This window comes from Ixodes scapularis, unplaced genomic scaffold (genome assembly GCF_016920785.2).
Source record: "Ixodes scapularis isolate PalLabHiFi unplaced genomic scaffold, ASM1692078v2 PGA_scaffold1__304_contigs__length_218370807, whole genome shotgun sequence".
Classification (NCBI taxonomy): domain Eukaryota; kingdom Metazoa; phylum Arthropoda; class Arachnida; order Ixodida; family Ixodidae; genus Ixodes; species Ixodes scapularis.
Genome location: NW_024609846.1, coordinates 111,088,180 through 111,231,227, shown reverse-complemented (window position 1 = coordinate 111,231,227; position 143,048 = coordinate 111,088,180). Strand labels below are relative to the sequence as shown.

The 143,048-nt window shown below is 48.0% G+C and overlaps 5 protein-coding genes and 1 pseudogene across 6 annotated transcripts in view; 2 read left to right on the top strand and 4 right to left on the bottom strand.

Annotated features, from left to right (window-relative positions):
- Window positions 1-27,906: 27,906 nt before the first annotated feature.
- On the bottom strand, window positions 27,907-33,162 carry LOC8051638. Its single transcript, XM_002433593.4, has 2 exons — window positions 33,070-33,162; window positions 27,907-29,768 (listed from the first exon to the last, which is right to left on the bottom strand). The coding sequence occupies exons 1-2, from the start codon at window positions 33,088-33,090 to the stop codon at window positions 29,268-29,270; spliced, it is 522 nt and encodes a 173-aa protein (XP_002433638.3). The 5' UTR covers window positions 33,091-33,162; the 3' UTR covers window positions 27,907-29,267.
- A 357-nt stretch (window positions 33,163-33,519) lies between these two features.
- LOC8051637 (SH2B adapter protein 1) lies at window positions 33,520-52,452 on the top strand. Of its 2 annotated transcripts, none has more exons than XM_029966510.4 (6): window positions 33,520-34,524; window positions 36,887-36,988; window positions 37,605-37,720; window positions 38,771-38,841; window positions 43,723-44,093; window positions 48,972-52,452. In XM_029966510.4, exons 1-6 carry the CDS (start codon window positions 33,784-33,786, stop codon window positions 49,245-49,247), a joined length of 1,677 nt encoding a protein of 558 aa, XP_029822370.2. In that variant the 5' UTR covers window positions 33,520-33,783; the 3' UTR covers window positions 49,248-52,452. The 2 variants fall into 2 exon arrangements, with proteins under 2 accessions (XP_029822370.2, XP_029822371.2); XM_029966511.4 differs by having other exon boundaries at window positions 33,528-34,524; window positions 48,994-52,452.
- Window positions 52,453-53,755: 1,303 nt separating this feature from the next.
- LOC8051635 (TBC1 domain family member 10B) lies at window positions 53,756-88,673 on the bottom strand. Its single transcript, XM_040217404.3, has 10 exons — window positions 88,450-88,673; window positions 77,661-77,903; window positions 76,493-76,592; window positions 75,551-75,658; window positions 71,632-71,738; window positions 68,070-68,250; window positions 60,268-60,342; window positions 59,432-59,546; window positions 57,022-57,176; window positions 53,756-54,412 (listed from the first exon to the last, which is right to left on the bottom strand). The coding sequence occupies exons 2-10, from the start codon at window positions 77,870-77,872 to the stop codon at window positions 54,314-54,316; spliced, it is 1,152 nt and encodes a 383-aa protein (XP_040073338.1). The 5' UTR covers window positions 77,873-77,903; window positions 88,450-88,673; the 3' UTR covers window positions 53,756-54,313.
- A 25,237-nt stretch (window positions 88,674-113,910) lies between these two features.
- LOC120845956 lies at window positions 113,911-120,385 on the bottom strand. Its single transcript, XM_040217533.3, has 2 exons — window positions 118,651-120,385; window positions 113,911-118,334 (listed from the first exon to the last, which is right to left on the bottom strand). The coding sequence occupies exons 1-2, from the start codon at window positions 119,911-119,913 to the stop codon at window positions 118,302-118,304; spliced, it is 1,296 nt and encodes a 431-aa protein (XP_040073467.1). The 5' UTR covers window positions 119,914-120,385; the 3' UTR covers window positions 113,911-118,301.
- Window positions 120,386-130,338: 9,953 nt separating this feature from the next.
- Window positions 130,339-139,881, bottom strand: LOC115310442 (annotated as a pseudogene).
- An 870-nt stretch (window positions 139,882-140,751) lies between these two features.
- Window positions 140,752-143,048, top strand: part of LOC120846651 (nuclear apoptosis-inducing factor 1-like) — a 3,327-nt gene continuing 1,030 nt past the window's right edge. The window contains exons 1-2 of the mRNA XM_040218511.1: window positions 140,752-141,052; window positions 141,269-141,380. Of these exons, the coding sequence (XP_040074445.1) occupies window positions 140,752-141,052; window positions 141,269-141,380 (413 nt within the window). The remainder of the gene's footprint in view (window positions 141,053-141,268; window positions 141,381-143,048) is intronic.

Sequence of the window (143,048 nt, the reverse complement as noted above, 5' to 3'; positions counted from 1 at the left end):
AGCGACCTTGCACAGAAAGGTGTAAAGTCGCATCCTTTCAGATCTTCACGTTATACCTGCGTCAGAGAGCACGAAGAAGTCCGAAATCGTCGGCAAGTAGCGGCACATCACGACTCCGCGCACCGAACAAACTCGCATCCACCAGCTCTGGGCGCTGCCATCTTACCGGTGACATCACGGCTCTTGCAAGGTCACGTGACGTGTAGTCACTCGGTTGCTATGGGCACGGTGCCAGCTCGGCTCGGCGCGGTGAGAGGCGGCACAGGGAAAAGCGTGGCGCTACTCTGGCAGCTATGGTGCCAGATAGTGGCTCTAGTCAATACCCCCTATCTCAGTGTTGCTGCCTGTGACGCGCTGCCGTTTGCGAGCACGCTCCCATTGGTCCACTGTATAGATGCCGGCGCCGCGCCGTGGTGACAAACTAGATTGGCGGCGACACTCCGCCATTTTTAGCTCAAGTCCATCCCAGCATGCACCAGCTTGGCGGCACTTGTTTAAAAATTCAAATTAATCCAGAGCCTTATCTAAGAGTCGATGGCCGCCCTACCTATCGTCGTCATGAGCTCAGCTCCGGCCTGTCCAAACGCTTGGCTGCCCAGAGGAAAAAGCGAGCCGAGCCAATTCTCTAGATTTCCGCGTGCGGCGCTTACAACCAAACCAGAAACGGGAACAGAATCGCTCAAAGCACGCTGTCAAGTTTGAGCTCGGGGCACAGTTTGCATGTTTCGTTGTTCTCAAAATTAGTATGGAGACAGGTCGATCTCTGTTAAATCGTAATTTTTATTTTCTGCTCCGGTCTTTACGCTGCTTCTCTGGATGATACCTCAGAATGCAAGATTTAGTGCGAATCTATTCATCGTGGAAACAGTGCGAAAACGTGAGGTTCTAGATAAAAAAGAAACACACGGGACGAGCGCTGACTATACTTCTAGTGTTCTGGCTTGTGTAGCTGGGTTGAGTTAGCAACATATGTACAAATCATCATCACCACCATATGATCAGAGCTTCAGTTTTTCCCTTGTTGGTGAATAGGCAGTCTGATTTGGAACTGATTTGGTTGGACTGGTTGACTAGACAGGCTAGCAGTCGTGCTGCACTGGTTAAATTGCTTATCTACAGTGGGCAACAATTTCGCCATGTTCTGGCAGACTGTATATACAACTAACGACTAATTTCACCTTTTTTTTTTGGACTTGTCCTGTCCTTTTTCTATGTCGTGTCCTGAGGACACCATATTTTTGGCAACGAGGATGGGATGCTGAGCCCATTATGGCCGTACTACTAGCAGCCATGGCGTCCTTCTCTTCTGTATCGCCACCCCCGTTCCTGCCTACGCCGGGACAGCCTGCAATTCCGTGAGAGTAGTGGAAGCGGGTGTTCCCGAATTTTCTGGAAGCTACAGGCGGCGATGAATTGCAGCCGAATCGTCGGAAAGCAATTCTGCTCAATGCCCTGGGAGTTGAAGGACAGCGCGTGTTCTACAGCATCGCCGGGGCACGGACCGGTCAGTCACCTTCTACCGAGAAGTCTCTCGGGGGTAGCGACAAAGCATCGAAGGATGGCAATTCGGAGGGAACGCCATCAGCTGAAGATGCGTTCCAATCTGCAATGACGGTGCCGGACGCTTATTTTGCCACGACTACGAATGTGCTCGTAGACCGTCACTGGTTCTGATAAAGACGCCAGGTGCTTAATGAGGCGTTCCAGGCCTACGCAACTACTGCAGTCTGCGGGAACTTGCTTCTTCTTGTGACTACGGTGACGGCGTCGACAACGTCATTCGAGACCAGCTCCTCGCAAGCACTACTTCTCATCAAATTCGAAAACGCCTGCTCTATGAGGGCTCTACCCTCACACTCCAGAGAGCGATCGATATCGGCAGGCACATTGAACACATTTAAAAGGAGATCCCCGAGTTTGATGGTGACGCTTCTGTGCGGCGCGTGGCACCGAAAAAGCTGAGATCTACTTCGGCAAAAGGATGTTGCTACCGCTGCGGGCCACAAGCTCACAAGGCAAACTGCGACAAATGCCCGGCGAAGAACAAGCGTTGTCGCCACTGCAGGAAGATTGGCCACTTCGAAGCATTGCGCAAGTTGAGCAAGAAGTCCAGTCCGGGGCAGATCCAAAAGGGGGGGGGGGGGGTGCGACGGGGGCGGCCGCCCCCCCCCCCCCCCCCCCCCAAACCAAGTCGACCCCCCCCCCCCCCCCCTCCCACGGTGTAAGATAATACTCTTCAGGTGAGGACAGCGCGCTCCTCGCGACGTGCCCTATAAAGTTCGCTCTTCACTCTCTCTCACTATGGTTTCAAGCGGCGCCGGCAGGTGACTCGTCGACCCGTGTCAAGTACACGACGGCTCGTGTCGCCTCATGCTCCACACGCGCAAAGCTCCAGCGAGGTTGTCGCTCGTGCAGAAAGACCACGGTGAATCGGGGTGTCATGACAACGAGATAATTGTTTTCGCTCTCACACAGTTTCGCCGTTTGGCCCCCGGCAACACTGTCAGCCGCGGGTACGGTGACAGCGGAATGATGCAGCCTTTCGGATGCCCGTCGAACGAACACTATCTAAATCCTCGAGCCGCGCGTTCAGCCCCGCCGTGCCCTCACCAAAAGAGTGTATCTTACACCACGCCCCCTCCCCCCTTCTCGGAGGGCAATTTGACAAGGGTGAACCCCCGGTGCACACGAAAGAATGGGAGAATAGCATCCTTACAAATTTTCCGCCGCCCCCCCCCCCCCCCCCCCCCCCCAAAAACGGAGTTCTGGATCCGCCCCTGAGTCCAGTGTTCAAGCCGTCAAGGATCCGAAGTCGGCAAAAGCTAACGTCGTCACCGTTATGCACATCGGCGACAACAACGGGCCTGCGCAGGAAGTATCTACGGAGGTGCCCATCGGCAACGTGCCCATTCGCTTTCTTACGGATATAGAGGCCACGCTTTCCCTGTTGAGCGAAGAAGACTGCCGCACGAGCTTCGTTGGAAGGTATCCTCTGAGTGCGACGTCCGTCGTGTTGCAAATCTACACGAAGGAGGAAATGCCAAGAGTGAAGTGTTTTCTGGCCGAGGTAACCTACAGAAACAAGGGCGCCTGCGTCATGTTCCACATGACTAAGAGAGGAATTTCGTTACTGGGACTTGACGTGATTCGTAACCTTCGTATCCACAATGAAGGAGGAACGCTCAGAAGAAGAAGAAAATAAATGGTGCTATGAAGGAGGAACGCTCAGCTGTTGTCAGGCTGTTACTTCACCGGCTTCTACGTTACTACCACCGAGTCTACGGGAGGAGTTTAGACAACATTTTTCCAAAGAGTTCGGACTTGCTAAAGACTTCGTGCACCAATTTCAGTGACGTAAGTCGGAGCGCCCGGTTACAGCCTAACTTTGAAGACTTCGGAATCAAGTCTTCAAAGTGGGAACTCGTCAAGCTGTCCATGCAGCTTTTTTTCCCAGCCCCCGCCATTGTAAAAAATGGTAAATAAACTTTGAAGTCTCCGAGGAGTTGCGACGACTGGAAGCGTCAGGAATCATTGAACGCGTGGACGCATCTCAGTGGGTATCCCCTATCGTGGTAGAACGCAAGAAGGACGGTTCTCTTCGCCTATGCTTCGACCTGCGTGAACCCAACAAGGCCATCGTCATCGATGTATTTCCGCTTCCTCATACGGAAGATTAGATTAGATTAGAACGCGATTTATTAGCCAAAAAATAATCAGGGAGTGGGATTGGGGAGGGCACCGGTGACTGAATTCGAGGTCTGGGTGCTGGCATATTAATAAAAATCAGGTTAGATGAAAGAGTCTACTTTGGCCTCATGGACGAAGTCCAGTAGGCTTCGTAGAATCTTTCGTTGTCGGTCTTCATTTCCAGGAGGGTGAGTCCAGCCTTCAAATGAATCAACGTCTTGGGGTCTATATATTACTCTTGTGTTTTCATATTTGGGACATTCCCAGATCAAGTGTCGGATGTCTGCTTTGACTCGCATGTCGCAGTGGGAGCATAAAGCTGATCTTCTACCCTTGCTCCACAAGGCGAGGCGGGCCGGGGATAGGGTGGCGTCTGTTCTTACTCGTGTGAGCAGCACTTGCCCTCTGCGACCGAACCCCTTGGAAGGGAGTCCGGGAAGATCCGGTTCGGATAGGCGCTCCTCTACTCTCGCTTTGATGTCTTCTTTGATTCTCGCCCTCTCCTCAGCCGGGTCATACTCCTGATTTTCCCAGTCGACGGGTGACATAGCCCGCTCCTCAGAGCGAGTTGTCCGGTCGTACCGGTGATCGGTGCGTGGATGTGGCGGCTCATCGTCTCGGTGCCCGGGAGGAGCTAGAAGAGACGCGCGGGCGAGATGGTGAGCCGTTTCGTTTCCGGGAATTCCAGCATGGCCTGGAACCCATTCAATTCTTGTCGTGACTCCTCTCCGCGAACAAAGTTCCGAGACGAGTTTCTTAATTTTCCGCACCTGGATGCTGGGACTGTTGTGGGTGCGGCACTCCTTGATTGCCTCCTGAGAATCTGTAAATATTCGAAGATTCTCAGGAAGGGGGCCAAAGTGCTCACTGATGATCTCAAGTGCGAGCCGAATGGCTGCTAGCTCCCCGCCCTTGGTTGACACCCTAGGTGGAAGGGCTTCGGCTGCTTCCAACTCCAAGTGAGGGAAAACCACGGCGGCAGATTTTCGGGTGATGGGACCTTCTAGCAAGGCCGTGTCCGTGTATGCGGCTACTGTCGTTCCACAGTGTTGCCAGCGCTCCACCATCTTGATATGCGCTTTTACGCGTCTTTCTTGCTGTTTGCAGTCCTTCTTGCGGAGCTGTGGTTTGCTGCTAGTGATCACCGGGAGGTCCTCCCAGGGTGGAATCGGCCCCGATAGTTCGGGAAGATGTGGACGTGTAATCCCGCGAAGGCTCTGGATGGCCCTGCCTTGCGGAGTTGTCCAGAGACGAGCTTCATGTGCATCCTTCCTAGCACGCACGACGTCTTGAATTTGATTGAGTTGCGCGTACTACTTCAGCTTCGGGAGAGGGGTGAAGCGGGGCAGGCCCGTAATAACCCTCATTGCCTGGTTGTTCAGGGCTTCAAGCTGTTTCCACTGCCGCGCCGTAATCTTGTAATGAATGGCCCCATAGCACACCCGGGACACTACGAGGGTCTTGACCATTCGCTTTGCGACGGCTTGAGTTGCTCCTCCGCGTGCGCTGCAAATCCTGCGGATCACATTGAGCGCAGACCTGCCTTGCTTGAGTGTGTTGCGCAACCAAATGTCACACTTGCCGTTCGGCTCGATCGTAATACCGAGGATCTTGACCGACGTCGATGGTTGAATGCGTGTCCCGGTAAGTACGAGGTTCAGTTTTGATGCGTAGTCTTCACCTCGGTTGTATAGGCGAGGCGAGGTGACGACTGTATAGTTTGTCTTTTCTGGTGCAGCCCGCATCCCCACTCGGGCTAAGTGGGCTTCGATTGTGTCGAGTCCAGCTTGTAGTACCATTTGCTGCACCTTTAGATCTTCCATGTAGGTCCAAATGGACACATCGTCTGCGTAGACGGTGAATCCAAGACCCGGGATTTTACTAAGTTCATGAGGCAGATCTGCCATGGCTAGATTGAACAAGGTTGGTGAAAGTACGGATCCCTGCGGGACCCCCACTCGGTTCGGCTTGGGCTCGCTGTCATGCTGGCCACAGCGGACTGAAAAGGTTCGCCCAGCCAAGAAGTTCTTGATAAAATTGAGAGTCCGTCCCGCAAGGCCTAGCCGATGGGCTTCTCCAATGATTGTGGAGTGGGGCACAGAATCGAACGCCTTTTTCACGTCGATTGCCACGATGGTTCGGAACTTGGAGCGGTGCACATTATGGATTACGTCGTCGGAGATGAGTGTCAAGCTCTCTTGAGTGCCAAGGCACGATCGGAACCCTGTTTGCGCCGGGTGGAAGGCTCCCGTCGTTTCGAGGTGCCAGTCGATTCGGGACAGAACCATCCGCTCCATAACTTTGCACGTACAAGACGTTAGAGAGATGGGCCTAAAGTTGCTCAGCGTGCCCTTGTCTTTGCCAGGCTTCGGTATAGGGATGACTAGAGAGTATTTCCAATGCTCGGGTAGCATGCCTGTAATCCACACATGGTTCACCAGCTCAAGTAATTGAAGTTTGGTGGACTCCGGAAGATTTTTCAGCATGGTCATTGTGACCCGATCCGGTCCCGGTGCAGTGCTGGACTTACCCTTGTGGAGAGCCCACTCAAGCTCCCCCAGCGTAAATGGCCGGTCCAGGCCGTCGTCCGGGGCCAGAATCTCCATGTCGTACGGTGATAGAATGTTGCTCGCGCTGTCTGGCTGGGGAAAAAAGAGGTCCCCTGCCATGTTGGCGAGCTGCTCGTCGGTCTTGTTCATCTTGAGGGCCATCGCCGAAGTGGCTCCCTTCTCCTTCCTCTTCCCCAGAAGTGTTCGGGTGACCGCCCAGAGCCTTTTTACCGATGTCTTCTCTGAGAGAGAGGCGCTAAAATCGAGCCAGCGGCTGGAGTCTAGTTGTTTGGCATAGATCTTGGCTTCCACCGTGGCGCGCGTAATCGCACGCCGAGCATACGGGGTCCTGAGGCCGTTGCGGTACCGTTGTATCGCTTGCAGCCGCTTTGCCCATAGGCCCAGTAGTCGGAGATCCGGTGTCGGCGCGTCCTGCTCGACGCGAGTTTCGGTGGTTTCCTCTTTCAGCGCTGAGTGCAGAAATCCCTCGAAGGATGCCTCCGCGGAGGAGTCCCCTTGTTCTAGCTCTTGACGAAACTTGTCCCAGTTGATAGTGCGTGCTATGCGTTTCTTGCCTGTCTTGACATTCCTTGTTGGAGAGAACTCAAAATAAATCGGGCAGTGGTCGCTTCCCCAGGAGTCCCGGAGACATTTCCACTTGTGATATTGGCTGTGCGGATTGGAGGTCCAAGTCAGGTCCGGAGTTGTGTCTTTGCTCCGGGCGTCCCCGATCCTCGTCTTGATTCCTGGTTTGTTCACCAGCTGTATGCGATGAGCTTGCATTTCCCCAATGAAGCTCTCTGCGCAGTGGGTGTTATGATCATAGCCCCACAGATGGTGCTGCATATTGAAGTCGCCCCCATAAAGCTTCTGGTCCCTCGGGTAGAGAGCGTGCAAGTGCCCGATCCACCCGTGATCCAATTTTTCCTTGTTACTTCGGTTGGGTCTGTAGAAGGAAGAGGTAAAAACAACGTTCACGCCCTGGTGCACCCTGACGCGGACTGCGACGACTTCTTGCCTCTCGGTGCAGTAATTGCCCAAGTCGATCTGGTGCTGTTCAGCCCAATCCGACCGCACGTACACGAGGGACTTCCCCGGAGGGTCGTCTCTCTGGCCAGGGCGAAGGGAAGTGATGGACGGACATGAATATACATTGAATCCCAAAAAATTGATGGTGCGCGTGTTGGTTTCCTGCAGCAGGATTACGTCAGGCTTCTCTTCGGGTTTGTCGTGGAATTTTGCACGAAGTTCAGCCGCCCGTTTGCTGAGCCCGTTGCAGTTCCACTGTAAGACCCGAATCACGTTGTTGTGGTGATGAATGGGCTGGTAAATAAAGTTTTCATCTGTGAAAACTTCGCCTTATACTGATTGTTCTCCTCTTGCTGGGCTTGAACCATGTTCTTGAGTCGATCCAGCTCAGCCTTGAGGAAAGCGCATGTGTTCCTGAGCTCTTGCACTTCTGCCGACTGTGTTGTCGCAGGCACCTCTGGCGGTGTCGGTGGTTCTCGGCCGCGTTTGACCATATCGGCCCACGTGCCGGCATTGGGCGGAGGTGGAACTTTGACTTCCCGCCTCGCCTCTTGTCGTTGTTGCTGTGCCTTATTCAGCTCTTTGTGTTTTTTTTACCTCTTCCCGGATTTGCTTGTTTGCCTCCAGCCACGTCGGGCAGGTTCGGTCAGTGCCTATGTGACCTGCCTTTCGACACCCTTGACAAAACAGGGCGCTGGGGCTCGGGCAGCTGACGTCTTGGAGGATGTTTTCATGTATGTTGCCGCAGGTGGCACAAACCGAAGCATTGGGGCAGATGTCCGGCTTGTGGCCCAGGCGATGGCAGTTGGTGCATGTAACTGCCTTCGGCTTGTATGGATATACTCGCATATACCGTCTTCCGTATAACACGGATCGTGGTATCCTGTCACTGTCGAAGGTGAGCATCGCCGTGGTGGTCTTGCCCAGGCGCCGGGCTGCTACCACAGGAATCTTCTCAGAGTCCAGTTCGAGGTTTAGGACCTCGTCCTGCGGATCTTCTTTTAAGGTGTGGATGTCATAAATGACTCCCTTGCAAAAAGCGACTCCATATGCCCGGAATACTTGCACGGGTATATTTTGTTGCTCTATAACAACCTCCCGGATCTCCTCGATGGACTTGGCAACCTCCTCTGAGTCAGTCCTGACTGAGATGGTGTTGGCCTTTTCCATCAAGTGCATTATAAATGCTGCCGTATTATGTCGTGTCTTGATCATGGTTTTCAGTTGTGGTAGTAGCGGCTTGATCGATGTCCTGGTCCGAGTTAGGCGGATCTTATACTCGATGAAGCGCTTCTGACGGGGCTTCGCTGGGGCCCCGCCTTGTGTAGCGGTAGGAGGATCGGCCCGAAAGCGTTTCCTCTTCTTTTTCTTGTTTGTAACGGGGGTCCATTCGGAGCCGTCATTGTCGTTCGCAGGCGCGCCGCCAGCTACGTCGCTCACCGTATTCGTACCGTCAGTGGGCGTCAGCATCCCTTCTGCGCCGCAGGGCTGGCGTAGCATTGGAATATCTGATGCAATGGTGGTTGGATTTGACGAAAAGTCCATTTCCTCTGTTGTTGCTACAGGAGCTATCGGGGCTTTACCGGCCGCCGGATTCTTCTTCTTTCTCCGCGTCGATGCCTTGACCGTTGCAGAGGAATTGCCTGTTGAGTCTTCTAGAATGTTCTTGAAAATGTTGACTAGGCTTTCCCGTGGAATGCTCCGAAGCAAGGTCCGTAACACTTGCTCTACGTCTGAGGCCGGGCAGGTCGGTAAGAGTGGAAGTTGCTCACTGATAGGGTGGTCTACGGTTGGAAGTGCCTGAGAAATCTGACAGTCCTTGTCCGCCGTGGCGGCGGCGGGCTTGGGTCCTGCGGCAGATCCCTTTGTTGTCGTGTCCATATCTTCAAGTCCTTGAATGCAGGGGCCAGATGCTTCAAACGCCTCTTCGAGGTTTCCCGAAGATGCGGCCGAGGTCGCCTGGCTGTCCATGCTTGTCTGAATTGCCTGGACGAGAGCGGTGGTAGGTTTAGGCCTAGCCGCTACGGTTCCGGTGCTTATCTTCGGACCCTTGAAATTCCCTTTTCGGGGACCTCCAAGGGTCCATTGGCGTGTCGGCTGGTTAGCTGTGGCGTCCTTGTTGGTCGTCGATATCGAGAGTGGCTGCGAAGGGGTGCCAAGACCCCTTCGAATCGGAGCAATGATTAGGCCTCAGGTAAGAGTTCACGAGAGCACGTCTGGGGTGCTATGTTGCGCTTTTTGGACTCCCAGGAGACTAGGGAGAGGGAAGTGACGTCAACGACACTGCAAACGCAGATTGGATGTTGACAGAAGAAAACGAAATCAACACCCAATCTGCGTTTCTGTGTCGTTGACGTCACTTCCCTCTCCCTAGTCTCCTGGGAGTCCAAAAAGCGCAACATAGCACCCCTGGCCTCCTCGAGAGCTGGAGGCAGAATCCCTACGGAAGAGTTGCTTCACCAGTTGGCGGGCGGCACCTGTTTCTCAAAACTGGACTTGGCCTCCACCTACCACCAGGTCCCGCTAGCTACAGACAGCCGTGAGTTGACCACATTCATCACTCATGAGGGTCGTTTTCGTTTTCGGAGAGTCTGTTTTGGTCTGGCATCCATCCGCCTCCGCTGCTTTCCAGAAGATGATGGCGCAGATGTTAAAAGGCTGCGGAGGCGTCCTGTGCTATATTGATGATATAATCGTTTGGGGCAAGACAAGTGAAGATCATGCAGCTAGCTTGCATGAAGTTTTGCGTCGTATCACAGCATCAGGCCTCAAGCTTAAAGACAAGTGCCATTTCAATTTCAGCGAACTTTCACTGCTTGAGCATGTTGTGAGCGATAAAGGCTTGGCACCGTTCCGCTCGAAAGTGAACTCAATTGTTCACGCACCTGTTCCAGAGGACCTACACGAATTACGGTCCTTCCTTGGCCTTGTAGGCTATTGCACTCGGTTCGTGCCTCATCATGCTGACGTCGCTGAACCACTTCGAAAGTTGTTGCACCAAGGTCAGCTATTTGTTTGGGATGACGCTACACAGCACAGTTTTGATCAGGTGAAAGCTATTCTGTCATCTGAGTCAGTGATACGAATGTTCCAGGATAATCTAACCATCGTGGTGACGACTGATGTGTCAAGCAAGGGGCTGGGCGCAGTGCTACAGCCGCGGTATGGCAGCGAGCTCCACATGGTGGCTTTTGCTTCACGAACTCTGTCTCCTGCTGAGAGAATGTACTCGGTGTGGAAGAGAGAGGCGTTGGTTTGTGTTTTTGCGTGTGAGCACTGGCACGTTTACCTGTGGGGACGTCGTTTTGTACTGAGAACGAACCACCAAGCACTGGTGACTTCGCTGGCATTCAAGGGATCGGGACGTCGGCCATTGCGAATATCAAGGTGGTCTGCACCGTTGCTGTATTACAACTTCGACATTGAGTATCAGCGGGGCGCAGACAATAGCGTGGCTGATGCTTTGTCACGGTTACCAGCGGAAGGTTTTACAGGTCAAGAGAAAGGAGAGGAGATAGTCCCCTTTGTTACATCATTTGTAACCAAGCAACCAAGCAAGAAGCAACCGCAGCTGATGCTACTCAGCGGAACTTCTGTGTTTCGTCCACGAGGGATGGCCCTCAAAGAAGTCGCTGGCAACTAAACTGGTTCCATTTTACCGCGTTCAGGAAGAACTGTCGGTGGTTGACAACCTTGTGCTGTGGGAGGATGAAGTGGTCATACCTGAAGCTCTAGACGCCGTTGATGGTACGCTACGCACATGAAGCCCACCCTGGTATTGTGCGGACAAAGCAAAGGCTCAGGGACCGGTTTTGGTGACCTCACAAGGACCGTCAAGTGAAGTTAGGAGTCAGAAGCTGCCACATTTGCCAGGAAGCAGACAAGTCTGAAAAGCCTGTGCCCGCTCCGCTGCAGCCGGTTGCTTTGCCAGATCGGCCACGGCAGAAGTTGGCCATGGATATTGACGGACCACTGGCTCAGGCGCCACCAGACAAAACGTTTGTAATAACACTGACAGGCTATCACTCGAAATGGCTGAGCTCTGTTTTACAAGCCATGTGACCTTTCAAACGGTCATCGAGTTTCTGCGCTCAGTGTTCAGTAGGGCACTGCCTGTCTTCAGTATACTCTCAGCAAGTAAATGTATTGATTCAGAGGTTCAATCGGGTCTTAAAGGACTTCATTCAACTTGCTATCCTCGAGAGTCACCCTCTGCAGTCTGCGGTTACCGATTATCTGGGCGCTAACAGATGTACTCCACAGGGGACGACCGAAATCTCCCCTGCCGTTGTATTGCATGGTCGGCGGCGAAGAACAAGGTTAGATATAGTAGGGCTGCCATCCAAAGACTTATTTAGACGACGAGAGGCCGAGAGCAAATTTCTTGGGAAGAGAGTCGAGGACCGGCAGAGCAATAGCAAGGCCTACACTGACGAAAAACGAGGTGCAAAAGCTGCCAAGTTCAGGCAAGGCGCCTTCGTCAGAGTACGCAAGCCGCCTGGTGGCAGGAAAGGAGACTTTCGGTATACGACACCGTTCAAGATCCTAAAGAAAAGAGGACCAGGCACGTTTCTGCTGGAAGACGTGGAACGTTTCGAAATTAGTTTTGTCCCTCAAGCAGGAAAAGAAAAAGAGCCAGGTTGGCCAGGATAGTTTCCGTTGAATTCAGGGGTACCGATGGAACCGCAGTCAGTTCCATCCCACCAGAGATCGTTGCCAGACGAGCAGCCACCTGAACTTGCTGTGGCAGTGCAGAGGACACCGCATGGATGGGAGGAGTCTACCTCCGTGCTTCTTCCAGCTTCCCAGCAAATGCCGCAACTGGACACTAACGTGCGGCAGCCCTTAACACGATCCCGTAAACCACCAAGCTGGTTCCGGGATTATGTCACATAACATGTGAAGTAATGAAGGGCACGCATCAGACACTGATACTTTGTTTCGCTTGGTGTTTTTGAAATAATGTTGTTTTTTTTAGGGGAAGGTAATGTTGTGTTCTGGTTTATGTAGCTGGGTTGTGTTAGCAACATATGTACAAATTATCATTATCACCATATGATCTGTAGTACATGTTTGTCTTTGTTGGTGAATAGACAGTCTGATTTGGAACGTTGACTGGACTGGTCCTATCCTTTTTCTCTGCCGTGGCCTTGGGGACACCACAATACTCCATTTCACTAGAGCCACTAAATGAGCTGCGCTTGGAGTGTATACCGGCACTCCGTTCCCCGACATTGTTGTGGGCGCCGACATTTTGGCTTCTTGTCCAGAACAGACGCAACTGCCGATCGTCATGATTCAAAAGTGCGAATTTCTCAGCAATAGATTCGCTGTTAGGAAGCTCATGTAATATTGCTTTGCTCTGTCGCGAACTGTTTATACATTTGTGGAGGATGGAAAAGCGTTTCCTGTGATTTCAGATAAAGCTTCAGATAACTGGCAACCATACTTTTAAGCCACAATACGGCCAAGTATCGTAACTCTGAGGCGTAGCTTATTTAGTGGCTCTAGATTTCACCTTATTTTGTACTGCAGGAAAGGCTACAAGCGCGAGCTCCTTGCTCTCAAGCACATTTCGGCGGCACAAGCTCTCGCTAGCCGCCAACGATATGAACCCGCGCTTCTAGCCTTCGCTGCGGTGCAACATTAGGTGGAACGGAGTATATCAACTGACACATTTTATTAAGAAGGCACACGAAAATGACCCTTCATTCGATGGAAGCAGTACACATCAATGACAAGATGAATTTCCACCAGCTCGCCAAACTATCCATTCTTTAATGCGAATCTGCCATTGCGAATTGCAAGATGCGGATACCGTCTGGGCCGGCGGGAGAAGCATAGAAATGTTTTTGTCGTCATACATGAGAACAGCTTTCTGAATTTCACTTAGGTGCGCTAGTGCACGTAAGTGAAGTTCAGAAAGCTGTTATGAATGACGACAAAAGTTTCTTCTACACCTTTTCACGCTTTAAAAAGATAAGCCTTAAAACGTTGATCAACGTCTTTCTTGCCAAAGGTCTGTGCGTTGCGGCGAGAGGCAGGGAGCCCATTTCACGCTGCTCCTAGGTTCCGTTAGAGCCACTAAATGAGCTGCGCTTTTTTAGCTTTTTTAGTGGCACTAGGTTCCGTAAACCGACGATAATGGTGAAAACGATGATTTCCGGCTATTTCTTTGTATCCTTTGGTTTTGGTTCGGAGCGCCACCAAGCACCCCACAGTAATAGTCTCTACCGGTGAATGCAATGGCCTGAACCATAGCCTCCTGCCCTCCTCTATACTGTACTCCGTTTCACCTTATGTCGTACCGCAGCGAAGGCTAGAAACGCGAGCTCATAGCGTTGGCACGAGAGCTTCTGTCACCGAGATGTGCCCTAGAGCCAGGAGCTCGCGTTCGTAGCCTTCCCTGCGGTACATGATAAGGTGAAATAGAGTATAAGTATAGAGGAGGCGATGCGTGAAAGTAGGTCGCAGCCAACGCGCAAAAAATCTCGGAGGCCATGCCGCACCGCACGGAGCGAGCTGCGCGATGCTGGCATCTCGCCCTTCTATACACGTTTGCAAGAAAGGCTCCTGTGCGCTGCGATTGTGAGCGATGCTGGCGCCGCGTAACTTTTTCGCCGTGTTGAGGTGGGCTAGGGGCACGTCAGTGAGGTGGGCAAGGACAAGATGGCGGCGTCTGCTGCGTCGCTGACGGACGACATTAGTGCATGTTAGCGGCGTATTTACTGTTTCGAAACGCAGGGTGAGGTAATCACACACAATCGTGGCATCAAATATTGTAGGATGAGGCATGTTCAAAGTTTGGTGCTGACTTTATGACGACTGCAGCCTCTATTCCAGCACGTCGGGGAAGCCAGGGGAGGTGAACATAGATTCATTGTCTATCTCTTCTTTTTAGAGCGCAGCTCTTAGGCGCCCGTTTCCGGCTTGAGCGGCGTCGCCGTCGCCGTCGGCGTAACCGCGAGGTCACGTGACCCCCAAGGTCACCCCAAGGTCACGCGACCCACCAAGGTCACCCCAAGGTCACGTGACCTTGGTGGGCTCCCAAGGTCAAGTGACCCCCAAGGTCACGTGACCCCCAGAGGTCACGTGACCCCCAAGGTTTCGTGACCCCAGAGGTCACGTGATCCCCCAAGGTCACGTGACTCCCCAAGCCACGTGACCCCCTCCCCCCCCCCCGAGGTCAGGTTACCCCCCCGGAGCATATTGAAGAATGAGGGGAGGAGGAGAAGGAGGAGGAGGGGTCTACCCTGCCCTCAGTTCCCTTCCCTCCTCCTCAAGAGCTGCGCTCCAATTCGGCGTTACACGGAGTTGTAAACGGCTTTCACTTTTTTGTTTTCTCTCTTTTCTCTATGAACAAATTGTGTTGTGTGTATGTTTATACAGCCTAGAACTTGGTCTGCCTCAACGGGCGACGAGTCTCCCATGCTGTAGATGAGAAATTTAGCCTGTGCAGTACAACCGCTAGCCTGGAGTTATTAACGTGCATCACGCGCCAGTGATACACCACCGCACTCCGGTACGATGCTCATCCAGATCGAAGCGGGCAAGGGTGGGAATTGAACCGCTCGGAGAGCAGTTTCTGCAGGAACCGCAGTTTATGTAAACAGCAAAACACAGTATAGCTTTTTTTTTTGTCCATCTTACCTACCGTCCTCTCTTAATGCTAAAATTCCAAACTGTAAATATACGTACTTTCCGTCATAGTTTCATACTATTCAGTCCCTTCCTCACCCCACAGCAGACAACAGGACATCGTAGACGACAGTCACAATGGCCACTGTACGGTTCAGACCAGCGTTACAACATGATTATCCGCAAGCCGATCGATTACTTCGTAATCCCTCCAGCGGTCTTAAACTCTTTAATGCAAATCGGAATGTCAACCTGAGACACCTCGCCGCACCCCCCCCCCCCCCCCAATTATCACGGCCCGACCGGCGGCATCAATGCCCGACACTTTACGTCATTCCATATTGTTCTTCCACCACTAATACGCGAACACCCGGTCACATCGGCGATAATTCCAGTCTTCTGTTCACAACGCACAACACTGTCATCGCGATGTTGCTGCTATGTTGCTGGCACGCAAAAATACGGAACCACGTTGATTGCTGTTTGGAACTCGGCATCGGGAAACAGAACCACACTCAGCACAAAAGGCACCCAGGAACCCGGCAGCAAAACCTGCCTGTCTTGGACGCAGTTTCCGCGATTTCCATAACGTCCCGAACCTCGACACATCGTTCCACATGGTCCGAGCGTGGGTTCCACAACCCGGAGACGGCCATCTTAAGCCAGTGTATGTAGCACTGCTGGCACTGCTCGGGAACTTCGCTGTTTCTAGCGGCTTCGTTTGCTCGTTTGATAAAATTAGTGGTAAAACGTCATTGCAACCGAAATGCTCCGCACGTGTGGACTGGGATACAGAATTACAGGCGGCCTTCGCTGCCGCAGAAGCTCAATCAACTCAACAACATTTATTAAACAACGTGCGCGACGTGCTCGAAAAACGAAACCGACAAAGATGAAGCGGGAGGGCGGACTTTTTCTCCCGTCTGCCTGGAGGAGAAAAACATATCGTTCCTCCCTTCTTCTCGTTTCCGCTTGGGGGCGCGTCATTAGAAGAGGGGAAATGCGCCGTTGCTACCTTTTTCCTCCATTTTTTTCTTAAGGCTGGTTCAGACATCTGCAACGAGCGCGTTATCTACGAGCGCGTCCGTTGCAACCGGAGCGACCGGAACGACCGCTCTGCGCTGCGCGTACACACACCTGCAACCTCTGCTACAAGCGCAGCGGGTCGTCAGCACGGCGACTGCTCATACGCCGCCGTCAGCTGTTTCACCGGTGCCTCTAAAAAGGAAACACGCTGCCACTCAATGCCGTAACAGAATATAGGCACACAGTTTTCTATAGCCTAAAGTTTTATTCTTTTTTTTCGTGATAGGCTTGGAGGGTACAGTGCATGAAAAAAAGAAAAGAAAAAGATGCTGTACGCCGCCTTGGGCGATCACGACTCTAATACAGGACTTTGCCAATAGTACAAATCTCGTCACACGCCTTTTCTACGACTATAAAAAATTATATAATCTTAGCAGCAATGTAGCAACGTATAAATATGATTTCGTGATCAGATAGACGTTGCGAGCGTTCAGGAATGCTAACACTAATCACTTTTTTCCGCTGATGAAAACGCGTGAAAATATGCATCCTTTATACGGTACGCGCCAGTAATACCTTGAACTTGAGCATTGGTATGAAATGCGCCAAATAAGAAATCCGGGCGAGGTTCGAGGACATAAATGCTTAAGGCCCGTTCACACTCTTGCGACTGCTTGCGACCTCTTAAACCTGGGTTCCTTAAAACTTCTTAAACCAGAGAACACACTGGCGCCATCTATTGGGAAGCAGTGTAAACTCGGCGGTCCGGCATATTTGTTTTTATTTCTCGCGCAATATCCTTTCTTTTTTGGCTCGAAAAACTTTTGTCAATGTTATAAACGAGCCTTTCTATAGGTATTACGCACATTTGTCCTCGGAAATCCCGTAAAACCTTCGCTTTTGTGAAATGCAGTTCTAGAGTCACCGCATAGATGGCGCCACAATGTCAGTGTGTTCCCTCATTCTAGAAACATTTAAGAAGTTGTAAGAGATCTCGTCTCTCTCAGTCGTACTCGGTCGCAACAGTGTGAACGGGCCTTTAATAAGCACCACTGTAATCGAAGTAAACAAACACGACGGCACGGGCGTTTCTGCTGTCTTGAGAGTGCCGCCACGACATCGCCGCACAAGTAGGTGGATCTTCCCCTCTAGTACGTGCTGGGTTATCATAGCAACACAGGACGAAAATTAACAGTCAAGGATAGCGCCTTTACGCGGAGCGATGCGCTTCCACCACGCGGTCCACGTCGACGGTCACCACCGACGTCATGTTTGCAGATAGAAGGAGCCGGACCGCGACCGGCACGACCGGCATGCAACGCGCGCGACCAGTTCTCCTTGACCTGTGATTGGTCTGTCTTTGCGGTTGTTTTGGTTGTTTACAACGCAGCGGGGAAAGTTGGGCTCGCTCCAACTCCTTCCGTCGTGAACGACACGTGCGTGCGTCCCTCCGTCGCTATGGCAACTGACGGTGGCAGACCCTTGCAACGGTCGTTTCGGTTGTTCCAGTCGTTGCAGTCGCTACGGACGCATGTGTGTGAACAAGCTTTTAGAGTGCACGTGCTCCGAGCTGGTGTGCGCTAGCCCATTCGGCCACCGTAAAGCCCCTTCACCTTTTAAAAGTAGCGGAAGGTGCGTCGATGCACGAGGCAAGTGCAACGTGCAGCACTTAAGGTGCAACCGCACCCCTGGTTAGTGTGATTCTGAACCAACAGATGGCGGTGGGATCGCCTTCCAGGCCTGTACATCAATGCGAGAAATCGTGTGTGGTGGCGCTTCGATACAGTTGGATATTCTTCTATATCCAGAATTTGACATCCCTGGTCCCTTGCTTGGTTTTCTCCGCACGAGCTTTCTTTGGAACGCGCACGGCTGCGCCAGTTCTCGTGCAAGGGGACCAGTTGCCACGCTCCGAGCTCACGTCTCCAGCAAATGTAGGCAGAACAAAACGCGGAAATCGTCCTAAGCCAAATGGCGAGACCCATGCACAACAAAACTACCGACGCGTTGTAAAATATAAAATTGACTGTGCGCCGTTATCGGAGATTTCAGAGGCCAATGACACATATTACGATGTGATCCGATTTATACTGATACGAACGAAGGTGACGACAGGACGAACAGTGAACTGAAAAATAAAAGTTTAATCGGCGAACTTGTTCCAAACAAAAAGAAAGTAAACAAAGAGCGTCGAGGCAGCAGAAAAGCAGGCGGCGATTGGGCAGCGTAACAAAGAGCGAGAGCGAGACTGACTCGACAAGGTCGCTGGCAGCTGCTTATCTAGAGAGCGTCACGTCACCATCTCGAAAGTTCGGCAAAGAAGGTTCGAGCGTCGCGCGTTCGGGGCGAGGATGAACTGGCACTTTCGAGGACAAGAAAACAGGGCGAACGTTCCGTCTGGTGCAAGAATGAACGCGAATCTTCCAGAAGTCCGTGACCGAGCGTTGCTTTCTCGGCTCTGCGGGCGGCAATATGACGGGCCGGCCCTTTTACCGTGCATGTGTTTCAATCTGTGGATTTTCAGCAAAACGTGATGACGTCATAGTCTGGTTTCCAAAATTCTAGCTTAAGGAATTAACTACCTAAAACAAAAGACTATTTTTTGGGCGGTCAGGCCTCACATTGAGACAAAATTTAGGTCCCTTGGATAAAAAAACTATTCGTTCATCTGAAATCGAAATGTTACATGGGTTGACTACATTTAAACGGGATTCCGACACACACAGAGCACTACGCCATACCAATGGCAAACAATTCTCCCTCCTCTCGTTATCTTAACAGATTTCAAGACTTGCCTTCTTTTGACATACCAGGTCGTGTAGAACCGTGCCTTCTTGATGTTGTCCCAGTGCCGGAACTCCTTGCGACGCCTGTAGTCCATTCCTAAGAGGAGGTCCCAAAGTCTGTTGCACGCCGTGTAAAGTTTTGTATTCTCCTGGTGGCTTCGTTCCCTGTAGATCTTGATAACTTTCTTCTTTGATCTCCAAGATAAACCACTTGTTGATAGATGTCTGAACCGCGCAGGGTCGATGAAGTTTTTCCCGCAACGAAAGTCCATAGTACGCGACGTCTTCTTCCAGTTCCGCCAAACGAAGTGCCAACTTGTCCAGTGCCATGTATGCTTGAAAAATGAGTATAGAAGACGAAGAAGGAAGAGTGGATTCATAAGAAAAGGGGATTAAGCCTGCTTCAGGTACGATTAACGAAAAAATAGTCAAAGTGCAGGCCAGCTGGTGTAAGTTGAAAATGATTGTAAATCTGAGACTGGGGCAGCAAAGAGAACACAACAGAAGGTAGAAAAAGAGGAGGCAACGTCTCAAACTCAGCTGCAAAGCTTATTTCGTACACGCCTTATATACCACAACTCCAACGCCGTCTCTACAAAAACAAAATATGACAAGAGGACAATGAAATTTGGGTAAACCTTCTCTTATCTCCCTTGACCTCGCCTGCGAAACACTCACACAAAGGGTCACATTCTAGCATAACCACCGCCACCCGGCGAACGTAGGTGAATCATTGAACACAAAGAAAGGGTTTGACCTTCAAAGATGCGTTTTATCTAACAACTCACTTAGTCCAAAGAAACAATACAAGACCCTGCTAACAGCCGGAACTGGGGCCATCTCCAAAACTGAGAACGACATTGCCCTCCTACAACGAACCACAATTGGCTAAACACTGCGACTTTCTCGAACAAGTCCAAGGATACACATATGAACACCGCTAGTACAAAAAAAAAAATCTTGAAAGGGTATAAATTGTTACACTCGTTCCCAAACTGCAATGACGCCTGACTTATACAGTTGCCAGACGTTTTTATACGAATCGTTTCTTGAACTATACGTTTCATATCATCCCGATCTTTGTGAATTACTTCCGTGTCAGACCAGTTGGCTTTACAATTATTACACTCTAGAAGGTGCCTGGCTAACTCGAAATTGGACGCGTTGTTTTCCACATTCCGTTTGTGTTCCGTCAGTCTATCATTCAGACATCTCGACGGTCATTATACTCTGAACATCCGGGGCTAGATGTGCTTAAAAAGGTGAAGGAAATGCCAATTAAAATTTCGGTGAAATATTTTTTCGTTAAATTGCATTGCGGCGTACTCCCTCTAAAAGCGTGGCTAGAACAGAAAGGTATATTTGTACCGTGGTCAGTGAATTGTATCCTCTGAAAAAAAAAACCGAGACAATAGAGCACGCATTTATTGAGTGTTGGGACGCCGTGTCTCAGCCCAAAAGTTACCACACCGTGATTCGCGAATCTGCAACATCCGTACTATGCGGGGTGACATGACAAGCAAACTCCAAATTCGTTCCCGCATTTTTATTTTATTTATTTTTTTTTTTACGCGCGATATCGGTTCCAGTGACACCCGAGTTTAAGGGAGCCGGGTTGTTGCGTCTATATCGCACTGTGAAGGGCGAATGCGCTGCGTCCTCGTTCTGCTGCCGTACCCGTGACAGGGGAGTTCCATAGCGAATTCCCACATACTTATTGCACACGCGAGCTCGCCGCGTCTGCGATATGTGTCAGTAACGAAAAGACAGTGACTGCGCAGGCGAGCTGGTGATAGTTAATCATGACGTTAAAAACCCGAGACTGTGGTGAGGGAAAAGTTAGAAAACTTTGAAGTTGAAGAGTTCCCGTTTCATGTAGCTTGTATGCGCCCTCCCCCCCTCCCCCCCGGAAACGCACGCCCGCACGCACGCGCACACACGGACAGACTATTTACCCTTTCATATGGGGGGGGGGGGGGGGGGGGGCATTCTTTCAGGACCTTATGGTCTATAAATGTACATAAGAGCTTGCTGGCGTTTGTTTACCTATCATCTAATTTCTGGGGAAAGCAATAACTACTCCATAAAATTAAACATTTGGGGTGAATGCTTTTGCTACTCCATAAAACGCGTTTGGGGTGAATGCTTTTGCTGTGACTGCTTCCGCGTTCCTCATTCGTGCCGTAAACGTAACATATAAAAGCGATAATTGGTTGCCTCGATCATCTGTTGAGTTTCTAATAAATGACGTACGTGGCGAATACCCTTGCTGGCACCCAAACACCAAGCCGGCGGGAGGACGAGGAGAGCAGTGGGAATGTCTTGCTGAGCGAAGCATATTCTAGACCCTTGTGCTAAAACGCATCCAAGCAATGCGGAGAGCAAGTCTCTGCTTGCACAGGAGATACGGTGACCTCAGAACGACGCCGAGCTCTGATTGATTTTCATTGAAATGACAGTGGGTAGACCTCAATGCTATATGCCTTGAGATATACCCACTATTTCTTTTTTTAATCGGCCAATAAGAGCTCGGCGTTTTGACGTCACGCAACCCCTGTGCAAGAAGGAGACAAACTTGCGCCCCGCGTTGACTTAAGGAAAACATTTTGTTTTATTGTCCTGCTAGTTTTGTCAGTCAATTTTTTTTTATTATTAAACTCCTAAACAAGCTTTCTTGTTTCTTTTTAGTCAGCGATGCCTGTTTTAGTAAAGGTTAATTAAATGCGTATGCATGAGCAGGAATGGTATAGGCGGCCGGTATAATGAAGTTTTCAATATTTTGCATTTGTACTTTTATCATATAGAGTAGATTTGTGCTCTGTTGAATATTGGAATACCCTTGATTTGTACTCTGTTGAGTATTGGAATACTTCTGATTTGTACTCTGTTGAGTATTGGAATACTTTTGTTTGCTAAACAGGAACTTGAAACATTTGTATTTCCTAATAATTAACTGTAGTCAGTATTGGACTTTATTTCATACCAGACTATTCCAGCTTGAGATGGTTTTGTTTTAAACTTACGGAACGTGCGATTTAGGTTGTTAAATAGTGAAAATGATCTGTTTTCATGAGGCCTAAGTTGTTTTTTTTAGTTGCCTATGCCTACTATTGTAAATTCATGAGAGGAACCAACCGTTACTACCAGGACAGTTCTCAATGGCAGCCATTCAAATATTTTGTTTGCTATGGGCTGGAATATATTTAAGGAAAGGTAACGTTTGGAAATGGTTCTGGGACGCCACATGAAGACGCTTTTTTATTTATATTTCTTTTTGTATTTCAAAAACACATCTGTGCTTATAGCACCGAGTTTGACTCGAGTTACCAGCTCCAAGATATGCTTCTACTGCTACGAAATTCGATTTTTGTTGCTCCTCAGCTGCTCCAAAGCTGAACTTTTAGTGCTCCAAAGCTGCTCCAAAGGGGCATCTTCCCTACTGCCAGACCTGCTCCAAAAGGCTGAAGCTTGCTTCCACCCCTGTTTCTTTTTGTCGTCCATCCGTCATCTGTTGCTCTCGCGAACACGGTTTGTAAGCCAACATTGATAATAAAAGAAAAGTACAGGAAACAAACTAGGAGCTGGATGACCTCTCAAAAAGCCATCACAGTGTCCCCCAAAGTGGAGTGCCTTTCTGAATGCGACCTACTTGAAGAAGGGGGGACCAGTGCCGTGGCTATTATATGGGTTCTTTTTGTTATCCATTCACTCATATCCGTATCCCAAGTTCATTTATAGTGAACTCCCGATATAGCGAATATGGATTTTAGTTAAACGATGCATCTAAGGTGGGCCGCAGGACCTGATATTCAGCGGTGTCACTATTGGCGGGGCGCTCTGACCCGTTTATCACCCTCACACCTCGGTGTTTACCCAACATAAGGCCAGTGCACATGTCCACAAGCCTTGTGGGCATGTTCATGTCATCTTTTTCAATAGAGCGCGGGGCACAATTATAGTGAAGTGACGTTAAGTGCCGGATCTGTCTCGAAAAGCAGTCGCCAGAGGATGCGAGCGTGACACACTTGGGCTTTTGTGCTGAGCTGGGTGGGCATCGTGCATGCTGCACTGTTCGTGCAGGCTGAAGTGATAACAAAAGTGCCCCCCACCCCCTCACCGGAGAACACAAACTCCAGCCGAACGCCGACACCGCGTTCGGTTAAGTCAGCCGAGCGCTGAGTCATTGTATTTGTTGTCCCCATCCATGTAGTTTTAAAATTAACCGCTTGGGATGCCACGGTCTGATATCCTCCCCAATAGCTAAAGGGACCTCTTTCTTGTTGTCCAAAAAATGTTTTGTAACATCTAGCAGTGATATTGCCACGCGCGTTGCCCAGCGAGCGCGTGGCCGAATGGTTACCGCGCTTCACTTTCGCACGGAGGCTCCGGGTTCGATACCAGGAAGCGGTATCGATCTTTCGACTTGACATTCTCGCAAGTTCGAGAACCTCGTCGTTTGATCGAGTTACGAATGTTCTACGGGCCGAAATTTCTTCGCGAAATGTTCCAAAAACCCATGCGGGTACAAAAGGTGCTTCGATTGGCGGTCCGGAGTCAGTCCCTCCCCAGCACTCGATCCTGCTTTTTCGCCGACATCGACGCTAGCCTTTCTCTATTTTGTTTTTGGCAAAAGTTCGCCCCATTAAACGTTTAGTCTCTTCAGTTACTCGCCGCCCCGTCATTTGTGACAATATCCCGCTCCTTATAGTTGGACTGCATAAAATAGCCCTAGGATACTTTTTTTTTCTTTTACCGTTTTGTGTTGTTACGTGCTAATAAACCATTCTGGTAAGCCAGATTTGCGCAGCTGTATAATTGCCGTTGTCACTGACGTCGATACAAATTAGGCAATGCGGAAGTATCTTTAGCAGTAATTCAATTACATTTCTAAGTATTTGTACCCTAGTCAAGATACATTACAGTGAAAATAACTTGAGTAGTATTTTAAATACTTAATGAAGCAGGTATTTAGTAACTTAACTCAAATACGTTTATCGAGTATTTTGTCCAACCCTGGTTTACATGGCGGAGGAGCAGGCGAGCGACACCCAAATTAACCCTGAACCCCACGCAGTAGTTGCGAAACGAGAGTCTCCTCGCCCACTAAGACGGTCCGGGAGCTCATGTGACCCACCCAGCTAAGATATTACCAGCGCTCACCGCGACCCATCATGGCCATGGTCCTGAGACTCACGTCATCAGGCAGACTAATGCAATCACCAGACTCGTATCTACCCTAAGACTCACGTCTTGATTCAGGCTCATGCTCATTTGTATTTGTATTTATTTGCCATTTTGTTTTGGGGTGGCAGGGACAAAAGGTGTATTAAGACACCTGACTCAGGTCCCTTACCCCATACAGGTTTCAGAGCGGCGCAGCTCTTACAACGAACAAAATCATGAGCCTTGAAACTCAGAATCACACTCAAGAGATCTCAAAACTCACGCTCATAAGTACTTCACTTAGAGCTCAAGGTCACACTCACCTGATGAGTCCTCAGAACTCACGCTCAGACTCTCGCTCATCAGTTTTCAGAACTCACACTAAAACTCATGGGCTCTCAGGACTGAAATTGACACTCAAGGGTTTTCAGAACTCACGATCACACTCACGATCGGACTCACACTCACACAGTCACACTCACACTCATGAGTTCTCAGAACTCACGATCACACTCACGATCAGACTCACGCTCATGAGTTCTCAGGACTCACACTCATGAATTCACATAACTCACGATCACGCTCACATTTTTTTCGAGACTCGCGGCCTCACTCACGATCACCTCAAAACTGACGGTGAGCGTGAGTGATCGTGAGTGATCGTGAGTGATCGCACTCATGAGGGAAAATGCCGAGGTATGGTTGCCACTCGACCAAAGTGAAAACCGATGTGCCAGGAGCGTCATCCGACAACAAGGAGCACAGGTACGACTGAACGCCTGACACGAGACTCGCAGAAGGAACTCGTTATGGAACCATTTGCAAAGAATCAATAATTATGTAATCAAGGGGAAATAAACATATTTGATACACTAACCAAATAAACATATTTCCGCATGCCTTTACGCCTTCAGGGTATATACACCAAGAATTGTGTTCACTGCATGCTCTGGACCTTTAGAGGACGCTCGCATCTCTGACCCTTCAATATTAATTATAACACATACCAGACCGGCAGACTTGTTGAATGGGGCTGCACTCGTTCCACCTCTTCTGAACATGTGGTGCATCCGAAAACGAACTCCAGTGATGTGAAAATGTTATTTATTGATTTATTCCCTCCGGGGTTCTTTGTAGGCATTGCAGAGAGAATACTTAAAACTACACACATTATAATAACATCAAAGCACACTGGCATTATTGAGCACAAAACGAGCCGAGCTAGCCAAAGTAAGTACATACTACACTCGTAAGAAATACTTATTGCTGTAACTTGTTTAGTGCAAAAACAAACACACCTCTGAGCATCTAGTTTAATAGTATGTGTTGGTGCATTGTTATATAGGAAGCCACTTCCTATACGTATGACAAAATAGACCCTTTGCAAAACCCCATCAAGCAACCAGAACTGTCACATTTTTTTCGGCGCAAAGCACACCAAATGGGTTCCAGTTCACGTCGAACGCTAATGCAGCATTCAAGTCTTATAGGCGCTGAGCCGAGTTCACGGTGATGACTGACATAACATTCTTGTCGAACAAATGCCCAAAGTATGAAGGCCTTGGGTGATTAGAGTAGTAGTTACAGTAATTCGTTTCATCCCAATTTGGCAAGCGGCGGAGGCTACAGTCTCGGTGAGTCAATATGCACGTTGGAGAGAGGCACTTGACAACATATCATCAGAACGCTCGTCTGCAGAGATTTGTCACACACCTTCACTCCTTCTCTCTGATCGGCTCAAGGGGGCTGTGGCGGTTGCCCTTTTCCAGGTTACGGTGATACGAAGTATAGGCAGCCCATACTTGACTGCTCTTCGGGCAAGGGATAAACACAAATATGAATCATCTTTTCCAGGTAATTAGAACACGTAAATAGTTGACCGACTAATACAATGCACTCTTGATGAAAAGAAAAGTATAGCTGCAATAAATCCTACGAAATAGAAAAATGTGCAGTTAATCTTTTATTTCCGAGTTGCATTACATTTAACGAATTGCTGATACGTGTGGTTCTATCTCTGGACCTCGAAAGAGTGGGGCTGCTTTTTTTTTTTTTTTTTTTTAAGATTCTAGATGTTAGAATGATTAATTAGGGAACCATCTAAGAAAATATGATCATACGCAAGGAGGTTACTGTGGAGTATTGATACCGATCGGCAAGGTAAAGAGTCTACTAATACTAATTTCTAAAGGACATCGAATGCAACATTTTGTGCACTGATCAATCAAGAATGTGAAGACTTGCTGTGTTCTGAGTTCCAAGGGGACAAATAAACTGTTTTAGGAACATAAGTAATGAGTTCGCGTGCACGCCAATTAAGCAAACGCCAGCTTCTCACTTCAGAAAAGTGTTGCGATCGAATGTAGAATCGTCGATTAGCACAAAATCTTAAAGATCGCAGGAGCTTCCTCGCTAAAAGTTGTAATGGTTATTCGGTGACGCAGGACTGAAACAACTTCCCCGAGGCCCTAACGCGACATATACCTTTCACTTCGATTCTCAGACATTCCAACGTTCAAGCGAAGCTAGAAAAATGTGAATATGTTATGCTAAAAGTTATATCGTAAAATTGTTGATAAGTAAGAAACGTAAACATTGCAGGAGCTTCCTCGCTAAATGTTGCTGTGATTATGCAGTTACCTAGGGCTGAAACAAATTCCCCTAGGCCCTACGTCCGACTGACACATTTTGCGTCGATTTTCAGACATTCCAACACTCAAACAAAGCTAAGAGAATGTGAAACTTTCATGCTAAAAGCACGCAAAGTTCTATCGATCGTCGGACACGACATTCAGGAATCCGAGCACCGGTACGGCAATACGGTTGATGCTGTCTCACAGGAGTTAATATTAGGGCTGGGCGTCGATTAAAAGTTTTAACCCGATTAATCGTCACCCTTTAATCGATTAATTAATCGATTAATCGGTCTCGTTTATTTCATTGCAAAATATTAAAAAAAGTATTTTTTTTTTGCTGAATCTATGATAAACGGTGCAATGTACAACGTGGATTATGAATTAATCAAGATCACTATCAGAGATCTTTCACAAAATATTACGTTTGCTGCGTGAGGCAAAGATGTTCGTTGATATTCTCTAAAAAGAGCGACTTCCTTTCATTGTTCACAATAGTCTCTACTGCGCTAAACAGACACTCGAGCGACATTGAAATGGCCGGGGACTGGCGTAACCTCTGCCCTAAATATGATGCTAAAAAATATATCGCCTCTATACAGTTTACCTTATTCTAAAATTTGACCTAAAGTTCGCCCTTCGTACAGGCGTACTCGTCCACGTCTGCGTTATGGAAGTGTTTAATTTTGAGTTCTTTGGTTCGTCTAAATTGTACCGATTAACCAGTTAAAAAATTTAATCGCGATTAAAGCATTAATCAATTAATCGGTAGGTTAATCGATCAATTTCCCAGCCCTAGTTAATATCCAGATGATCCAGAGCGATCTGGCACAGAAAGGGTATAAAGTCTCATACCTTCACATTTTCATATTATACCAGCGTCAGCGAGCACGAAGAAGCCCGAAGTCGTTGGAAAGCAGCGGCACATTAAGGCTACCCCGCACCGAACAAACTCGTATCCGCCAGCTCTGGGCGCTGCGCTGCCATCTTACTGATGACGTCACGGCTCTTGTGAGGTCACGCGACGAGTGGTCACTTTTGCGTACATGGCGGCAACCGGAGGGGGCGCCACTTTCGAACTTCCGGTTTATCACTCTAGGCCCCTTTACCTCGTTGAGTTTCTTCGGTTATTCGCCAAGTATTTGTACTCCAAGTACAAATACTTGTCCAAGTATTTGTACTCAAGATACTTTACAGTGAAAGGAACTTGAGTAGTATTTTAAATACTTTATGAAACAGGTATTTAGTAACTTATCTTAAATACTTTTATCGAGTATTTTGTCCAACACTGGTCTAGAGACGAAGCCAAGAAAGTAGGTTCAAAAACACGCGATCAAAATCGGCGTTTTTTTTTTTAAGTAGGTCTATTGGGGAAAAGTTAACAAAAGTGAAATATACATTTTTACAAACTGTTTATTAGCCATCAACGTAACAATAAAAACAATATAAACAGTGCTTAACGTAACAACTTTGTTATTCGGTTAAGGTGGAATGCAAATCAAACTTAACAACCCAAAACGTTGTGCAATTAAGGATCTCGAAAAAGTGGTACAGCACAAACTGCCTTGGCCCTCCGTAAATAAATTTAAAAAAAAGCATTTCGTTTTGCATAGTTTTAACATGCTCACCAGTGAGTGCTCATCGCGTGTTGCGGCGCGTAGATTTTTTGCAAAGCTGTAAAGAAAGTACAACAAATGCAGGTATATGTAGTCTAAATGTCGCAGATGTCTCAGTATGGCACATGGTCTTATCGCTGGTAAGGGACCTAATATGAACTTGAACATATAGGCTCATTTGTTCCATCTATATTTTCGCGCTTTATTTTCATTGTATAATATCACTCAACGTAAAATGGAATCAGCGAGTTCATATATTAGGATGAAAACCAAGTTGAAACACGCCCAGCCGAAACAACGAGAAGGCATTGCCTCCGAGTGTGGGGAAGACTTGACGGCTCGGAAAACAGGTATGTGTCGCCTGACATAAATGAACTCGAGGTTAAAAATATGCAAACCAAGCCAGACTATAAAAAAGGCCAAAGTTAGGAACAAAAGAATACATTGTTCCCGATGTCTTATTACATTTGTTCTCGCTGTCTCACCAGCCCTGCCAATTATTTATGTTATATCAGCTCTCCGGCACTGTTGCCGTATTACAGCGCATTTGACCATTTTCTTATCCACTGCGCTCTTCACCAAGAAAGCTGTCGGCAGCAAAAGTTCGCGGGGCACGAGAGCGGCAGCTGAAATGACTGGCGGCGCCTTCTGACGGCGTGCAGCCGCTCTCAAGACTCGCGGTTCGAGAATGCGCTGGTGTTCGCAGTCGTGTCTTTTTTACTCGCTTCCGTCCGACGCGCACAAGACAACTTAAGCGCCAGTCCCTGTTAGCTCATGCGCATCAAACAAAAACAGCGGAGCGAGCGAAAAAAAAAAAAAAAAAGTCTGCGAACACGATAGGAAGCGCATGAGCAAAACGCAAGTCATGAGAGTAGCAGCCAGTCATTTCGACTGGCGCTCCAGTGGCCCGCAAACCTTTTGCTGCCGACTGTACATGAGACGATGGAAAGGCACGTATGTGCTCCTTTCTACCTTAGAAAAAAAAATAATTCTAAAAGCGGCAAAACTTTCAAGGGGTCCCATTGCGGAGAAAGGGTCAGCAAGAAGACGAGAGGCTGAGTTGTGCAAATTTCTGCCGCCCTGAAATACTGCACCAGCGAAGCAACAAAAGGCAATCATAAAGCAATGATCTCCTCCATATCACATCCTAGTCGAAGGTGAGTCGTCTTCGCCGTAATCGGCTGCCCCGTCTCCTTCGTCGAGGACTGGCGATTCCTCACTGCCGGTGAGGCTAGAGCCAGAGCCATCATCGCTTCCTTCCGAGCCGCAGTGAGCCAATCCGACCGGAATGAAGTCAACTCCGCTCGTGTACCAGTAGTCCGCCGCCCTGGTGTCGTAGACGACGGTGCTCTTGTACACCGTGCTGGCTTCCTTGGCGAAGGAGAACACGGTCTCTCCATGGCGGACGGGGACAGTTCGAGGAGCGATCCTCATTTCCTCTAGGTAAGCCGTGGGTTCCATGAGCTCCGCGTCCAGGACCAGAGTGGTGCAGAAGTCTGTGGCCACAAACTTGGGTCTCAGTTCCAGGCTGGTGCGGTACTGCGGCGCCTCACTGGCGTATGTCATGCGAGTGGTGAAGTAACGGTCTAAGGACGGACCGCGAGGCATCGTGCGGATGTCCTCCGTGAAGTTGAACGGAACCTGCGAGTGATAAGCGGGCGAATTGTGACTACAATTTTCAAAAAAAGAGAAAAAAAAAAAAAGAAAGAAAGGAGTAGTATTTCGTCCTTTTTGCGGACCAAATCAATGTCACTGAAAGTGATCCCCCCAAAACGGCAAAACCCCGGTTTAGTCCCTCTCTTTTCTTTTAGTCCCTTTGCATAGATCCCTTTCGGTCGAAATTTTGATCAGTTAAAAGGAGCGTTTTTGATTCCTACAGCCGGGCTTCAGGGACTAAGTGTAACTCTTTAGGAGATTAATTATGGTCCCTTGACTGGGGGAGTAACCCTGATTCCTCTGGGGATCAACAGTGCTGATTGGGGACTAACTTTTCGTCCCTTTGGGGATTAATTTTGCCACTTAAAGGGATGATATTTAAAGTGACGGGGGAGTACCTTTCGTCCCTTTGGGGACAATTTATTGACACTTTTAGGAATGCATTTTTTAAAATAAAGAGGATTAACTTTCGTCCCTTTAAGGATCGATTTCGGCACTTTTAGAGACTGATCTTTATTATTATAGTATCTAGGGAGTAACTTTCGTCCTTTAGTGGACGAATTTTCCAGTATTGAGGGAGTATTTAGGCCGTAGATTTTTCGGCAGTTATGATAAGGAAAATCGGCGAATGCTTTTCGGAGTTTATTTTTTTATTATTTTTTTACTACATCGGTGTATTTCGGTGATCCACTTTGGACGAACACTAAAAGCGATGGTTAACGGTGAAAAGTCAAGAAAAACTAAAAGTTCAAGTAGGCCCGGGTTGCAACACGGAAAGCCTGCGACCTAAATTTAACTGAACTGTTTTTTTTTTGTTTTTTTGATAATAAGAAACACGGTTAGCATCGAATAAACATCTCTCCCTACCATCTTTAGACTGTTGAAGTCCATAGAGAGTTCGTAGAAACTTTCCGCCGTCCCGCTACGAGATCCGAACTCTCTGCAGACAAGGCTAGCGGCGCGCATCCGCAAGTCTACACGATTAATTCCAGTGTGAGTGAAACCGATTTGTAAAGTTATGCAAACCTGCTTATCGGGATAAGTCAGTCGAAAATACAAGGTGTTTTATCACTGACTAATCATTTTTAACAAACCATAAAAGATACAGGTTTTCTTTTGGGGTAACGTTGCTACCGAGTTTGCCAGTGTAAAGTGGTATTTTGCAAATGATTTACCTAACTTCTAAAAGAAACACTTTAGCCGGCACATTTCGATTGTATCCGTTTTCACCTCAAAAAACGTAGTAAAGAAAGTCCGGCTCCTCGCAGAGCATTACTACTAATTTCCTCATTGATGTGTAGAATTAGGACGGATGTAGTAGGATTTTAAATTATAAACAAGGTGTCATCCGAAAAAAAAAATACAAAGTTTTTGTCGCCGCAAAAATAAACTAGTCGTCGCCAAGCGCTCATTCTCCACCCAAATGTACCGCTAGACTCTAGAGGTTCGGACCAGGCGCCAAAATTTCAGTACCAACCGATATTTTATTGAAAAGTTGAGATTTTCAGAAAATTTCAATGGGAAAATGGGGCCCATTTTCGTTCGTGTTCGGTTTTTGGCGCCATAGAGTTCCATGTGTCAGACAGCTCCGTCGGCCAATAAAATACCGGTTCGTGCGGAAACTTTTGGCATCTGGTTCGGACCTCTAGCGCTTACTTTGGGCGGAGAATGAGCATTCGGCGATGCCTAGTTTATTTGTCCGATGGAAACAAAAAAAACAAAAAACAAAAAAAAAAAAAAAACTGCGTAATTTTTTTTTTTTGGGGGGACACCCTGTCTATGTTACCGCTAAAGACTAACACGTTAAAAAAAAAAAAAAAAAAATCGCTTCTACCTCCGACAACAAAATCTTGTAAGAAAGCTTCGCGTGGCGTATGAGCAATGCGCGAAACTTGCTTGTTTCTTGAGATTGCCCGTCGTCAAGACATGCCACAATTGTTAAAATACAGGCAAGTGATCTCTGCTCCGGGCTCCTCATTTGCACTTCAAGAAAAGAAAAAAAAAACAAAAAAAAACAAGTTTTGCTCATTTTTATAAGCGGCGCGAGGTAGTTCTTACGAGATTTGGTTGTCGGAGGGAAAAGCGATGCTTTTGGCGTATGGAATGTGTACGTCTTGATAAGATAACATATCTAATCAACAATTCACCTACGTATACATTAATTATCTACATGAGGGAGGAAATCAGTAATACTCGGCGAGGAGCCGGGCTTTTTCTTTTTTTTTTTTTTACTATGGTTCTTGAAGTGAAAACAGGCACGCCAAAGAGCGGTGGAAGTTCCGCCCGGAAGCGATGTCCGATTCCGAGTCGACAGCGTCGCGTTATCTAAGGGTCACGTGGTCCCAGAAAAGGCGCGCCACACGCCGCTGTCTCTTTAGGTGCATAGCTTTCGGCGCTTTTTGCCGTTAGTTTAGGTATAACGGACGCTACACAACCTGCTTTTTTTAGAGAGAGAGAGAGAGAGAGAGAGAGAGAGAGAGAGAGAGAGGGAGGGGGGGGGGGGCAGATGATAGCACGGAGCGATATTTAATTGTTTAAAGTTCAACAACAATAATGACATGCTTTGCCGACGGGCAACACGTACATTTCGAATTTAATGTGCCAGCTAAGGAGAACACTTCAAAAACTTAATTTAGCGTATTTTGGTTAACTAGCCATAATTATCACTTTACACAGCTTACCTGACGCCACGCCCTATATTTCTGATGCTGTGATTGATTACACATGTATACATTTCTTGTGCACACTAAATAATTACAGCTTAAAACACGGAAATGCAAATATAAACAATGACAATATAGGAAAAAAAAAAAAAACACGAATGAAGATTGTACAAAGCAAATCAAACAAAAACAAAATTACAACATCCGCGACATTTACGCATCACGTTTATCGTGACCGCACATTAGCGTAGCCTTCACGGAATGAGGTGATTATACGCGGATTCGCTGTAAAACGTCAGGCGGCTTGTTTATTAATTAATTTTCCCGAACGCTGTCGCTAAGTTAACAGGATAACATTTCCTCGACCCTTTAAGTTTTGCCAGCGTGCGACATGGATCTACGTTCGCCCAACATATTGTACGGTGGTTGTCATCGGCTGAACTGGCGCGGTTCGAAACATTTTCAAAACTGGGTGCGGCGCCTAAGGAGTCAAACTGAAAGCGTGTTGCTGAACCGCGATTCTGAATATTGATACCTGATATGCATGACGCATACTTTACATTTTACGACAATTTAGGTTTCAGCCGAATTGTTATATTCTGGAAACCAAATAAAAAACGTACCTGAATCAGTTCAGACGACATTTCGCTCCTTTCGCCAACGTTGACGGGCTGAGGAAAGCGGATGTTTCGAATCGCCCATTGTTGCGAGCAAATGCCAACGAACAGCTAAGCTTGTTTTGGTGGCTGCTAGCTTTATTCGCACGTTCATACAAATACTGACGCTTCTTCTATTTTTTAAGCGTTAATAAACATGTCAAATTTTTTTGTTATTAATTTAGACTCACATCAAGTAACGTTCACTAAACCACGACCAACTCTATTAGAGTTGGTCGTGCACTAAACATAATCAACTGGCGCTATTGTGATTGACTTCCGGTGCTGCATTTCTAGGGGAAAAAATATAAGAAATGAATCTACATAGCTTCAGTCAGCCATAAGCAACATAAGAGACTTTGACTAAAATAGTCTAAAACAAAGACTGCACGGTGCGACGTAAAACAAATAAAAGAACAGCGCACCAGGAAGACAAACAGAAAGCCAACGTTGCAGAAAACCCAGAAAACCAAACAAATACGTCATGCGCGTGCAACCCTGTGCGGCCGCGCAGTGGCGGCCAGCACAACGACGTAATGATGGCGGCCGCATGCACAACAGCGCGCATCATCAGGCATCCCCGCCGCCTCCCATCTTCGTCCCGTCGGCGGTCGTGTCCGTCGAGTGCCCCGGCCCCGCGCGAGACAGCGCCCGGCACGAGAGAATGCGGCTGCTAGGACGATGGCCAGCTCACCAAGCGGCGGTGACGGCGGCGAAGAGCGGCCGCACTGGCCCGACTTCTGCGAGAAGCACGCTCGCGTCGCAGCGGCCGAGTTCGCCCAGAATTACCAGCACTTCGTGGCGGATCACCGAGACACCGCTAAGGCGGTCGACTTCCTCGAGTTTGGCCGACGCTTTGCCGACGTATTCCTCGAGCACTACGAGGCCGAGGTGAAGCGACGGGGCGGCGACGAGACGTCGAGGTCGCTCGCCCCGTCTACCAACGGCGGCGGCGACTCGCAGGAACCCATCGGCGGACCACTGCGGTCTGCGGTTAGAACGCCGAGTGCGGCTTCGTCGCAGGACAACCTGCGATCGTTCTCAGTGAACCACGAGGACTACAGTGACCTGTCCGAGGCCGAGGGCGAGGCGTCTCCTAAGGCGCACCATCGACCCTTCTTCCGTCGTCTCTCGTTCAAGGGGCTCAAGCGGGGCAAGGGACTCTTCCACAAGCAGCACTCGGATGAACTCGAGCTGTCCAACCCTCCGCACCACCACCACCACTACGAGCGGCGCGCTAAGGGAGACAAGCACCACGAGAAGGCCAAGTTCACCAAGATTCTCGTGGAAAACGTCAAGGAAGGCGTCGTCAATTACGTGAGCGGCGAAAACATCGACGGTCGCCAAAAGTGGGAGAAGTGTCGGCTCGCGCTCGTCAAGACGATCGGCGGCTACCTGCTCGAGTTCTACGCGCCGCCCAAGGTACTACGCGTCTTTCCTTTTTTTTTTTTTCTTTTTCTTTTTAATCGACGGCACGCCGACCCCTGGCACCTTGCGCAAAGAAAAGGGAAACACAAAACAAGTTGACAGCTTGTTTGTGTGTGTTGTGGTGTCTGGCTGCGTGACCCGGAGAGCTATCATTAGAAGCAGCCTCCCCCGCCGCTGCTCCGCTCGTCGTCGGCGTCGTATCGCCCCATTTCGGATTGTTTTGACTGCGACGCGACACTGTTCCGGTGTGTCAGTGGCGTACGTTGGGATCGCGTGTTCATGCCGGTCTGGCACTCAGCTGATCGGATCGGGCTATCGGCTGGGCGCTCTGCTGCGTTTTAACGAAAGTTTTTTTTTGTATTGTTTGTTCGGGCTGTGTACGACAAATGTACACGGGGGGATAGGGGCGAAGTGTTGACAGTGCGTGAGTGACGTAAGCAAGCCCTGTATCGCTCGGAGAGCCGACGAGGCTGCATTATCTTCGAAGGAAGCGAGGCCGCATTGCTGCCGATTGTTGAAGCGCGCCGCGGCTATCTTCTTTTCTTTTGAAGGCAAGGGCAAAGACTTCTCTGCTGAAGTTTAATGCAGCAAAACCAGGAGGCTCGAATTCCTTTTCTTTTTACTTGATTACAAATTTGGGCATTTGTCGTGAAAGCTTGAAGCCTAGTCGAGTAGTGTCATCATCTAATCAGTTGCTTATCGCAAATTCTTCTGAGCGAAATCAGATAGGCTACATTGAATGCTACGGTTTGGAAAATTTTTGTTGCGTGAAAGCTTCATTCTAATTTGGATCTAATTCAGACCCTCGCTACTGTCAACGCCAGCCTCACAGGAGTAACTTTTCTCAAGATCTCACTGTTACGGCAGCTGTAACTCATTCGCAGGCAGCAACCACCGAAACGGTGTTGCAGCATGCTTTGTCATCGATGCTGTTAAGAATGTAATTCCTTTTCACTATTTTGTGCAAAGTTGCGCACCAAGAATGCATTTTTATATTACATAGCATTGCCAATACTAACTCGTCCCTCTCGAGCCATTGGCACCCAAAACGATCCCGTAGCAACTCCGCACAAAATCAAACCTTGTCTTCAGATATCGTCGCCCTAACCACCTACGGCAGTCGCGTAGGAATATTGCACTCCAGATGTTTGCCAAAACTTCAGACATTCCTGAGTTGCAACAATTCAACTCTGCAGTTTCAGTCCGGATTGGTGGCAGCAATTTGTGTTGCAGCAGTCGACAACTTGTCGGCAACCCTAATCTCTGCTAAAATTTCCTCCTCTGGAGTGGGCTTCTTGGCTTGAAAAACTTATGTCAGTGTTATAGACAACCATTTCTCCTAGGTAGTAAGTACATTTGAACTCTCCAATCCCAGAACCTTCGCTCTAGTGAAATGCAGTTCCAGGGTCACCAAATAGATGGTGCCTGCGTGCCAGTGTGTTCTCTCGTCATAAGAGGTTGTAAGGCATTCGGTCGTAAAGGCCCGTTTGCACTCTTGCAACCTCGTAAAACCAGGTTCCTTGAAACCTCTTGCAACGAGAGGACACACTGGCACCATCTATTGGGTAGCAGTGTAAACTTGGCGGTCCGGCATATTTTCTATTTCTCTCCCACATTATCCTTTCTTTCTTGGCTCTGAAAACTTTTCTCAACATTATAAACGAGCCTTTCTCATTAGTATTACGCACATTTGACCTCGGAAATCCCGCAAAACCTTCGCTCTTGTGAAATGCAGTTTCAGGGTCACTGCATAGATGGCACCAGCGTGCCAGTGTGTTCTCTCGTCCCAAGAAATTTTAAGTGGTTTTAACAAGTCTCGTCTCTCTCGGTCATACTCGGTTGCAAGAGTGTGAACGGGCCTTAAGGCCAGCTTCTGATGAAGTAACGTTTCCCAATGTCTCGACGTTGCATCAGCTGTGACACAGGCCTCCCACTCTTATATGCAGCAGGTGCGGGAACTGTTCACTACCTTTTTTGTTAGTCATTGCAATTGTAATTTTGGAAAGTGGCAACCGTTTAACAGTCTCAACAATTCAAGCCAAACGTCATCTTCAGTTGTTGCCGCAGGAGTCAATAAATACTACGTCCCCGATTGACTGCTGCCCCTTCGGATGTCCGAGTTGACACTCGGCTGTGCTCGAACCGATCCCAGCAATTTTTGTCGCAGCACGAGCATCTAAAGAACAACTCGCTAGCAACCCCAAAATTACGCGACTAATTTCTCCGTCCGAAGCGGGCCTAGCAAGATTTGTACCGCGTATTATGGGTGTTGTAGGTAGCATCATACTAATTATTGAATGAAAACTTTTTTTAAATGTGCATCCTCAAATGTGCGTTATGGCCGTTACGTTTGCAGTCTGTGAAGCCCCGGAGTGGCGTCTTCTGTTTCCTCATCAACGACGCCCGAGAAACGACGGCCCTTGAAATGCCAGACCATGAAAACACGTTTGTGCTCAAGGCAAGCCCACCATCACTAGTCATGTTCTAAATTGTCATCTATTAAAGTACAGGAACATAGTTACTCGAAGCCACGTCAAAATTCTGAGGACTGGCTAAAAGTAATTCACATTCCTTGTTTTCTTTGCATTTCCTCATGGCGCCATGTTTTCATTACATTGTTTCGTCCTTCCGCGTTGTGTGTCGACAGAGTTTTGCAGGGGTATTTGTTTCTGGGTTTCATACATAATGAAATTGGGGGAGCAAACGTCAAGTTCTGTTTTGACAAACCAAAATTTGAGGAACGGTCTGGTTTTCGCCCTTTAATTCGGGGATCGGGAGTTTCCAAGTTGCATATTTTGCTTGAAGTTATCAAAATGTCTTGCTTATTTGCCCGCAGACATGATCTACCAAAAATTGCTATTTCACAACGCGATACCATCTACTCTTTCTGACAGAAGTTACACGGTTCCTTTCATAACTACCATGGCTCGTTTTTTTTGTTTCCAAACTATCTCCTTCACTGTGAGGCTCGAGCTACAGGAAGTTTTCTATCTTAATAGTTCAAATTTTGGATACAATTTTTTTCACTTTTGGACATTGTTTTTGCTTGAGTCTACAACCTTTTAAAATTTCAGGCAGAGCACCATGTCGAGTATGTCGTGGAAGCGCACGACGCTGAGAGCATGAAGTCATGGCTCTCCACAATCCGCTACTGCATGCGGCACTTGGGAGACACCTCCGAAGACAATGTGTGAGTCGTCAGTCAGCGTTGTCTCTGCTGAAAACTTTTCAGCCAACATAGCTTTTTATAAAGCTTATTCGTGCCTAAGTGTGATTATCCGCTACAGCTTTGTTTCTGTCTTGTCAGGATGTCTATCTGTTTACGTAGTGTAGTGGCACGGAAGTGCGACAGCTGCGTGCCATTAGCCGCGCTGCCTTCGGATCGCCTCGACAAATTTCAGCAAAGCACATTTTAGAGGCAACGGTCCGCACGATCCTTTTTCGTAAATACTCGGTTCGGGGAAAACAGCGACGGATCTTTTTTACATTACTCTTTCCGGTATTACAGCCTTCTTACTTTTGGCAGTTTGGGCCTCCTGGACCAGACATGTATTACCTCCGAGCAACGTGGGCACATCTTCGGTCCATTGATTATGAGGCAGTTAAATTTGGCGGCGTGCTAATGCCGCTACGTTTGCTGAAATGTCATTCTCTGTCGTTCACTACACCTTAAACTTTTGTGCAACGTGCACTTTTTCTGGAACGAGCCTACTACAATCTAGAAACGGGTTTTCTGCTACGGCAGTTGTCGGTGCCTCGCAATGTTTGCTCAGTTTTGTTGCGTAAAGCCGCACGAGTGCTTTTTGCAACTGTTTTGGTATCGAAGTACGACGCTTTGCACATTGTGTCAGGTTCTAGGAGGCCCCGGCAAGGATGTTTTAATGAGGTGGTGGACAGAAGATGCCTCCCATGCTTCTTGTCAGACAAATTGATGAAAGCTGGTGGAAAGTTGCAGCACTATAGTCACTGACAAGATTAGAAAGGCAGGGTGAGCAAGTCTAGCCTAGAGCTTTGCTCGAGGACTAGAAAGCGGGCTGTCACGGGTAATTCCTTTCAGGCTTATCTTTAGTAGTTGAGGTTATTATCTCTGGCCATATTTTAACAATTGAAGATGTAGTTCAGCGGAGGAGGGAGGGCGAGTTCTCTTTGGCGGTTTCTTGGTAGTGACCCCAGTGTCTGCATTATCTCACTTGTCGACTTTCTAAGACCCTTCCTTTTGTTTTTCTCCCATGTGTTGCAGAAGGCCACGGCTGACTACCTCGCCGTCGGAGTCTTTGGCAAGGCTGCGAGACCAACACTCCAATCCTAAGAGTGAGACATCTTTCCCAATTTCATAGGAAAGGTCAACCTTTATTTTTTTACTTCATTTGGGCCGCTGGGCAATGTCAAGGGCGATGTAAGACGTGCCAATAAAACGGATAAAGGGAGTGCATAGATAACTGGAAATGGACCGAGATAAACTGTGGCAATTGAGTTCCTTTTTTTTGGAAGAGTGAGGGCATCCCGTCTTATTGCACCGAGCTTGCAACCTAATTGCTGTTTTACTGGCCTGTTTCTCTCGACAATTTTGATGATAAGCCTCAGTGAGCACATTAGTAGGCTTGAGATTCAAACTTGTTTGCCAACTTTACCAAGTTTCAGGTTTGGACGTGCACTGATTTAGCCAGGACAGACTGCTTTTACTTACCGTAAAATACCGAAAGGTTCGTCCACTCCATTTTCACTAAAAACTGTGTTAATCTAGACATGGGTGCTTGTCCAATCAAATCAAGTGCTTAACATATAATTTGTGGAATTCCCAAGTTTGGGAAATGTTAGTCGTGGGCGCTTCCGCAGTATTTTACGGTAGCTTGATGCTGTACCTTATATTGTTCACATATGCAGGGTTCAATGAAGACAATAATTATTGTGCTATGTTATAGTGTTCGAAAACAAATACTAAGGAATAGCACACGGAGCACCTGTGCCTTAGTTTTTAAGCACTCTAAGGGCCTCATTGTGTTTATTGTGTACCAAGTGGCCCAATTTTCCACCTCACTCTTCATTGTTTTCCAAGCCACTATAAAGGTTATAAGCTGAGTAGGATTGGCAGCCTCTCTTGGGATACCACATTCATTCACATTTAATGCATGTATATTGCTTTGCTTTAAAGTGATGGAAGTGGCATTTGACCTTTTGGAGCAGGTTCTGTAGCAGGCAAAATATTGGTTTGGAGCAACCACTGACGCTTTTGGAGCAGGTGCCAACATATGTTTGCACATTGCTTGAAAATAAATAAAAAAGCGACTGCATTGCTAAACCGTAGATAATGACCGAGGGTTCCTCTTTGCTACTTGAACATCTTACATATTACCTTTTGTAATACGAATAAAAAGGGTGCAAAAGGAGCACAGAGCTTTCATTTTAGAAATAAGGCTCTGGTTGAATCATGAATCATAGCACAACACTTCAGTCTGGTAAAGCCTCACTCCCCTCCTCCTTTGACACTCGATAGCCCGTAAATATAATTGCTATAAAATGCCAGCAAAAACAAAGATATCCACTAAGTCCTCCATCAATAAAAATGCATGCCCCAAGTCTTATGAATTTGCCAAACTCAACACTTTTATATAATAAATTTCACCAAGAACCACCGACAAAAATTATGAAAGTCTCCAGTTTAAATGTGACACCACTCTTCAGTGGCGTCGGAACCAGAGTTCAGTCAAAGTTTGCCGCTCTTTCGGTAGACAGCTGCAGGAAACTACCTCGACTACCACATTTCTTAAAATATAGACCCACATTTCTTTTTTTTCCTGGCACATTTTTTTAGAATCTGAGGTGAACCTACAATCGAGACCAAAGAACAAGGCAGATCGGTAATAGTACTGAGCAGAATTTCCAAGCCCATCGCACTAACCGATGCACTCCCCTGCGTCGGCCACTGCTCCTATAGTCGGTTACAAGTCAAGAAGGTAGGAGAAGCTCCTCCCACAAGCGTGATGCGCCTGTTTCAAATCTCTCCGCAGTCGAAAAAAAAGTTCACTAGAAACGCTCCTTGTTCCGCTTCAATGGATTCCCACTTGTCTCCGATCGCACTTTTTAAGAAAGCGAGCTTTGTATTCATCGGAGAGGGAACCGAGCCCCTGAAAGCAGCCTTTGTATCCATCGGGGGGGAAGCTAATCCCCGAAAGTCGTATTTGTTTCCGTCGGTGGGTGACAACTCTAATCTCCCTCTCGTGGCTTCTACAATGCTAAGTCAAAGTCGAAAGATAAAGCAAATATGTACAGAAAGGCAAGACCCTCCTCGCGCGTTGGCCGCGACGTCACGGAAACGGTGGGACGCTATTGGATGCGGAGGTGGGGGAGGGATATCTGATTTCCTTTGAGGGGCATTTGCCGCTACCTTCTTGACCTGTAACTGACTATAGCACTTCGGTGCAAAGCGGTGAAGCCCAACCCCTCTGGTGGGAGGCAGCGAATTGGATTTGAAATTTGGAAGAGTTTATGTTAAAAATATAAAGAAAAGTCGAATTCCGCGACATCGTTCTCCATTGCGCGTCACTGCGCACGTGATTTGTTGGGCAGTGCACGAGTTGAGAGTGGTATGGAGGCTCCAAAGACGTCAATTGTATGACAAATAAAAGAAAAACGATTCTTGCAGTCAAAATTGGTTTTTACTTTAATCCACGCGCGATAGGAAAGAACTGCGACTATCGACGTTTTTTGGAGATCGTTGGGTGCATGCGCCAACTCAGAGAGAGGAGGAAAGGAAAGGCGCCATTTTTGGGGTCTCTTTCGTCAGCTCAGCCGCTTGGACAGTGCTGGCTCAGCTCGATTCCCTCCACTATTCCCGCGGCTTGGCTTCATAGTTGTCATGCCTCACCACTGCGTAGCTGTAGGTTTCACAAATAGCAGCAAAAATGGGTAAGATGCAAGATTTTATTGCGTTCCAGCAGCCTTTTGCGGGTGGTGCACGAAAACACCCGATGTCAAACGCCACGCCCTTTTTGTAAGCCCCCGCTTTAGAAGACTGACGCGTCCCCGTGTCAGGTGGCCGGGTCCTCAACAAGACCAAGGGGCTTTCGGCTTGTAACTAAAAGGCCGTAAGGGTGCACGAGAGGTTGTGTAACATAATCATACCGTACCCTGTACTCAAGTGACGAAAAACTAGATAAACCTTTCCATCTTCAGGCTTGTGTTATACACATCACGTCTTGCAACATTAAAAGTGAAAAAAAAAAAAAAAAAAAGTCTCATTTTTTTTGTTTTGGTGAAGAAGGAAGACCAGCGAAGCTGTACTATGGTGGGAATGAAGGAATGGCTGGAAAGGTTGCCGTCATCTATGAGCGACGCAACAACTGGAAAGCCGGTTGTCTGTTTGCCGCCGTCGCTCATAGATGGCAATAGCTGTCCGGAGTGTTGTGTCAACATTTATTTGCCAGCAAACACGATCCTGGGGAAACTAGCCTTTAAAGGGATTGTCCGGTTGAAACCAGAAGTACTTAAGTTTTTGAGCTCGTTACATCGAGGGAGCCTTCATGTACACAAACATCATTTTTATTTTGATATATGATCTCCCGTTATTAATTAAACCTTTCATGAGCTATGTACAGAACTGCACCCCAAATTTCGTCAGCGTCAATGGCTGACGTCCGTAGCTGCTGCGTGACGTCACAAAACAAAGGTTTGTCGCATGGTCGGGATAACAAGCATTGGTTGATGTATGTCTTGTATTTTGTTTCGAATTATATAGCCTCCTAGGCTGTACCCTACTGAAATACAGTTCTATTATTCTCTTCTCTTCAAGCAAACGTATGCCGTTTCGCGCAAACACAACTGCGACGACCGCCAATCGAACTAGGAGCGCTTGCTAAGCAAAGAGGGGCCTTAGCAGCTAGGTACACGAAGCAGCATCTAGGTACGCATTTCTGCGGATCCACTGGATCGGTGATAAGGCTGCGGGTCGTTCCCTCAGAGGTGATGTCTGCGGGTCGAAGGCAAACGGCAAATCGTTCAAATGCATGTCGTCACTTGACTTGGACAAGCTTGGTGCATCGTAGCCACGCTCTATTTGCACATGCGGGTCAAACAGAATTTGGCTGCACGCGTGCTAAATACAACTTCTGGTATCGTTTCCAGCTGGTCTAGCTGTTGGTTTCGGTTTCGCTGCATAATCAAATTGATTGATCCGATTTGGGCGAGGAGTGGATAGACGTAGTTTAATATTGTTGGCACAGCATCACACTTCAGCTTACGAGCCTTCAGTCCGCTAAGAGCTCAGCTTGTAGCTCTCTTCTGTGAGACGATTGCTGCATAAGCGGGATCTCGACCTTGACGGGAACCACATCTGCAGCCCCTGACATCCGCATCCGATCCGCAATCCGCCAAAATCCGTCTAATTTTTATTCGCATCCACCAGTTTACTGCAGATATCCGCGGATATGCAGGACTCTACTCTTATAAAGGGGCATATAAAATTCAGATATTGCAAGTACGATGGGTCTTGAGGCAATAACAATGATATTGAATTGCTTTCTCAAATACAAAATTTGACCGGACAATCCCTTTAAAGGGGTACTCCGGCGATTTCTTCATGGTCCCCGATTAGCTTGAAATTTTGCTAAACTCGCCGAACAACATCGCCAAAATAGTGTCCCAAATATTAGGTCAAAATAATTTTTTTTCACGAAGTTATTGAATTTACAATTTTGGTCCTCACCGTGTTTTTCAAACTGAAAGTCTCTACTGGCAACAATGAAAAAGTGACGTCAGTGGAAGTGTAGGGGTTCACTCTTTGGACTGTAGAATTTGTTCCCAACTGATTCAAAGCAGTTTCATGGCGTCAAATGAATGCTTTGGAAGCTCGCTCCAGTCCCCGCACTCCAGCATGGAACAAATGATTGGCATATTCTATTTTTTAGACTGCTCGCTCGACTGGCAAGCTTGCCTTCCACTGACGTCACGGCACCGAAAAGTGCGGGTATATTTGAATATTGGTTTTTGCATCATTTTCATTTGCCGATTTCGCAATAACTATTATGAATTTCGCGATACTAAATAGCATACCGGAAAGGTTAAAGGCCGGGGAGTCAGAAAACATAGTTAGTTGAGGTAGCTCAAAAAATCGCCGGAGTACCCCTTTAACAGCTGTAAAAGAATTTCACGCTTTAAAGAACAAACATTTTGACCGTCTTCACCGTCCTACCACAGAAGCGGCGGAGTCCGCGACCGCAGTCGGAGAACCCGCCGCGGCAGGCACCCCCCGCTCCGGCACAGACAGCGTTGCCGCAATCGCCCCGGCGGCATCGCCCGTCGCCGCCTCGGGGGCTGCAACAGCAGACTCCGGGGCGTCGCCCCCCACGACGGGGGGTGTCCTCTGCGAGCCAGAGGCCAGAGAGGGCGGGGACCTGTACCAGTCCCTACGGGAGTACCCCTGGTTCCACGGCACCCTGTCAAGGAGCGACGCGGCCCAATTGGTGCTGAGGGAGGGGCCCCTGGGCCACGGGGTGTTCCTGGTGCGCCAGAGCGAGACCCGCAAGGGCGAGTGCGTGCTCACCTTCAACTTCCAGGGCAGGGCAAAGGTGAGTCGGAAACTCTTTTCCATTGGACAAATGTCTGGGAGGACAAGGTGGGAGGCGACTCGCATCGCAGAATAGAACCCGTTCCCTCCCGTTCAAGTCAACAACACAAAAAAATTTTTTTTTTAAATATTGCTGCATATAAATTCTGACAGATATGAAGTAGTAGGTTAAGTCTCAGCTAGAAAATAAACACGAATGTAAAGGATAGAAAGAGACAAACACACCACTGCAGGAATTCGGGGGAAGAACGAAGCGGTATTTAATATTCAACAAAATAATACCCTGCGGTGCAGTTCACTTATAAAGAAACAGTCGGTCTCTAGTCCAGATACAACGCTGATCGGTCATAATGATGCATTTACGGGTTTTGTCATTATCGTTATAAGTGGATTGCGCGTATATATAATAGCTCTAACTCTCTCCCTTTTTTTGGGGGTGTGGAATTGTTTCTTTCTTTCTTTCGGTCGTCTCGTAGAGATACGTATTGATAATGCATTTAGCAAGAGGCCGAGAAACCGCCTGGCTTACCGTATTTACTCGCAGAATGAACGCACTTTTTTTTGCGAAAAATCGATGCAAAGTTAGGGGGGGCGTTCATTACGCGAAGTAAAATGTTTGTAAAATTTTTGCGTCCGTATTTGCCCGCATAATGAACGGACCTTTTATCCTGAAAAATCGAAGTAACTTCTTATCTCTGCGCGCGGCGCCGGACCCGATAACCAAACTAAGCTGAGCAAAAAAAAAAAAAGAACTCCTTTTTGTTTTCTTTTTCTCTTAGTTCCTCGTTTTTTCTTTGCCGCCTTTGGCAAGCTGTTTTGTTTGCTTAGGCGTTGCTTAGACGAGGGCTCTCCGCTTATCTTTCTTATCTCCTTGCGCGCGGCGCGCGACCCTCCGTAACCAAACTGCTGCAAAAAAAAAAAAAAAAGAGAAAAAAAGCTCCTCTTTTTTTTTTTCTCAGTTCTGTGAGGTTTTTTCTTCTTCTTTTTGCTGCCTTTCGCAAGCTGTTTCGTTTGCTTAGAGGGCCTCTCCGCTCCTCTTTCTTACCTCCTTGCGCGCGGCGCGCGACCCCCCCCCCCCCCCCTTAACCAAACTGCGCTGCGCAAAAAAAAAAAGAAGAAAAAAAAGCTTCTCTGTTTTTGTTTTCTCGTAGTTCGGTGGGTCTTTTTTTTTTTCTTTTTGCCGCCTTTCGCAAGCTGTTTCGTTCGCTAAGAGCGCTTCTCCGCTTCTCTTTCTTACCTCCTTGTGCGCAGTGGCGCGTGAACCCTAGAATGCGAACTGCGCTGTGCAAAAAAAAAAAAAAAAAAAAAGCTCCTCTCCATGTTTTTTTTTTCTTGCTTCCGTTAGATCTTTGCGAATTTTTTTAACGCCTTTTGCAAGGCGTTTTGTTCGCCCACTCTGCCCATGCATTTGCGACCTCGCTGCACCAGGATAAAAAAGTGCGTTCATTTCGCGCGCGTGGGGGGGGGGGGGGGTCAAAATTTTGACGTCCTAGTTGGGGGTGCGTTTATTACGCGAGTGAAAAAAAAAGTCGAAAATTTGAGAACCGACTTGGGGGGTGCGTTCATTACGCGAGTGCGTTCATTGTGCGAGTAAATACGGTATTCTGTGGAACGCAACGAAGGTGCGATAAGACTTTGTCCTTTCAACGAGCAGCATTTGAAGGTGAATCTGTGCCTACTTCAATCGTTGACAGGACGAGGACGGCGGCGCGTCTTTCGAACGCCCGGCCTTCAGCAGGCACCTCGTGCTTTCTGCCAAGCTTTGGCTGCGCGCATGCGCTCGAGACACCCACGCATTGTCGAAGGTAGGAAACTCGCGCTGGAGGCGGAGCAACCGAAGCTCCTCCTTGCCGTCCTCGCCTTGTCGGCGACCGCAAGTTATTCTGACAATACACAGTTCCCACCCTGCTACAGAATCCCCATTCCTGCACAGCAAAAGGGGGGTTGGCAAGAGGGGCTTGATTATGCGGCGGTTATCATACCAGAACATATGCTTGTCCTTTTGTGTACTTCACGAGTTTCAGATTTCCTCATTCGAACATGACCGGCCGAGGAATAGCACTGTGGCACAATGAAGTGCAGCTGGATTGATGTATGTTCGAGTCGTGTCCCAGCATTTCCCTCCGAGCAGTCCGGTTTGGAATTGCGTCGAACGTTTGTCTCCGACATAATGCGACGTTAAAAATACAAAGCACATTAAAAAAAATGCTTGTGGAATACAGTATAGACCACTTACAACGTAACCGCTTATAGTGCAGGACCGGGTATAACGCGGCTTTTTTAAACCACCGGTTCGCCTCCCATAGAACTCCATGTAATTACATACCACTTAAAATGCAGGCGCGCGAAGGGAAATACCGGTTATAGTGCGGTTTCTGGAACAGTGCGCCGATTGCGGCGATTGACCGGCGCAGCCAGCACGCTTCCCTGTGCGACACTAGATAACGGCGCTAGTCTGGCTAGCCCCAAGCGGCACTCGCGGGGCAAGGAGGTTGCTCGAAGTCGTGGCTCCAAGAAGCGGAGAGAAGCGAAGAGAGAGGCTTCAGTTGCCATAGCGACGGAGGGTTCCTCCGCTGCGTTGGCGTTGGAAACAACCGCAACGACAGACCAATCGCAGGTCGAGGAGAAGTGTTCGCGCGCGTTGCATGCCGGTCGCGGGCCAACTTCTATCCGCAAACATGGCGTCGGTTGCGATCGTTCCGCGTAAAAGCGCTATCCTTGACTGTGAATTTTCGTTGTGTGCCGCTATGATAACCGAGCACGTACTAGAAGGGAGGATCCACCTACTCGTGCGGCGATGTCGTGGCGGCACTCTCAAGACGGCAGAAACGCCCGTGTCGTCGTGTTTGTTTACTTCGACTACAGTGGTGCTTTCTAAGCATTTGTGTTTCCGAACATCGCCCGGGTTTCTTATTTGGAGCATTTCACGCCTGTGCTAAAGTTGAAGGTATTACTGGCGCGTACCGTATAAAGGGTGCGAATTTTCACGCGTCTTCATCACCGGAGAAAAGTGATCAGGGTTAGCAATCCTGAACGTTCGCTACGTCCGTCCGCAACCAGCGACGCCGTTAAAAGGCTACGCCAGGCAAAAGTCGCTCATTTCTTTCAAAATTGACACACTTAAAAGAGAAGTGTACTAGTCTGGTGAAATAAAGACTCCTCTTTGTCTAACATAAAATGAATTCTTTTACAAAGGTAAGTTGTCTCATGGCATGTATTTTGGCCTGAAAAATTTATGTTTTGGTTATTACGCGGTACCGCTTATAGTGCAGATTTTCGCGACCCCCGCGACATACGTTATATGCGGTCTACACTGTAGGTGTGTTATGCTGCCATAAATTTCCGTAGAACTATGTGTGGGTGACACAAGAGGTGAGAGAATGGGGGTGATATATGAGGTGCCGTGACCTATACAAGTTTCCCGCTAAATTTGGTGGAAATCTTTATCTCGCGTGACCCACTACATTTAGCGGGGAAACTAAATTTGTGTGTTGTTCGTGTGGCATCGTCATGCAACATAAATTTCCTCGCAAAATTTAGCGTGGGAACTTAATTGGTGTATAGATGATGTGGTGACAGGTCATGTGACATGAAATTTTTTGCCAAATTTAGCGGGCAAACTGAATTGGTGCACAGTTCACGTGACATCAATTTTCCCATCAAATTTAGCGAAGGAACTAAATTTGTGTATAGGTAACGTGACATCAATTTTCTCGACAAAAATGACGGGGAAACTGAATTGGTGTATATATCACATGGCGTCGGGTCACGTGACTTGACGTCGCCTGACTTATACTGGAGAGACGTCACTTCCATGACCAAGTTCTCGTGACATCAACTTCCCAACTTTGCACCCCCTTCCAAGTGCAGAGTGAGACATAGTTCTACGTCAAAAGAAATTTGCCGTTCTTTAGGTAGGCACTTGTTCGGGGCGTTCAGTGCGCACACGTCCTCTCCGAGAGTGCATCTTGGGCAATGCTGTATTTTTGCTTTGTGCAAACAATTACCGTAGTGGTCAGTCCGGGGCACTGACCGTAACTGCTGTCCACTACCACTGCACGACACAGTTACCGTGGTTATGTCGGGCATTGATGTGAAACCTTTTTCTACTGCCTAAGCTAGTACCCAGGATGAGCATGTGCAACCATACTATAAATCAGTCTTAAACAGCCTTTCACCCGCGAAGACAAAAACTTCCCGGTTTCTCGTTGTGTCCTATGAATGGACTGCGGCATCGGCCGAGGTGCTCTCCGCTGTGGTGCGCACATGCTACAAACAGTCACACTGCACACGGACATTTGCCTGCTAAATTTAGTGGGTTAATATTGTTGCTAAATATAGTGTAGAAATGTTTCTGCTAAATGTAGTGTTGTGGCGGAGGAATGCATGCAAAGTTTAGCGGGAAAACGCGTAAGGGAAAACAAAGAAGAAAACACAAAACAATGTCACTGCATATAAATATTAACAGATATAAAGTGTTTTAACACTAAACAAAAAATACACAATATATAATAGGTCTTCCTCCTCTTGGGGTACAAAATTGGTTCTTTTGATTCTCAATTGATAAGGCGTTTAGTGTGAGGCCAAAAAGTCGCCTGGCTTAGACGTTCCGTGGAATGCAGGGAAATTTCTTCACTAAATTTAGGTAGAAAAGTTTTTCGCTAGATACCCCGGAGTAACGCGACATTGCATGACCACGTCACAATGTCGCACGACGTCGTGATGTCACATGATGTCGCGCACCGCGACGACCCCGCATAAATTGCACCCGAGGATCTGCCGCAAAATTTTGTCAACAGCGGTCATCATCAAAACAAAAAACGCTGGCTGCTCTTTTGCACTAACTGCGTCGCACTCTGCACCTTGGACTTGGCCCCAGTTTCCCGCGCCTTCCCTCGCAGCACCTGCGCATGACGCTGAACCCGGAGGAGCAGTGCCGCGTGCAGCACCTCTGGTTCCAGACCATCTTCGACATGCTGGAGCACTTCCGGGTGCACCCGATCCCGCTGGAGTCCGGCGGAGCCTCCGACGTCACCCTGACCGACTTCGTGCTGGCAACGCCCTCACCGGGCTCCGGGGACGCGCCGGGGGGGCCTGCCCCGGAACTGCTCACGTACGGCGGCTCTGTCCGCCTGCGCTCCACGTCCCTCGATAACCTCCAGGCCACGCATCCAACGCACGGGCGTGCCGTCGAGAACACCTATTCTTTCGTGTGAGAAGCGGCTGAGAGCAGCCTTCTACCAGACATTCGTGCCGAGCGGCAACTGCGATCTTGGAGATGCCGGCGTCATTCTCGATCGCCGCGAGCGGTCAGCGGCGCCACCTTCCTGTTGTTAAGACGCCTGCTCCCGAGAAGCTCGACCGAGAGCTGCCGACGTTGGCGTCGGGCAACGACCACAATTGTAAAATAGCCGTCACCACTTCCAAGCGCCAGGCAGCCGAAGTGGTCGCTCACCCGCCGTCGGGAGACTACGCGGATGCCGCTTCCTCGCTTCCAGACCGCTGTCGATGTTTGCGGCGACAACGATCGTCGTCAATTCCGCAGGCTGGCGTCAAAAACATTGCGGCTTCGACAAAGTGAACGGCGACGCGTGCCGACGAGGCCGTCGGGTTTCTCACCGCTTCCTTGTTGCCGTCGGTAGAGAGGAAACAACAATCGTGGGAATGTCGGCATCGTGGGCTCGACGTGGGTCGTGCCACCATTTGTTTGCTTCGTAGTCGTAAAGCCGTAAGCGCCTTGCAGACGCCGCCGCTGCAATTAGAGCGACTGCTTTTCTGCGAAAGCTATGTCCGGCAATGTTGCGGCGAGGTCATCGGCGGGTTGCTAAACGAAGAGGAACCTCGCGTCGGGGAAAAAGGTCCTACTGCGAGGAGCGACGCAAGAACCGACTTGCATCGTCCACACTTCCTGGGAGTCGTCCGATACGTCACCAGATGGGAGACGGTTCTCGTGGCATTGAGAGCCGAGGTCTGCGAAGTGAAAAGGAAGACGAAGGCGAGACACTGGAGCGCATCAACGTGCCCAGACGCTCGAACCCTGCGCCGCTTTGTTGTGCAGTGCGGTTGGCCAGTCATCGTCGCGTTTCCATACGAGCTTGATGAGTAAATTGCTCTTGCGGAAGAAAACCACGCTGTGAGGTGGTATACAGGGGTGTGCGTTACAAACGAGAACGAGGAGGAAGAGCTTCACGCGAGCATATGCACCAATAGCGAGTGAACGGTGAAAGGCTCAAGCCTCTGAAGCGATGGGTCATGTTGCTAGTACCACGGAGAGGAAGGTCAGGCTCCCCCATCCCACGCACTACATCGAGTTCACAGCTGCAGCAGACATTACGCAGAGCTTGTTTGGAAACGCGGCAAAATCGTTCCGCCTTTAAGGTAAGAGAAAAAAAAAAAAAAAGCTTCCCTTTAAATTTGCAGTCAGTCACAACATTTTAGACGAAAAAAAAAAAGGGAATTGCAGACAAAGTCATTGTGTTGCTCGACGTCTGGAGGATTGCGTGCTTGCTCAACAGGTGCTTGTGGACATTGTCTGTTTTGCGTGTTCTCCAGTTCTGCCGAGTACCTCTGTGTGTGACTCAATGTCAGTTTTTCTTTTTTTTCTTTTTTTTTTTTAAGCATTAAAATTGCCAGATTGTCATTTTTTCTGTTTGCCAGACAAATGTTGCAAATGAAGGACACCGTGAAAAAAGTGAAATTTTTTAGAGGAAAGGTTTTACTGTCTTCACTTGTACAACAGAGCAGGTTTGTGAACACAACGAGGGCGACAGTGAGGCACTTTTACAAAAATACTCTTGTGCAGGTTGACTTTGGGCAGACCCTTGCCCACTCCCCAACAGACCTGGTCAAGAATGTGGCAAGGGGACAATAATTAAAATAATACTTTAAGCTGGACAGTTTGCAGACCATCTTGTGCAATTTGCATAAATGACTGATATGTGTGCTACACCCCGAAACAAATACAAAATGACAAGGTAGAACAGAAGCGCTAATGTGGGGATCTCTCACACCTACCTATACTATGTTAAAGGCTATGGTATTGGGCTTGCTTTAGGATGTGCGCAAAATTCCGTAATGCTAAACCTAAAACGAAGATCCCACCTGTACAAAGCAAAAGACTATAAAGCACCTACTGAAGATGGATACGTAACACTTGTAGTTATTTTCCACTTATTATTTGCAGTGTCTCAAAGCAACAGATTGTCGTTTCAAGAGCCATCTTTTGTCACATATAGCAAATTCATCCGACGACGACTAGACGTGCAAGAACAGTCTGGAATAGTAGTACCCTGCAGGAAGCCAATTTGGTCGAGGCCACAGCAGACGAGACAAAGTGAGCAAGCGGCACAGCAGTTGCACCTTGCGGTAACGGCACACAATACAGGAATGTAGGCAGAACACAAAACTCGATTTGTCTTGCATAGCAGCAGCATAAAAAGGTGGGGACGTGACGGTCAACAAGCACAGCCTTATTGGTACGGGGTAACCTATGCTCGGTCAATCCCCTTCTAGTCAGTTCCTTCCGTTCGTGATTAGCCTGCCAATCACTAACAGACATGATCAATGACATTTGTGCACATTTTGTTTCCCTTGCTCTATTGCAGTTTCACTGCTGGGCCCATCACAGACAGCCAATGAAAGCTCCCCAAACTTGAGGTGTCTAAGGTAGCATTCTGAAGTGAACCCTCAACCCTCACTCATTCTTTTCTCGCTTGCCTATAAAAATATACTTCTAATGGTAACTTTCAAAGAGATGCTGATTAACTGTGACTGTGCATCGCCAACTTGGCAAGAGTCGGAGCTTTGTGCATGAACTTGTAAAACAAGACATAGCAGTGTAACTGGCGTGGGAAACCTAACATAGCGTATATTACACGAAAAACATCCCTCCTATAAACAGCATACCGCAGAAGCAAGTTTGACCTAGCTGAGCACATTCTTGTAGCATATCTCCGACAGAGGTTGGTAGGCAATGTTTCGTTGCGAGGCTCGGGACTGGAAAAGCGCTCGCTTGGAAAGATTTATCCGGTGGCTTGGATGGCAAGTGCACGTGGCACCTGGGGGAACTCTGAGGGTAGAGAAAATGCTAGGTGTAAAGAACTAACTGCTAAAATGTTGGAGCATTTGTGGCAAAATCAAACAAATGCTCTCTAGTATACCTTCTTTTTGGTTCTTGTATAACACCAGCATACCCAAAGGTTCGCCAGTAACCTGAAAGCTCCAACTCTAAATAGTTGTCTGGAAAATTGCTTTGGTCCACCAAACGCCGACAGCTTTGGCCAACTGGCCCGTCTACCGTTACATGCATTATCCGTGGAAAGAAAGTGAAAGTGCTTCAAATAAATATCAAACAAAATCCGTATCTTGCACTAATTCCCATTAATATAGAAAGAGTAGAAACTAAACTGAGGTTTATGCTTTTTCTTATCTGATTGAATGGCATTTACAAGATGACGCAAACGAAAGACGCAGTATTTCAATTGCAGACATTTGATATCGAGCCAAAGCCATTGGGGAAGGATGTCAAAGATGCACCAAACAGGTTTGGGCGATTTTATGGGGGATCAATCCTATGTGCTTCGTAAACTATGAAAACCCACAAGTCACTCACACTTGTCGCCAGTTTCGTATAAAAAGCACAACCAAAGATTGCTCACCAAGTGCTAACAAAGATGAAATTTTGCCATAACCCTCGGTCAGACTGTGGATGTCTTGGTTTCGATTTGAATCCATCAAATGAGGATCTTCGAAGTTTCTGAGGGGTATGTAAGTGCAGTAGCAGAACAAGCGGAGAGGGAAAGGATTGGTGTTGGAGCTTTATGCTAAAGGACCAGTCACACTGTAGCATATGTTTAAGCTCCAAGGACCTGCATCGAGTTACAATGGTGAGTCGCCGAGACATCCGAGCTTCGTACAAAGTGTGGCAGCCATTCCAAGGAGTACCTCTCGGAGTACCGCGCAACAAACGAAGCACACGTGACCCAGTGACTTGCAGTCACATCACAAATCTAATGCAAGCAAACGCAGACAACTGCTAGTGTGTGAATGGGCCTTTACCGTTTCCTTCTCAAACAGTTGACACGTCATGCTTAGAGCCAATGGCAACCGACTACTACTGGCTCGAGGCCACGCTCGTGCCAGACGGAAGGCGTATTTAACTCTGATCGTGCTTAATACAGAAGTGGAGAGAATGCGTGCTAATTACTTGCACTTTTTTTTTAATTCCTGGGGTACCTAACATAAAGACAGCGACCTGAAAATGATGGAGGTCACAGACCTTGGTACACCTTTTAAAAAAGCAAGAACATACTGGACCCAAACCATCGTAAATGAAAGCTCGACAGATCCTGTCATTGAAATTTGTTCGTGGTCATGACATACAAAAGCCGAAGGCTATTTTTCTATCCCACTCGAAGCTCTTGGCCGTGTAAGCACAACTTTGCGCTTGAATCTCGCATCCAACAGTAACATTCCCTTCCAACTTCCCATCTATGAAACAGCTCAAGAGAAACATGTAAACAAAACACATTACTGGGGCCATTGAGAACATTAGCCTCACACCAGCACACAAAAATAGTGCAATAAACAATGCTCGTAGTTGAAACTGTCCAAACGTCAGTTTAAGTGACGATTCCCCAGAAGGAAACTTTGGAGGCAAGCTCGAAGCAGAACAAAAACTTGGACTCTTAAAAACATTTTCCACGTCACCGTGGCAGCGTACAGTTGTAACGGGATGCAACCGAAATGCAGGCTAGGCACTATTGCATGCAAATTTCAGTACCTCTAGACTTGTGTATATGGATAGGTGTTCCCTGTGCTTCAAACACCCCTAGGTGCCTGCAAAATCTATGCCCTAATGACATTGCAGGTCCAAATTACGACGACAAGCAAACAGTAATACTTAAATAAACAAAGAAATAAAAGAAAGCTCGATACACATCGTTCTATGTGCAACAGTTTCGAGGAGAAAAATACATGAAAATAGCCACAGCGGCAGCTTTCTGCAGGAGTTTGCACCCTCCCACTCCACCGAAAAATTTGGACGCATAGAGGGCACAACCCCAAAATTACTCCGACACTTCACCACACTGCCGACGAACTGACTCGTGAGGACGGGGCTTTCCTCGTCTCCTCACCTCCGCATTGCCTTGGTGCGTGCTATCACTGGTGATGTTGATGATTTCGAGAGAAACAGGTGAGGGTGAAGTGCGCGACCCCCGTCTAGGTCTTGACCTTGGCGAGCTGGGCTAGCCGTCTCTTGGCGATCTGACGCTGGTGCTCCTTCATCATGTCGTGACTCGTGATGTCCAGCTGGCAACACTGCGAGCAGCAAAGCAAAACAACGGGGGATGCAGCAAACGATTCAAGGCTGACACGAGAGCCACAAATAAGCTACGCCTCGAGCGTCGACGCCCCGTTCCCCAATTTCCTTGCGAGTGCCGCAATTTGGGTGCCACAAAAAACAGGGTTCGAGGATTCCCGGGGTGAAACAATGCGTGCATTAAGAAGGGGAGGGAAAAGGCGTCTCGGAATGAACCTGGGGACAAAAAACTAGCGACGACGGATGCAAAATGGACTTTGGGAGAGACCAATCTGGGTCGCTGCAGCTCAATCAAGCCAGCCAGACCTAGCTTCCTTGGTCGAGAGGGTTCCTGCACTCAGCGTGTCTTCAGGATGTTTTTGTATCAGAACCCCCCGAGCTGGCGATTTCCCGATATGGTCTGTCGTCGACCATTACAATTAAAAAATGCGACTATCGTTTCTAGATGCAGCATCGGGAAGCTCGAACGATATTGTTTCCTCCGTTGCGGACTGTTAAACGTTTCCGGAAAGTGGAAAACAGTTCCCTGCAATTTTAAGCACCGAGATAACTAAAGTGTCGTCACTTCGAGACGTAGCTTATTTGGTTTTCTTAGGTTGGCCTATACACACCCAGCAGGCGCGATACTGCAAAACCAGGTACCATAGGTGCTGCGGGCTCGCAATAAATATGGCAAGTACCATCGTAACGAGGACCCCAAAGCCTAAATTATGGGGCATTCCCGCTCCCTTTTAGAGGGTACCTAAGCATGCATACTGAGGGTACCTAAGCATGCGTACCGAGTGTTTGAAGTGCACTTTTCTTAAACCTCTATAAGATGGGCACGTTGATGCTGCACATCCGGAAGTGCATGGTTACAGTGGCCAGGAGGAGGGTCGTGAGGAGTGTGCTACGAGTGCCGGCCAGAGCACGATACCTTGAGAGGAACAGGGTAGGTGGCTTGGCAGCACCTTTACGCGTCCGTGATGCGTAGCCACAGAACTAATTGTGCTGCTGCATCTTTATCCGGTTAAATTGTCGTACAGCTCAACATGCAAAGGCAAGCAAGTAGAAAATGTGTATCGATTAAGACAAGCATTGGGAGTATTTTCTTTTATGTTTAACGAAAGGAAAAAAGGTAAATCTTGACTACAGGGTGGCGCCAGCAACAATACTTTATTGCGGGTTATATAAGAAAAGATATTTATTGATACGAGAATGAAATGCAGATGCAGCACAAACTTACTAAGCAATAATTTGGTGTTCGACACCAGCCTGAATGAACGAAATGCGAATTGGAGCTAATTGCATGCCTATGCTGACAGCATCATAGTGTGTGGTCTGATTTCACCTGACTTGTACAAACAATGTTGGAAAAAGGAAGCTTAATCGCATCCGAAATACTAAGGTCAAACATACGCCCCAGTGTTTTCATACTACTACCGTAGTATAATTTCTCGCGAAATTGGTACATAAGAAAACAGAAATGGTGCACAATAACGCCTATTGCTAAGCGATGTCCTTGTAACATTTTTGAGCTCCAGGAACTTCTCACTAAAGGTGCCAAGAAAGCCTTATGCGGCTTTAAACTTTAAAAATTAACACATTGAAAAGAGAAAAAAAACTGCTTATGTTTGTTTAAGTGTGGGCACAGACAATACCTCTGCCATTTATTCACACATCACAAAAACAGGCTCTCGCTCAAACCCTCTTAACGATGTAAGAAACGGACGTTGCAAAGATTAGGTTAAGGCCACATCGAGACTGCAGTCTGTTGCATGTAAAGAGTAGTGAGACAGGCTCCTTGCACAAAGCACTCCACTCTTTCCACATGAGCAGAGCAAATGCTGGAGAGGAGGAAACTTCCAATTATGACGAGCAGAGAGCTTTGTGTGAGGGGCTTGTCCCGCTATTCTCATCCCTACAGCATACTATAGCGACAATCTCTTCGAAAAGTGAATTCCTACAACTGGTTCTCGGTAGAAAAAGACCCGCTTAATCGTTCCGATTAACTCGGGGAACACAAAATGTCTCGTATATGCATTACGGGCATTACTATTTGTCACATCCGTTTACGGAACCCCTTGGGTGGTTGCGGATGTGACTGACAGGCTCGTGCACTCCCCAGATTTGTCGGAACGATTGAGACAAGTTTAAATTTATTTCGCAACCGGGACGTCGTGAGATCCCTTGGGGAGCAATGTGTCGTCATTCGGAAGCCAGCTGCGTGCGCCACCTATCGCCTACTACTGCAGGCACACCTGAGTTATGCTCGCTCCAGCCGCCCGAGGCCCTGTTCGTTCCTCCCCGTGGGGCTGAGAAAAGGCTTCGGGTTGCGGATTGCACGGTTGAAGGTTCGATTCCCGCTGCGCCGCCGCTCGGTGAATGTCCAATTATGATTAAGTATAATTATGAATAAATAAGGTTCCATGTGCTTCGTGCACCCACGAATTGCCTGCTACGGGGCTATGTACGCTTTATGTTGCCTTGGCCAGTGCATTAACTGTTTTTCGTTACACCGACACTTGTCATACTAAATCCAGCCCGCGAACGCATTCTACTCCGACGACAACAAGAGAAGCATAGTAACTCTTGCTTTGCGCAAACTGGGACGAGGAGCAAGGCCCACCTGCGTGACGAGGAAGTCCTCCCGCAGTAGGGGCGGGGGCAGGGAGCGGAGCGCCTCCAGGGTCTCGAACATGGCCGGGTAGCGCTTGCCCACGTCCCCTCCCCCGAGCGTCCCCCGGAGCAGCACCAGGGCCACCCGGAAAAGCACCTTCACCCCTGGGAAGGAGGGAAGGACAGGCTCACGCACCGGTCGACCGGAACTCCCGTCCGAGCGCGCAGACGAAGCGATGACGGAACTCCGTGGGCAGGACTCCGAGAAGAATACCTTGGAGGGCTTCGAAAGGGCGGCGGACGCTCAACGACGAAGGGGAGACAGTGGGGAGGAGCTGCGGTTGTCCCACCTCCGGCGCGAACATTATACCCTTGACGACGTGTCTCGTCCACTTCAGACGTGCGTTACCCCTAGATTCTACGAGGAAGTTGCCCTTTTACGTGTTTTCACGACAAAAACAAGTTTTCCACATATTCAAGTCATGCCATCAAAGATGCCTACCGCAATATCCCGAGAGATGGCCAACCTGATACCAAAAGCAAATCGGGTGAAAAAAACAAAAAAAACTTTCATTGTGAAAAAAGAAAAAAAAAGGTGACTGTCTTTCTTAGCCAGCAATGTTTGCTTATCTCCCGTAGTGGCTAAGTAGCACCATTTCTGCGAAGGTAACAATTCGCCAAAAATCTGCAATTACCAAAAATAAACTATCTTTCAAAGTTTTTTGAAGAAAATAAAAAAAATCATTGCAGAAATATGGACGGGTTACCTTTCGGGAGTGGGGTATCTCTCGGGAATATTACGATAAGAAGAAGAACGCTGCACCGACACACCCATTTAGAAAATGGCTTCTCAGACTGCTCACCCTCATCCCCGAGCAGATCTGAGCCACCCGTCGATGCCACACACTTCATGTATAGAATACGTATTATTGTTTACAGGGGCTGAAGGCTTCTGCACCGCTTTACCGCGGGCTACTTCGGGGCAGTTTAGAACTTCTGGAACGTATTTTAAGATAGGCTGCATTTGAAAATCGAATATGGCAGTACGCTCAAGACGTAGCTGGTGCGGGAGGTGTAAATAGCTCGAACGAGTCTTGCATCGACGCCAAGACTGGGACGGGGCGGCTGTCGTTCGATGCGGTTTAGAGGTTCCTTGAGACGGAAAAGCTCGGCACCCCTCGCCTCCAGGTAGCACCGTTATCATTTACTAGGGTTATTAATAAAACAATGTCTGCAGCGACCCCTTTGTTCGGTGCTCTTCAAAAGAGTTGTACCACGAACGAAGCAAGCTCTTGCAGTATTACATCCAACGGTTTCACTGGGTAGTGAGCTACGGGACCTCTTTGTCTAAAGCAACTCCAATTGCGTTGTACGTTTAGACGGCAAAAAGCTAGTCGGCCCCGACGGGCATCCGGCATCTCTCCGTACTGGGTGAGAAATTTAGTACAGTGTCTAGCCCGGGCTCCATAATGCGCACCACGGCGTAGCAATGCATGATTTCCCCCGAAGAAATATTACGACGCTCGACCAGATTGAAACGGGCAGGAGGTGGGGACCGAACCCGGGGTCTCTGGGTCGTGCAGCACAAACCTTCATCTACCGTATTTACTCGAATGTAACGCGCATCTTTTTTCCGGGAAAATAGGTCCAAAAATCGCATGCGCGCTAGAATCGAGTGCGACCCAAAACTGCGCTACCGTATCGCCATCGACATTTCAAAATGGCCACTCCATTACACACTGAGAAGCTGAGAGGCTTAGAGTGTAGCCAGCTCGTGTTTCTTGCGTTCGTATCGGCGTGGAAGTTCCCACTGCAAAGACACTCCGCACTCATGATGCTGGATTCAAAAGAAAAGTGATATTGTGTGCGGAGAGCGATGAAATCGGGCTGCATCACGTGTGATGGGCGAAAGATCCCGTCTGCTATGGTTATCAAGGCCTTCAAGAAGTGCGGAATTTCTAGTGCTATGGACGGCACCGAAGACGAAATGCTTTGGGCCGCTGACAGCGATAAGGAGTCGTCCGACAACGATGACGAGTGATGCATACCGCCCCACGGGCGCTGCACCGGACCGTCGCCGTGATGACGACCTTGCCGACGAGAGATAGCGCCGTTCCTTTCATTGCAAGACTGAAGCATTTGGAATAAACCTTCGTTGTTCCAAGTGCAAAAAAGTTTAATTTCTGTATCCAACCTACAAAATCGAGGTCATCGCGTTTCTTTTTTTTTTTTTTCAAACCTCGAAAAATGGGTGCGCGTTACAATCGAGGGCGCTTTAGATTCAAGTAAATATGGTACGTGCTTTGAGCTGCGGCGTGTCACTGCACCGAACAGGCTATCTATTCCCGGCTCTTTGTCTGGCAAAGTACAGTTCTCTCAAGAACTGGCACGAGTTTGTTGGCTGGAAAGATCGCACTCACCCTCGCAGAGGAAGATGTCCCAAACGCGAAGCACCGTGGCCCAGGGCAGCGTCCGGCTGAAGGCGCACATGAACCACTCTGTCATGTACATGATGGGGTCCACTCGCTGCTTCTTCTGCACAACGGCAAGGAGGGGGCATTTCGCTTTTATGCGTCGTCATGGTCCTCGTCGTTTGTTAAACCTCGAGGGCATGACATGAGGGGTGAGGAGTTGCAGAATGTAATTATATGAAAGCTAGGGTTCCGTGTTTTCAGAAGATACCAATAAATCCCTATAATTAACTCCAGAGCCCGTTCTGTCAAAATAAGGAACAACCGAAAAACCATGAATCTGAGCTAGAAGAAACCCCACGTTTCGAGAAAAAAAATATCTTCGCCATCAGCTGCAGGGTTTCTTTTTGTTCTCTATTAGTTGCAAGTCTGTTAAGTTCTCAAATTTCCAGCAAAGCCAAAAAATAAATAAAAAAAAAAAAAAAAACCAGCTGGGCACATTTGGCTATGACTTGGCTATGACTTGGCTATGACTTCAAGATTCCTGGTTTGCATTCTCCTCTGCCACTTCCAATCGCTCGACTGCCCAGCACGAGGAGCGTGATTACCGTTTCTCCAGTGGTGCCCGCCAGGTGGCAGTGCTTTTTGAAACCGTACTGCCTCGACACCCGGTCAAACACTAGCAAATGTAGCGCCTTGAGAGCACAAGCCCCAGTTTGGCAATGGGCCCAGTAGCAGCAAGTCATTTTTCTCTATTGCAGCCTCACTCAACGAGTGAAAAGGCTGGAAGGAGCTTTGCACACCGGCAACCCCAAGGCCACAGCAAAACGCGTCAAAGCACTCACCAGGTGACGGTAGGCCGACGGAGAGACCCGCTTGAGTAATGCAAACAAGATTTCCCCGTCGAGCTGGATTGCGTCCTGCATCAGAAAATAGGCGCCACTCATCACAGGCTCGTTCAACGAGGCATCAATCTCCACAGAGCCACCAAATATGCTACGCTCCAGTCTAATGACGCCTTGACCACCTAAATGCTTCAAACCACTGTTGCCAGTTATCTCAAGCTCCATCTGAAACCGCAGGAAACTGTCTTCCATCCCCCAGAAACGCTAACAGAGTCCACAACATATCAGAGACAACATCGCCAGAAAGAGACAATGTATCTGAAGCGCAGGAAGTCGCACTTTCGAATCGTAACGGTATCCGATTGCGATGGCTCGGCACTAAACTGGCGGCGTCCACGAATGAACCAAGAAAGAAGTGCCGATGCTCTAAGCCTAGCTTACTCAATGCCTCTATGCCCAGGGTTAAAGGATAGAAAGAAACCAAGGGTGCCAACGAGAGCTGTTGTGCATGGCTTAATTCTTGTGGCTCTTGAAGTCGGCCGCGGAATGTAGTTAAAAGTCTGCTCAATAAGGACCAAGGAGCCTTAGAAAGTAATGGAACCTGCTTATTTTCCACATTACCCTCTATTCTTCCAGAACTGTCCCATTCATGGGATTGCAGGAATAAAGTAGGACCTCGGAAATCATACACCCTGGTCCCCAACAAGACTGTCAATAATAAGTCGAGGGTTAGCTCCCAAACTGGGTGAGGTCTCCACAGAACCCCTTATTTAGGGTATACATATATACAGGGCATTCTTTTAGTCTTTACAGATGTTTTTTAAAAGCCGTAAAAGCTACACTAATGGGTTCCGAGCAGGTCAGTTATACAGCCAGGAGGACATAATATAGGGGGCTAATTGTCGCAATAAGTCAAACAATCAACTATACTGTGTTAATTAACTTAGTGAAAATAAACAAAAGGTTCCAAATAGAAACTAGCTGGGCATCATCAAAAACCACTAAATAAATAATTTTTATAAAGTCTGAGCTCGTGACAAGTGCAGTAGTGCTCTTAAGTTACCACTTGTGTAAGAGGCAGAAGGCTGGCGACGAGAAAACAAGGATGATGAGAGACAGAAGACCGTGCGGGAGCGTTACTGCACTGCTAGCCTCGCTCCTGGTGCACAAGTGGCGACCTTAGCGCTCCACCGTGCTTCCTACATGTTCAGTCTTTCTAAAATTGACTGATTAAGTGGTTTTCAATGATGCCCTGCAAGCCTCTCATTGAAACTACTATATGTTTATTTTCACTAATTAAAAAGTAAATGAACATATAGTTGACTTATTGCAACAATTAGCTCCCTATACTATGTCCCCTTGGTCGTATAACTCACCTGCACAAACCGCATCAATGTAGCTTTCACAGCTTTTTTTTAAAACAAATCTATAAGCCTAAAAGAAATATGCGTATATATGGTAACAATGTTACTGTATAGCAACAGTAATGTGTCAGTTAATCTCCAATGTCTTAGAGTGCCTTTCTTCTTTCAGTTTCACTAAGTACCCTAACTGAAGTGTCATCCTTGTACTGCTTGCAGGTACAGTCAAACCTCGATGTAACGACGTCGGTAAATTTGGAATTTACTTCGTTACATTGAAATTTCGCCACATAGAAATTCAAGGCTAACATTAAAGTTTTCACAAATGTTTCTCGGTTGTACAAGACTCACCGAGGACGCCTTTATTTCGTCGCCTTTTTCGTGGCCACTCTTGGCATTATTATTGGCATCACACAACGTTCGCGTAGCCAGACATCCTGCATAGCGTCTTTGTCTTGCTGTCTGCTCGGAAACCGCCTCAAGACATCGATCGCGTCCACCACTTCACATTTACTGGGCACATCGCAGGTGTCTTGCTCATCAAACTAAATGTCGTCTCCGTCTTGCGAGTTCCCACGAACATCGCTAGCCTATTGCCTCGTCGGTTACCTCCTCCGTCGCAATGACAGCAGAGTCGGCGTATAGAAAGTCGTGAAGGTCGACGCTGTCAGGGGCGACTCCATCGCCTTCATGGATCCATCGCCCAGGACAACGAGAAACGCACGTTTTTAGCGAGGCCTCGAAACAAACCATGCAGCGTGAACGAATCCGACGGACGAAACGGCGGCGATTCGAGTGTCCTCTAGTGGCCGTTCTGTACACCACGCTCACCGGATTCGGCCCGTTTCACCCTTCGCGCTTTATCGGGGGCCCATTTCAGCACATGTGCTTCCCAAAATCTCCTTTAGGACCCAAAGGTTTGTGAGGAATGGTCCATGAAATTTCGTTACATCGAAATTTCGGCAAACGGGACTTCGTTACATAGAGGTAAAAAATACATGGCGTGCATACACTTGCGGTTAGAAAAACTTATGTACTTCGTTACATCGAGATTTGCCTGTACACTATTGGTCAATGAAGTCTTCACTTAAATTTGTTGCCCGAGAAGAACAAGCAAAAGTTATCATGGGCAAACAGGCGGCTTAATAAGATTCTTCATATCCAAATGAACTTGGATGAAATGATGCATGCAGAGCTGCCATATTTGATTACGGTGCAAGAAAAGAAAAATGGCCGCCACTAATTTCCGGTTTCCTCTGGGCGGAGGGCTTTGTCCAAGTCCTTCTGGGAAAGGATAGAGGGTGCTGGACATACAAAAGAGCATAATAGACTCCATATCTCGTGTTTTCCAGATTACATTTCATAAAATTTGATGGGGCCAAGTTCGTACAGGTTTTGAAGACAAAAATGCAAAGGTTCTCAAGGACTTTCAAAGATATTTCCAAAGAAACCGTACAGTGCCTGGCAATTTTATAATGGCACAACTTTTTGATCACACTATCTTTTATTAACTACTCATGCGTCATGCGTTGTTCAGGTCTGACAACCGCTGAAACAGTGTCGACGAATTGCTCATTTAGGCATGGTGTACAGCTACCCTTGGAGCTATCTATCCACTGCAGTCTTCAAGTTCCCACCGTGTTTCACACTCCTGATACGGCATTTTGGCGCAGACTCTCCTATAGTCAAGGTAAGGAACGTTTGTCAGCAGGGCTTTGATTTCGCCCGATACGAGTTCATTGGATGCGGCACCTGCATTCACGGTTGATGAGACAAAACCATTGGAAGTTGCCCTTACTGGGCCTCCCACACAACCTTAAGCACGTCCACGTGCATCACATGCCACATTAAGCATATGCAGATTGAGCCAACCAAGCGCAGACAACAGAGAGCATGTGGAAGTGCAAAGACCGCAAACCGCAAGACAGGTAAACCGGACAAAACCAAAACTACTTTGAATGTTGTCAGGTGCTTAATGAACATCCATTAAATGTCTCTTAAATGCGATACTGTAAAGTGATACTTGCTTGTCAGAAATTTATTTTAATTTTTTTAATATAAAATAGTTGTGGACGAATAATGGATTTTGAGTTCAAAACATATTAAAAGCGAACAGCGGTTTTGGTAGAATGTTTTTGAATTGAATATTGAATAATTTCTCCAAGCCTTTCACTACTGCACCATGCTCAAACAAAAACCCAGCTGAACTCATAAAGGTTGTTCTCAAATCGCTTGCGCATTTGTAAGCTAATTTTAATACAATATTTATGAACTGTGGCCATTGAAAATCCAATGCTCATATTGGGATGGCAAGTAAACGATGCATTTGGCACAGATTTACGCCTCCAGAGATGCCCAGCTATACCTAACTGGGGGGACTTAGAAATCTTATTGCTATATGAAAATAATTTTTCTTAAATCTCGAAACTGAAAAAACAAACGAGAAAGACAACCTTGAATTATTTAAGCAAGTTTTCAGGGCATCTCTGCCCAACATACACTCCTGCATAATAGCAAGTTTAATTTTGAAACTATTACTGAACTCGTATGCCACAAAGTTTCCTCTTCTTTCTAAATACACCAGTCCAGTGATGTGATTGGCCTAAGCCATTTTGGCGCACGTTTCGGAGAAACCAAAACAATGTTTTGGAGCAGCAAATGTGGCCTTTGGAGCAACCAAAACAGTGTTTTGGAGCAGCAAAAGCGGCTTTTGGAGCAGCCAAGACAGTGTTTCAGAGCAGCAAAAGTGGATTTTGGGGCGGATATTCTTAGGAAAATAAAAATATTTGTTTTAAGTGCTGTACAAATGAAGGGCACTCTATGTTGTGTTCTGACGTGACGTGTTGCGACGGAACTCGCTGCTTCTGTTTTTACTGCTCAGACATCCCAAAAGTGTACAGTGCTGTAGGCGTTGCCAAGCAATTTCGAAAAACCACTTGCCACCGTTTTACTGGTACTCGACGTGCCAGATTTTTGTCAAAAGTAAGCAAACGTAAAACAATGAATTGCAAGCGTCCCAGCTGGTGCCTCAGTCACGCAACATGTTCGCATTGCACGTGAAGCCAACTTCAGCAGGCTTGCTGTTGGGTATGCTTCGTCGCACAAGTGCAGACAAAGGCCGTCCGATTGAAACCGAAACCATGCCCCTGAGCTCCGTCGCTAACTTATCTCCAAAATTGTACACAAAATGTAACTTTCAAGCATGCAACAAAAACAGTCCAGTGGCACGTGCTTGCCGGGCCGGCAAACAAGGTACAAGCTAAACACACAAAAAATAAAGAACCTGAGTGCATCGATGCAAGACATTGCGAGCCAGCCCCAAAAAGTTCTTGGAGCGCTTTGTGCAACCACTGAACTCGAAACAAACAAGCACGCTGTGCGGGTTCAGTGTGCAGACATTGCCTTCTTTGCTTTAGCTCACTTCTCTTTACCAACTTTCTTTCACGGCAGATTTTTCACGTACCGAGGTCCCTCTCAAAAGAAGGCCCGCCGAGAGGAATCTAGATAATCAATACCTACTTTGACAGAGCAGTCTTTGAATTAAAGATGGATTTTTGTAGAAACGTATGATTTAAACAAGAGCAGGAATGTTTCTGAACATGCAGCGGTACTTAGTTTCATTTTAGAAAGTACCATATCTGCAGTGATGTGGGGACGGCAACATTTGACGTCGCACGACCACGGTGACTGAAAGGCAGTGAACAAATAGTTTTCCCACAGCCGTTGCTTCAGCTCACAAAGTAACTCCTGCCGCGCAAAAACATGGTTTCGTTTCACAGCACGGCGGCATAGCTGGTACCTAGAGTGCTACCATCGGAGCGTCTGCACACATCCGCGTCTATCGCTGAAAATATAAGAAAAAAAAAAGATGAGAGACGAGACCCACAAGACGAGAGCGCGAAACGCGAGACGCTGGGAAAACCATGCAAGACCGGGAAGACAATTGATGCACGGTACTTTGTGTCAGGTGGCCGCTTGCGCCACATAACACACGCCTGCTCAATTACAGTACTCAGTTTAGTTACGGTTTTGAAAGGCGACCTAAATTGGTCCTTTAGCGCAGGCTTGGCGCAGATTACCCATATTTTTGGCAAAATGTAGCAGGATGTAACAGGGTTAGCCCCCTGGCGCAGTTTGGCACAAAGCGCAGCAATCACATCACTGCCAGTCACGCGCGTGCAACCTCCCGCTTTGAAAGTGCTTTCCTTCTAAGCACGAGACTTGATATTCATACTTTTCTAAGATCACAGCAAGTTAGCCCTGTTGAGTGCACTTTATACCGAGCACTGCCGCTTCTCTGCACTGTAGAGAAGCAACACCCACAAAAGCGAGGTCTGCTTCTGTGCAGTGAACCGGTGCTCGGTAAGAAATGCACTCATTACAGCTAACCCCTCACAATCAACTTAGAGATAAAAAAAAAAAATAAAAAAAAAGAATATAGCAGTTTATTTTTAGCAAATATTGAATAGCGTATTATTTAAAACTATAATTTGAATATTCATACATTTCTAATATAAATGTAAGAGAATGTAAAGTAATTGTGGTTTATTGCGTTAAGAATACAATGACTGTGACTAGTCATAAACTTCGGGGGTGTTCAAGCACTTGAAAATTCCAGAGCTGTGAAGGACTTGAAAATGACATTTTCAAGTTCAAGGGTTTTCAAGGTTTAAAGGACAGATGCGAACTCTGTGGGGGCAGGATGAGGTCTGTAGGGGGTATGAAGTTCTAAGCAATTTACACTAAAACATTCTATTCCTCCAAAAGTCTTGTTCAAGCTACAAGAGATGCTAATCATCTTCATTTTCATAAAATAAAAGAGAAAAAAGAGAAAACTGAAGACTGCTTACACACTTGTGTATGTAGTATGTTTAAAAGAAAAACCTGTAAAAATATCCTGTATGCTGAGTGCTCCCTTTCCTACCTACCTAGCTAAGCAACAAGCATGCAGGACAAACTGCTGCCTCCAGAGATCATAGCTAGCTAATAATAGGTGGTGGTAATAATAATAATAATAATAATAATAATAATAATGATGATAATAATAATAATAATAATAATAATAATAATAATAATAATAATAATAATAATAATAATAATAATAATAATAATAATAATAATAATAGTTCATTTGCCATCATTCAAACTGGAAGCTAGGAAAAGAAAAGCTGAAGGAGCAACTTTAGAAGTTTCAAGCACTGCAAAGGTTTTAACAACAGCAGCAATACACAGTTCCTTCTGTCCGTGCAGGAAAGTATCGCTATAAATACAGATTGAATGCAAAAAAATACACAACGTTAGAGTACTGGCAGAAACAAAAAGAACCAAAACTGCAATTCTCTCGTCCGGGACGTTGTTATGTATCCGTTTCGGACTTGGTCAAACTATGAAGAAATTTCGGAAGAATGAAGAATAATTTGAAGGTTGTAATTTGATCAAGAGTCACCAACTATCCAGGGTTCACGGCAGTAGGTTGAGTAACACATCATGTTTTCCTTGAGTGACGCCAACGAAATGAAGACAACCTCGTCTGGTCACGAAACTTCTCCGTAACGACATGAGGGAGCTTCTTTCATGATTACTTGCAGCGCTGCCGTTGACAGGGGGGCAGAGAGTCACTAATCTAGTCCCCCCCCCCCCCCCCCCCCCCCCCCCCCGCTAAGAGTATGGCAACCAGCAAGCGGTGTCTGAATTTTGAACCCACTCTGAACGAGTCGCACCTTCGTCGGAGAGACGCATCATTGCGTCTCTCCGACACATGACGCATCATTGGACCGCCACAGTTTCTTAGTAATGAAAGTGTCTCGCTTTATACACTCAACCAGCTGCTACAACCTCCCAAGGTATCATAATCTTTCATTCATATTTCTAGCATCAAAATTACTTTTCAATACCACCTGTACGTCAAAATTAAGTGTTGCAAGTTGTGCCATCTGGTAAAGGCACTGCAAACCCGTACGCTACATTGCATGGCTCCTTTTCACCTTTGAGAGCGTTGTTTGGTGTGAAAAACCGACGAAAAACGTTCACTCCCAAGTTGCGCTCTTAGAGGCAACTAAAAAAATGACCGGCACTTGAATACTGCAATCAATTGCAGGTGTAACAGGGTGTTGGTGTACGAGAAATTGTTTTTACAAAACCACTTCACCATGCCGCAAATTTTAGTTCAGCTCACACGGAGTGGAGAGGCCAAATGACAATGCCCCCTGTCGACGGCAATGCGTCTGCTGGCAGCTTCTGTCTCAGCAGCAAACTTCGGCCGAAGTTTAGCGACCAGAGGCGTATTAAAAGAATCTGGCTATACAAGGCGAAAATCTCCACTACATCCAGTTCCGTGCGAGCATCGCAGCATTACGACTAGAAAAACGAGGGACAACAATAGAGTGGTGGCCCTGCACGGGGCGCACGGGGCACCGTAAAATGAGAGGCAGGGACACGCACCAGGCCGGGACTGTAGTAGCCGCGCAGGTACTTGTCGCATATGGAGACGAGGCACCAGAAGGCTGGCTCCGCGGGCATGTGCATGAGCAGCACCGCCGCAATTGGGGCCTGGCCCTGGCAGTAGCCCACTGCAGGGTTCAGCACTGAGTAGGCCTTCAGGATGCGGAACAGGTCCTCCTGCCTGCAGCGCCACAATCTGTTAAAAAGACGCTCAGCTCCTGCCCCCAAAAATGCTTATCGTTTAAGTGCCAGGATAGGACAGATATATGTCACAATATAAACTAAAGAAACAATATAAAAATAATAACAAAAAAAAAATTAGTGCCATTTAGGAGCTATTCTGAGACATGTTTGTACTTTGAGACATTAGACCTCAAAGAGAAACATGTTTAGGAATCTTTCAACTGAGTTTTAACAAAAAAGTATTGCACTCATTTCTTCACATGGGGTGAGGGGGCAAAAGGGGAATGTTTATTCTGTGACATGCGAGTCCCATGCAGGCACTTAAAAAAATGTTTTTTGGGACTTCAGTGCTAGACTCAAGAGCGTTGACACACCGCTCCCTCACTGCCCGATGTTGCCAAGGTATGTCCGTGACGCGGGACTTTCTTTAGGTTCACTACCATTTGGTCACACTAAGCTTAACGGAACATGTTGGCGACAGACGCGGTTTTAAAGTGATACTCCTTGCCCTTCAGATCCGTCTTAGGAAAACTCTGGGAATGTTGTTGGCAGGTTTGTGTTGCCTTGAAAGCAATTTGTAGGCAAGACAAGGTATAACAATTAATGATTAAGAACCCTGAAAACGAAAAACAAAAATATGAAAAAGTTTGAAATGAACATGCCTTGCTTCAAGAATTGCAATACTTACACAAAACCATCTCCCTAATGGCTGCTAAATCGGTACTGCTTAACATTCTAGAAAAAAGGCAATGTTATATCTTTCATAAACTTCATTCTTGGGTGCATCAAATTACTAAAAAGAAACAAACCACATGGTAAATTGCAAGTTCCTAACCCCCCAAAAAAAGAAAAAAAGAAAACAGCTATACAACTTTTATTGCATTGTTCCCTATATTTGCCAAGTCATGACGAAGCAACCCGAGAAATCCTTACTCCCCTACAAGAAAGGGCCTGCCACATTCAATTCACGCTACACTAAGGGCTGTTGCAACAGGACACAGCAGATGGCATGCTGTGACACAACATCGGTATGTGCTGTAAAAGTTGCTGCGCGATCACCAGTTTTCAGACTGGACGTCAACCCCGCAAACAGCACAGCTTTACTCCTTGCTATTGTCTCTTCCCCTTTCTTGTTTTCGAGAAATTGGGGACTGATAACAACTGCGGAGGCCCCGACAACAGCCAGCAGGACGTACGAGTGGCTGACCGGATCCACATGATAGCACGCACTGAGACTCTGTCGAAGGCCGCAACAGAAATCCCCCCAGCAAAAAAACATATGAAAGTGAACCACAGTATGGCATATGCCGTGAATTTAGAAAACACTTTATCTTCAGTGAGGAAACACGCCGTTTTCTGTGTCCTGTTTGAACAGCCCTGTCCACGGACACAGCATTGTCGTGTGTTAACACTAGGAACAGCACTGATGCAGTGCTGACCTGAACGTAACTTAGCCCCGATGCAGCGTTGTACCACTAAGGGGTCCATATGGTCCACAAGCCGATATCAAACCCAGGACGGCTTATGCCACGACCAAAGATCGACCCCCTAAACAGAGAGTGCAAGGTGTTGTTGTTATAAGACTCCCTGCACGGGTTGCCCAGCCACGTACATCGGCAGAACCAAGAGCTTGCAGGAAAGGGTCCACCAGCATCCACACGATGTTTGCAATTTTGATCACGAGCACAGATTGGTCAATCGCAAATGCGGCATCAAGGACCACCACATTGGAGTTCGAGAACACCTGCCCCTGCCTGCTCCCCCCCCCCCCCCCCCCCCCCCCCCCCCCCCACCCTCAGCATTAAAAACTAACCACCGACAAAGACTTTTTAGAATCATGGCACATTCAAACTACACCAGGAAGCATCGAAGGTCTCTTGGTGCTTTACCATCTGCCTAGGTCAACGAGCTTTGTGATATCACCAACCCATAGAAAAATGCACCATCATTGGAAAAAAAAAACAAAAAAGCTGTTCCTTAAAGGGACAATGAAGACGATTTTATTTAATTTTTTTAAATGGTGTTTTAATGCTTCTTGGGAACATAGCATGCCACCCAATTTTTCGTAGACATTTATGACGCGTGTTTATCTGCCTACGAAAGAAGTAAAGAAACCAAAACTGAACCATATCCAGTCTCGTTTCTGGGCCTCCGAAAACGGAGGTGACGTAAGGAGTGACGTCAAGTGTGAATAGTCGGTATCGGTAGTATTTAGGAGATCGAGACTCTAAATACCGCGGTGGGTTATAGCAGCGCGGTGGCGCGGTCGTTGCGCCGACTCTGTCGACATGGACGAATGCCGCTCTCGCGAGCGAGTTCGAGCTTCCGTTGAGTGACCGAACACCAGCGGAACGGGAGTACGTGTGTGGCGGCCTCTGCCATCACCCGACGGAGACCACCTAGCCGGCAACGAGCGGCCCGCATGCCGAAGGACGGACGCGGGGGAGATGCCGAAGGGAAAGCGGCAGCGATCCCACCGTTCCGGGATCCGGTTCCTCCGCAGACTTCCTCTTTTCGTCGTCAAAGAACACGAACAGCAACCCACACGTGAAAACTAGCGTCGCCCGAACGAATACTGGTCTTCAGTCGACCGTTAAAACAGCCATCTACAGCTACCATTTTGCAAAATCTTTCGAGTACCGTGTTCTTTTTTAATTTTATTTGTTTGCCCATAGTTGCTCGTTGCCGGTTTCGCGTCCAGCGTAGCAAAGAAAAAAAACAATGATGCTGCTTTATTTACGGTTTAGTAATCATTTCCGATCCGATTTATACTTTTGATGGTTATTTAAGCGGAAAGTAGAACAGTATTTCTAAAAATCGCGAACCAAAACGTGACCGAGGGCACGTTTTTCGTTTCGACCAATCGCTGACGCGTCTCTTGTGACGTCGCGCTCCTTGGCCCCGCATCGGTCACGTGAGCTCCGCTTCTCCTGGCTTTTCCCGCAACTCTTGGGGCGTCGCCCCGGTCGATCCCGGTACGATTGTTACCGCGACTGTTTAATTGATTTGCGCGGCACACAAGCGCCGGTTTCGGCTGAAATTTGGGCAACGTGGTCTGAGACGTACCTGGAACCCAGTTCAATCGCCAAAAAGATCTCCGAAATTGCCTTCATTGTCCCTTTAAGGTCACCCCTCAAGAAGAGGCCGAGTACACCTTGGATTGTCGGGTCCCTAATTAGGGCTTGGTTGGATGTCCCCCCGCCCCCCTTTTTAACAACTAATATATAGCACAAAGTCACCGCTGCGTCATCACTATTTCCAGCACTAACTAATCACGCTGCATTACTACAGTGGCGTAAGTGTGAACAGGTTCTAGGGACGAGTCTTGACTGTGGCTCTTTTCCCACTAGACAAGCGAGGGCGGTGAGAGTGCACTCACCCATGGCCCTGGTCCTTGGCAAACATCTCGTGCTGTGGGAACTGGCGGTGCAGGTCTTTCCGGATGTCGTCCACCCAGCGGGGGTCTCCAGGGTGTTGGTCAAGCTCCTGCAATGTCACAAGCATCCATCAGTTTGGGTCACCATCGGGGGCACATTGGCCTGGGATGGACACTACCCAAGAAGGTCAACTTTTGAACCCCTAGATTAAAATGGGTTAAATTAACGGTGCCATGACAAAGGGTGCAGAAAAAACCTTCAGCTCTGTAGATTTTAATTCTGAAGGAAATTACAATGGTTCCCACCAGGAGTATACATATATTGTTTAGCATATATCGTTAGAACCCTAATGCAATACTCAGCAGTTTTCTTTGCTAGATGCAAATCACAAAAGCCTGAAAGCGTGCCCGTGGAAAAATTTAATGGAAAAATCAAGCAACTTTTTGGTCTCCTGTGTCTTCAAACAAATGTTCAATAGTATTTTATAAAAGACACTTAGAAGGTAAAAAACAAATTCAAAAGGTGGGTGCATTTCTCATTAAACATCAGTCAGAAAAAGTTAATGAGTCTTTCCTATAGTCCTATTATGAAACAATAGATTGACAAAAATGGAATTCCTACTGAAGACATAGAATGATGAAAAATGTGTTCAAAGTGTAAAGGTATCTAACTTTTCTATAGTGCCAAAGCACTAGAAATAATTGCCAGAAAGTTAATTATGCAGCAGAAACAAATGAAACTTTGTGGGAATATTCTTCAGGCGTCTGTGGACCTAACTATAACATTCTTAAAAACCTATAATTTCTTGCACAAAAATTTTTTTTGGCCATGTTTTAAGCTTTTTTTCCTGCAATTGATTTTTTCGAAGTCAAATATGGTGTTTTTCGTGCCAAATAAACTAAAAGCATCTGGCATGCCCCAGTAGAGGCGTGAGGATTCATTTCGACCACCTGGTCAAGATCACAGTCAATTGCGCCTTCTGTGCAACTATCCTTCGTCAAAGTTTCGAGCACTTTGAGTTCCTATCAACTAGTGCTGCAATATTATTGGCTGTGGAGCAGTAACAACTTTAGTTTGATCAAAAACTTCATGCGATCAGTGTCCCCTTCAAATTCGTCCCTGAAACACTAGTTAAGAGCAAACACTTTTTTCGTCACCACAAAGTAATAATAAAAAAAAAGGTAACAGCCTTACGAAAACACGAGTATCAAGCATAAACACTTGATACTCTCCCGGGTATCAAGTGTTTACGCCCGAAAAAGAAAAGACTTTTCCTGTCTATGAAACAAATGTGGGCCTTACTTACGTACAAAAATCGCTTTTCTGCATTCTGTGCATTTTTGTATTCTTTACTCTAATATGACTTTACTGTGAAGGAATTGCTAAACAGTAAGAGAGACCACAGCTATGCAGACGTAACGGATGAATGGCCAGGACACAAACAATGCCGACAGGCGACGTCAGAGGCGGGGCTTGAAAAGGAAGTCCACGAGACGCCACAGAGCTCCCGCTAGCCCGCACAGCAGGCATCAGCCTACACTGGCCTTGGTTCTCTATAAGCTACCCAAAAGCACGGAGACTTCTAGCGGAATTCTGAAAAGTCAACTCCCATTCTTTTTTTCTCCGGCACACGTTGCTCGCATTACTTACCTTTAAGAGCCCTTATACAGATGGTACAAAGCGAGAGTAGCTCGAAGAAAGGCTTGTGCTCAGTGTGCATTTCTGCAGTACCATCACATCAATGCCCATTAACAAGAACTGAATCTTGCTTGTGTTTGATGTGCATTTGAGAATTAGAAGTTCTGAGGGAACAGAAGACACTAGGTCATTCTGCATCAAACTGCAAATGTTTCCTATGAAGAGTATGGTACCACCTGAACTAAACTAGTGCCAGTTTCACTGCACGCTGGGCATTCATCAACAAATATATTTCAAATTAAATTATATGGCCAGTGCTTCTGTCTAGAAATGGCATCCAGAGTTAAACAGTCTGCAAATGCTTCTTGCAACAGGTTATATTGACCGCAACGGCAACACTGTGTTGCCATTACAGCTATTACTAGACAAATGCAATTATTACATTTGGTAATAAGAAATGACTCGTTACGTAACGGGGTTTGTTACACGAAGACATTCTGATTTGCTGGCTTAGAAATCTTTCTGAAGTCAGAAAAAAGCATGATGAATATACGTGTCATTAAAATTACACACCAAGTTCTAATTGGCTTAATAGGAAACTGAACTAGGTGGAAGGAAAAGCTACAATAACCCGAGAAACGCACCAAGGCCCAATTCTTAAAGGGGCACTGACACGTCAAAGTCATTTCTTTTTTTTTTTATTATCCGAAACAATTGAAAACGATGCCTTGACATTACCCTCACAATTCGGAACTAGCGAATTCACTATTTGGAAAGTAAAAAACAATTTCCAAATGCTGAATTTGAAGTTCCCGTGCCATACGCGCCAGTGCAGTGACTTCAAATATTGAGCCGTTCTGCGAGTCGAGTCTCTTTCACGCCTCCGCTCTGAACCCCCGTTGCCACCGCAACCCGAAATGTAGTGTTCACCGGCATCGCACTAACAACCGTTTTTTTCCTAAGTGTAATATGGGAGGTGTAGAAAAAGGGAAGGATTCACTTGGATTCAAACAACGTACTGGCGTTTATTTGTTAGTTGGTAGCCATCTTGGAGAGTGTTCCAGTTACCAGACCAAGCCAGATTTATGGCTAGATTCCACTACAGTAGACACTACACTAAGGTCCCCTGGCTTTCTTTGTGCGTGCTGTGCCGCCTATCACTGCGAGCAGACAATGCTCAACTTTTGAGTTTCTATTTTTAGGGCCCTTTCAGCGATCTCAAATTTTTTGCAATGGTGTGAGGTCAAAGAGAATGCCCAGTGTACTTTTGTGAGCGACGTGAAAGGCCACGTCTCAACGATTCTGTGTGAGAGGCTGCCCGGCGGAGTTACAACCGAAATCATAATACACAGACACCAAACCCAGTTGTTTTGACCATTTGACGATTTCCTTTTCCAAGTCTGAGAGGTCATCGGGCACCTAAAAAAGATCACTTTGTCCGATTCCCCGACTCACCGATCATCCTCTGCTACATGCATTGAGCGCCGTCATGTTTTCTGAGGGAGGATAGAAATCCAGGAGGCAACATCACACTGGACTTTGATTTTAGGAATTTCAAAAAGAAAGGCCATAGTGCATTCACAATCGCGTTAAAAAACATGCTTTGCGAATGCCATTATTAAATGTTACAGAAATGTCGCTTACAAAGCTTCTGAATTTCATGATATTTGACATCACAAACCAAAAGCGAGGAGGTGAGGAGCAGGAGAGAAAAACGCCAAAAATAAAAAAGTGTGTGCGCATATGGGGAAATTTGTTTTTTTTTGTGGCTATGATTACAATTTGCATTGTTTCAGATGATAAAAAAAAAATATGCCCTTTGGGGTGTCAGTGCCCCTTTAAGGCAGCTTCACATATTTGCATTTCAGTGACCAAGCACATTGCGCCCGCTTGTAACTACTTACGACAGGCGAACACAGTGGCTCACTGACGCCACTCGTCGGGTTGCCCGAGAACACCTCTGACCTGCGTATGACTAGACTAGGTACTTGCGAGACAAAATCTATGCACTGTCTATGAGAAATGATCGCTTAGAACATCTGCAGTGAAAACACAGTGAAACACAACTCGTAACAAAATAGAAAATATACACGCAAATCAGGTAGATGGCATCAGTGTGCTCCCTTATCAGACGCGGTTACAAGCGGGCACAAAGCACTCAGTCACGCTTAGACGCAAAGGTGTGAACTGGCCTCCAAGTGGTAGAGGCTGTATTAGATCGATCCCGGTAACCACCCCCGCTTGCCAGCCGTGCGTCTAGGTGAGAAGAAGCAGGGTACGGACCGTGAACTTTCCCTTGTAGCTCTCCATGAGGAAGTTTCCCCCAGACAGGTACTGCCAGGCCTTGGCTCGCATAGACGAAGGAATGCCCTTGCGGCACCGATCACGCACCTGCCACAGGTATACGGAAACACTTTGGGCCCAGCATGGAACAAGACAATGTCTTAGGTTTTGCGGGCGAAGAAGTTAGCAAAGAATGTGAGGTTTTACACCAAAATCTTGCAAGACAGAAGGAGGATAACTGAGTCAATGACAGAATGTTGGGCTAGGTCATTCCATCTGGTCTATCAGAAGTTCAATTCACCGTGTGTCAGGTAAATGGAAAATGGGCACGTACGAGACAACACTGAAGGGTCCCAATTTAAAGATGGCCATGAATAGGACCGATACATGGTTACAAGCTTAAAGTGACAGTAGAAGTCCTCAGTCTGCGTAGCAGCACAGCTAACGGTGGAGCCTGAAGAATAAAGTAGGTACTTGTATAATACAAGTTTCTCCCTGGTGTTTCCCCCCACAAATTATTAAAAACATGCCAACCTTCAACATGCTTGTGTCAAAGACAAGGCGATGAAATATCTTTCTGCAAAATGTGCTTCATTTTAAGTCATCAGTAAAAGTTGATAGCATGGTAACCATTAAATTGCATGATTTCACTTTATTTCCCATTTAAAGTATTGCATCTCAATCTTAGGTGCTCATCTATGTATATGAAACACCCAATAAAATTGCTTTTTGCTCATTATTTTCTCATTCATTTTGTAAAACTACAAATCCTAAAACAAAATTTTCGAACTACGATCATTATGAAGCAAAAAAAATTAAAGTCGGAGGACCTATTCCAACTTGACGCGGAAAATAGTTTGGGTACAACCTCAAAACAGGCGCTTCAAATGTGTTCCATCTTTCACAAAGCTAACACAGACTGGCAAACGTCGGTTAGCATACCTTCTTAAAGCGCTTGGCCATGTACCGTTCCCAGTTTTCCAGCATGTCTCTCCACTTGAGTTCACGCTTCCACTGCACCTGAACTGGCACACGGCGTAACCTAAGAAACCAAACGTTAGCTTAATAATTTTGAAAATATCAATCTCTTAATCGAACTGTCGCAGGGTAGGCTTTAGAAAAGCAGTGTTATGAGGTCACAGGGAAGTACAAGTTCAAAATAAAATTTAATGCCACTGGCATTTGATCTCTGATACTATGACATCCCTAATACTTGATAACCCAAGCATCAAAGAGAATGTGTATGTTCCCAACCAATGGCGCTTTAGATGTGCATTCCTCAATGCTTTATTTTGGTTATTTACTTAAAATCTTTTATATAGGGAAGGTGAGTGTGTGCAATGCACGAATGCATGCAACCTACATTCCAAGCATTCTCATTGGTGCTTCGGTAATCTAGCAAAAGGTCTATTCGCTTCAGAAGTGTAATCTCCCCAAATGACTGAGGCAACAAACATGTGCAGACATGTTGTTATGCTCATGTATTTCCCAGCCTCAAAGGACAACTGAAATGATAATTTATAACCAAATTTTCAATTGACATCTGTATAATAACAATGAAGATGCTACTATTGATACCACTGAATTATGCAAATTCAACATAATGCAACAGAAACTAGACAACGTCAGAGGTTAACGACAGCAAGAAAATGATTCACATAGTCCTCATCAGTTCTGCCTAGTTTCTGCCAACATCTAGTTTAATCACCCTTTAGAAAAATTTGACATTCGGTATCCGAAAGTGTTATCGCACGGCAGCTTGAAGCACATGGAGCAAAAGCTCGCGCTGCAGAACCCGAGGTTCCCGGGTTCAATCCCCGCCCCTGCCTGTTTCAACCTAGACGAGCATCATAATGGCACACGACTATGCATCACTACCGCGTGATGCCAAATTTCTCATCTACGGTAAAGACACCAAACACCCCTTGGGGGGCGGACTAACCTCTCCCTGCCTAAACGTCCATGCACCACTTATTACTTCATACCCGACCTTGCATGGCAGTAAATCTTCCTAGAGACAGACAGAACCGGTTAAACTTTACACTTTCCATGGTTATTACAAGGAGCTCGTTCACCGCTCCGAGGAAGCATCCCAAGGAGTCCCACTCACATTCCCGGGTCGGTGTACTGGGAGCCTCCGAAGAAGCCGTACTTGTCCGGAGTCATCTCGGAGGGGGCCTCTGACACAAGGGAGCCGTTGCGCTCCCTGCGCTCGACCCCGCTGGCCGCTACGCTGTTCATGGTCACGTCGCTGCAAGCATCGTCAGATTCGTCCCAGAAGCGGGGCTCTTCGTCCTCCTCCACCGGGGGACCGCTGGCCATCCCGCCTCAGACACGACGCCAGGACCCTGGCCTGCATCCGAAAAGGTGGGGCCATCATCCATAAAGAAAGAGCCCGCAGCTATGGCGCCCGGAACGTGTCTTCGAGCGGTGCGTCCAATGCTCCATACACCTTTCCGGCACCCGCCGTCCGGGCAAAAAATGCCGAGTCACAGGACGCCTTCCACGGCCCAGTACACAAAGATGGTACCACGTGGGAAAGGGTTATTGGAATGGTTTATACTGCCTGTGGATTGAAAATGGCACCGAAGTGGCAATGGGTCACATCAAAAGAGCCGGCGTGTGACGTTAGTGTGCCTCGGTCAGAGAGCGATTCAAACTGCTTGATCAAAGTCATGCGGGGCCGTGTCTGCAGTATGAGCCGCGAGAAAGAGGCGAAAAAAGCGTCCATCACCTGCAAGGTCTCCAAGCCTGGCTCAGTTATCCTCCCGCTGCACAGTAACTTGCAGATATGCACGAGCAAGGCACAGCAATCGATTTGCGCAAAAAGTGTCAGCCACTAAATTCTTTTTTTTTTTCACTTGTCTACTAGTATGTTTTATTTTGTACTTTCATTTCTTCCCTATGTAATACTTAATACGGTCATTAGGGCAAATAAATAAAATGCTTTCAATGGTTTCCATTGGTCCCTCTGCTGAATTTCGGCTCTCTAATGCTGTCAGATGTCGCGATCCTGGCGGTTGATCGTAGAAGTCCGGCAAGAAAGGCGAGCAAATGTGGGAGACCCTTTTTAAAATTGTGAAATGAAGCATAGGTAATGCGAAGCAGCCATTAGTTGGTCTCATCGCTTCTAACGTGAAGCCCGTGATTGGTTTTGAGTTTGTGCCGAGCAATGGCGCAGAACTCATGTGGAATGCGTTTTGATCAGAGTACACTCCAAATGCTGACGAAGCGCGCGTGTCCAGTGCTCACAGTGCATGACCAACTAATGGCGGCCGCACATAATTTATGCATCATTTCGAAAAGGGTCTAGTAGTGTGCTGTCGTCGCAACGTTCCAAATTCTGGCTGCCAAAACTACTGAGGGCTGTCGAGCTGGAAAGCGACTTACGACTACCGCCACGGTGCCAACACCGGGACTGTGGTAGGCAATGGCGTGACGCTTTAATGACACTATTAGGTGGAAATGGAGGGACCAAAAGGCTGACAATGTAGACGAACCGGTCAGAGCTGTGCTGTAGGCACCATATCGTAGCTAAAAGCGGAGCGTGCCAGGAAAGGGCTTTGGAACGTTCCCACGGAAACACCTTTTGCGTTCGCGCATCTCTCGGCTCCAAAAAAAGAAAGAGCACCTTCAGAAAAACGGCCACACAAAAAAGGTCCAGACAATCGAGCGCGACTGCGCGTGGCTTGTCATCCGAGACTACTCTGACAGGAGCGGCGGAGCGTGCTGGTTGAACACGGTTGGAGTTGCGGATACAATGCATGCGGAACAATCGGAGAAAAAGAAGTCTCATCTGCACTTGTACGGCTTCCTTCGTGTTTAAAGTTCTGACTGCCCTTCTTTGGTGACTCAGGCTTGCACTTCGATAGTAGTTAAATTTAAGTAATGGAATTACGGTAGTTCTAGGCACTTTTTTGACTAATTTGTATTTATATCTTTTTACTTATCACTGAAAGGAACTGCAGCCTAATTACTTCTCAGCAATACTGATTGCAAAGTTTGAATTGACATTCTAAGTTTTGCTACGATTTTGTAATGCTGGAGCTCATTTTCAATGAATCCCCGAAAGAGAAATAATGCACAGGGCATCTGCATCTTTTGCCAGCACGGAAAATTGTAACACATCAGTGTTACTTGACAATTACCTTAACAAAACCTAAGTGACACATCCCCCAGAAAAAACACTTCGATATGGATGACAATTATTTAAAATAAATCTAGCACTCTGATATTGTAGTGATTCTATCTTGTATATTAATTTGTTAATAATTGAGTCTCAGGTAACCAAAAGCAAAAAGGAAGGTAGCAGAGGATTTAAGATGGCATTCGAAAATACATCCAATGGAGGGCATAAGCAGAAGCCTGCCAAGCAAATGCCAGCTGCTATTTTCAGACTTTCTAAAAGGTTTGACAAAAAGAAAAAAAGCATGCGGCTGGCTTTACTCCGACTAGAGCGACTCAATCAAGGGTCCACTACCGAATTGCAATTATCTAAAAGCTGCATGAACACTGCACTAGCAAACAAATTAGGTACAGAATTGGGTGCGATACATATTTGGAATGTGCAAGCCAAAAGATTGGTAGAGCTTTTCACTGTTCGCTCATTTTCTTTTTAATGAACTAATGCTGTTGTTATAGTGAATTCACGATGTTGTTTCTGTGACGAAATGACATAATCGTTGTTGTTATGAATTAACATTATTATTGTAGTGATGAATTCATGTTATTGTTGTGTATCTTGTCTTCTGATTTTTCTTATATCTGCTGTTCTGTGCATTTGTTTATGTTTATTTTCTTATGTCTCCTCTACTCTACTGCCCGCTGGGCAATTGTAGGTATCAAATATATAAACGAGTTTGAAAATTTTGAGGCAACACTATCAGCCAATAAAAACTTCTCACTATAAGCGAGTACAGACCTGCTGTGCACAAGATGCTAAAAGAAAAGAGAACTTCCAAATGCTAAAATCATGCAAAAAAAATACCAAAATGCTATCTCTTAAATGCAATCTTTTTTGAGACATCTATAAATTAAACAAAATTATTAAATTGCTTAGATGCCAAGAGGATATTGAACAGAGGCTTCAGCAATCTTGCTTTAAAAGAAGGTTGAATGACCTCCAAGGACGCAGCTGTTTTGACTTTTGAAGTCCTTGTGCAACAACTGCATGCAATGCTCCCAAAGCTGGCGGCAGCCTTACACAATATTACTGTTATGAAAACATGCACGGCAGTCACATCTCTAAAGCAGGAGCCGGACATGCTCCAAGAATTTCTGGGTCATGCACAAGGGCACCTTAAAGCCAAGGGATTCTATAACTTATAACACGGGGAGATGCCACGACTCATGGCACAGCAGCAACATTACTGCGAAGAAGGATCACTTTTGTTTAATAAATTTGAAAAGGTGGAACTACCGAGGATGTAAAGTGTCAGTCGTTATTAGTAGCGACATAAAACAGACTGAACATCTGACACATCAGAGAATAAATACAATATTCAGCAGCCAGTAACTGCATAAAACACTCTGCCCTCAGCCTATTTCTTCAAACCCAGTTCACACAGCTAGGCATGCATGTACTCTTTGTAAACTCAAATTAGAACTTTGCAAATTATTATGCACTGAATTTTACAAAGTCTAAAACAGAACAGATGCTCAAAATTTCACTTACATCTAAATCTAAAAACTTTTTTCACACAACCAATGATGATTATTTGCCATCAATAATTACTTCTCACCTATTCTACAAATGCTGAGCTTACTCTGTCAGCTTACAAGGTGGGGAGTCTGCTTATATCATTAACTTAACACATAAATAGAAGACAACTGTGAAGAGCAGTATCCTATCCATCCTCCTCTTTTCAGTCTTTCCTTTGTGTTTAAATTTAGCCTGTAAATTATGGACTTACGAGTGTGCCCTGTTTCTTCGGTATTTTAACCGCCTTGCTGCTGTCAAGTTAGAGAGTCATCTTCTCCATCTATGCAACAGACTACAGCGGGTCTTTAGAGCAAATAACATAAATCCAACAAGCTCTCGTGAAAGTGGGCAAAATACACCGACTTTGCCAAAACAAGTGAATGACATAAAGAAACAGCCTTACATCTTTCTCACAAGTGTAACAAACAAAATATAAACAAAGTCCCCTAGATAAATATGCCATACACTTCCTTGCAGCCTTTGCTGCACTTCACTGCTTGTGCCCAAATCAAATGTTGAGCAATCCCAGAATCTGTCGTGTTGCAAAAGACATGCACCCACCCGTTTGACCCACTACACGGTTACTGCAATGGATACTCAGTCAGGCGTGATAGCTGGTTGTTGCAGAATGCACGCAATCCCTTCTGCTGCGTAAACAATCCCAATGAGGACAGCAGCGTGGTTCCACCACGTTGGTGCTGTGAGATGTACAAGGGTTGCTTCGAAAGTAGTGCCTCACATTTATTTCTCTGGAAACTATAACAGATACAAACAATGTGGCCACACCTCTTCATAGTGATCATTGACAGCTTATGTGCAAATTGACAGCTACAGCACCCTATTTTTTTTTACACACACCCCATTGTTGGCTATGCATTTTTGCCAGCGATGAACAAGTGACTCCGTTCCGTGCCGATAAAAGACTTAATTATACACCTTTTTTCATATGCAACGAAGTAGAGAGCTCTGCTAGTTGGTCGAAGTTAAACACATCATAGGTGTAAGAGCGCATAACAATGAGGACTAAGAAAAGGAACACACAACACAGGACGAGTGCTGACTCGCAAATACTAAAGAATACACCTCTCTTGTGGCGTGGTCTATATTGAACAAAACGGTAGATGCTTAAATGACATGGCCAGGGAGCACAACTATTCCCTGAGAGCCACGGTCGGCAAGCATCTAACGGTGCACTGTGGGATTTGCAAGTGCAAGCCATCTTTCGATGAGGCCACTAGGTTAGGAAGGCACCGAGAGAAATGATTGAGGCCTTTCACATTGTAAATTATGAAGCACAATGTGTCAGTAAGCCATCGGTGGCATTATTACAAAAAAAAAGAAAGCCTTTTTTCTCTTCTTATGAATGGGGGGCAAGTGATGCATTGATAGCAGAGGCCCCATTGTGACGAGACAGTTTCGGTGGCGCATGGGTGGCGCATGCGTGGTTGAGTGTTCCTTTTATGTTTTCCTATTTTCCCTTTTAAACATTTAGTTGCAAGTCAGCGCTCGTCCTGTGTTGTGTGTTCCTCTTCTTAGTCCTTGTTGTTAGGCGCTGATACACCTACATCATGTTCGTTAATATGCACGTAAATGCCAGACACCCAATTGTTAGAGTGCCACTGTGCTGCCGTGTGTCGCATGACAACAAAATTTTTTGAATATTGGCGAAAAGGTTTAAACTCTACTGCCATAGTATGAACCTCTGCCTGTTGCATCTTAAGCCAACATAATAAAATAGGAGGTATTATCTATTGTGTGATCATTGCAATTTCTTATTGAACATTGCCAAGATGCGAGCAATTTAAATAAGCCAATCATAAAGACACACAAATTAAAAGCACTTATGTTTGCGAGAAGCATATTTTCTTTGAAGAGGCAGACAACAATCTTCAACCCCTCACTAGCAATGGAATATATGAATAGGCTAAGGCATCTTTGCAGTTATTTTTTTTCTTCAAAATATCACACAGCACCGTTTCTTACTTCTTGCATGCTAGTACAAGAATTATGGGAATTCTTAAAACTATCAACTGGACAGCAATGAGATGGGTATGTACCATGTAAAAAACATGGACATAAGGCTACCCACATGTCCCATGTTGTGTAGCCTATTGTGTTTGTTTTTCTACTTTTTAGCTTAGTATCAACTGGACAGATTGGCTGTGTGATCAGCCCACTTAGCACAAGTGGGACAGTGCAACCTATTAAAATTTCTGAACACAAAATGGGACAAGTCTTTGAACAAGCTGGCAATAATATACTAGTGTGGATGAGCAATGAGATTGTTCGTACAATAAAAGCCACAGGCATTATTTTCTGTTTTACCTTATTCGTAACAAGAGCTGGTACCCGCTTATGAGAGCAATCAGCCTTTCAAAAGCCTTTAAAGTCTCTCTCAGTGGTTTTCCAGCTATTTATGAACATGTTTCCACATTCTTTTACATTGAGCAGGGGCAAGGATACAATTCTTTTCCCGATCAGGTCGCAGTGCTCTTTGTACATCAGCGTAATATTTGTCATAAAAAGGAGTACCACGCATAGGACTGCCCCACATAATTGGTAAACTATAGAATCACCCACAAAATAAAACAAAGACAAAACATGGCACATTGCAGTTTCTTCTTTCTGGAAGATACTGTTGAATGAAAAATATATTCAACCAGAAAAATAATATTTCTTCTCATCTGGTGAACAGTAAAATGATGAAACCAGGTATATTTGTCTCAGACTTAAAGGGATTCTTCAACGAAATTTGAAATATACCCGTCGTGTTGAAAAATAGGTTGAATATGATCCACAATATCTGTAAATGACAATCACACATTTGTATTTTGAGCCTAATGGCTGCATTTTTCGTTATAAACGGCCCACTCTGGCAAGCGGTTGGAGAACAGTTAGTGGAGGACACGTGACATCCAACGCAATCGTGACATAGTTTGTCTCAAGACGAGGAAACCTATGGCAAGGCTGACGTCGAGAGGGTGGCCTAGTTGTTCCAGCAACCTAAGGCTGCTTTTGTATGAATTTTGAGTGACGGATTAATATTCTATAATCTTGTAGAAGGACAATAGCGACTTCTGAGACACACAAAAGAGATTCCTGGGAAGGGGGGAGTTTCTCCTTCCTCTCTTCTCTCACCATGGCCGGAGTTGAGACAGTTACCACCACTACCTCTCAAGGTTCCTAGATGGGCATTACAAACGAGGCGTTTGCGACAACCACCAGGTGCTCTTTGCTAACCGTTTAATTCGTTTTAAAATTCCTTTTCGTGACTTTTTTAACAAGATATTGGTGTGCTCGATGTGATACTGCTCCTTTGAACACATATAGACCAAAAAATAAGTGCCGAAATTTCATCGTAGTATCCCTTTAAAGGGGCCCTGCAATCATATTTAAGCATCTACCTTTTTTGCGGTTTCCACGTCTCTTGGGGTTCAAGCAAGCCAGCGGGCACGGAGGGAGTAGTAATAAAATATCAGTGCATCATATTTCAACCGGACGACGCAGAAATCTCCTCCACCTACGGGGGCGACCCGCGGTGCCAAAAGCGCGCAGTATGTGAGGTCTTTGGTCCTGGGCTTACTATTGGTCAGAGCCGCTAAAAGCTTCTTTTTAGTCGAAATACAAAATATAAGTGGTGCAAACCGTTTCAATTATTTATGAAAGTAGTTTTTGTTCAGTATTTTAGATCAAAAAAGAAACAAATGCAGTTTAAAAAGTACGGAAACAAGAAATGACCCGTCGACATACCCAACACCAAGTGGTGGAAAAGGTGGCGCATAATAGAAAGGGGTACTGGGATCAGGCATCGGTGAGTGGCGAGAATAGAAAGGTCCCGGATGTATGCGGCGGCGCTGCGGTGTATACGGGCTCAAGGATCCGACCGGCTCCGAGCGTTCCAAAGGCCTTCGGCGAGCACCTTTGGCTTGCAGTTTGGCGGTATGGCAGCGCGAAGTGGCTCCCGTTCTGAACTGATATTTACCCCGTATTTGCTGTCATTTCTGGCCAATGAAGTTTCATGCCGAATTAGTGTTTAATTGCGCAGCAAATGTAATGCGAGCCGCCCTGGCTGCCCGCTTCATACAGCCTATCCAAAACATGCTTTAGTGACGCCCTCTCGAGCCATCAACACGAAGTGCGGCAGCCGTGAATGCTTGCTGAGCTCACTACCCCTCCTCTAGTTCACGGCCACTCAAGCAACCAAGGATGTCCTGAAGGAGGTTAATTTTTGCTTGTTTTTGTAATTTTAATTTGCCCATAACTTTTAAAATAAAGCGAAATTTGAGAAAAGAAAAGTTTCATCAAGTTACTACGTTCGTTGTGCTCAGGTTCGGTGCAAATTAAAAACCAGTAAAAATGTCCTGGCAGTGCCCCTTTAATGATCACGACCATGTCAAATGGCCAAGACGCAAAAGCACCGCTCACATGTGGCCACGAAAGAATGAGTGAATAATAAAATGGTGCCTCTGTTTAGCGTATGCGACACGTGTCTCAACAAACACAGTCATGTCTCACTAATGACCGAGTCCCACTAGAGCGAAAAACAGAAGCAACCGACACCAACAAGGCTCCATTCACATGCGGTATGCACACAATGCTACCTTTGGCGGTCTTGCAATCTCTCGGCGCACATGAGGTAAGCACAAGTGATTGCAAACCTGACAAAGGTCCTTCACATGCACGCTGCACAATTTGAGTCTTGTCGATGTTGGTTTCTGTTTGTCGTTCTAGTGGGACTCGGTCGTAGCACATACCTCATTAATATGGATGCCCCACTATGTACACTAAAACGCTGTTTACAAACACATCAGTGTTTTCCCAGATGGAATGTGAACCCTGCACGTGCACAGGAATCAATATTGTACCACATAAAGTGTCTGCGCGTGCGCAGTGCCAACAGCAGCGCCACCACAGTGGACTGACGTCGGAGGGTTGAGTTGTTTTATAGGCTGTGTAAGAAAAGTGCAATAAAATAAAATACAATACAATACAAAACTTTCGGGGATGAACTGGGTCAATGTATGCATCTTTGTTTCGTCATTATGGAAGACGCACACAATGAAATATTTTTTGGGGAAGGGGGGTGTCCGTAATAATGAAACATGATTGAGTTAGGGGACTCGACACTTCGGACTGATCAATAAACTATCTCTTTGTGAGAAACTACGCGACATGTGCTGGCATTCTCCTTTAAGGCGAAGTTGAAAACGTTCTGCTCAGGCACCCTGCTCATAAGTAGACATATGTTACATCTGCAAAACAGGAGTTGCTGATGATCTAAAAAGCTAGCCTTAAAACCCTAAAGTACTGCCGCTCTTCCGGTGACTGCCCCACTAATTGAACTTAGATTCGTACAAACAAAGCAAACGGAGGATCGTGAAAGGAGAAACCCAACACGATTTGCAAAGCAGCCGCCAGCGGCTCGACTCATGAAAGAAGGTGCTCTGCCCCTTAACAAGCCGGTCACGTTTACGGTGGAGGAAGCGGTCAAACTCGCGACCAAGACGGAACTGCCCTCCGAAAAGCACACCCACACAAGCACGCGCGCACAAAATGCTTGAACGACTTCTTAGTCCTCAACCAAAAGCAAACAAAAGACATACAAAAAAAAAAAAAATAAAAGAAGAGCACGTTTTGGGAAACATAGAGCCCCACGCGAATCTTCTAAACAAGTTTAGGCAGTTTGTTGTTTTGTTTTACGCCCACAAAAAATTGCCCACACAGCTCAAAATAAACAACCAAGAAACTTGTTTCAACGCTCTGATAAGCACCTGGCAGTTCCTCTACCACACAAAAGAAACAGACTTGGAAGATAAGTTTTTTTTTTTCCTTGTTGTTGTAATTTATTTACTTTTTTACGAGAAAAAAAAAAAAAAGCCCCAGTTGAGGGCAAAACGGAGCAGCGGTCGGCATGGCAGCATCTTCTCGCAAAGAACGGGCGCAGCGGCAGGGGCCACTCCGTAAACACGCCAGATTAAAGGACACATGCAAAGGAAAAAAAATTTTTTTTTAGACAGCTTAGATGGAAAAAGGATGTCATAAAACGATTTTACAACGAAGAAAAAAAATTTTTAGAGCTATATTTACGGCGCTATACGAATTTGTAGTTGGCGCTCGCGGGAGCCGCCGCTGGTCACGTGGTAGGCCCGCGCGCCGCCGCGCTGCGTCGCCGCCGCACGCTGAGCGTTGTGCGAACGCCGCTTCAACGCGTTTCTCCAAGCCGCCGTCGCCGCCGCCGCACAAGTTCGTCTGCTTCGGGGCGCCGCCGCCGTCGTCTGACCGGCGCACAGGTCTATCACGTCTGCTTGCGCTTTTTCAGGAGTTTCCTTTGGGCTCTAAAAGTTACTTATTCATCTTAGTTTTTTGTTTTACTTCAAACAAAGATAAATAAGTTACTGTTAGAGGCCATAGGAAGCTTCCGAAAGAACGCAAGCACCACGTGATACATAAAGACCAGTCACGTGATAAATACAGACCACTTTTCCGCGGTGCCCGCGGGCGCCAACTACAAATTCGTTTTGCGCCGTAAATATAGCTCTAAAAAATTTTTTTCTTCGTTGTAAAATCGTTTTATGGCGTCCTTTTTCCATCTAAGCCGTTTAAAAAAAATGTTTTTTTCCTTTGCATGTGTCCTTTAAAGGGAAGCGCGACACGGCCACTCATATCGGATATCTCTCCCATACGTTGCCTTGGCAGCACGGCGCACGGATTTGTTCGCTTCTTTTCACTCACACCGCCCAGCCGTAGTACAGTACGCCCCCACCCAACGACAACAACACCCCACCGAAACACAGACTTAGCGCATTTATCAGGCACGGGACTCGGATATCATAAGTAAGCCTATGACAACGTTATGTCCAACGACTAATCGGGTTTAAATAACGCTCGATGCGGTCCCAACCTGGGCGAAGAGAGACGCGCTGGCGATCGCTTTACCCGTACGCGGGGAAAGATGACAGCCGAGACAACGTCGAAAGCTCGATGTCAGATGCGCGTACAAGATGCAGTCGGTGTTTAACGCGTGCCAATTTCCAATATTTAGTACGGGGCATTCAGGCTTCCGTTGGATGGGGCCTGCGGTGTCGATCGCACGCACGCCGTCGCGAAAACGGCTGCATGCACGGACCAGTGCGTCGCTTGGAAGTTGTCAACATAACGTTAGATCTCCCTGAAGGCAGTGGCGTTGGAAGGAACTTACATGGCTTTGCACGTCACTTCTCAAGCATTGTGCGTAGTCAATTCCACGGTAATGCACTTAATCCATCGGGCCACTTCCGCGAACTCCTGCGGATGGGCAAATGAATACGGATGAATTGCTGCACGGCACACACGCAAAAAGAAAAAAGAAAGCGACAAAGAAATAAAACGCCATAACCAAGCTAACAACAAAACACGCAAAATGACGTGAGTGCCGATGCCGATAATGAATTCAGAACAGAAAGAGTTTTTAAATTGTAAAACTAAAATAATTTAGGTAAAGCAATATTTATTGTTACTGTGCATACTATGTACCTATTAAGTATAAGATTTACCATCAAGAATTTTAATTGTTTATTTTTACTACGATGTAACAAACCAAAGCACCAACGAGGTAGAGGGCCTTAGAGTGATAAACTAGTATACCGTTCATCAGGCAAAAGTGACCCCCGATTGGCCGCCGCCATGTTGTACAATTTTGACCACTAGACACGTGACCAGGCCAAACCTATGACGTAACCAGACCAAATCTCTGGCGTCAACGTTAAGATGGCAGCGCCCAGTGCGTGTCGGAAGCGTTGTGGACGTTGATCGGAGTGTGTGGATTTCGTGTGCGGAATTCCGTTTTTCAGGGGTTTGTGTGCTCTCCCGCGTAGGAATAACGTGAAGTACGAGGGAACGAGGCTTTTCTTTTTTATTTAATTCAGAGTAAGCCAGATTCGGTCCCGTGCTTCTCGTACGGGCTCGGATCACTACCTCGGACATCGCTCGGTCGTTCGAGTGTAATTAAAACATCCGCAATCGTTAACCACAGGAGCTCCTCGATAATCGCTGTGTCGAAGGATACGTCGAACCCATCCGGAACGCGGAGTCTAAAGGTATGTAAGACGTAATTAGAACGCGGAGTTCTAACGGTACGGCGGACGTGCCCGGGCAATTTTCTTAGCTCGACGGTCAAGATTCGCATTTGAAGCAGCGAGAGAAGTGTTGGAATCTCCGAACTGCTCGGTGCTGAGCTAACTACGGACCACGTCACTATGTGATCCGTAGTGACGTGAAAAAGACCGACGGCGGTCACTCCGGGCGGACGGCAACTCCCGGCCGCCAGCCGTGTGCATTCTGTGAAGGGGCGACAGTCGTGTAAGCAGTACTGTACCAGCTTCTCTTATAGTTATGTTGTTTCCGAGCAGCTTCCCGATCACTAAACCCCGCAAACGCGTGCCGAACTTCCAAAAGGTGTCTGCCAACCTGGAAAGCCTTGAACTCTCAGGGAATTTCGGATCATCCGGGAAAGTCAGGGAATCATTCAAAAAGTGGGCTAAATAAAGGAAGACGACTAGTGAAAGCGGCATGGCGGTTGCTCGTCGGCACGGCCATGCTGAATGACATTGCCGAAATGTCATCCTTCGGCTCAAAAACTTGAGGAATTTGATCAAAATAGTCAGGGAAAAACTTGGAAAAGTCGGGGAATTTGAAATCAGTAGTTTGTTAGACACAATGTTTGATTTTCTTGGCACTCCACGCGCTTTTACACACGACAGGCACACGCCCGTGTATCACGGCAGCCAGGCCAAGCGGCTGCCAGCCACTTATGCAAGGTCGATAAGACGCAAGCGTGGAACGCTTTCGGACTGCTGTAAATACACCAGCGGGAGCGTCCGGCCGCAGTCCGACTGCTCACGCTAGGACACCCCACACAGACTCCGCGTCCTGGGTACGTCTGACGTATCTTTAGATTTTGCATCAAAGGTACCACAGCGCCTGATAATAGGCGCTGTGTCTAAAGGTATCTTTAGACACAGCGCCTGATAATAGTAGTGAATAGGGTCACGTTCAGTGCGCAAGTCACTTTATTATACTCAGACAGCAGAATTCCATTCCCGTTGCGCAGGTAGTTCCAAAGCTAGGCATGCGCTTGAAGACTATGTTTCACTCTTTCATAAAGCAAGCTTTGCGGGACCCCTCCGCCCTTGTGCACCCATTCGCAGGTCGTGTCGCCTTTCCTCACGTAACTCCCGCAGGTCCAGCGAGTTGCCGAGCCACTGCAGCCCCGGCGTTGCTCGGTACATACAAGAGGCGGCTCACGTCGGTCGTCCAGCAGCACACTGAAGGGACGCAAAACTCGCAGCCTCCTTGGTGCTTGCAAGACGAGGCTGAGCAGAGCTCCAAGCTCTTCTGACGCACATGTGCACTCCAATGAGACCGGTGTCGCACCCCGATTCCTAGAGATGTGGTCGCACTGGCAGTCTTGTTGGTCCTTGGGGGCCGTCGAGGAGGGCCAGAAAGCAGAATTCCATCCTTGTTGCGCAGGTAGTTCCCCAGCTAGTCACTTCCTTGAAGACGGCGTCGCACTCTCTCTGGGCGGAAGCTTCGGGATGCTCTTGTGCACCCTTTCACAGGTCGTGTCGCCTTTGCTCACGTAACTCCCGCTGGTCCAGCGAGTTGCCGAGCCGCTGTAGCCCCGGCGTCGCTCGGTACATACAAGAGGCGGCTCACGTCGGTCGTCCAGCAGCACACTGAAGGGACGCAAAGCTCGCAGCCTCCTTGGTGCACGCAAGACGAGGCTGAGCAGAGCTCCAAGCTCTTCTGACACACATGTGCACTCCAATGAGACCGGTGTCGCACCCCGATTCCTAGACATGTGGTCGCGCGTGCAGTCTTGTTGGTCCTTGGGGGCCGTCGAGGAGTGCCAGAAAGCAGAATTCCATCCTTGTTGCGCAGGTAGCTCCCCGGCTAGTCACTTCCTTGAAGACAGCGTCGCACTCTCTCTGGAAGCAAGCTTCAGGATGCTCTTGTGCACCCATTTGCAGGTCGTGTCGCTTTTGCTCACGTAACTCCCGCAGGTCCAGCGAGTTGCCGAGCCACTGCAGCCCCGGCGTCGCTCGGTACATACAAGAGGCGGCTCACGTCGGTCGTCCAGCAGCACACTGGAGGGACGCAAAGCTCGCAGCCTCCTTGGTGCACGCAAGACGAGGCTGAGCAGAGCTCCAAGCTCTTCTGACGCACATGTGCACTCCAATGAGACCGGTGTCGCACCCCGATTCCTAGACATGTGGTCGCACTGGCAGTCTTGTTGGTCCTTGGGGGCCGTCGAGGAGGGCCAGAAAGCAGAATTCCATCCTTGTTGCGCAGGTAGTTCCCCAGCTAGTCACTTCCTTGAAGACAGCGTCGCACTCTCTCTGGGCGGAAGCTTCGGGATGCTCTTGTGCACCCTTTCACAGGTCGTGTCGCCTTTGCTCACGTAACTCCCGCAGGTCCAGCGAGTTGCCGAGCCGCTGTAGCCCCGGCGTCGCTCGGTACATACAAGAGGCGGCTCACGTCGGTCGTCCAGCAGCACACTGAAGGGACGCAAAACTCGCAGCCTCCTTGGTGCTTGCAAGACGAGGCTGAGCAGAGCTCCAAGCTCTTCTGACGCACATGTGCACTCCAATGAGACCGGTGTCGCACCCCGATTCCTAGAGATGTGGTCGCACTGGCAGTCTTGTTGGTCCTTGGGGGCCGTCGAGGAGGGCCAGAAAGCAGAATTCCATCCTTGTTGCGCAGGTAGTTCCCCAGCTAGTCACTTCCTTGAAGACAGCGTCGCACTCTCTCTGGGCGGAAGCTTCGGGATGCTCTTGTGCACCCTTTCACAGGTCGTGTCGCCTTTGCTCACGTAACTCCCGCAGGTCCAGCGAGTTGCCGAGCCGCTGTAGCCCCGGCGTCGCTCGGTACATACAAGAGGCGGCTCACGTCGGTCGTCCAGCAGCACACTGAAGGGACGCAAAGCTCGCAGCCTCCTTGGTGCACGCAAGACGAGGCTGAGCAGAGCTCCAAGCTCTTCTGACGCACATGTGCACTCCGATGAGACCGGTGTCGCACCCCGATTCCTACACATGTGGTCGCACTGGCAGTCTTGTTGGTCCTTGGGGGCCGTCGAGGAGGGCCAGAAAGCAGAATTCCATCCTTGTTGCACAAGTAGTTCCCCAGCTAGTCACTTCCTTGAAGACAGCATCGCACTCTCTCTGGGCGGAAGCTTCGGGATGCTCTTGTGCACCCTTTCACAGGTCGTGTCGCCTTTGCTCACGTAACTCCCGCAGGTCCAGCGAGTTGCCGAGCCGCTGTAGCCCCGGCCTCGCTCGGTACATACAAGAGGCGGCTCACGTCGGTCGTCCAGCAGCACACTGAAGGGACGCAAAACTCGCAGCCTCCTTGGTGCTTGCAAGACGAGGCTGAGCAGAGCTCCAAGCTCTTCTGACGCACATGTGCACTCCAATGAGACCGGTGTCGCACCCCGATTCCTAGACATGTGGTCGCGCTGGCAGTCTTGTTGGTCCTTGGGGGCCGTCGAGGAGTGCCAGAAAGCAGAATTCCATCCTTGTTGCGCAGGTAGCTCCTCGGCTAGTCACTTCCTTGAAGACAGCGTCGCACTCTCTCTGGACGCAAGCTTCAGGATGCTCTTGTGCACCCATTTGCAGGTCGTGTCGCCTTTGCTCACGTAACTCCCGCAGGTCCAGCGAGTTGCCGAGCCACTGCAGCCCCGGCGTCGCTCGGTACATGCAAGAGGCGGCTCACGTCGGTCGTCCAGCAGCACACTGGAGGGACGCAAAGCTCGCAGCCTCCCTGGTGCACGCAAGACGAGGCTGAGCAGAGCTCCAAGCTCTTCTGACGCACATGTGCACTCCAATGAGACCGGTGTCGCACCCCGATTCCTAGACATGTGGTCGCACTGGCAGTCTTGTTGGTCCTTGGGGGCCGTCGAGGAGTGCCTGAAAGCAGAATTCCATCCTTGTTGCGCAGGTAGTTCCCCAGCTAGTCACTTCCTTGAAGACAGCGTCGCACTCTCTCTGGGCGGAAGCTTCGGGATGCTCTTGTGCACCCTTTCACAGGTCGTGTCGCCTTTGCTCACGTAACTCCCGCAGGTCCAGCGAGTTGCCGAGCCGCTGTAGCCCCGGCGTCACTCGGTACATACAAGAGGCGGCTCACGTCGGTCGTCCAGCAGCACACTGAAGGGACGCAAAGCACGCAGCCTCCTTGGTGCACGCAAGACGAGGCTGAGCAGAGCTCCGTGCTCTTCTGACGCACGTGCACTCCAATGAGACCGGTGTCGCACCCCGATTCCTAGACATGTGGTCGCACTGGCAGTCTTGTTGGTCCTTGGGGGCCGTCGAGGAGGGCCAGAAAGCAGAATTCCATCCTTGTTGCGCAGGTAGCTCCCCGGCTAGTCACTTCCTTGAAGACAGCGTCGCACTCTCTCTGGAAGCAAGCTTCAGGATGCTCTTGTGCACCCATTTGCAGGTCGTGTCGCCTTTGCTCACGTAACTCCCGCAGGTCCAGCGAGTTGCCGAGCCACTGCAGCCCCGGCGTCGCTCGGTACATACAAGAGGCGGCTCACGTCGGTCGTCCAGCAGCACACTGAAGGGACGCAAAGCTCGCAGCCTCCTTGGTGCACGCAAGACGAGGCTGAGCAGAGCTCCAAGCTCTTCTGACACACATGTGCACTCCAATGAGACCGGTGTCGCACCCCGATTCCTAGACATGTGGTCGCACTGGCAGTCTTGTTGGTCCTTGGGGGCCGTCGAGGAGGGCCAGAAAGCAGAATTCCATCCTTGTTGCGCAGGTAGCTCCCCGGCTAGTCACTTCCTTGAAGACAGCGTCGCACTCTCTCTGGAAGCAAGCTTCAGGATGCTCTTGTGCACCCATTTGCAGGTCGTGTCGCCTTTGCTCACGTAACTCCCGCAGGTCCAGCGAGTTGCCGAGCCACTGCAGCCCCGGCGTCGCTCGGTACATACAAGAGGCGGCTCACGTCGGTCGTCCAGCAGCACACTGAAGGGACGCAAAGCTCGCAGCCTCCTTGGTGCACGCAAGACGAGGCTGAGCAGAGCTCCAAGCTCTTCTGACACACATGTGCACTCCAATGAGACCGGTGTCGCACCCCGATTCCTAGACATGTGGTCGCACTGGCAGTCTTGTTGGTCCTTGGGGGCCGTCGAGGAGGGCCAGAAAGCAGAATTCCATCCTTGTTGCGCAGGTAGCTCCCCGGCTAGTCACTTCCTTGAAGACAGCGTCGCACTCTCTCTGGAAGCAAGCTTCAGGATGCTCTTGTGCACCCATTTGCAGGTCGTGTCGCCTTTGCTCACGTAACTCCCGCAGGTCCAGCGAGTTGCCGAGCCACTGCAGCCCCGGCGTCGCTCGGTACATACAAGAGGCGGCTCACGTCGGTCGTCCAGCAGCACACTGGAGGGACGCAAAGCTCGCAGCCTCCTTGGTGCACGCAAGACGAGGCTGAGCAGAGCTCCAAGCTCTTCTGACACACATGTGCACTCCAATGAGACCGGTGTCGCACCCCGATTCCTAGACATGTGGTCGCACTGGCAGTCTTGTTGGTCCTTGGGGGCCGTCGAGGAGGGCCAGAAAGCAGAATTCCATCCTTGTTGCGCAGGTAGCTCCCCGGCTAGTCACTTCCTTGAAGACAGCGTCGCACTCTCTCTGGAAGCAAGCTTCAGGATGCTCTTGTGCACTCATTTGCAGGTCGTGTCGCCTTTGCTCACGTAACTCCCGCAGGTCCAGCGAGTTGCCGAGCCACTGCAGCCCCGGCGTCGCTCGGTACATACAAGAGGCGGCTCACGTCGGTCGTCCAGCAGCACACTGGAGGGACGCAAAGCTCGCAGCCTCCTTGGTGCTTGCAAGACGAGGCTGAGCAGACCTCCAAGCTCTTCTGACGCACATGTGCACTCCAATAATACCGGTGTCGCACTGGCAGTCTTGTTGGACCTTGGGGGCCGTCGAGAAGTGCCAGAAAGTGGAATTCCATCCTCCTTGCGCAGGTAGTTCCCCAGCTAGTAACTTCCTAGAAGACGACATCGCACTGTCTCTGGGCGGAAGCTTCGGGATGCTCTTGTGCACCCATTCACAGGTCGTGTCGCCTTTGCTCACGTAACTCCCGCAGGTCCAGCGAGTTGCCGAGCCACTGCAGCCCCGGCGTCGCTCGGTACATACAAGAGGCGGCTCACGTCGGTCGTCCAGCAGCACACTGGAGGGACGCAAAGCTCGCAGCCTCCTTGGTGCTTGCAAGACAAGGCTGAGCAGACCTCCAAGCTCTTCTGACGCACATGTGCACTCCTATAAGACCGGTGTCGCACTGGCAGTCTTGTTGGACCTTGGGGGCCGTCGAGGAGTGCCAGGAAGCAGAATTCCATCCTCCTGGCGCAGGTAGTTCCCCAGCTAGTAACTTCCTAGAAGACGACGTCGCACTGTCTCTGGGCGGAAGCTTCGGGATGCTCTTGTGCACCCATTCGCAGGTCGTGTCGCCTTTGCTCACGTAACTCCCGCAGGTCCAGCGAGTTGCCGAGCCACTGCAGCCCCGGCGTCGCTCGGTACATACAAGAGGCGGCTCACGTCGGTCGTCCAGCAGCACACTGGAGGGACGCCTCGCAGCCTCCTTGGTGCATGCAAGATGAGGCTGAGCAGACCTCCAAGCTCTTCTGACGCACATGTGCACTCCAGTGAGACAGGTGTCGCACCCCGATTCCTAGAGATGTGGTCGCACTGGCAGTGTTGTTGGTCCTTGGGGCCGTCGAGGAGTGCTAGAAAGCAGAATGCCATCCTTGTTGCGCAGGTAGTTCCCCAGCTAGTCACTTCCTTGAAGAGGACGTCGCACTCTCTCTGGAAGCAAGCTTCGGGATGCTCGTGTGCACCCATTCGCAGGTCGTGTCGCCTTTGCTCACAAAGCTCCCGCAGGTTGCAGGGCAGCGAGTTCACACATGAGCCCTATTCGTTCCCCAATTGAGGGTCATATGAGCTCTCTAAACCAACCTTGCCATGTTGCTTGTCCATCTCTGGCTCCATTCTTGGCACTCTTTGCTCATTAAATCATTGTCTCTTGTGATTATGTTACATGGAGCGTGCAGAGCTGTTTTGGGTGCAGTTTTCACGACAGAGCTGACATTTGAGTGAAAATGCCTTGGTGCTGCAGTGGATTCGTGACCCTTATCAATGCCCGCGAAAGATTACTAGCTTCGTCAAGAACTGTCGGATGGTGCTACCTCTTTCTGCGGCACTCTGCTGACGGCACATGTGGTGGATTCGCAGCTTGAAGAAGTATTCCAGCATTGTCTTGACCATAATTGCGCAGTGGGACTGGTTGTCGATTGTCTGTGCCAGGAAGAGGTGGTCAAAGCTCTTAAACAGCGGGGTCATGAAGATGATGGCCATTGCCTCTGCCTGCAGTCTTTGTAGCCAGTTTCGACCTCCTTTGGCCGCCTTGTCAAAGTGCCTGCGAAGCACCTTCTCCGCTATTTTGCACAAGCCCAGGATGTCCTGTGAGGGGCTGTGGAGCCCCCCAGCATCCTTGATCAGTATAAGGTCGCTCTTGGCTCTTGTAAGAAGTGCGATCTTAGAGCACTCTGGGCACTTGGTCATTTTTGCAAAGTTGACTGCCACGTTTCCAGCAATGTATTCTACAACACATTCGGCGAATTCTGAAAGCGGCTTGTAGGAGACAGTACTGTTGGCCTCTTCGCCCCTTGCATCCTCAGCCCTTCTCTGATCTTGCTGGTGCTGCGCCGACGAGCTTACGAGAAGCGTCTCGGTGCCGTCGACCTGGCAGTTGCCGCAAGTTGAAGGCAGGACGTTGGCGAGCAAGCACTTTCTGTATGCTGACCGAAACTCTAGCGCTGTGGGGTTGTTGTTGTTACCCGTCCTGTTGCGTACAGTGGCAAAAAACAGCTCAAGGTGGTCCTGACTGAGCTTTCGCGTCAGCAGGCACCTGAGTGGCGGACTGGGGCTCCAGACCAGGTCTTCTGCCAGACCTTTGATGGAATCAAGGACAAGTAGGAATCCGAGGACTGGAGTCTTCCTTGCCCCTTGGCTCAACGGCTTGCCCGTTACGTCTTTCAGGGCTCGAAGGTAGCGTGAAGCTTGCTCAATCCTTTCCAGAATGGTGACTTGGTTGCTGGCACGAATGGGACATTTGCTCCCACGACCAAGGGGATGACATGAGTTCGTCAGGTCAAATATATCATCGACTGCTGCGGCAAACTTGGCAGTCGCCTCAGCACCCTCGAAGCCTTGGATACCCTTTTCCTTGCAAAACAGCAAGGCGCAGCTGACGGACCGGCTCAAGGTTTGGGCTGCCAGTGACACCTTCATCTTCTGTCTCTCGAAGTCAATGTGCTGCTTTCGGAGCTTGTTGGCTGCATGAAGGCCTTCTTGCTGCTGCAGGTTGTCCAAGGCCGCAAGGTACCGCCAGGCCACGACCTTACCTGCCCCATCTATGATGCACCCTTTCTCGGCCAGCAGGTTCCGCATGAGCTTTAGCATATGGCAGGCGTCCAAGACGGCGTGGACCCTGCTGGTGGGGTCCGATGGATGCGTGAACCAGCTCTTCATCGGCTGAGCAAAGCGCACTCCGAGCGCTGTGAGCATGGTGATGTTGCAGTTTGTCCCGTCACACGTCACACTTATACACTTTGCTCCAGCATCCTTCAGTTTAATTATGTACTCCCGTACCAGGTTGGCGCGAGCGTTGCCGTCTAGACCATCGATGAGGGCGTAACCCAGGGGGATCTTCCAGTTTCGGTTGACTGCCACCGCCAAAAATACAAGTGCGTGCTTCGCAAAGGTGACGCAGTCGTTTCGGATGATGCCGTGACCCAGGTCACAGTACCCGACGACTTCTTTGCCATCCCAGTCTGTTTGTCTTTTTATTCCCATCTCATCGACCATCAGGCTGACGAAAAGAGGTCCCTTCTGGGCTTCCTGTGCAACTTTCTCAAACGACTGCTGGGTGAATCCTGGTCGTGCATCAACCACCGCTGCCCATTTCCGCAGAGTGCTTGGGTGTGGTAGCTTGACGTGCTTTCGCAGAAAGCTGTATGCCTTTGCCGAGTAAAAATGGAGCGTGAGGGCAAACTTGTGCACATCCTCTGTACATGCGTTTTTGTTGTGCCTGACTCTTTTTAAGACGAGGTTGCGCATTGTGTTGGTGAATGCATTGTCAAGTATGTCAACTGCTGGCTTAGGAAGTCGTGTCCTCAGTTCACGGAGCAGCGTGTTGAGCTTCCTAATCCTGGCCGTCTTCCGATTGATCTTCTTCTTTGCCTGTTTCAACAGTTTCCTCGCCTTCTGCAGCTTGTGCCTACTCGTGGCCAGGACCCTTTGCAGTCGTGGTGACACAGCTGCGTACGAGTGGTCACCGAAGGAAGTGTTGCGTCGCATGAACACAGCTTCAGGGGGAGTCTCTGACGTCGTAGCCTGAGAGGGGGAAGTAACCAGCTCTACACTGCTTCCAGAACCAGCAGCAGCTTGGGCCTCTCCTGGGGTTGGCTGATCAGTTGTCGATCCAGGCTGCCTCTCTGGAGGGTGAGACCTGTCAGCAGAACAACGAGCGGTGACATTCAAGACTGCCTGTACTCCACAAGACTGTGTGCCAGGGCATGCATTCTTGGCAGGTTATACTGTGCAGTGTGATATGTGACCACACCTTTTATGCGTTGGCCAGAACTGGCACTGACCCACAAAAAGGGGGTGCTGGGAGTTCTGGCTTATGAATAGGGTTCCATGTTTTGGGTGTTTTTAATTTGTGAGTATTACCTGGCTCAGTGAGCAAAAAAAGAGCCGTGATCAAAGGGTACAGCCAAAAGCCGTAACCAAAAGTTGTGTCCAAATGCCGTGACCAATGCGACGCAATCCAAGGGAAAAGAAAATACAAGAAAAACAAACATCTGTGCTCACGTTATCATTTTCGTCACGTGACTTAATTATTAATCACGTGATCGAACAAAAAATAAACCTAGAAATAAATTATCCCCTGCCCGGTTTCGAACCTAGGCTCTCATGATCGCAAAACTAGAGTGCTATTCGTTGCGTCAACCTTGCTCATTGACGTCAATATAACCCGACCAAAGGTAATGCTCACGCATTCTCACATCATGAAAAAAAGCTGAGGTGCTCTCTTAGTTTTATTTTTTTAAAAATGGGGGTGATCTTTTGGTGCTTATTTGTTCTCTCGAATTTTGAGTTTTTTTGGTGTCTGTTTTTGATATCGACCAAAACTCGGAGTTTAACGGTACTTATGTGGTAAAAGCAAATGCATATCTGTGGCGTTTCTAGGAGACGCAACATGATATGCACTATTCATTGCTAAATGGAGCACATAAAAACAATTTCCAAAGAAAAAGAGCAGCCTCGCAGACAGTTCAGTGCGGTCGGTGTTGTGGTTCAACAAAAGTACAGACGTTTATAAAGGTTCCCTGCCATGGAAAGTGCAATTTCTCTTCAAAGCAAGCTCAATTCGGGTTTTGCAGATTTAAAAAAAAATCGTTTGGAGGTCATATTTTTATGTATATCAGTGTATACTGAAAACACGGAACCCACTTATGATTGAATGATTGTAAAAAGCATACAGCATGCCATGGAATTATTATAATCGTGGTGGTTGAAAGTGTTGCAAAGAACCTGAATGTTTTACTCAAACCTATCAACTTGATCCCAAAGATGCCACTTTTCTAGTGATTCGTTGACCACCACTTTCAGATACAAGGGACACACCTTTGCAAATTGTGCAACTAGTCGCCCGAAGTACCTGAAGACTGGAGCCTGCATCATGTGTAATTTTACCTTGTCATTGTTGTACTGACATTTTCTATTTGTGCAGTGTTGTCAAGTGCAAACAGTGAGCATGCTAGTTTATTAGAGTTCCATGGAACCTATCCTTTTCATGTAATGCATCTGCAACAATGATTTTGAGGCAAATAAAAATATTGTGATCTGCTGCAATGAAACTTGCTCTATTCATACCTATGCCTGTGCTTCGGTCGCTGGCACAGAAGGAAGGCCTCATCAGACCGCGATCTTGATCGCTTCCGAGGTGACCGTTTTGTCTTGCTTGCTGGGGAGCTGAACACCGTTGGCACACTTCCTTGCCTGAGGTACGTCTTATTGTTCAGTTGGTAGAAACAGTTGTCCGCAAAGTGCAGTGAGCACAACTTGGACCATCTGCTGAGCTTCCAGTCTCGGCAGGGCAGCTTCTCCATCCATGCCTTTAGGAGTTCCGGATCATTCAGTGGGAACCTGTGATGGTATATTGAAGCAATTGGGAAACCTCTTTTTTTGCATGCAAAGAGAAATGTACCAAGCCATCTGGTGAAAGACTGTTTTAGGCACATTCCAAGTGCATAAATGAACAAGAATCTGGTATCTTGCAGACTGACCACCTCTTTGAGCCACTCTGAGGAACAGTAGGTTAAGGTATGTGCTTATTTATTCAAATCGCCCTGCTCTCGGAAACTAGCAATAAGAATGCCATACTTTTGTAGGGAATCGCATTTCCTCCTGCGGAAGGCATGAATCTAAGTGAAGTTTTGGCAGTGAGATCAGCTTACAAGCTGCTTCCCTTGTTGAGTTCTATATATGTGCACGGGAAGGCGAGCCACGGATCTTCTAGCGCGCGAGGGGACGGAAGAGAAATGCACGCCACGTCAAACAGTCTCAACATGTTAGCATAGCCAGCAAAACGAACGGTGTGACCAGGTTGACTCCAAGAACTAGGAAACTTACCTATGATACGAGATCCCCAAGTCCTGGCCGCCCCTGTTGGCACAACCAATATCGGCGCAGGTACTCGGCATGGTCTTGTTTTTAGGGTCGTTTGATTATTTTTCTCGGTTAGAAAAGCGGCGAAGCAAGACGAGCCGTCGAAATCTGAACCGAAAAGACGCGCGCCAATAGTCGTCTGCTATGTTTACGGACCGTAAATACAACGGTGATCAAATGATTTGAACAGTTCAGATTATTTGTAAAAATCCATTTTTACCGCAGAAAACACACAATTCAAGGTTATTGCGGATTGTAAACGAAATTCAGAAGGCGCGGAAGCGACGTCGTTCAGCGTCCTCGTTGAGCGTGCTTCAGCGCTACAAAAAATTTCAGCGCGCATAAAAATCGTCTGCTCTTTCTCCGTCCGTTTTGCGCTCTCTGAATTTCGTTTACAATCCGCAATACCCTTGAATTGTGTGTTTTCTGCGGTAAAAATGGATTTTTACAAATAATCTGAACTGTTCAAATCATTTGATCACCGTTGTATTTACGGTCCGTAAACATAGCAGACGACTTTTGGCGCGCATCTTTTCGGTTCAGATTTCGACGGCTCGTCTTGCTTCGCCGCTTTTCTAACCGAGAAAAATAATCAAACGACCCTAAAAACAAGACCATGCCGAGTACCTGCGCCGATATTGGTTGTGCCAACAGGGGCGGCCAGGACTTGGGGATCTCGTATCATAGGTAAGTTTCCTAGTTCTTGGAGTCAACCTGGTCACACCGTTCGTTTTGCTGGCTATGCTAACATGTTGAGACTGTTTGACGTGGCGTGCATTTCTCTTCCGTCCCCTCGCGCGCTAGAAGATCCGTGGCTCGCCTTCCCGTGCACATATATAGAACTCAACAAGGGAAGCAGCTTGTAAGCTGATCTCACTGCCAAAACTTCACTTAGATTCATGCCTTCCGCAGGAGGAAATGCGATTCCCTACAAAAGTATGGCATTCTTATTGCTAGTTTCCGAGAGCAGGGCGATTTGAATAAATAAGCACATACCTTAACCTACTGTTCCTCAGAGTGGCTCAAAGAGGTGGTCAGTCTGCAAGATACCAGATTCTTGTTCATTTATGCACTTGGAATGTGCCTAAAACAGTCTTTCACCAGATGGCTTGGTACATTTCTCTTTGCATGCAAAAAAAGAGGTTTCCCAATTGCTTCAATATACCATCACAGGTTCCCACTGAATGATCCGGAACTCCTAAAGGCATGGATGGAGAAGCTGCCCTGCCGAGACTGGAAGCTCAGCAGATGGTCCAAGTTGTGCTCACTGCACTTTGCGGACAACTGTTTCTACCAACTGAACAATAAGACGTACCTCAGGCAAGGAAGTGTGCCAACGGTGTTCAGCTCCCCAGCAAGCAAGACAAAACGGTCACCTCGGAAGCGATCAAGATCGCGGTCTGATGAGGCCTTCCTTCTGTGCCAGCGACCGAAGCACAGGCATAGGTATGAATAGAGCAAGTTTCATTGCAGCAGATCACAATATTTCTATTTGCCTTAAAATCATTGTTGCAGATGCATTACATGAAAAGGATAGGTTCCATGGAACTCTAATAAACTAGCATGCTCACTGTTTGCACTTGACAACACTGCACAAATAGAAAATGTCAGTACAACAATGACAAGGTAAAATTACACATGATGCAGGCTCCAGTCTTCAGGTACTTCGGGCGACTAGTTGCACAATTTGCAAAGGTGTGTCCCTTGTATCTGAAAGTGGTGGTCAACGAATCACTAGAAAAGTGGCATCTTTGGGATCAAGTTGATAGGTTTGAGTAAAACATTCAGGTTCTTTGCAACACTTTCAACCACCACGATTATAATAATTCCATGGCATGCTGTATGCTTTTTACAATCATTCAATCATAAGTGGGTTCCGTGTTTTCAGTATACACTGATATACATAAAAATATGACCTCCAAACGATTTTTTTTTAAATCTGCAAAACCCGAATTGAGCTTGCTTTGAAGAGAAATTGCACTTTCCACGGCAGGGAACCTTTATAAACATCTGTACTTTTGTTGAACCACAACACCGACCGCACTGAACTGTCTGCGAGGCTGCTCTTTTTCTTTGGAAATTGTTTTTATGTGCTCCATTTAGCAATGAATAGTGCATATCATGTTGCGTCTCCTAGAAACGCCACAGATATGCATTTGCTTTTACCACATAAGTACCGTTAAACTCCGAGTTTTGGTCGATATCAAAAACAGACACCAAAAAAACTCAAAATTCGAGAGAACAAATAAGCACCAAAAGATCACCCCCATTTTTAAAAAAATAAAACTAAGAGAGCACCTCAGCTTTTTTTCATGATGTGAGAATGCGTGAGCATTACCTTTGGTCGGGTTATATTGACGTCAATGAGCAAGGTTGACGCAACGAATAGCACTCTAGTTTTGCGATCATGAGAGCCTAGGTTCGAAACCGGGCAGGGGATAATTTATTTCTAGGTTTATTTTTTGTTCGATCACGTGATTAATAATTAAGTCACGTGACGAAAATGATAACGTGAGCACAGATGTTTGTTTTTCTTGTATTTTCTTTTCCCTTGGATTGCGTCGCATTGGTCACGGCATTTGGACACAACTTTTGGTTACGGCTTTTGGCTGTACCCTTTGATCACGGCTCTTTTTTTGCTCACTGAGCCAGGTAATACTCACAAATTAAAAACACCCAAAACATGGAACCCTATTCATAAGCCAGAACTCCCAGCACCCCCTTTTTGTGGGTCAGTGCCAGTTCTGGCCAACGCATAAAAGGTGTGGTCACATATCACACTGCACAGTATAACCTGCCAAGAATGCATGCCCTGGCACACAGTCTTGTGGAGTACAGGCAGTCTTGAATGTCACCGCTCGTTGTTCTGCTGACAGGTCTCACCCTCCAGAGAGGCAGCCTGGATCGACAACTGATCAGCCAACCCCAGGAGAGGCCCAAGCTGCTGCTGGTTCTGGAAGCAGTGTAGAGCTGGTTACTTCCCCCTCTCAGGCTACGACGTCAGAGACTCCCCCTGAAGCTGTGTTCATGCGACGCAACACTTCCTTCGGTGACCACTCGTACGCAGCTGTGTCACCACGACTGCAAAGGGTCCTGGCCACGAGTAGGCACAAGCTGCAGAAGGCGAGGAAACTGTTGAAACAGGCAAAGAAGAAGATCAATCGGAAGACGGCCAGGATTAGGAAGCTCAACACGCTGCTCCGTGAACTGAGGACACGACTTCCTAAGCCAGCAGTTGACATACTTGACAATGCATTCACCAACACAATGCGCAACCTCGTCTTAAAAGAGTCAGGCACAACAAAAACGCATGTACAGAGGATGTGCGCAAGTTTGCCCTCACGCTCCATTTTTACTCGGCAAAGGCATACAGCTTTCTGCGAAAGCACGTCAAGCTACCACACCCAAGCACTCTGCGGAAATGGGCAGCGGTGGTTGATGCACGACCAGGATTCACCCAGCAGTCGTTTGAGAAAGTTGCACAGGAAGCCCAGAAGGGACCTCTTTTCGTCAGCCTGATGGTCGATGAGATGGGAATAAAAAGACAAACAGACTGGGATGGCAAAGAAGTCGTCGGGTACTGTGACCTGGGTCACGGCATCATCCGAAACGACTGCGTCACCTTTGCGAAGCACGCACTTGTATTTTTGGCGGTGGCAGTCAACCGAAACTGGAAGATCCCCCTGGGTTACGCCCTCATCGATGGTCTAGACGGCAACGCTCGCGCCAACCTGGTACGGGAGTACATAATTAAACTGAAGGATGCTGGAGCAAAGTGTATAAGTGTGACGTGTGACGGGACAAACTGCAACATCACCATGCTCACAGCGCTCGGAGTGCGCTTTGCTCAGCCGATGAAGAGCTGGTTCACGCATCCATCGGACCCCACCAGCAGGGTCCACGCCGTCTTGGACGCCTGCCATATGCTAAAGCTCATGCGGAACCTGCTGGCCGAGAAAGGGTGCATCATAGATGGGGCAGGTAAGGTCGTGGCCTGGCGGTACCTTGCGGCCTTGGACAACCTGCAGCAGCAAGAAGGCCTTCATGCAGCCAACAAGCTCCGAAAGCAGCACATTGACTTCGAGAGACAGAAGATGAAGGTGTCACTGGCAGCCCAAACCTTGAGCCGGTCCGTCAGCTGCGCCTTGCTGTTTTGCAAGGAAAAGGGTATCCAAGGCTTCGAGGGTGCTGAGGCGACTGCCAAGTTTGCCGCAGCAGTCGATGATATATTTGACCTGACGAACTCATGTCATCCCCTTGGTCGTGGGAGCAAATGTCCCATTCGTGCCAGCAACCAAGTCACCATTCTGGAAAGGATTGAGCAAGCTTCACGCTACCTTCGAGCCCTGAAAGACGTAACGGGCAAGCCGTTGAGCCAAGGGGCAAGGAAGACTCCAGTCCTCGGATTCCTACTTGTCCTTGATTCCATCAAAGGTCTGGCAGAAGACCTGGTCTGGAGCCCCAGTCCGCCACTCAGGTGCCTGCTGACGCGAAAGCTCAGTCAGGACCACCTTGAGCTGTTTTTTGCCACTGTACGCAACAGGACGGGTAACAACAACAACCCCACAGCGCTAGAGTTTCGGTCAGCATACAGAAAGTGCTTGCTCGCCAACGTCCTGCCTTCAACTTGCGGCAACTGCCAGGTCGACGGCACCGAGACGCTTCTCGTAAGCTCGTCGGCGCAGCACCAGCAAGATCAGAGAAGGGCTGAGGATGCAAGGGGCGAAGAGGCCAACAGTACTGTCTCCTACAAGCCGCTTTCAGAATTCGCCGAATGTGTTGTAGAATACATTGCTGGAAACGTGGCAGTCAACTTTGCAAAAATGACCAAGTGCCCAGAGTGCTCTAAGATCGCACTTCTTACAAGAGCCAAGAGCGACCTTATACTGATCAAGGATGCTGGGGGGCTCCACAGCCCCTCACAGGACATCCTGGGCTTGTGCAAAATAGCGGAGAAGGTGCTTCGCAGGCACTTTGACAAGGCGGCCAAAGGAGGTCGAAACTGGCTACAAAGACTGCAGGCAGAGGCAATGGCCATCATCTTCATGACCCCGCTGTTTAAGAGCTTTGACCACCTCTTCCTGGCACAGACAATCGACAACCAGTCCCACTGCGCAATTATGGTCAAGACAATGCTGGAATACTTCTTCAAGCTGCGAATCCACCACATGTGCCGTCAGCAGAGTGCCGCAGAAAGAGGTAGCACCATCCGACAGTTCTTGACGAAGCTAGTAATCTTTCGCGGGCATTGATAAGGGTCACGAATCCACTGCAGCACCAAGGCATTTTCACTCAAATGTCAGCTCTGTCATGAAAACTGCACCCAAAACAGCTCTGCACGCTCCATGTAACATAATCACAAGAGACAATGATTTAATGAGCAAAGAGTGCCAAGAATGGAGCCAGAGATGGACAAGCAACATGGCAAGGTTGGTTTAGAGAGCTCATATGACCCTCAATTGGGGAACGAATAGGGCTCATGTGTGAACTCGCTGCCCTGCAACCTGCGGGAGCTTTGTGAGCAAAGGCGACACGACCTGCGAATGGGTGCACACGAGCATCCCGAAGCTTGCTTCCAGAGAGAGTGCGACGTCCTCTTCAAGGAAGTGACTAGCTGGGGAACTACCTGCGCAACAAGGATGGCATTCTGCTTTCTAGCACTCCTCGACGGCCCCAAGGACCAACAACACTGCCAGTGCGACCACATCTCTAGGAATCGGGGTGCGACACCTGTCTCACTGGAGTGCACATGTGCGTCAGAAGAGCTTGGAGGTCTGCTCAGCCTCATCTTGCATGCACCAAGGAGGCTGCGAGGCGTCCCTCCAGTGTGCTGCTGGACGACCGACGTGAGCCGCCTCTTGTATGTACCGAGCGACGCCGGGGCTGCAGTGGCTCGGCAACTCGCTGGACCTGCGGGAGTTACGTGAGCAAAGGCGACACGACCTGTGAATGGGTGCACAAGAGCATCCCGAAGCTTCCGCCCAGAGACAGTGCGACGTCGTCTTCTAGGAAGTTACTAGCTGGGGAACTACCTGCGCCAGGAGGATGGAATTCTGCTTCCTGGCACTCCTCGACGGCCCCCAAGGTCCAACAAGACTGCCAGTGCGACACCGGTCTTATAGGAGTGCACATGTGCGTCAGAAGAGCTTGGAGGTCTGCTCAGCCTTGTCTTGCAAGCACCAAGGAGGCTGCGTGCTTTGCGTCCCTTCAGTGTGCTGCTGGACGACCGACGTGAGCCGCCTCTTGTATGTACCGAGCGACGCCGGGGCTGCAGTGGCTCGGCAGCTCGCTGGACCTGCGGGAGTTACGTGAGCAAAGGCGACACGACCTGTGAATGGGTGCACAAAAGCATCCCGAAGCTTCCGCCCAGAGAGAGTGCGACGTCGTCTTCTAGGAAGTTACTAGCTGGGGAACTACCTGCGCCAGGAGGATGGAATTCTGCTTTCTGGCACTCCTCGACGGCCCCCAAGGTCCAACAAGACTGCCAGTGCGACACCGGTCTTATTGGAGTGCACATGTGCGTCAGAAGAGCTTGGAGGTCTGCTCAGCCTCGTCTTGCGTGCACCAAGGAGGCTGCGTGCTTTGCGTCCCTTCAGTGTGCTGCTGGACGACCGACGTGAGCCGCCTCTTGTATGTACCGAGCGACACCGGGGCTGCAGTGGCTCGGCAACTCGCTGGACCTGCGGGAGTTACGTGAGCAAAGGCGACACGACCTGTGAATGGGTGCACAAAAGCATCCCGAAGCTTCCGCCCAGAGAGAGTGCGACGTCGTCTTCTAGGAAGTTACTAGCTGGGGAACTACCTGCGCAAGGAGGATGGAATTCTGCTTTCTGGCACTCCTCGACGGCCCCCAAGGTCCAACAAGACTGCCAGTGCGACACCGGTCTCATTGGAGTGCACATGTGCGTCAGAAGAGCTTGGAGATCTGCTCAGCCTCATCTTGCATGCACCAAGGAGGCTGCGAGGCGTCCCTCCAGTGTGCTGCTGGACGACCGACGTGAGCCGCCTCTTGTATGTACCGAGCGACGCCGGGGCTGCAGTGGCTCGGCAACTCGCTGGACCTGCGGGAGTTACGTGAGCAAAGGCGACACGACCTGTGAATGGGTGCACAAGAGCATCCCGAAGCTTCCGCCCAGAGACAGTGCGATGTCGTCTTCTAGGAAGTTACTAGCTGGGGAACTACCTGCGCAAGGAGGATGGAATTCCACTTTCTGGCACTTCTCGACGGCCCCCAAGGTCCAACAAGACTGCCAGTGCGACACCGGTATTATTGGAGTGCACATGTGCGTCAGAAGAGCTTGGAGGTCTGCTCAGCCTCGTCTTGCAAGCACCAAGGAGGCTGCGAGCTTTGCGTCCCTCCAGTGTGCTGCTGGACGACCGACGTGAGCCGCCTCTTGTATGTACCGAGCGACGCCGGGGCTGCAGTGGCTCGGCAACTCGCTGGACCTGCGGGAGTTACGTGAGCAAAGGCGACACGACCTGCAAATGAGTGCACAAGAGCATCCTGAAGCTTGCTTCCAGAGAGAGTGCGACGCTGTCTTCAAGGAAGTGACTAGCCGGGGAGCTACCTGCGCAACAAGGATGGAATTCTGCTTTCTGGCCCTCCTCGACGGCCCCCAAGGACCAACAAGACTGCCAGTGCGACCACATGTCTAGGAATCGGGGTGCGACACCGGTCTCATTGGAGTGCACATGTGTGTCAGAAGAGCTTGGAGCTCTGCTCAGCCTCGTCTTGCGTGCACCAAGGAGGCTGCGAGCTTTGCGCCCCTCCAGTGTGCTGCTGGACGACCGACGTGAGCCGCCTCTTGTATGTACCGAGCGACGCCGGGGCTACAGCGGCTCGGCAACTCGCTGGACCTGCGGGAGTTACGTGAGCAAAGGCGACACGACCTGTGAAAGGGTGCACAAGAGCATCCCGAAGCTTCCGCCCAGAGAGAGTGCGACGCTGTCTTCAAGGAAGTGACTAGCTGGGGAACTACCTGCGCAACAAGGATGGAATTCTGCTTTCTGGCCCTCCTCGACGGCCCCCAAGGACCAACAAGACTGCCAGTGCGACCACATCTCTAGGAATCGGGGTGCGACACCGGTCTCATTGGAGTGCACATGTGCGTCAGAAGAGCTTGGAGCTCTGCTCAGCCTCGTCTTGCAAGCACCAAGGAGGCTGCGAGTTTTGCGTCCCTTCAGTGTGCTGCTGGACGACCGACGTGAGCCGCCTCTTGTATGTACCGAGCGACGCCGGGGCTACAGCGGCTCGGCAACTCGCTGGACCTGCGGGAGTTACGTGAGCAAAGGCGACACGACCTGTGAAAGGGTGCACAAGAGCATCCCGAAGCTTCCGCCCAGAGAGAGTGCGACGCTGTCTTCAAGGAAGTGACTAGCTGGGGAACTACCTGCGCAACAAGGATGGAATTCTGCTTTCTGGCCCTCCTCGACGGCCCCCAAGGACCAACAAGACTGCCAGTGCGACCACATGTCTAGGAATCGGGGTGCGACACCGGTCTCATTGGAGTGCACATGTGCGTCAGAAGAGCTTGGAGCTCTGCTCAGCCTCGTCTTGCGTGCACCAAGGAGGCTGCGAGCTTTGCGTCCCTCCAGTGTGCTGCTGGACGACCGACGTGAGCCGCCTCTTGTATGTACCGAGCGACGCCGGGGCTGCAGTGGCTCGGCAACTCGCTGGACCTGCGGGAGTTACGTGAGCAAAGGCGACACGACCTGCAAATGGGTGCACAAGAGCATCCTGAAGCTTGCTTCCAGAGAGAGTGCGACGCTGTCTTCAAGGAAGTGACTAGCCGGGGAGCTACCTGCGCAACAAGGATGGAATTCTGCTTTCTGGCACTCCTCGACGGCCCCCAAGGACCAACAAGACTGCACGCGCGACCACATGTCTAGGAATCGGGGTGCGACACCGGTCTCATTGGAGTGCACATGTGTGTCAGAAGAGCTTGGAGCTCTGCTCAGCCTCGTCTTGCGTGCACCAAGGAGGCTGCGAGCTTTGCGTCCCTTCAGTGTGCTGCTGGACGACCGACGTGAGCCGCCTCTTGTATGTACCGAGCGACGCCGGGGCTACAGCGGCTCGGCAACTCGCTGGACCAGCGGGAGTTACGTGAGCAAAGGCGACACGACCTGTGAAAGGGTGCACAAGAGCATCCCGAAGCTTCCGCCCAGAGAGAGTGCGACGCCGTCTTCAAGGAAGTGACTAGCTGGGGAACTACCTGCGCAACAAGGATGGAATTCTGCTTTCTGGCCCTCCTCGACGGCCCCCAAGGACCAACAAGACTGCCAGTGCGACCACATCTCTAGGAATCGGGGTGCGACACCGGTCTCATTGGAGTGCACATGTGCGTCAGAAGAGCTTGGAGCTCTGCTCAGCCTCGTCTTGCAAGCACCAAGGAGGCTGCGAGTTTTGCGTCCCTTCAGTGTGCTGCTGGACGACCGACGTGAGCCGCCTCTTGTATGTACCGAGCAACGCCGGGGCTGCAGTGGCTCGGCAACTCGCTGGACCTGCGGGAGTTACGTGAGGAAAGGCGACACGACCTGCGAATGGGTGCACAAGGGCGGAGGGGTCCCGCAAAGCTTGCTTTATGAAAGAGTGAAACATAGTCTTCAAGCGCATGCCTAGCTTTGGAACTACCTGCGCAACGGGAATGGAATTCTGCTGTCTGAGTATAATAAAGTGACTTGCGCACTGAACGTGACCCTATTCACTACTATTATCAGGCGCTGTGTCTAAAGATACCTTTAGACACAGCGCCTATTATCAGGCGCTGTGGTACCTTTGATGCAAAATCTAAAGATACGTCAGACGTACCCAGGACGCGGAGTCTGTGTGGGGTGTCCTAGCGTGAGCAGTCGGACTGCGGCCGGACGCTCCCGCTGGTGTATTTACAGCAGTCCGAAAGCGTTCCACGCTTGCGTCTTATCGACCTTGCATAAGTGGCTGGCAGCCGCTTGGCCTGGCTGCCGTGATACACGGGCGTGTGCCTGTCGTGTGTAAAAGCGCGTGGAGTGCCAAGAAAATCAAACATTGTGTCTAACAAACTACTGATTTCAAATTCCCCGACTTTTCCAAGTTTTTCCCTGACTATTTTGATCAAATTCCTCAAGTTTTTGAGCCGAAGGATGACATTTCGGCAATGTCATTCAGCATGGCCGTGCCGACGAGCAACCGCCATGCCGCTTTCACTAGTCGTCTTCCTTTATTTAGCCCACTTTTTGAATGATTCCCTGACTTTCCCGGATGATCCGAAATTCCCTGAGAGTTCAAGGCTTTCCAGGTTGGCAGACACCTTTTGGAAGTTCGGCACGCGTTTGCGGGGTTTAGTGATCGGGAAGCTGCTCGGAAACAACATAACTATAAGAGAAGCTGGTACAGTACTGCTTACACGACTGTCGCCCCTTCACAGAATGCACACGGCTGGCGGCCGGGAGTTGCCGTCCGCCCGGAGTGACCGCCGTCGGTCTTTTTCACGTCACTACGGATCACATAGTGACGTGGTCCGTAGTTAGCTCAGCACCGAGCAGTTCGGAGATTCCAACACTTCTCTCGCTGCTTCAAATGCGAATCTTGACCGTCGAGCTAAGAAAATTGCCCGGGCACGTCCGCCGTACCGTTAGAACTCCGCGTTCTAATTACGTCTTACATACCTTTAGACTCCGCGTTCCGGATGGGTTCGACGTATCCTTCGACACAGCGATTATCGAGGAGCTCCTGTGGTTAACGATTGCGGATGTTTTAATTACACTCGAACGACCGAGCGATGTCCGAGGTAGTGATCCGAGCCCGTACGAGAAGCACGGGACCGAATCTGGCTTACTCTGAATTAAATAAAAAAGAAAAGCCTCGTTCCCTCGTACTTCACGTTATTCCTACGCGGGAGAGCACACAAACCCCTGAAAAACGGAATTCCGCACACGAAATCCACACACTCCGATCAACGTCCACAACGCTTCCGACACGCACTGGGCGCTGCCATCTTAACGTTGACGCCAGAGATTTGGTCTGGTTACGTCATAGGTTTGGCCTGGTCACGTGTCTAGTGGTCAAAATTGTACAACATGGCGGCGGCCAATTGGGGGTCACTTTCAGCTGCCAGTTTATCACTCTAAGGCCCTCTACCTCGTTGCAAAGCACTCACCAACACTCACCCCAGCTACGATTACTATGTCCGGCAATTTCTTGGAGATTTTTCATGATTTTATTTTATTATTTTTTGCCATGTCTTATACCATGTACACAACTTATGTCTACTTATTTAAACTCGAAACTTCATTTTAGAACTTTGTGTTCAAAGTGGCCGAAAGTGGCGTTGGTGGCGTCACGCATACGGCTCTGCACGCACATAAGCACTAAGCACGCCAAAATAATAATAAAACTTATTTTGAAAGTCGACGTCGAAAAAGTCACCCACGGCTTTCGGGAACACGCGACAGGACTTTTGGTGTTTTACTCCAGAGAGCCGTGGTTCGCTGTGCTACAACTCTGCTTTCAAACTCGTTCCGCCCGTATTGGGCTGTCAACGTGGTTCTTTCCGTCGGCGTCTACTTTAGGACCGTGGCTCTCCTCAGATCCGAAACAACAATGGAGCGTCGGAGAAATGCAAAACCACGTGTGTGTGCAAAACATACGCAGGCGGCCGCCGATATTGCAGCAACACCGACACCAGCATCTATCGCAGCTCCGAGGCACCTGTCACGACTTATTCGCGGCTTTGGTATGAGACTCTCACTTGAGAAGATTCGGTCGTCAGTTGTTACCGCACTCGGTTTGTAACTTGGGAGTAGACGTTCTGAAAATATACCATGCAAGTGAGTGCCTCCCCAATGGCGACACTTTCAAGGGCTTTGCAAGCTATGAATACCACGTTCGCGTACTCAGTTGGTGTGAACAGATTCCCGAACTGTCGGTATAAAACTGTGTGGGCTACGTTAAAGCTAGCGTAAAGGGAGGAAGTGGCCGAGTGGGCTAACGCGTCTCAGCTCGGAGCGTGGAGCGAAAGCTTGCGCTGGGAACCTCCTGGGTTCGATCCCCGCCGCCCCCGCCCGTTTCGATCTGGATGAGTTTCGTACCGGCACGCGTTCGTGTGATCACTACTGCGTGATGCACGTTAAAAATCCCAGGTTAGCGGTTGTACCACACTGGCTAAATTTCTCACCTACAGCTAAGAGACCGATTACTCGTTGAGGCGCATCAAGGCTGTATAAACATAAAGAGCAAGCCAATTTTTTAAAGCTAGCGTAGCTTCCGCAGCACTCCTTGTTATATTCTGCGCCGACGCGGCGGTGCTCTAAAGCCTGGCTACATTGGACGCAAGCGCCGGTGACTCACGTTCGACGTAGCCGGGAAACTACATGCCCCAAGCGGACATGGACGGTCGCCGGAGCGAGAAGAAAAGACAACCAACGGATTCAGGAGCGGGGCGAACACTGGCCGATGAGGCCGCAGATCACGCGCGGCTCATGCCGTCGCGTGCTGTCCTTTTTTTATTTTTTTTACATGGATGCACGAGATGGCTACTTTAAAAAGGAGATGTCAAGTAGCGCCATCTCGTGCAAATCAAAATACTACATTCTCCCTCCCTTAAAAAAAATAAGAAAATTGTGGGAGGAAGACTTACGTTATACATTCGTTATGTGAAAAAAATAACGAAAATCAAAACACTTCACCACCCGAAAATTGCGTTATTTCACTGGAAATATTGGTTTTGAAATTGTTCGTTGAAACACAAAAAAAAAAAATATGAAATTCGCAAAAGATTGTTCATAGACGTTCTTTGTGTGCACGACACGGAAATTCAACAAAATCTTAAACAAGTCATCCGAACAAAACGGGTTTTCACTGAAAGTTCAGGTTGCATCATACTAGTCACGTGACGATCAAAATTTCATTCCAAGAGTCATATTTCAACTTAGAGCACTCTCATCTCTCCTCCTCCTGGGAAGAAAATGAAACATCCAACCATACCTATTTTAATGTCCATGACACATTGTAGTGTTGACTGTTAGTTTGTTAGTTTGGTTATTGTTTAGAATATTGTGTTTGTCATAGACATTTTTACCTTGGCCAAGGTTTTGCTATAACAGTGATATGCTTTTAATGTTCTATATCTACCTAAAGTTTATACCAAAAATGACCTTTTACGAAAACATAACTAGAAAAGTCTTAGTCACTGTACTCCGAATCTGACTGAAAACTATCATCGCCAAGTGCAATAATATAGTCTTTGAACTTCAGCGGAAGTCTTCTCTGGCGTATTGGCCGACCTTGCCTCGCTGGTGGTAGAGGAGCTGTAGATGGCTCGGAGATCGTGGGTGGTGTGTGGAACTCGGTCGTGAGTTCTTCCATTGAATCCTCAAGTGGAGGCATAGGTGGCGTACTCGTTCCCGAAGACTCCAGAGTACTCATTTCTGGCGACGGCAAAACGAGCAGTTCTGCCCGTGTGTCTGGGCAAACTGCCAGATCGGAGACAGGTAGTTGCTCTGCAACCACGGACTCTGGTGATGACCCTGGCACAGCGTCCGGAGCAGCAACAACCACGGGCCCAGGAAGAGGCCTGACCGCCGGAACAGGACCGGGACCAGGCTCAGGGAGAGGCCTGATCTCGGCCTCAGGAACATGCCTGAGTACAGGCTTAGGGAGAGGCCTGACCGCAGCCTCAGGAACAGGCCTGACAAGCCTGTCAGGCTCCACAGACTGTCCAGCGTCTGCCACGGAAGCAGGGCAGAGCTCAGGTGCAGAGATCCCGATCATGTCGGGTACAGCCGACCCGAGATTCCCCTCGGAAACAGGAGCAGGGCCCCCAGGAACAGAGGCAGGCCTAGGGACAGCTCCAAGAACAGTTCCAGGAACAGGTCCAGGAACAGGCCCCGGTACAGCACCCGGAGCAGGAGACTCGGCCGCAGCAACCGGAACTGTAAACTTTGGCGCAGCAAACAGATCTGGCTCCTTGGGAGAACCCAGCGCTGCATGGCGAGGTGCACCTGCCATGGGTGCAGCAGATGAACCGGGTCTCCCCAAGAGACCAGACGCTGCGGGGTCACAGGAACCCTCCGGGCAAGAAAAGACAATTGGTACTTGGGACGTTAAAGTGCTTTTACGGACAGGGGTCAGTACAGGAACCACTGGAGTTGCAGGAGGTATATACAAGTCATCTTCGTCATCATCATCATCCCAACCGTAGTCAGGAACTTGTGCTGGAGGCAGCTGTATGGACTTTGCAAGCTTCGCTGCGTTCCATTTCCTACCGTCAGCGAGTTGATATGTAGCAGGTCCTAACTGTGCATGTATCCGTTGTGGTTCTGTATATGTACTCCGCAACTTGTTGTGATGGGTGGGCTTGAATACGCGAACAGCCTGCCCAGGATGAAACTGAGGGTGTCGTACCGCTCTACGATGGTCAGAATAATCTTTCATGTTTTGTTGATAGCGCTGTACTCTTCCATGTAGCTGAGCTCGACGTTCCAAGAGATCGTCAGGTACCGTCCTAGTCGGCATGCCTTGTACGTCCAGTCTAGACCGATGATTTCGTCCATGAAGGAGAAAGGATGGTGCAAATCCTGTTGCAGGATGTACCGTACGTCGGTACGCTTCCAGGTGGTCTCGGACGGCATCTGGAAGTGGACGACCTTGTACAACAGCTAACTGAAGGCACGACTTCAGGACTCGGTTAAATCTTTCCACCTGCCCGTTACATTGGGGGTGGTATAATGACGTTCTCCTATGTTTGATGCCATGTTGACGCAAGAAATCTTGAAATTCATGGGAGGTAAACTGTACTCCATTATCTGACACAATCTCGCAGGGCAGTCCCTCGCGTGAAAAAACGTTCTTCAAAAAGCTGATGACAGTCGCAGAAGTCACAGAAGACGTGGCTTGGACTTCTGGCCACTTGGAGTGGTAATCTATGAGTACCAAAAAAAACCTTTGACTGGCCGGTGCACGATCAACCGGGCCCACGATGTCGATTCCTAGCTTTTCCCAGGGCTGACTTGGAAACTGGATGGGCTGCAAGGGAGCCGGTGCAGCCTTCACTGGTTTGTCGGTAGCATGGCACACCGTGCAGTTCTGGATCTTGTTCTTTATGTGTTCATTCATCAATGGCCACCAGTAGTGTTCCCGGATCACACTTGTGGTTCTTGTGATCCCCTGATGAACTTCGTGTGCTACTTCCACGATCCGGTCTCGAAACTCGACAGGGACGACAAGTTTTTCTCCCTTGTACAAAATACCGTCGTACAGCGACAGTTGGTCTCTGACGTGATAGTAAGGCCGGAGATCTGGATTGGTTTTACTATCTTCAGGCCAAACCGAGGTAGTATAGCGGATGACTGAAGGAAGAACTATGTCATTGGCCGTAGCCTGTTGAAAACCGCCTTTCGACAAAGGAACCATTACGACGGAAACAACTTCCTCGTCGAATCTCATGCCCTCCTCAGTGTCAGACACTGGCAACCGTGAAAACGCGTCAGCAACGACGTTGGTGGCACCCTTCTGAAACTCCATTTTGAAATTGTAATTCAGAAGTCGGGAGGACCAACGAGTGATCCTTAGAGGACGGATTCCGGAACCTTTGTTGGACAGCAACGTGACCAACGCCTGATGGTCAGTACGAATGACAAAAGACCTTCCCCACAGATACACGTGCCACTTTTCACACGCCCAAAGACATGCGAGAGCTTCCTTCTCGCCCGTGGAATACCTTCGCTCTGCATCAGTTAGCGAGCGAGACGCGAAGGCTACAGGACGAAGCTGGCTACCATACTGCTGCTGCAAAACAGCACCGAGACCGTACTGAGAAGCATCTGTGGCCACGACGATAGGCAACGTCGGGTCAAACATGGCCAAAATTGGAGCTTCTTGGATGGAAGTCTTTACTTTCTGAAAACTGGCCTCGACTTCCGGAGACCAGTTGAAACGAACTCCTTTACGTAGGAGACGACGCATCGGTTCGACGATGGTGGAACAATGAGGGATGAACTTGCTGTAGTACTCTACCAGCCCTAAAAATGCTCTTAACTTCACTGCATCAGAGGGAGTTGCAAAATTTAGGACCGCATCTACCTTGGATGACAGGGGTGCTAAACCTTTCACGGAAAGATGGTGTCCCAAAAATGAGAGCTCCTGTACTTGGAAAACACCTTTACGGTTTAGCTTCATTCCTGCTTGGGAAATTCGAGACAAGACACGACGGAGATTCTCATCGTGCTCCTTCAAAGTGGATCCATAAACGATGATATCGTCCAGATAGAACTGAACGCCTGGACAATCCTTTAGGATTTTGGACATGAGTTGCTGGAAAGCTGCGGGTGCGGATGCCAGCCCGAAGCAAACTCTCTTAAAGCGAAATAACCCCTCGTGGGTAATGAAAGACGTGAGGTCACGACTCACCGGGTCGAGACGGACTTGATGGTAGGCGGACGCCAAATCCAGCTTGGAGAAGATCGCCGCTCCCCGTAGAGAGTTCAACAGTTCATTGATGCAAGGAAGTGGAAATGAATCAATGACAACGGCCTGGTTCGGAGCTCGTAGGTCCACACACATACGGATGTTGCCATCGGGCTTGCGGACGACAACAATAGGTGACACCCACTCGGAGGCTTCGACACGTTCAATTACGCCCTCTCGCTCCAGCTTGAAAATTTCTTCGGAAACCCGATCCCTTAGGGTCATCGGGAGGCGACGGAGCTTTGATTGGACTGGTGGAACTGTGTGCCGCACCTTGACCTTGTGCGAGTAATTCTTCAGCAGACCCAACCCCGGGCTAAAAAGATGTTCAAAATCTTCGAAGCCAGGTGGCAACTTGGATGTGTCTCGCTTCGAGGAACCACCAACAAGGCTCGTTGAAGGACTGGATTTCTCTGGATGACGCTGCATACCTTGGGGCGCTTGACTCCCCGGATGATCTTGTGGACCGTGTAGTCCGTGACTCTCAGGACTGTGGAGCTCTTGACTCTCAGGATGACGTTGTGGATGATGGAGCCCTTGACTCTCAGGATGACGTTGCAGACTATGGAGCCCTTGACTCTCAGGATGACGTTGCGGACTATGGAGCCCTTGACTCTCAGGATGACGTTGCGGACTATGGAGCCCTCGACTCTCAGGATGACGTTGCGGACTTGACTCGTCCTCGAAGACTTTAGGTGTGGTCTCTTCAGAGACCGATGAAGCAGGAGACGGGTTCTCCGCAAATGAAGGTCTGGAACTTGCCGCTGGTCGAGAACCAGGGACTTGCGATGCTTGACAGGACGACGCGGTGAACGGTCGTCGCTGCGGGTTGGGCATGGGCCTCACATCCCGCTGTGATGCTCCTCCTCCGTGAGCTGCATTCGCATACAAACACTCATGTTTAGCGCCATTCAACACCAGTTGCAACTCACGGACCGCGTCGATGCCGAGTAACGAACGTCCAGTCTTGGTTACGTAAAACTCCAACGTTGTCCAGCGGTTCTTAAAAATTACTTGTCCCACAAAACATCCAAGTACCGGAATGGTCTCTTGCAAATAGTGGACGAGAGGCGTCGACGGCGGATGTAACTTTATCCTCCGCTGCTTGTTAACTTCGTTAAACATGCGTTCATTTAGGATCGACACACATGAACCGGTATCAACAAGAAGACGAAGAGGGGTCCCATTTACCGTGATCTCGGCCATGAAGGCGTCACGACGCATGCTGCCGCCTTCTCGTCGCTCGGCCGTCCCGACGACCACAGGTTCCTCCGTCAGCCTAACGCTTGGCAGCTCCTCAGGAGACAGCGACTGGCCGACCACGTTAACCCGGCCGGGCCGGTCCCCTCTGAACTGTCTGTCGGCGAAGGTCCGCCGAGTACCACGGCCTTGAACCGGGAACGATGCCTGTCGCCGATCGTAGGTGAAGGCAGCCGCCGGCGGGCGACGACTCCGACACGCCACTGCAAAGTGTCCCCACTTTCCACATAAGAAGCATGTCGCTTGAGACGCCGGGCAAACCGCCCGATCATGACGGCGGCGTCCACAGAAGTAGCAGGCGTCGTCTGCTCCGATCCCACCCGTCCGAGGCGGAGCGGGCTCACGCCCACGCTGAGGCTGGAACACCCTCGCCGGAAAACGGGGCACGTGACCGGAGGCCACCGGAGCCCAAGGAATCCTGGGTCCAAGCTGCGACGGGGGGTAGCCAGGTTGAGGCCAGGGAGGGTAGCCGCTGTAGCCATCTTGCCCATGCTCGATGAAAGAAGACGACGCTTGGCCGCCATCTTGTGTTGCTGCCGTTTGACGTTTCTCGATCTGGACACGCTGGACTTCTGCCGCGACCGGGACTTGCGACTCTCGCCGCTGAAAACTTGCGGCCGTCTTCGCTCTCTGCTCGTACTGGCGAGCGATCTGGATAGCCCGCGACAGCGTTGGCAGCTCGCTGCCCTCGCACTCCTGCAGAACGCGATCCTGAACGCGTCTGGACTCCAGGCCTTCCAAGAAAACCTCGCAAAGTCTTTCATCGAGCGCGTTCCCCAGAGCACAAAACGAAGCCTGATGGCGCAACACGGCAAGAAACTCAGTTACCGACTGGCCAGGACGTTGGAACAAACCGCGCAGCTTCTGGCGTTCAAGCGCGATACTACCCGAAAACTCAAAATGCTTCTCGACTGCCTCCAGAAAAACCTGGAACTCGTCAGTCCCCTCCACCGCAACCGTCTCGTACAGCTGAAATGCATCCACGATGCGCTGGCCCTCAGTGCCCAACAGCGAAAACAGGATGGCTTTTTTTCGGAACGGTTCTACGAGATGCAACGCCGACGCGTCAAGAAAAGTCAGAAAAGCACGCTTCCATGCCGGCCAAGCTACTATCGGCGGACCGGGCACTGCCAAAAAGACAGCCGGCGGCGGGAACGCCGTTGGGCCGCTCGAAGACGAAGATGACGAAGTCATCTCACGATGAAAATGGAACGTACTGAAAACCTAGGCCTAATGCCTCCCCCGAAACTCATCAAACGCGGCCTTTCCGCAAAATATGACTACCGTTCACCCGGAACAAAAAGGAATACATTTCATGAATACAGTTACGCGCCGGTTTCCTCAACCACTGACCCGCGACGCGGAGTGAAGCCCCCTCCCGAATCCCGGGTTACAAAAGAGGAAATGCTACATATTAAAACAAATATCCCATCCTCGTCGCCAAAATGTTATATTCTGCACCGACGCGGCGGTGCTCTAAAGCCTGGCTACATTGGACGCAAGCGCCGGTGACTCACGTTCGACGTAGCCGGGAAACTACATGCCCCAAGCGGACATGGACGGTCGCCGGAGCGAGAAGAAAAGACAACCAACGGATTCAGGAGCGGGGCGAACACTGGCCGATGAGGCCGCAGATCACGCGCGGCTCATGCCGTCGCGTGCTGTCCTTTTTTTATTTTTTTTACATGGATGCACGAGATGGCTACTTTAAAAAGGAGATGTCAAGTAGCGCCATCTCGTGCAAATCAAAATACTACACTCCTGTCAGTGGCGTAACTAGGGGGGAGTACAAGTGCCCCGGGCGCCACTTGGGAAGGGGGCGCCGAGCTGAGTCCACCCATAATAATAATAAATGATGTCATTATCGTTATCATTATCATTATGAGGGGCGCGAAATTTTATTTGCCATGGGCGCCGTCATATCTAGTTACGCCACTGACTCCAGTACTGTTAAACTGATAGCGTGTGGCTTCGTTTGGCGACTCCTTCCAACGAGAGTTCGTGCAAATGAAATGCAAGAGGCAGCCACGCGCTTGCTACAGTGCGGGGCTGCAGCCCTGGAAAAACTAGGCTAACCTTGACAATCTGGCCATTCTTGCTACTTACCTTTAGTTACGAATGCCAATGTTCCACGGTGTCTAAAATGCGCGGTAAAAGGTTGGAGTCGCATAGCACTTTGGGACTAATGCCGTCAAAGTTGACAGACTGACATTGCTCTGATTTCCGTAAATGAAAACAGAATTCATCCTACCAAAGAAGGCATCCATGGCTGGCCGAGTGCGTTAACGCACCACAGCTTGGAGCGCGTGTAACGAAAGCTCGCGCTGCAGACCCGAGGGATCCTGGATTCAATCCCCACCCCACCCCTCCTCGTTTTGATCAGGATGAGCATCGTACCGGCGTGTGGTCGCGTATCAATACTGCGTGTAGTGTGGCACACGTTAAAGACCTCGGGCCAGCAAGTGTACTCCACTGGCTAAATTTCTTATCTACGGCCAAGACACCAGATGCCCACTCAGGCTGGCTAAGCTACAGCTGTCTAAACATACAGTCAACACAATTATTATCTCACTAAAGGCATCATGTGGAGCTTTCGACCAATTGTGGAAAGTCTACTACAGCTATCTTTTTGGTACTGTTGATGGGCCACCGCTGCTGAGCGACGTATATTGGTCGTCACAATGATGATTACCCAAACTTTGTCATAACAACATTTTCTTCGCTTCACGCACATTTATAAAAATGGAAAACTCGACGAGATCGACTTCTTGCAACCATGGCCGAGATCTTGTCCTATGATTTTTACATTTATTCAATTGCCCCTGAAGGGAATGTCTATCTTCGCACGCGTAGTCGTCCGTAATCTCACGTAAAACGTTTCATTCCTGCAGGCCGAAGCCCCTTCCCATCCCGAGTTCAACGATAGGCGGGTTTAGGAGGACTCGTCGCGAGCCTACTCCTCGTACGTGAAGCGGTCAAATGGGTCAAGTCGTCGTACACCACATCGTATGCGGGGGAACGCCGGTAAACCGGACCCTCGTCTATTTAATCATAAACTTTTTGTTCCAGGACGTACATTTGAACCTCGACTTGAATAATAGATGAAAGAGGCCATTATTTATAGCTCTAGCCACTGACAGGACGAGCACGACAGGGAGGTCTCTCGGTTGTCCCGCCTCCACCAGGAGCTTCTGACCTCTCATGACGACCGGGCGTCTTGCGAGCCTCGGGCGTGCATGCGCAGCCAAAGCACGGCAAAAGGCAACGAGCGCGTGTTGGAGGCCGAGGGTTTCAAAGAGAGGCCCTGTCGGTCTCACCTTGTCAGCGACTATAACAACAAAAGCTACTTAAATAAACCCCAGTAGCCTCTCCAAAGAGCGTATAAAGGCCGCATGGGGCCAGGGGCGGATTTATGGCTAAGGTTTGGGTATCTTTAGGGTATCTAAAAAGGAAACTGTTAAGCATGTTTTAAAATTTGTTACAGCCTTAAATTTGCCCACCAAATTTTTATTAGTTCCTTGTTCTGTTTTATAAACCCACACTTGCTGCTTAGTGGTTCAAAAATTTGCACTTAAATAGTGAAAAAAAAAAAAAAAAAAGAGGGAGAGATATACGTGTACTTGGTTCTATATTCTACCTCTAAACAGTGACTATCCCCATTTATGCAACACAGGCGATTGAGCCATGCGGCGTGACAGTGTTTTAGCAGAGACTTGATCAAATGGGATACATCAATTTAGAGAACCATTTCTGCTATCGCTGTCTCTCATCTTCCATGATAGTGTAGATGTGCTGACACTTTTTTTTATTGGGAATGCTTTGACGATCTTGCATCCATAGTACTGACGGTGTCCACCCTTGAGCTTTGATCCGTTTTGATGTGCATCCAAAGCCCTTTCTTTTTTGCATGAGCTGGAATGGGATGTGTTGGGTGCTCAGCTCCTGATGTTACCCCATTTTAGTGTTCAGATAGGCAACCCTTAATGCTAAAATGCAAAAGATGCAATTTTATGGTTGCTCTTGCATGTCCTTCGTTTTTCAAATTCATTTGAAATGTGTTTCGAACTGGAAGCAAATTATGGATGTTACATGCCTGGTTCATGGTGCTCCTGTGCTGTGGAGGGTTCTGACATGATGCCTTGCTCTTTCTCAGCTGTGCTTACAGAGTCTAAATAAGCAAGAAAAAATAATTCCAAATAAAAGAAACTTTGCAAATGGGCATTCGACAATAGACCGATACCACCAAGCGAACTGCGCAGGCGCGCGCATTCCGGAAGTATTGCCGCCGCCATGCTTCTTGTAGTCATCGCTCTCCGGCTTCCCGGCTGAAAAGGGCTCATGTGGGCGTACATCATAGTTTGGGAAGCCCTGGTGTTAGCTTGGATTCTCCTGCATATCAGTACTTTATAAGATTGTGTTGTGTGTGATGTCTTAGTTTGTCATCAGGCGCAAAAAAAGTTTCAGTCGTCTGATCGCTTTAGAATCGCTTTGTCGTCTGCTTCGCCGTCGTCCGCTTCTTCGCCTTCGTGAACGCGCGTGAACCCACTGCGTTCACGCTGTGGTCCTACTGCAACAGCGGCAAAAACAACGAGGCCCCTTCTTCCTCGAGCACTCTGGGTGCTCCTACGTCTCAATAAACTTGGAAGCAAGTGAATATCTACCTCAACGTGAAAGAGCACAAAATTCGAGGGACCATCGGCTCGGTGTAGCACCGCGGAACAGCGTCAAACGTGTCGGTGAAACACTGAGCTATGTTGTGCGCAGGCTTGGGCATAACTTTTATTCGACAATGAAGTAAGACGAGCTCAATAGACATTCTCGGAGAGCAATAGTTTTCTAAAACTCATTCTATTCTGGTTGAGAGCCTTTGCGACGGGGTACATATGAACTGCGGGGGGAAGCCTGCACACAAAGAAACGATCTACAAAAAGAATCTGCCTGACGAGCCGTAACAACTCGCATTTGTCAAAATGAAACGTAACCATGAGAGATGCCTGAGAACTTCGGGTAGAGATGAGCTCTTGTGTACAGTTTCTATTCAATTTTATTTGGTTTGCTCAAGCTCCGAACGGTAAGAGCTGACCGACGGGGAATGCTTTTTTCCGCTGTGTCGATTGGTGTTAATACAGAATGGATCAGTAACGCCAGCAAAATCAGATTGTGGCATAATAGCCCACTAAAACAAATTAAGTCTGATATTGAAAAAGTCGTTTTATTTCAAGTTATATATATATACATACCGAGAATCGCTGCTCTTCGGTGATTGTACTGATCTTTTGAAGCACAGTTGTGCTCAAAACATGTCATATCAATAACAGTTGTAACCATCAAAATGCATCAACCAAACATTGTATTAAAAACGGTCGCCGCAAGGCAGTGTGGAAGTTCCGATATACCGCTACGGAGCGAGTGCTCTGAAAGATTCCAACGTACGGAACACTTTGGTACGCCCTACTACGTCTCATGCCTTGAGTAAGCTTACACTCTTTAGTTATCGTGCAATGGGGTGAATATAAATTATGAATCAAATAACGAAACAAATCTAAAAACGCTTTTTCCTGCCGCTCTTCTACCGCTCTCTTTACCTGTTTTAGACACTCTTTTCGTGGGCTGCTTTCTTCCGGGAAGACATAAAACCCAATACCTTTTTGCCTGGTGCTGTTATTGTAGCACCTTGACACAGAACGGGTGAAGACACCCATTAAAAACCGTGAGTAAACGGCCGACTAAAAGTTTCGTGCTAACCTGAAAATTCCCAAACGCCGGACGTACAACGCGCCTTGACGCGGCCAGAAAACTGGGGAGAACTACAGGTACCAGAATGCACCGCGGCAGCGGTGGCGTCGTGCAACTCCTTGTGAGATCAATCTATTCACATTGATCCGAGAAATGGGAACGACGATAATGTAGACCCGATACTTGATACAATAAATAATGTAGTGAATGTTACGTACCTTGTGCACTGTTCTCCGGTGCTGGAGGGGCTTCTGGCGTGAGTCCTAGCTCTATCCCAGCAGTGCTTAAATTGTCTAAAGTAAGCAACAAAGAGAGATTTCTGATTAAAGAAAGTTTGCAGATATGACTGAATATGACAAGCATGTTGAAATGAGAATACTTAAAATTGAAAGGATAAAAAACACGAAGGACGACGACAAGGCAACCACATTCTTTCACATCTTCGTGTTTTTTAACCTTTCAATTTTAGGTGTTGCACATATGCATTCGACAATTCCTAGTATAGTACCGTACCGTGCATTTGTGAATGAAACAGGAATATTGTCTCGCTGTCGTCCCGCAAACAGTAGTAAGTGTTACGTTCCTGGTGCTGGGTGCTCCTGGCCTGGGGAGGCCTCTGGCATGATGGCTTGTTTTGCCTCGGCAGTGCTGCGAGTCTAAATTAAGTTACAAAAAGAGATTTCAAACAAAAGAAAGTTTGGACATACGGATTTCACAATTCTCAGTCCACTACTCTGCATTTGTCAAGAGAGAGAGAAATAACTTTATTGTGAGAAACTAGTGACTTCCTGTCAAGTCGAAAAGTAGTGAATCTTACATACTTGGTGCAGTGTGCTGACACCATTCTTGCAGAGCATTGAAGTGCCTTCCGACAGCACTCCACTCATGCCTTCAAGTGCCGTCCGAAAGTCCCGTATAAAGTGAATTGCCAAAACTAGTTTTTCGAAGCTGTAACTTAGCTTGGTGGTGAGATGCCTGCCTCATACGCAGCGGACCCGGGTTCAATCCTCAGTCTGGGCTTACTTTATTTTTTTTTTTCATTTTAAGACATTTTTCTTTGCGATTAGCACTGACAAAAAAAAAAAAAAAAAGAATGTTGTCGACACATTTTCGCTGGACAAAATTGTATGGGACTCCCTTAACAAAATTGTATGGGACTCCCTTTCCGGAGGTGCATGGGGAACAGCGGGGCTTGGGTTGATGGCTGGACGCCGTGAAGCGGCCTGTACGACGGGGCCAAGAGGGTTAATAATTTTCTAATTAGCAGCCGCATACTGTCGCCGCGAAGCGGCATGAACCCAGGCCGGGAAGGGGAGGGTTTAACGAGCTCCCCAGTGATACACGCGCCTTCCGACTTTCTTTCGGACGACACTTGTAAGCGCGAGTGGAGTGTTGTTGGGCGGCAGTGTAGACACAGCCAAAAAAAGAAAAACGAACGGAGCATGATCGCCAGAATGCGTACAACAGACCATACGACCAGCATGAACCGTTACTCCACCGCCGCTCAGACAATACGGGTTCTACTTACTGCTCAGAGTCACTGCAGGTACTCCTGGCAAGGCAGGAACCACGGGAACACGAGCTGGGTCGTTCCGGCATCGCTTTGCTCGCTCGTATTTCCCAACGCAGTCTACACGCTCAGGCCGTTTGAACGCGAAAATGCTTGGAACGTAGTCCGGGTGGTCCACATCGCTCGTCGGTGCTCCTGCGTTCATGAAGGAACATCAAAACAATACTCTTGTGACAAAAGTTATTCATAAACTTCACCCGTCAGAAAGTGCTTTTTGCACAGGCGATCCTCGTCCGACGGCGTCCAGTTCTTTCTTTTCACAGCGTCTGTTCACGCACTCCGACGGTTCGGGCAGGCAGGGAAACGATAAAATCCGATCGCCGAACCTTTCCTGGCTCTTTCGGTGCAGCCCCAAGCTACACAACTCTGAGGCATTGCAACAAATAGCAAGGTATTGACGTTTTCTTAACAGAACTCCATAGCCCTGCCTGCCTCGCCTGGTTTGTTTTGCCCACCAGAAAAAACCGGAAGTATCGAAGTGCGCTCGAAGCGCCACCACTGCGCCGTGACAAAACAGAGTTGAGTTGGTGTATATACTAAGATGGGCAGAACAAGGGCAGAGTTACAATCGGTCCTAGGCTTCTGCTGACGTTTTGCATGAACCCCAGCAAATTGTGGGAACGTGATGCGATTGAGTGCCCATGAGTTGCAAAGGTTAAGCGGATTATAATGGTTTATTTATTTTGTTTTATTTTACAATACTATCATTCCTTGAAAGGAATACATTAGGAGTGGCACAAATCAACACAGAATGAACAATGATTAGACAACGCGGTCACGTTCCAGTACAATGCTATGATAAGAAATACAGATTAGAATCGACATCAGAGCAAGGCAAGGATCAAAGCACGTTGAAAAAAAAAAAAAAGAAAACTGTATGACAATACTTGCACAATTACAAATTCAAGGTCCCACAGCACCAATAAACAAAATAGGGAGCATAGAGGTGTATGGGAACACACTTGAGGTCTGCTGGCAGAGAGCCCTAATGTCCTTGGGGTCAATGAGAATGTCTACAGTCAGCTCGGGGGGCAAAGAGCACGAATTCCTGACTGTGTGCATCAAACAGGACTCGAGGTGGCGTAGCGTATGTGCCAGGAGAGGCTGCATCTTTCAGGTGCAAGCGTTGAAGCGAGGAGCATCCGAAAGCTTCATTGAGGTTCCCATCAGGTTGCAGAAGAGGTGGACGGAAGCCACATCTCTTCTGTGAGCAAGGTTGTACCAGTTAGCTTCCTGTAGGAGGGCTGTCGTAGATATGTCCCTGTAGGCTGAAAGCGCAGAACGAGGGACACAGTGCCTCTAGAGCGTGTAAGCAGCCCTGTGCTGCGCACTCTCCAGGGCTTGTTCGAGGAATTTCTAAAAGGGGCTTCATCAGGGGTTTATCCAGCATTCTAATTTTAAAGGAGTGTTTAAAATGTTTGGAGGGGTGTTCCAATATATACTAACTGTTTTTTTCTCTGGGGGGGGTGGGGGGAGGGAGAAATTTGTTTTCAATTTTCTTGGTTAACATAATAGTGGTTACAGCGTTTACGTTCATAAATAAACATGAAATATAACAGTACCGTAAAATCCCGTAAGGGCGCCCTCCCCCGAGAGATCGCCCATCCCGTTTACCTGGCTAAACATCTGTAACATAAAAATTCCGAAACATCGCCCACCCTCCGATTTCCGGTGGACGTCAAGCGATGTCCGACGGGAATCGCGCATCAAAGGCGCGATCGGCGGTACCGGTGTGTCGACAAGCGAGTTCATAGCGGGTTCCCGCGTTTTTGTCTGCGATCTGCGCGCGATATCGGCTCGCGTAACACGCTAGTTGTTGCCGCGTGTATATTGCATCGTGAAATGCGAATCTGCTGCGCTTACGATTTGCGGTATCCGTTCCCGAGTTCGTAGCGGATTCCCGTGTTTTCGTCCGCGATCTGCGCGCGCGATATCGATTCTAAGCAGTAACACGCGCGAGTTGTTCCTGCGTGTATATTGCATCGTGAAATGCGATTCTGTTGCGTCCGCGATCTGCGCTATTTGTTTCAGTGACATGCGAGTTCGTAGCGTATTCCCGTGCTTTTGTCCGCGATCTGCGCGCGCGATATCGGTTTCCGTGACAGGCAAGATTGTAGCGGGTTCCCGCGTCTTTATTGCATCATGAAACTTGAATCTGCTGCGTATGCGATCTGCGGTATCCCTTCCCGTAAGATGCGAGTTCTCGGCGGGTTCCCGCGACTCCTCCGCACCGTGAAACGCGAATCTGCTGCGTCGGCCACTTGCGGTATCCTTTCCCGTGACACAGGAGTTTGTAGCGAACTCCCGCGTGTTTATCGCATTGTGAAACGCGAATTTGCCATGTCCGCGATTTGCGGTATCAGTCCCCGCGTCACTTGGTTTGTAGCGGGTGCCCCGGCGCTTATCATTAATTTTTGATACAGTTTTGCTGTGGCATCCGTAAAGATAGCCCACCCCATATTTTTCACCATTTATCTCTTCATTTTGGGTGGGCGTTTTTACGGGATTTTACGGTATGCTTTTCAACTCAGCAGGCATATCCAAAACAGGAGTTTGCCGCTTGCGTGATCCAGCGACTGTGGCTGCACCAAAGTTACAAGGTGCGACGTGGCCTCTTTGCCAAGATCTTGTAAGCTGTGTTGAGAAACTGGCAGTACTTGTCCACCTGCTCACCTGTTGCATTTTAAATGGCGGGGATGTTGGTTCCCTCGATTGCAACCTTCATTAGGGCATCTACGTGGGCAGGAGTCAGTCGAGACCTCTTTGAGCTGAGGATTCTGATCATGGTAGAAAGGTCCTCTCTACCACAGCAGTTCCAACGGGGAGAAACAAGACCTTCATGGCTGCGGCTGACGGAGCTGGAAACATTACTTTCCTCTTGAGGATGCAAGCGAGCGTAAGCAGTGCTTTCTGAGAAGACAGGCCTCCAGGGTATCTCCTGTAGATTTTGTACTCGCTTGCCATGTCATCTTCTACCGATCCGCACATCTGAGCTAGATTTTTGAAGTCGGGATTTTCTTCTTTCAAAAAGAAAATTTTATAAAATCGTGCAAGTTTCTGAAACTTGTCAGAAAACCTTTTCTGCATGTTTTCAACAACTTTCTGTAACTAAAGGCTATCCTCAGGAGGTCTCCTTTGCTCGTCTCGTCATCATCTTCCTTTTGCACCTGATTGTTTTGTGCGTCTTCAATCAGTTTTTCAGTCTCCACTTGAGATCTTCGATGTTGATGTCCTAAATGGATGACACGACCATTCGAACCAGCGTTGTGGCTTTGGTGAGATTTTCTTTAGAGCTTTGCAAGCATTTACTCAGACAAGCAAGTGACGCTAGAAGAGCTGACAGCAAGACAAAAAGGAAAACGGTTGAGCTCTTACGAAATAGAAGCAAAAGACCCCCGGCGTCAGAAGAATGGTTCTAGCGTTGGCGTAGATTCGGGTGCTAAAGATCCCATAAACAAACACATTTCTAATTTGCATTGGACCGCTGTCCAGGTGATAGGGAAGCCCACCACACCTTGGTGATGGACTTTCTGAGAGGCGGTAGGAATTGGGAGCGAGTCGTGCCTGACACTACGAACGCTATTTAATGGCAACAAAATTGAAAAGTAAAAAGATAGGTGCACAGGGTGCACACATAATTAGAAAAAAAAAAAAAAAGAAATAAAGGAATAGAACATAACTTGCGAGCGTTCCACTCTTCGTAACCGTGACACAAAAAACACAAAAGGTTTGAAAGCGTAATAAAAAAAAAAACGAGCCAAATCAAAGATGCCATACAGTTCAGAGGAGGAGAGTCCAATCAGGGTCCCAAGATGTCGGTGGTGGTTTGGTCCCTTGCATCGCCAGTCGGGGCCGAGGAGTCGTGGTGGCTTGGGTTCTTGCAGTGCCGAACTGCGATCACTCACAAGCACACGCAGATCGTTGAAGTCTTGCTTGGAGCTCACCAACCATTCCGACAAAGCCTTGCTCGGGGTTCGACCACTTCACCGCCGAAGCCTTGCTTCGCGTTCCACCAACAACCTCGCCGAAACCTAGCTCCGCGTTCCACCAACCACCACCCGCGTGCGGCTTCTTTTTCTTTCCTCCGAGCTGGTGTCCTCGGTGCTCGCGCACCCTTCTTGAAACGGAAGCAAACAAAAAGAACACACACAAAAAACACGTTGAATTCTGTGACACCACCGTTGGCGTAAATATGCTCCAGGGCAATACAGATAGATGCATAATGCTGAAGAACAACTTTCATGTTACCTTCATAGGAGAGCCATCGGGTCTCCTTAGGTTGAACAAGTTTGAGATTTCCCATCGACCGGAATTTGCACGTTTTACAAAACTGATAGCCTTTTGTGGCATCCCCTAATTGTGCTGTACAATTTGTTTAATTAAGCCATTAAGCGCTCTTTTGATTGGAGGGGTCTGCCTGCAGCTGTGGATGAGAGCAAGCTGAAGCAGGTGACTGCGGCAGTGTACTAAGAGTAGTCCTGGTGCATATTCTTGGAGTCGCGCCTGCATGCCACTCACTTTTCCACTGAAATTAGCACCCCCATCAAACGACACAACTGAAATATACTCGGGCTTCAGGCCGACTTTTTTCAATTCACCAATCAGCGTATTCGTAATGTCTTCGGATTTCATCACCTCAAGTGTTACGGCTGAAATAGATGATTTCTCAACTTTGAAGTTTCCATCCTGAGCAGTGATGTGGTGAATGCAAGTGCTGAGTACTGCACTGCCGATCATATCTATGCACTCGTCCGCGCTTACAGAGTAAGCTTGATTGCTGCTGAGTCTTTCTTTTATGTCCGCTGATATAGCTTCTCCGAATGACTCCAGAAATCCTATAACAATTGTTGATGACTGGTACATGAAGTCATAGTTCTGTTCGGACAGAGTTGTCATGGTATTTGCAGTCACAATCAGATGAGTGAATGGTGTTAGACTGATTGAAACAAATACTTCATTACTTTGTCTGGTACAGTAAACCGGGTGAAGAGTGGAGCCTATTCAAGAGAAGACTGTGATTTCTTCTGTCTAATCTTCTCTGGTCAGTGTGCTAAGGTTGTTCAGAATGCTTTTAGCAATATCATCATCTGGTGTGACGAACCAATTTATGGCTGTCCTTAAGTGTGCTGTGCGATCTACGAGAGGAACGACCGATTCTTTCTTCCAAAGGTGAAACAATTGTGTCGTCTCATACGTTCTTGACCCCAGATAAGTTGGCAGTGGTCCCCTAACATGTTCTTCAGGCTTGAATCCTTGTGGATGACAGTCTGTTATGTAGTCAGTCAGTCTCCCTATAGATTTGCATCCCACGCAGTTTGATGTTTTGTCAGTTACATGTCCAAGATACTCTGCGAGATGAGGAACAGCTCTCGCAACGGCAGGTTGTCTCCATTATTTTCTAAGCAGGTCAGCCTAACTTGATGAACAATCCAGCATTTCTCTTTCGGGCATGGGACGCTTGTCTGAGAGCAGAGCCTCAACAGACTTCTTCGCTTAGTCCGAGTAGAATTGCAACCTTGAACGCAAATTTGTGTGAGAAATTATTCCTTATGGGTTTTGCATTCCGGAAGAGCCCCACCAAAGTCTCCGTGACACCTGAGAAAGTGCCTCCCTTAAATTCGCTAACAAAGCGTGGGAAGAGCAGACTGATCGTGTGCAAGAAGGCAACCAGCTCTGTTTCTTGTTCATTTAAGTACTCAATAGACCCTTTCCGAAATTCAGTCTGGCAACTTTGATCGCTATCATCATCTCTGGAAAGGCATCTGTGCCATACCAATGGCGGCCTTCTAGTGACTCATAAAGGAAGACGTCGAAGATGCTTCTAAGCAGATGATGCGAAGCCTTTACATTCGGGGGGTCAGTACGATGCGACGTAATAACGAAACATAAGGGCTACATAAGCGTTTATTTCTAACAACTCAGATTCAGTCAATTTGCGGGCTGCACACAATCGGCTTTAAAGCACTTTGGTGTATAGAATTTTCCCGACGCATCTGAGTGGGTTGGAGCTTTGTTCTGAATGCAGGTTCTTGGTCACCATCAAACTGAAAGTGATCGAGAAGGAACTCGCACTGAAGAATTCTTCGCGTGCCGTTGACTTGCAAAAGTTACAGTGCCGATACAAGTTCATTTCCGCCATTGATATGGCGAAACCTAAACTGCTTTACGAACACCCAGATGGCAGTGAATTTCAAAAAGGGTCTATTGCACTACCAGTACATTTCGTTTTGGATAGTTTCCACGTTTTCTTCTAGGTTGTTTCTGGTCTCGCTTTTGAGTAGTGTAATGGCTTTGGTCCTTTTGGTACATTCAGCGAAGTGGGACGATCGAGTAGTTTGGCCCAATTGTCTCGATTGATGGCTCCTAGTCGGGGGTGACCAGCTTCTATTGGTACGGTTTGGATGTATCTGTTGCTTGTGTTTGCATGAAGAATCTTCCAGAAAGTTGGAGTCTTTCTTATAGGGTCCAAGAATTGTCAATCAAGAATTGAATCAGTGAAATTCCCAAAACACCTCTCATTGATGAATCCAGAAATAAAGCTTTTAAGCAGAACATTCTTCTTTAGTGAGTCGTTGCAAAGGCCAATTCCTTTCAGACCTTGTTTCAAAAGAGGGTTGTTATATTCAATCAAGGATGGTGATCTGCATAAGTCTGAAGAACACATAATACAATGTGGGATCAAGTAAAGGACTATGCAGGGAGACAGTGTTTGCATTTGTTGCGATCGTTGAGATGGTGTTGGCCAGTGACGGCACCGGATCATTACACAAGTTACCCGGAACCATAGTTTTGCTTCAAAGGTAATATGTTCCCTTGGAAGACAGGAACCTTACCGTAGGATAAAAAACCTGAACTGGTCATCGTTTCATCTTCGTTGATCAGTAGACCAAGTTTTTCAGTCCCTTTTGAGGCAGCAGTCATGATGATTTCATTGTTTAGCACTACATTTGAAATCTTGTTTTCGAGATCTTCTTTAGTGATGGATGGTGACAACTTCTATGAACCACAAACCACCTGGTTATTCCCTTGTGCAAGTGTCTTAACAAGGGTATTTCTGGTTCTTGCTTCTCTCAACAAAATGAGTAGATTTACAATACTCCACCTCTTTTATCGTTAACCTTCCAATCCTCCGTTGTTGATCAGGCTGTCTCCTTCTGCTCTTATTAATCTGGTCTTGGGCCTTAACAGATCAGGCAGTTCTGAGAAAACTCGTGGGTCCTTGCGAAGGGTTCTGGTAACCCTAAGAGTTGTCCCATAACTCGGAAAACTGTGTTGTTCGCTGCTGGCCCTTCTTGTAGTTTTCATGTGGTTTGAGAGAGTGATGGCCAAGCAGTCGGCTCGTCCTTGGCCTGAGGAACTATCCAGCAGTTTCTTGGTTACCTTGGTTAGACCATTGGCCATGGTCAAATCAGCAAAGAGGGAGACATGGCACGGCCACTCAATGCGCATACACAAGGTGTGGCCAGCCGCGTCAGCCGAAAACGGCTTGAGGCACCTAGCTTGCCGCGCCTCCGCCGCTGCGCTACTAATCCAGGCTGGGCAAAGCTGGGGGAGGAAGCTCCGTGCAGGGAGTGCGGCGGCTGCCTGACCGAATACGCGCGTTTATTGCCTTGACAGTGCACATGAATGTGTGTGGAGGATGTTTTGTGCTTGCTATTTTCAGGATACTAGAGCCGTACTTCATACTCGGAGCACAAATGAAAATTGTTCAGTGTAGGTTTCAACATATCTGTCGGCGCTAACGGTCGGCTTGCTGCACAGGGATTTGTGTGCTAGCAATCACCAGAATGGCCCACCGTAACGGCGGCTTTTGTTGCATAGGTCATTCAATGATGGCTCACTTTCATCGAGGGTTCATGTGTCATATTATTTGCTTACAAAAAATATTGTCTTTTATCGAGTATGGTTGACCAGTTACACGTTTGGGTCAGTCACATAAACTACATTTTTAATATTTTGTTTTTTCCGCTGTTCTTTATGATAACCTTTCTCAGCATTTACTTTTACAATGTATCGCAATCAACTTTATAGCTTATCAACTGCCTTTTCAGTAGGGCCCTGACACAGTTAAGAATAATAAGCCGGACCAACCAACTTATTAGTGTGCCTTATAGCAACTCTTACTGAGACAGCAAAACTGAGGGACAGTCAGGAGCTAGGCTTTTTAAATCAAAGTCATTAAGCAGAAAAAAAAAGTCTTTACAAGTGCAGAACTTTCCTAGAAAGAGGCTTGTGTGCAAGCTGTACAAACCGCTCGACTGTAGAATTAATACTTCCATTCCAATTTGCTTGTAGTGGCCACAGCAGCTTGCTTAGGAGGACTTTGCAAAACGCTTCGGTGTGCTCACGGTCATGTTTCTCACAGACTAGTTTTGGACATTGTGTGAAGTGTGGAAGAAGCACCGAAAGCAACAGCTTGCAGAGCTTACTGCTCCGTCTGACCTCATGGGACTTCACGACAGAACTTACAAAGTTGCATGTAAGCTTACAAAAGACAATGATTTCCATCTTCGGGTATCTGAGGCCTCCGTTATCTAGTTTCTTGATAAATCCATAGATTGCTTCAGTTGGCTTCGGTTCCTGCAGAAGGGCTTTGCAGAACTCGCATGGCACCTGAAAACCAGCATATTCCTATGACTCAATAAAAATACTAAGACCATGAGCATTTAAAGGAGCTGTGCAACAATTTTAGTGCTTTGCTTAAATAATTTGGGTGTTGGTGTCTCGATCTTCCAGAAGTAAAGAATAAGAAACTGCTTTAGCCTGCATGTCCTAGTTTTTATTTTTGAAAATGACAAAGGCTTTCGGCACCTCTCAACTTTATCAACACCCTCCGGGTCACGTGCACTGTGACGTCAATGGGGGGCATGCGGGGTTCCTGTGAAGCTCTCTCTCTAGACTCTCGAGCCATCAGTGAGCAGCAAGAACACACTCGCTCGCGACCATGTGACCACGTGCTTGCGCAGCCAACACGATAAACATTGCAAAAGGAGGAAAGTGCCAACGTCCGGGTCCGATCATCCCCATCCGGCTCCGCCCCTGTCCCCCTCCGGCTTCTGGTGGTTGTTTGCGGTAGCAGATAGAGCTGACAGTTTTGTTGACCTCGTATAGGTGGCGCCACTAAAACTCCGTATAATAAAAGTTTTGTCGATGGTACCAGATTTTTGATGTATTTATATTTATGTTGGAACGCAGGATTTATAGAAAAAGTACCTTTTATCGAGCAGGAATTCGCACAACTTGCTACCTTTTTACAAGTCCCCCATTGACGTCATGCAGTGATGTGATTGCTGCGCCAAACTGCGCCAAGGGGCTAACCCTGCTACATCCTGCTACATTTTGCCAAAATATGGGTAATCTGCGCCATGCCTACGCCAAAGGACCAGTTTTGGTCGCCTTTCAAGACTAAACTGAGTACCGTAATTGAGTATGCGAGGTATCGCAAGCAGCCACCCGATACAAAGTACCCTGCATCAGTCGTGACATTGTAACTCCGGAGCCGGGAAAAAGACAGGCTCAAAACTTAGATGTCAGTATTGAACCAGCTCGCCTCCTTGCTTTACTTACATCAATCGTCCATCCGGTCTCGCATGGTTTTTCCCGCCGTCTCTTCTTTCGCGCTCTCGTCGTCTCGTGAATCTCGTCTCGTGTTTTTTTGGTTTTTTTTTAAGTTTTTCAACGATAGATGCGGGCGTGTGCGGACGCTCCGACGCTAACGTACCGGGTACCAACCATGCCGTCACGAAACGAAATTATGTTTTTGCGCGGCGGGAGTTTCTTTTTGAGCTGAAGCACTCGGCTTCTGAAAGCAACGGCCGTGGGAAAACTATATTTGGTCCTGCCTGCCAGTCCGCACGTCGCTACAGATATGGAGCTTCCTAAACCGAAACATAAGGACCGCCGCATGTTCATCAACATTCCTGTTCTTGTTTAAAACATACGCTACTACAAAAATTAATTTTTAACTCAAAGACTGCTCTGTGGAAGTATTGATTACCTAGGTATCTCTTGGTTGGCTTTCTTTCGAGAGGGACCCCGGTACATGAAAAATCTGTCACGCAAGAAAGTTGGTGAAGAGAAGTGAGCTAGCTAAAGCAGAGAAGGCAATGTCTGCACGCTGAACCCGCACGGCGCGCTTGTTTGTCTCGAGTTCAGTCGTTGCACAAAGCGCTCCAAGAACGTTTTGACCCTGACTCGCGATGTCCTGCATCGATGCGCTCAGGTTCTTCTTTTCTGTATGTTTAGCTTGTACCTCGCCTGCCGGCCTTGCAAGCACGCGCCGCTGAACTGTTTTTTGTCGCATGCTGGGCAGTTACATTTTACATACATTTTTGGAGACCAGTTGGCGACGGAGCGGAGTGGCATGGTTTCGCTTTCGATCGAACAGCCGTTGTCTCCGCTCGCGCGACGAAGCACGTGCAGCTGCAAGCCTGCCGAAGTTGCCCTGAGTTGCACGCGAACATGATTGCATGACAGAGACACCAGCTGGGACGCTTGCAATCCACTGCTTTTTGTTTATTTTTGACGAAAATCTGGCACGTCGGGAATCAGTAATACGGTGGCAAGCGGTTTTTCAGAATTGCTCGGCAACGCCTACAGCACTGTACACTTGTGGGATGTCTCAATGTCCCTTTGGAGACATGGAAAGTGGACATTTATTACTAGTCTAAGCCAAAGCGGAGCTTGCAGCAGCTTTGCGGAAAGTTTTGAAAAGCAAAAAGTACCCGCTGGTTGTAATGCACCTTTTTCTTGTGTGCATTTTCGCATTGCACTGCAGTAGCTATGTGTTCCATCAGTCGGGGACTGCTTCCATTAATTATATTATATGATTAGTAAACCTTATGCTGTGATATTTACTATTAAGCTGGTCATTTTCAAATGAATATTAATATGTGAAGTTTGGTTTTCAAATAAATTTGAATGTGTGAAGTTTGGTTCTTATCTATCTATAGTGGGTACATATATATGTATCATTTAACTGAAGCATTGCAAAATATGTCATGTAATTGACATTTCAGTTACACCTTGAAAGACTCCTAGGTAGTCGAACTTGACCATAATTCGTTTATTTCGGCGAGCAAAGTGCACTTTGTTTGTCCAGCACCTAAAACTAATATTTTTATTTTTCTAAGAATATCTGCTCCGACGGCCACTTTTGGTGCTCCGAAACACTGTTTTGGCTGCTCCAAAACACTGTTTTGGCTGCTCCGAAAGGTGCTTTAAAACGGCTTAGGCCAATCACATCACTGCGTCATGCCACGTGGTTCTCATGGCCACCGCTCGTGGCTGCAGGTCGGGAAATATTCAATATTTTGCCCCTCGATTACGCGGTGGAATTGCTACATTTGGAAGGAAGGAGATGTGTTTTCTGTCCTTTGTGACAAGATAAATGATGTCAATATTAGAAAATGCAAATTCTTCCAACAATAAAATCGTTGCACAGCTCCTTTAAGCTGTAACGACAGCTAAACAGCAAGTCAGTTATTTGGCGGTGATAACTGTGCACGAAATCAGTCATTCGCAGGGCCTCTATAAATTAAAGCCAAATGAAGATGCCTTATGGAATCTTGCAAAAAGAAAGAGCACACCTTTTCTTCGCATGCACGTGCAAGGCAACCAGCCAGGAAAGCGATAGGTGCTAGTTCAAGGTCTGTATGCACCCCATCTGCATTAATCCGAGCTCACTGGAAAGCTCCCTGGCAGCAGATTGAATGGCAGCAGGAAAGCGAACAGTCTCGTCGAGTTGAATCGCCGACCTCACAGGCACCATTTCCCATTTTCGCCGCTTGCAGAATACCAACCTTCAGGAAGAATGACCTAATGAGTTCATTATGTATATATAAATATCTCTTTCTTAGGAACGCTACCTTTAGCAGTCTCTGCACTGAAAAGTGCAGCCCTGGCATCGAGTTGATCATTGCCGCCAATAAACTGCCTGAAGCAGCTGAATAGTGACTTTACAGGATCGCTGTTCAGGCCACGTGTCAAGACACAGTGGAAGCTGAAAAAAAGAAAACATTGCGTTAATAACAAAAAGAAATATATATTTAATAAGGCTTTGCTAAAAAACAACCTACTTGACGTTTTCAAGGAGGTACTCAATTTGAGCCATTGTCAGTCTTGTCGTCATGAGTATTGCCTCCTTGTAGGTCTCCTTTTTCATTTTCTTCAATATAGCCACAAAAATCTAGCTCAAGCCAGGAAAGATGTTCATCATCTGGCAAAGAGAATGGTTTCTCTTGCTGTCCATATGGCTACACTGCGCCAATGTCAAGGAAAGCGTACCACTTCGCAACCATCTTCATAAAATCAATTGTGGTAGCGCTGTCTTGAAACTCACGTGCTGTCCAGATGGCACTGCGGGTTTTCTTGAAGGAATTGGAGCGTAGATATCACTGGTGGAGAAAATATCTGTGGCTCTACACGCTTTCATTTTTTCCAAGTTGTTTGGCTCAACGTGTTACCTTGTGAGGAACCCGACGGGCTTGACGAGCAGCTGGGATTGAAGTTCAAACAACTTCAAGTAGAGCCCTCCTTGAATAAGCTGCTCTCCATCAGTCATTTCCCGTTCCAGAAAGTTGCTGCGAAGGTTTTTTTATCAAGTGGTTCGACTCAAAGGATAAGAGAAGTGGATCACCTTCCCACGACGGGTGGTCCCTTTCGTGAACACGTGCACCATCCTTCAAAATCTTTCTGAACAGAGCAATGTTGATCTGGTGGTTGTCCGTTACTATTCTGGCAATGGGAAACCCACTTGTTCAACTGTCTCATCACTTCCATGGTCATAGATAAAATCTTGTCATTCTTCAAGCACCGAGTGAAAAAGTGGCCTGCTGGTATGACGTAGGCTGTTGACAGCCCTCTCAAAACAAAACACAGCAAGCGATTTGCAACTTGTGGATTTGTAGTTGAATGCTCTGCAGAGCTCATGTCAACAAGTCCAAAGATTTTATCTACCTGCCGATCGTAGATAACTTCCTGTGCAATTGCCATCTCATCAATGATAAGAGAATAGAAAGATTCTTGTTCAACAGTCAGCTTTTCGTATTTTACACGAAGGCGCTCCTCGATGAGGGAAGTTACTCCAACTTCTCCTTTTGACTGTCCAGCGTATTTCTAAAGTGTGGTGCGGCACGGCAGCTTTAGAAGGCCCCTCGATCTGATATGGTCATAACCTTTGTTTGAGCACACTTTCCACAGCATGCACTCTTTCAGAATGCCTTCAGAGTAGACCGGTTTCTTCTTGCTGAAGCAGGTGACCTGAGTTTTAATAAACAAAGCAGTCTTATCACCTTTTTCGAAAGCTGCCAACAATAGCCTGAAGTCTCGGATCCGCTTGTTGTCCTCATAAGCTCGAAGCTGCTTCTTGATCTCGTCGTGCTTGGCTTGTGAGTTTTTGAAGCGCGCTCTTCTGACGTGCGATTTGCGCTTTGAGTCGCTGCTCTGTTTTCTTCAGCTCGTCCATCATGTGCACAAGGTTTAGCGAGGTTTGGCATGCCTCGTCAACAATCAAAGCATTCTTGCTCCACACTTCTATGCAGGTATCAGGAGCTGGAGTTTTCCTTTCATCACGACCGGAAAGCGGGTGAGCTTCATTTATAGTTGGACTTCCTGCTAAGTCTTCAGGTTTGGCAACTGCTCCTTTTACCGAGCTACCATCACTGTGGTTGCTTCGAGGTCATTTCGTTACAGGTCTGTTTTCCTTACGCATGTAGTGTGGATGGTTGGGAAATTGGGTCGGAAGTGCGGATGAAAGCAGGGACCCTCAGTTTCGTTGTCTTCTTGTAATTGTCCTCAGTAAAATATAGCGTACAAACCGCAGACCTGTCATTCAGCTCCCACTTGCTTCCCTTTCCACCTGGGGCCGCTTGCTAGAAAGTCTTGACTCAAGTCTTGGCTCAAGTCTTGACTCAGGCGCCTGGCGGTCTCGGCTGAGACTGTGACTGAGACCAAGACGGATCCAGCACGGTCTCCGGCGCGGTCTTGACTCAAGTCCGGACTTGAGTCTGGCACCCAGACCGCCAAGAACGGAGTGAGCAGTACCTAGAGAGGGAATCTAGGGAAAACTGAAGAAATACCGGAGGAAACAGAGGGTGCGTTCCAAATCTACTCGAATGGATCCGAGTTACCCTGGCAGATCATGTCACGTGACAACAAAAATCGAGTAATGCCGGACGCGAGTAGGTTTTTGATCGCAAAGGTACAAAACCTTTACCCTAGAGTGAGACCGAGTAAATTTTGGAACACGGCCGAAGATTCTGGATGTGGAAGTGACGTGTTGTGACCTCCTGTCCAATAAGAAAGCGCCGGCGACGCGAGGCGGCAAGCGAGAGATCGTCTGCTTCTGCTACGCTGCGATCGGTTTGGGCAAAGAGAAACGACGATAGTCGCAAAACTGCGGCACATGCCTCGTACATACCGTGGTTCTGTGCAAAATAGAAGAAGAAAAAAAAGTCAGCGATGCGCGGTTTTGGGTAGAGTTTAGTGCGCACCAACGCTGTCATATTGCTTCGTACGCTATCGTCTGTCACCACCGTCGTCGACGTCCAGTGCGTACGCCGAATAAAGTTGTCTACAGAAATGCCTGCGTGTCCTTAGACGCCCAATTTTTTAAGAAAAAGAAATGCGCTGGACGTATTTTCTCAGAAGCATTTGCAATAAAAGTTGATAATTATGTTTCGATCATTAAGTTAGCAGACGACCGTCTGAGTTTGCTGCACGCAGACATGGATGTCGCCGGTCCACCACGGATGCCTCCCAAGGTAAAGAAATCAAATTGGTTCGAAGATGATAAGTTTCAATTGGTTTACGAAATCGAGAAACGAAAACGTATAATTAAGAACAAATTTAACAACAATATTACAAAAGCTGCTAAAAGAAAAGCGTGGCAGGAGATCGCATCCGTGATGAATTCGCGGCATCCATCGACGCTGCGCACTGTGCCGCAACTCAAAAGGCAGTGGCAAAACCTCAAATCTCGCAGCCGCGCTGAACTGACCCTCTCGAAGAGAGCAGACTCCACGACCGGTGAGTTTACTATACATGTTTTTACTGCACATAAAAATGAAGCACACATTCTGTGTGCTAAAGAAGTTTTTTTCCACTTTCTCATTTTCTTGGCTAAATTATAGAAGCAATCGAGATATAAAGCTATTAATCAAATCAAAACAATGAATGTGCCTGCTGCAATCAGGCAAAATTTAATGCTCAAACAAAATATAAAGAGAACCTTGTCTTCCACAGGCGCAGGGCGCAACGACCACACGCCGACACCGCTGGCTGAGGCTGTGCTGGCGGTCATCGGTTCCACAAGCCCCAACCTTCTGGGTATCGAAGGAGGCATAGACACCGACGAGTGAGCTGTCATGTTACTGCTATTTGTACGAAATCTAGCCTTTCGAGATTCACACGATTGGGGGTTCTACTAGCAAAGCTAATATTGTATTCATAGTCATATCTGAAGTTCGCAAGTACTAAATACTGGGCCACTCAAAGAAATGTTCTGGTGTGTTCTCTCCAGAGCAAGAAAGAACCGTGCACATCCAAGAACTCTAGAACTTTGAGCCGTGTTACTTGATGTTAAAGTCGAGCTAGGCGTGTCAATGAAAGACCACTGCGCTCATCAGTGATGATAATAAAAATAATATAAACATTAATAATAGTAATTATTGGATTAGGAGAGCCACGGCACTGTAGAAAGGCAGCAGCCCGTGCAAGGTACGCCCGCAACGCCACATCTTGTGATGGTGATTATGTGATGATGTAAGATCACGACCTAATCTTGTGAGATGCAAGATTAAAATGATGGTGATTATGAGCCGACATGTACATGGGGAGGACGACGCAGTCTTTTGAACATTGCAAGCGCCGTTGGCCGAGTCTTGAAAGTTTGGGAAAGAAAAATGATAGCAGACTTAGGCTGGTACACTGCTGAAATGGTAGAAGGTATATCTTAAAAAGGTATCATGCAATGCGAACAAGACAAAGGGGATTGTGTTTCTACAACACTACCATTACAAAATACATTATACTCTCATGATTTCAAACTCCAGGAATCCATGAATTTTGTTTGATTTATCAGAAATTTATCTAAATAATGATGCAAGATAAAAATATGATTCGCCTTGTGAGTGACTCCACATACACAGAAGATATTTCATGCTTTCCTTTACATAGGCCTACTGATCATAACCAGGTATGCTACACATGAAACATTCGTGAAATGTAAGACAAAAGTTTATTTATCCCTCAAAAATGTTCATTGTTGTGGGCTGTTCAAACACCACGTGACAACTCAAAACAAGGTTCAGTTTGTTCATCGGGTCAAGAAGTTGTCTCGTGTGAACTATTAAACGGGGGCACGTGAACAATAAAAGCGGGCACTGCGCCACAGTTTTCATAGCAAGTTGTGAGGACGTTGCGACTTGCCCATGCTATGCCACTTAAATTCTATGCCGTTGTCCTGTAATTCATATTTTTTGTTCTTGCAGCCCTTTTGTTTAGTACACTTCTTTCCGAGCATCGGTGCACTGCAGAGGGAACACCCATGGATCTGTTGCTTCTCCGCAATGTGCCAGTGCTCGGTGTATGCCATGCTACCAGATCACAGCGTCTGCGCAACTTGCTGTAGAAATTTCCGCATGAGCCCCGTTGAGTGCGCTTATCACCTAGCGCCGGTGCATTGCGGAGAAGCAACAGCTCCATGGGTGTTCCTTCTGCAGTGTACCGGTGCTTGGAAAGAAGCACACTCAACAAAAGGGCTGCAAGAACAAAAAATATGAATTACAGGAAAACGGCATTAGGTTTAAGCGGCGTATGGATACACTAAGAACATAGCGAGACAACCAAACTGAGGAAATTTGTTTGAATTAACCAGAAGTATAATATCCGAGTTTGAATTATCGCAAGACTACCGTATACAGGCTAGACTTTTATGAAGTCAAGCCAAACTATGACAAACAGCAAAACAAATATATTGTTTTATGTTGAAAACTCTACTGCTACGTAGACCCAAAGGTCACAA

Excerpts from the sequence above, each read along its gene's own strand:
- LOC8051638 (XM_002433593.4), bottom strand. The coding sequence starts at position 33,090 with ATGTCGTCTGAACTGATTCAG. Across the intron at positions 29,769-33,069 it reads TGTCGTCTGAACTGATTCAG|GTTCCGTTCAACTTCACGGA; the intron begins GTACGTTTTTTA and ends TATCACTCGCAG.
- LOC8051637 (XM_029966511.4), top strand. The coding sequence starts at position 33,784 with ATGGCCAGCTCACCAAGCGGCGGTGACGGCGGCGAAGAGCGGCCGCAC. Across the intron at positions 36,989-37,604 it reads AAAACACGTTTGTGCTCAAG|GCAGAGCACCATGTCGAGTA; the intron begins GCAAGCCCACCA and ends TTAAAATTTCAG. Across the intron at positions 37,721-38,770 it reads GACACCTCCGAAGACAATGT|AAGGCCACGGCTGACTACCT; the intron begins GTGAGTCGTCAG and ends CATGTGTTGCAG.
- LOC8051635 (XM_040217404.3), bottom strand. The coding sequence starts at position 77,872 with ATGGCCAGCGGTCCCCCGGTGGAGGAGGACGAAGAGCCCCGCTTCTGG. Across the intron at positions 68,251-71,631 it reads GCCAAGGACCAGGGCCATGG|GCAGGAGGACCTGTTCCGCA; the intron begins GTGAGTGCACTC and ends GTGGCGCTGCAG. Across the intron at positions 59,547-60,267 it reads CGTCGGCCTACCGTCACCTG|AAGAAGCAGCGAGTGGACCC; the intron begins GTGAGTGCTTTG and ends GCCGTTGTGCAG.
- LOC120845956 (XM_040217533.3), bottom strand. The coding sequence starts at position 119,913 with ATGACTTCGTCATCTTCGTCTTCGAGCGGCCCAACGGCGTTCCCGCCG. Across the intron at positions 118,335-118,650 it reads CCTTCATGGCCGAGATCACG|CTCACGGAGGAGGAGCATCA; the intron begins GTAAATGGGACC and ends ATGCGAATGCAG.